The 144,179-nt window shown below is 37.5% G+C and overlaps 1 pseudogene; it reads right to left on the minus strand.

The window, feature by feature from the left end:
* Positions 1–5,576: 5,576 nt before the first annotated feature.
* On the minus strand, positions 5,577–68,191 carry LOC140856228 (zinc finger BED domain-containing protein RICESLEEPER 2-like; annotated as a pseudogene).
* Between the last annotated feature and the right edge of the window lie 75,988 nt (positions 68,192–144,179).

Below are 144,179 nucleotides of genomic sequence, written 5' to 3' on the forward strand. Positions count from 1 at the left end.
TTTAGTCTTCCGCTGCCTGATCTTGAAAAAGTTTCAAGATCTAATCCTAAAACTCTAGATCTGATTCCTTCAATTGGTATCAGAGCCTAGATTATTTATTACATGATTATTAATACATACTTAGAATATTTTTTAGATTAGATTTAATTTATAATTTGATTATTAAATCTGAAATTAAAATTTTTAGATCAATCATGAACTGTAGGTTGTCCTGCAGTAAGGTTTATCCCTTACAGTACAAAGGTTGTCCTAGTTCGTGTAGATCTATCTTTAATCATAAATTTGTTAGATGTGATCTAGATTAAATTTATAATTTATTAGATTTAAAATATATTTAAATCTAAAATAAAATCTTTTTATTAATAATTTTCATGTAAAGAATCATCATATATTTGTTTGAAAAATTTGCGCAGTTTAAAGTTGAAATTGCTTCAATTACATGAACCTGTTTAGATTAGATCTAAAGTAGTTTCATGCTTATTTCACTTGCATTTTGGTTATGAATCAAACATGCAATTTGGTTGGTAAGAATCATATTGTAAAAATATTTTACAAATATAAAAATTATTTTTGAAAAGTCAAACCCCAACCCTTAGCCCAAAACTTATTTAAGAATTAAGAAGTTATTTGATTAGGTTCTAGGATTGTGAATTGAAGAACCTAAGACACAAACCATAACACATTGGGTTAATGGGTTAGTGGGAATTAGGTCCATTAATTGGGTTAGACCTAAGGTTAGATTAAAGATGGACATAATTAGAGAATTGACTAAATCTAATCAATTGTTGTCTTAGATTAGGTCAAGGATTCTCTAGATCAATTACAATAGTTGTAGTTGGTCAAGTCCATGTCTTTAATGAGAACCAAATGGACTTGATTCTTGGCTAAGTGGTCTAGCACGAACTATTAAGTTGATCTAATCGAAACTAATTAAACCAGTTAGTGTCTAAAGTAAACCAGACCGGTGGTTTTTAATTGGCAGCCTGCTTACCTGGCCATTTCTAATGGTGTCTAAAACAAGCTTGGCAGACCCTCCCACCGATCGAACTTACGTAGCCTCTTGGTGAAATTATGTTTTGATCGGATCACTTGACTATTCGAGCTGACCCATGTCAGCTAGGTAAATCAGTGTGACTAATTTAGGTGCTCCTAAACCAGCTCTTTTAATGGTCTCCCTTAAGCTGACTTGGTGAAGCCAGTGAGAGGATCATGATAAGCTGGTTCACTGACCTCCTCCTCTAAATCAATTAAATCCTCTAAAATTATTAGGTCCTTAAAATAAAATAGTTATAGTGATAACTAGATCATAGCCTCCTATTAAGTGGATGATAATGGGTCCATCAGTTGGTAATCATTAGAGACCCAAAGGCCTGGTGCTTATCGGCTGATGAAATTGTCATTCATAGTATGATTTTTTGACTGCATCTTTCTAAATGATGGTTAGGCTAGCCAACCAAAATTGGGCCTAATCATTTATTGGCTAGATGGGCCAAGTATGGTCATGTTAATGGTTGGACCTAACCAGACTTTTTCAGTGGAGGCCAAAGCCTACTGATTAGGGACTGGGACAAAATTAAAATTACTAAAAATTATTTAGAGAAACAATTGGTTATGAACCTACCCTTAGATGTACATGGGTTGGCCAACCAAATTTGGGCTTGGGTGCAGTCTAAGTGGATTCTAGTACCCACTAAGAAATTAGGGTAATTCCTCGAATTGGAGGTAGTGGCTACCAGTTCGAATAAAATTGTGGGAGAAACCTTTTGATTAAAGTTTAAATCTTTAGGTTTAATGAATCAATTACTAATTAGGTTATGGTTTTTCTTGGTATAGATATGGCCACTTTCTTATCGCTTCGATCATTATTGGACAATGATAAGCTGGTGGGACCCAACTTCGATAGCTGGTACCGAAAGTTGAAGATAGTCTTGGAGCATGAACGGATCCTATATGTGATAATGGATCCTACACCTGAGGAGTCAGCTGCCAAATTAGATCTAATTTCTACAAATTAGATATTAGATTTGAGGGGGTTTCATATTCATATCAAAACCTATGCTCTAGTAGTACTATCAGCAAATCACTACAGTTTCGTACGTGTAGTTTAAATTTTTTTTCTAAAGATCTTTGTAGAGAAAATAAATAAATTAAAATAATTTTAATTTATTCATGTACTAGATCATATTTGAAAATTATAATAAAGATCTTGATACAAACATGTAACCATGCTCTGAAATCTAAAATAGAAAAATGAACCATTAGGTAAAATAAATGGAGATCAGATCTTCATACCTCAGATCCTGCAGATGTCTCGGGTTCTGATCGTAGTTGTGCACGAGTCCGACCTCTGTTGGTATCCACATAGAGCTACTTGATCAGAGTATTGAGATCATCGATGTACTAGCACCTTATAGATCTCGCTCTTCATCCTTGGATCTAGATCTTTTCTTTTATATCTTGAAGAAGGAGATCACTGCGTGAACTCTTTCACGCAGATCCGATGGGATCTGAATCAGATCACCATGAAGAGAAGAAGAACCCTTCTTCTTCTCTTCTTCTATATCTTTTCTCTTCTTAAATCTGATCTCTATCAGATCTGGGTGTGGACATGAAGGAATAAAGGAGAAGGAAGTTGGGCGTTGGGGTGTGTAAGAAAGAAAGAAGTAGCGCCTCACATCTTTTTCATGTCACAAAATCTTCACACCCATTTTTTAATTTTTGTTACACTCCTCATCATATCCCATGGACCACCTCTCCATACACCCAAGAGATCTCATCTAAGGTGTTGAAATTAAATCAAGAATTGGAAAGGTGTGGAGATAAGGTTGCATTGCAAGAAAGAAATCTATTCTCACCATAAGCGCACATCCCACCATTCCTCAATTTTTTTGTCACACAAAATTAATCTTCCATGTCTCAATCAAAGATATTTCTATTATATCTTGAATTAAATTTAAATAAAAAAAATTTGGATGAAAAAGACTTCCAGATAAGGTGGGGCACCAACTATTGGCACCCCCTCTCTTTTCACGCGCACTAAAAAAAAAGGATGAGAAAAATAATACCTCACTTCTCTTTTTGGTATTATTTCTATAGAGAGAGTCTTAGGTAACTTGAGCTCTTTGAGTCATGATTTATCTGGTTCAAATAAGGCCTCAATCAGATTCAAATCGAGTCCAAAATGAACCGAATTCAAAAAGGCTGTCAAGCTTGATCCAATTAGGCCTGAAATCCAAATCTGATTTGGATAATTGAATTTAATTAATATTAAATTAAATTAAGTCTAATTAAATTAAATCTAATTTAAATAAATTAAAACTTAATTTATAATTTAATCAGCTCTAAAAAATTATAATATTTATAATTAAGTCTCTGTGCTAACAATTAGTAGTTGTCAAAATTGTAATGCTTACAAATTAGTAATTTTTAAAATTTAAATTATCAATCAGATTGATAATTTGAATATGATCCAAGCCATTGATCAGATCAAACTCTTTTTGTGTGTGACCCCTTAGGTTCTATTTTGTCTGGTAGTGAGACATACCGTGATCTCCATCATAGTATCATCGAAACTCTTTTCGATGGGCTAAAATAATTCCAACTCACCTCAATAAAGATTATTGATTCGAAAATGATTTTAGTGAGTTCTCAAGATCCACCAGTGATGTATAGCAACATGTAGTGGAAACCCAGCAGAACAAAAAAGTGAACCCCTCGGTGCAGTTATCGTGTGATATAATCCCTCTATCGAGAGTCTTGACTTGACGGAGGTCATGGAGAACTCGTTAAATCCCATCGTCAGTCATATGCTAGATTGGCTTGACTCAAGTTCATTTGTGAATCCCGTGGAACTCTTTTCCAATATTTACACTTACTCTGGTCAAAGATTTTTTTGAACTCAGTCTTACGAATTGCATAGGAATTCTTTTCTACCAAGGTCGATAGATTCCATCTAGGTGCATCCTACTCCAAACAGCGAACCTGAACTTACATAGCCAACATACACAGCAAAGACCCATATGGCTAGGGACCAAGGGAACGTGCAGTCAAACTATATAGTCTCGCTGCAAATAGCCAACACACCGTAGGTTAAAGGATCAATCACACCACTACAGCATCGAGAAAGATCATTGACGAGTGAGCAGACATCCAAGTGATTTTTCATGTTGGTTATGCTTAGTGCAAGTTGTTCTCTAATAATCACTTATACTCTCACCTCAGTGTCTCTACACCGCAGACTCGAGACTTATTTACCCCAAAAGGAGGTGATATGTGCATTGATCTTGAATGGATTGATCACTATTCTCCGTGACGATCCTTCGATCGGGAGCATTCAGAAATTAACCACTAATGATGTATGTCTCAAATTCTCAATACTTTGAGAATATACAAAATTATCTTTGCTAATTTTTAGGACAAATCATGGACACATAAATATGATTGGTTATAAAGACTGTCCATCAAGTACAAAACATGCTTTAGAGAAAGATATGTGTCAGCCAAGATTGGCTTCTAGGGCACACATCCAACAGATTGTTACTGCTAGAAATAGTTGAGTCATCAAACATCTAAAAATCATCGTAGCCTCCACAATACATATACATGTCCAAAAGCATGAACAATGCAATCTAAAAAAAAATACATAACCATGAAACAACTAGTTTAACCGATCCAACCCAACCTGTTTAACCTATTTTTAAATAAGACAAACATCATAATTCACAAACAGCCAGCATGTTCAATTCAAGATAAAATATACCATTTCAAACTAAAAGTCTAGAAACACATTATCCTTAAAGGAGAACAAATGCTACCACTGTTTAACATATAATCACTTTAAATAACATAAAGCATGAGGAGAAAATCTGCTCAATAAAAAAAAAATGCTTGCCAGCCAGGCAAGTAATCACAGTATTTTTAAGTCCAATCTCATATCATACATGAAAGTATGAAACTTACAATATTATATTGTAAAACATAAAATATATGTATCAAAATATTAAGTTAACATGTTACTATAAATAACATCAGAATTTAGAACATATTCTTAAATTACAACCCAGTGATGACAAAGAAGATAGCAACACTATAACAGTAACACATATAGAAGATTCAAATAGGATACAATGTTGACTCTAAGCCAAAGCCCATCACCAACAATATATTCAAATTAAACAGATGTAGCAGACTAAAAGCCAAGATTTTATGAGTTTCAGTAATTAACTAGAGAGGCTCAGATCTGATAATTAATCCATAGCTAAATCAAAATGATTACAATTGATTGCCATATAAGAAGGCCATCCAAGATTGTTGCCGCTAGAATTAGTTGAGTCATCAAATATATATTCAAAAATCATTATGACCTCCACATACAAACTTTAAAACAATCTCAAAATTGCTTAAAATCTAAACAAGTATCTAAAATTTCAAACAAAGACAGCATAACAACATCCATTGTTCTTAGTCAAACAAAAATCAAAAAGAAGTTCCAAATAAAATACAACATAACAAAATAATATGTCCAAAAACTAAGAACAACACAATCCAAAAAGAATGCATAATCATGATTCATCTCATTATGGGTTGGGATCAATATTGGTCGAGCCTTGAGTTGATTGGGCTTTATTGATGGAATTGAAGTTCATGACATCTTCTACAATCTCATCTAACTCATGTTTCAAAATATCTATATTGAAAGATTACAATAGTTAATAATAAACTCATTCAAAAAATATAATAGCAATACAATGATTAAATTATATACTTTTCTTTCCAAATATACAATCTTGAGTGTAAATTATGGCCTCAGCATTATCTGGTTTAAGTGAACTACAATACTTATCAAGTAGCCACCCACCAATACTAAAAGTAGATTTAGAGGCAACTGTAGATATTGGAATAGTTAAAATATCATGTACTATGAGAGAAAGATAAGGATATCGAAAATGATTGGCTTTCTAAAATTCAAGGATGTCAAAATTGGACTTCCTATCAACTCTTGGCTCATCTAAGTATAATTTCAATTCAGACTTCTGTGCAGTAGTCACAAATTCAAAGCTTTCATATGTATCAAATGTTGGGATGCGTAGGCGATTTCATGCATGTATTTCAAATTTTTTTTGAGAAAATTATAGTTGAAGACCATTAGATTAATCAAATTAATCTAATATACATATGATCTAATCATCAAATCAATCTATTCTAGGATCTATGATATGATATGTTGCATATAAAATCTAAAAATATTGAAGATAAAATCAGGATGCATGTATGTGAGCAGTAGATCACATCTACTTCTAATCTGAGTTTAAAACTCAATACCTGAGTGTGGATCGATGACACCACTATTGAGAAGATGGTAAAGAAGATTCTTACTAGTTGCTAACAGCCAGACACACATCCGGCCTCTATGAGAAATCCACTCGAAGCCTCGATCTGATCTGTCTTCTTGGGAGTGCTAGCTAGCGTGAAGATCTTTTTTTTGACTGATCCAGATCTTTTTTTCAAATCTCTAAAATCTTTCTAGAGGTTGAAGATGAAATTATAGAGGAGATGAAGAGGTAAAAAAAGATAGAGAAAAAAATAATTTTTCTCTAATTTATTCTCTCTTCTCAAACCCTTAGAACCAAAATCTTGGTATTAAGATTTCTGCGCACACCCCAAGATAGAGGACCCTTTTCTCTATTTTTTATGCTATGAACTATGCCCAAACTTCTTTCATATGAAGATATCTCTTCTAGTATCTTACACACACAAAAGAAATAATAAAAGCCCCTTTTATAGGCATGTAAGGAGGTGGGATGAAGAGTCCTAGGGATCATTGACTCTTACAGGATTCCTACCTTTCTTCACAATTCTACATCCCAAAACATGCCAAAAAAATATAGGACACCCCTTTCCATATTTTTTTATAGTAAATAAGTTATTTAGATGATCTCTCATAAAAAAATATTCTCAAAATATCACACATATAAAGAGAAAAAAATTTATTGGCATGGAGAGGTTGATCTGGATGAGAACAGATTCTCCTGATAAGAAATATTTTGAAATCCAATTTTAGAACCTTTCTTTTATCGAAACTAAATTAGATTTGGATGTGAGATAGAGAATTAAAAAAACTCTTTGGTGTGAAAAATCTCACACAAAACAATTTTGTATGTGGAGATATATGTTATGCAAACTAGGTTGGCACAAGGGAGAAGAGTCCTATTCCAATAAGGACTCTTAATTTCCATATTTGAATCCAAACCAAATCACATCTGGTTTAGCCCAAATAAAATATATGAAACCCAATCTAATTAGATTTATAAATTGTTAATTAAATTTTAATCAAATTAAGAATTGATAAAACTAAAATCCTAATCAAATCAGGTACTATTCTCTCTTAACAATTAGGTCATCTCATAACCTAATCGGATCAAACTTAATTGAATCTAATTCAATTAGATTTTATTTAATTTTTTTTATTCAATCAAATTGAGCTAATCAGCAATCTAATTACTAATTAATCTTCCATTCTTTTACTAATACTTGATGAATTAATTTATTATAATTTTTACATAAGGTTAATCATCAATCGAATTAACAATTAAGCTTTTGAATGATTCTCAATCGTTGATCAGCCACATGATCAGTCAGAAATTTTTTTTGAGTGTGATCCCATAGGTTCGAACCTAAGCCGATAGTATAAAAATATCTTCTTGAACCAATCGATGTAACCATCTAGCAATGATGACCTGACATCCGGATAGGTCGAATGACGGTGAAGCAACATTCAAGAACCTATTGGCTTGTGGTTACTGTATAATTCATCCTTTTGACCTTAATGCTCGAGGATGACCTAGAATTTAACTGTTAATCCTAAATAAGTCATCCACATTATATTTCAATCTTTTTCAAATCCATCACATGGATTAATCGGATCCATATTTTGCTAAATTAAAATACACTGATGCATATCTCCTACTAATTTGGAGGAGTCAATCCCATCTTGACTCATGTACCGACTTGACAAGTATTTGACTATACCTAGAAATCTTCCATCATTAAATTAAAAACTCAGTTAATTCGATACCAAAGTATAGTGCGTTGCTTATAAGTCACCATGGTGATCTCAGGTCGGAGTGATACTTATACCTATACCTTTTGCAAGCTACCCATGACAGCAAAGTGCTCCGTAGTTAGTCATGTTCAGTGATGATGTACTTCTATATCTCACCTACATGCGATACCAGTGTCTTCACATTATTTAGTTATGAGGACAACCAACACATATAGCACACAATGACCTACACTTGATATCACTATTATTCTAGTAATAGCGCATCGTTTGGTCGCAAACCAGTTTAAGGACTACGTGATAAATCTTCCTTTATCAATCAAAGTAGTCATAAAGACTTTATCACAACATAGAAGTTCGTAAGATATAATCTTATTATAAAAAATATAAAATAATTTTTATTATTTATCAATTCATATATTTTTATAATCAGTGTAATCATCCAACGATTGACTTTAGAACATAATTCTCAATAACTCTTACTTGGACTAAAGCCAATCAGTATAGTACATATACTCATCTTCGATTTATCATCTTAGAACTCCTGGATATCAAGGCTTTAGTAAATAAGTTGATCAAGTTCTCCTTTCTGTCGATCTTCTAAAGATTGATGTCACCTTAACATATTTTTTGAATAAGGTGGTAGCGATGCAAAATGCTTGGTAAGCTAATGGGACTTTGGCTCCTTGGCATGAGTTATGGCTCTAGTGCTATACAATACAGCAAGACCATCATTGGAGAGTGCCACTCCTAACTTGCTAATGAACATGTACAATCACATAGCTTCTTTGCAAGCATCAAATGCTGTAATGCATTCTGCCTCGCAATTTGAATTTGACTATATTTTTCTGCTTGAAACCTTTCCAGCAGATTGCTCCATTATTTAAGGTAAAGATATATTCTGACACATTCTTGCTATTATTATATCCAACTAAAAATTGAAATCAAATTTTATAAGTTTTAAGTCAAATTCTCCATAACTGAGTCACCAGTCCTTAGTATTTTTCTCAAGCACCTAAGGATGTCCTACCAGTGATTCTAACCCAAATCTTACAAGTGTCCACTCACTACCCTAGTGAGTATATCATATCCGATCTCATACATGGTGTAATGATGGAATAAATTCTACTCATAAACATCCTATGTATGTTGGATTGAGAAAACCCAAGCAGCCTCTTAGATCTATCTTTATAGATCTTCATTACTAGGATGAGAGATGCTTTTCTTAAGTCCTTTATGAAAAACTATGATAATAGTGAAACCTTTATTTTCTGTAATGTAAGAAATGTCATTCTCAATTAAGAGAATTTCATTCACATACAAGATAAGAAATACACTCATAGAACTATTAACCCATTTGTATTTGCAGGGTTCTTCTTCGTTCTCAACAAAGCCATGCATTTTGATCACTTATCAAAATGCATATTTTAACTCCAAAATATTTAGCATTGTGACAAGAGAAAATGTATCATTATGATCAATACCATAATGTTGGCAATATACTTAGGCAACCAAACGAGCTTTGTAGATCTCTACCTTCTCATCTGCACTACTCTGATCCTATTGGAGATCCACTTACACTCTATGGGCATTACCCCTTTGAGTGGATCAATGAGTGTTCATATACCATTGACCTTCATGGACTCCATTTCAGACCTATGGCTTCAAGTCATTAATCAGAGTCAAACCTCTGCATGACAACCATGTAGGTGATCAAATCTTTATTGTTCTCATTGAGTTAAACAGGATCACATCTCAGAACTAGATTCTTTGGTTATCCTACAAAATAATATATATAGGATCGGGATCCAAGCTAATTAGTCTGTAATTGCTCGACATAAAACAAACACTCCCAAATCCCAAGGTAAGAAAGTATCGGCTTATGCCTAGTCCATATCTTATATGGAGTCTTTGCTACTGAATAATTCGAAATCTAGTTCAGAACATAACAAGTAGTCTCAAGACAATAACCTTAAAAGGAGACCGACAGACTTTTAAATCCCATCATGATCAAACTATGTCTAACAAAGTCGATTCTAACAAGAGAGAATCTTATTGTCTTCTTGATATGTCAAAACTTATTGGAAGGGCATTCTCCTCTTTGGTTTGACTGAAGAGTTTCAATGCTCTTTCCACTTTATTTCTCTATCTTATTATAAAATTATTTAAATATTTTAAATAATCTAAATTTTTAAAAAATATGTTCGTAGACCCAATACATCAGTATATATCATATTCAGAACATCATTGGTTCGTTCACTTTTTCTAACAAAAGGTAACTTAGTCATCTTACTATAGAGATAGGATTAACAGGTTGACAATGATTCACAATCATTGACTTTGACAATTATCTCCTGTTGATCCTATTCTTATTTATATGATCGAGCCTAAATTATCAAAAGTAGGCTTTCATGACATTATCTACTTTAGGAAGTTTGTTTGATTGTGTACAATACACTAATAGACTGTGACTATTTATAACTATCTTTTTCAGTTGTCTACATGATTTTAACATCATTTATAATGATATCATAAAAATCATTAGACAATAGTGACAATCACTAAAATGATATTATTAGAATTGAAAATAGACTCAATAATTCTTAAAACTAGGATTGAAATATAACTTCCAATTCTAATATTCAGAAACCTGTTGCTATTTTCAAACTTTCTACTAATCTAAAGTTATTGCAATAATTTGCATAGACTTCTAATATTCAATACCCAGATAGTAATGTCACAGATAGAGAAATCATAAGGTGTTATCATATAAGTACCTTGTTCAGCAATCCTTTGCTGATATCTCTTCCTTAGCTTGTTCGGATCAAGAGACTCTACCAGACTAGGTTAATCTTAGACTCTTTTGTCAGTTCAAACTCACTAGCCCAAGCATGACTCTTTGCACCTTCTTTTTCTTTCTCAAAGAATTATTGCCACACTGAAGACACATCTTCAGAGGTATGAAAGAACTTCAATATTTGAAAAATTTTTTCTCACTGAGCATCATCAAATTTATAACTAAATTCGTATTCTTTGCTGCTCTTAATAACACCACATGGTGATATGATCATTGAAAGAAAAATATCCTATAAGCCAATTGTAAGTGTGTTATGATGGGACTTTTTTTATAATTTTTCAACTCATGAAATGATATTTATTATCATTTGAGGCATTGATTCATCATATTAGCTGCATCTTATTATATCTAAGATTATGATGAACCTCAAATATTAAGATAATGATTTTAGGAGATATGAATTGGTCATGCTAGTGATACCTAAAATCTTAAAATCTTAATATTAAATATTTCTGGTCGTAGGAGAATTGAGTCAGGGATCAATGTTTCGGATAGACTGGTACATCCTATGTATGCTCAATGGAGAGAGTGACAGATCTCACTAGCCACTTGTGTGAGACACTAATACAAGGATGTGGGTGCTCATTTGAGAAATGAGTCCACTGAACTGACTCGATGAAAGAGAACATCTTATGAAAGCCTTATTTGCATGTCAAAGATGGTTCTCTAAGTGAAAGTTGTGCAAGTGATCCTTAGACCTGAGACCACCATGAAATCTTATGCACATGAATTCATATTTTAGTTCATACCCAGGCATAGCATTAAGACATGTACGGGGTGTTCTGGATATGGTGGAGTGTGTATGGAGGTTGTGAGTAGGTCAACATGGAATCAATCACTCCTAATAAGAGGAGATCACATCCTGTGTATTCTCAATCCTAGATGACCCAAGAAAAATTTTTTGGCCAAAAGCAGGAAGGAGATTAGAAAGAGTTTCTAAGCTTCTTCATTGAAGTTATCATTAGTTAATTGAGAATCAATATGAATATGTATTTGAGTTTGACATGATTCCATACTCATGAACCTATTCAGGGTGCAAGGATGATCGAAGGATTGAATTGCACGATAATTTACCACTGAAAGGTAGATTTGGTATTTTCACCAAATTCTACATCTTTTGGATAGTCATGATATGTTGTTAGAAATCAATTTTGACTTGTAAATTTTTGATCAAATTAAAGAGTTTAATTCGATTATCAATTAGAAATGATTCTAATTATTGAGCTCGGGTTAGCTCGATTGGACCTAAATCAATTAGATTGAAATCTAATCAAATTTGGTCAACTTATACCAGAACCTACTACTGGCTAGATGTGAAACTCAATGGGTCACACATATATGGAAATTGGCCAAGGACCCTTTTAAAAAAGGTTGATTGAAATTTTGAATTCAATTAGGGTTCCAATAAGCATGCTAGCACGTGTGGAAACCCTTGCTCCTTTGGAGACCAATTTGGTTCCATCCCTTGCTAATTAGCTAGCCCAATTTGATAGACATTTGGGTTAGGTCATGATACCTAGAAGCAGCCCAAATTGGGGTACCACATCCCATGTTAACATCAAATATGAAGAGTCCAAGTTGTGGTGGACTCTTGGTGTAAAATAGGTTCTGCTAACAAGTGTTGGCATGGGTAGAAGAAAAAATTTATTTTTTTATGGGATTAAATTATGTGTGGTAGCTCACATCATGCTCCATCTTTTGATGCACATCTTAAAGTATGAAATATATTTTTTTCTAAAATATATGGGGTAGAGGCAAAATTAGAAAAAGAAGGATGTCTCGCGCACGCAGAAGCATGGCATCTCTCCATGATTTGGAGAGTCCTTAGCCCAAAAAAATGCTTTTAGATTAGAATAAGTTTTGGTGATGACATTTTTCTCTTGATAAAATATTTTTGATAATTTTTTATAATTTTTCCAGACTTATCTGGATGTCAAATGGATGCCATAAGTCGGTCCTGATGCCTGCATGCGTGATGATCAATACTCATGTGAAGAGGTACGAGGATAGCATCCTTCCATGAGAATTTTATCACTATTTTTGATTTTCTAGAATCTAAATTTAATCTACAATCCACATGGATTTTTGAAGATTTTTTTGATTTGAGAAGAGATGTGAAAATTGTAGGGAATAGTGTCCCAAAGCCAATCGTCAGCCTGTTGACGGTTGTGCTCCTTTTGTATTAGTACATGAATTATAAATAAATAAAAGTTATTTTAGTATTTTTTCATCATAAATGTTTCATCTTCTAATGAACTCCTGTGTTGTGGTAAAGTCCTTAGGACTATTTAGACTCGACAAAGGAGGATTTGTCGCTTAGTCCTTAAACATGTTCGCGACCAAATGATACGTTGTTACCAAGGACGACAACATTTATCGAGCATAGGTCGTTGTGTGCCATATGGGTTGGTTGTCCTCATAACCAAAGAGTGTGGAGACACTGGTATGGCATACAGGTGAGATGTAATGGTACATCTACACTGAACGTGACCAACTCCGGAGCTATTTCTGCTGTCAAAATTTGCTCCGATGGGATATGGGTATAAATGTCCCTCCGACCTGAGACCGCCATGGTGACTTGCAAGCAACTCACTGCACTTAGGCACTGGACTACCTGAATTTCTAATTCAGTGATGGAAGGTTGCTGGGTGTAGTCAAGTACTTGACTTGTCGGTGCGTGTGTCAAGATGGGATTGACCACTCTAGTTTAGGAGCTGTGTACAGTCGTGTTTCAATTTAGCAAAACCTTGGTCAGGGTAGTCTTAGTGAGGAGTCACAGGACTAATTGAGTTGAGCACGATTCAGATGATATCATCAGGGTTGACAGTTTAACCCTGAGTCATCCTAAACACAGGGATCAAAAGGGATGAATTATACGGTAACCATATTCACGTAGGTTCTGAATGTTGCGATTGCGATTATTCGACCTATCCGATCGTCGGGTACCATTGCTAGATGGTCACTTCGATTAGTACAGAAATTGGTTCCTGTGCTACCGGCTTAGGTTCGAACCTGCGGGGTCACACACATTAGAGGTTCCTTTCTGATCTGATGGCTGATTATGAGTCTTATCTATCTGGAACTCTATGATTGAGAATTAAGATTCTCTAATCATGAGTTCCACACATTTTGGGTACCGGGGTCAAAATTTTGAATTTCGAATTTTGAATTTGAAATTTGAACTCTTTGATCAGGGTTTCATATCGATGGTCTCTGATGCCTGATTGCCCATCGGATTTGGACTCAACATTTATGAGAGGTTTAATTAGTGATTTAATTACTAATTAACTCAATTTTATTGAATAATTATTTTTGGATCAAGTCCAATTGAATTGGATTCAGTTTGGATTGACCCGATTAGGTTAAATGTTGACCTAATCGCTAAGGTGGTTTAGTCCCTGATTTGATCAGGGGTTAGGTTTAGTTAATTCCTGATTTGATTAAATTTTATTAAGCTTAATTAAGCCTAATTATGTTGGGTTTAATTTGGTCTAATTGTGCTCAACCTATTTTAAACTAGGTTGGCTCAATTTGAATCAAACCACCTTGTTTTAAATTCCCTGCGTCACCCAACTTCCTTGCATCCATTTGAATTCACGAGAAGAAACTTCTCGTGAAATTTTTCTCACATAAAACCCTTCCCCACGTCCTCATTTGTGCGTCATATGGATGGATAAATTAATTAGTTAGCCATTCAAATTCAAAGCATGTTTGAATTTGAATGGATAACTTATCACTTGCCCTTTCATCCTTATCCATTTTGTGCGCCACATTACTTACACGAGAAAAGGTTTCTCATGAAACTTTTTCACGCACAAAGAGCCACACCCCTTCTCTTCTCACGCCCAAAAGGATAGGGATAAGTTGGTTTTTGTTTGAATTCAAATTTGATTTGAATTCAAATGTGTAACCTCTTGTCTTTATCCTCTCACGCGGATAAGACACGTTCGATGTTGTTTTAAAAAGAGGAGAAAGGTGGGACGTGCGTAGAAAAATTAGGAGAGAAACTTTGGGGTGTGAGGAAGGCTTCTGCACAAGGTGAAGGTCCAAAACCTTCCGAGAGAAAAAGAAAGAAAAGAGAGAAAATTGGGCGCAGGGTTTTTGGTGTGTACCCTAGGGTTTCTACCTAGGGTTCGGGAAGTGAGATTGGTGTGCCACGAGTGTCGTGAGTCCACCAAATTTTAGAGAGAGATCCATCAGCCTCTCAAGTAACTGTGCAGACGATCCGAAGTATCTGAGAAGTCAACACACATCGATTGAAGGAGTTCGATCAACATCTGCCATCAAAAGGGTGAAATCACGAACTAGCATTCGTGAGGAGCTGATCAGACGGGAGCTTCGTGTGGACGATCCGCAGAGGCCAGACAGTTGGGTGGCTGTGACATGATGATCAGAGCCCTCCGACGGTGATCAGATTGCGGTGATCGACTACCCGCAAAAGGTGATGTGTTCTGAACACAGTACTGTAAAATGTTTACCGATTCAAATTTGAATTTCAAATTTAAATGCATGCTGTTGTATCATATTTAGATCCTAGTGTAGGGATAATTAGTATTAATTAATAAGATTAATTAATAATTCCACTGTAAAATAGTAATTTTGAAAAAGTTTTAAAATTATCATTTTGCCCCTGCACTAAATTTTTGCTTCAATTGGTATCAGAGCAGGTTCTAGAATATGATATACATATGCATGCATAGATTAAGGTGTAATCTATAAGTTTAAATTTGAAATTCAAAATTCGAAATTCAAAATTCAAAAAGATTTGAAATTTGAAATTTGAAATTTGTTAGAAGTTTCAAATTTGAAATTCAAAATTTGAAATTTGAAATTTGGTTGAAATCTCAAATTTGAAATTTGAAATTTGAAATTTGAAATTCGAAATTTGAAATTTGAAATTCAAAATTCAAAATTTGAAATTTGAAATTTGGTTGAAATCTCAAATTTGAAATTCAAATTTGAAATTTGAAATTCAAAATTCAAAATTTAAAATTCAAAGATTGAAAATTCGAAATTTGAAATTTGGTTGAAATCTCAAATTTAAAATTTAAAATTTGAAATTTAAAATTTGAAATTTGAAATTCAAAATTTAAATTTTGAAATTTGTATATTTAGATATACTTGATCCAAGTAGCAAGTAATCTAATTGGGTTGGTTGCCATGGCCGTCTGGTCATAGGAGAAAAGTAGGGTTTAAAGACCCTCTCTTCCCATTCGATGGGGTCTCCTATGGCGGTAGGGGTGCCGATGCAATTATATCCCATGCCGATGAAGCAGCGAAAGGACTTAATTAAGAAATTTATCATGAATGTGTTAGATTAGATCTAAAAAAAAATTTATGATTTATTTTGAGTTATTTTCTGTTATGAAATGAGCAATAGAATTGCTGTTTATGAAATGTGCTGACCCGTTTGTGAAATGAGTTAACACATTTGGTAAACAGAAAATAAAATCTTTCAAATTTGAAAATTGTTTTCGACATGCCAAACCCTGACCCATCAGCCCAAGTACTTAATTAAAAGAATTAAGTGTTGTCTAGTAGGTCTAGAATTGTGAATTAAGACCTAAGACAATTGCATAAACTTTTGGGTCAATGGGTTAGATGAATTAGGTCCATAATTGGGTTAGACCTAAGGTTAGTTTAAAAAATGGACGAATTGGAGTAATTGGTCAAATCTAATCAAAAGTTGAATTAGATTAGGTCAAGGATACTCTAGACTCAACTTCAATAGTTGTAGTTGAATGGGTCCATGTCTTTAACTAGACCAAGATGGACTTAATTCATGGCTACGCGGTGGAGCTCTATTTACTAAGTTGATCAAAATTAAAACTAATGAACCGGTTGGTGTTTAAGGTAAGTTCGGCAGTTTTGACTAGTGGTTCTTAAGCGGGATCTACTCGCATTGATTCGATCATTGACGAGTTAATGGCAAATCCCCACCACTGATCTCACTTACCTGGTCAATCTGGTAAGTTAGATTTTGATTAGATCACTTGGTGATTAGAGCTCACCCATGTCATTAGGTAAATCAGTATGACTGATTTAGGTGCTCCTAATGCTAGCTTTAATTAAATCCTTTTTAATCTGACTTGGTGAAGTCAGTGGGAGGATTGAAATTGACTGGATGATTTCTTCTCTACTATTCTTTAATAAAATCCTCAAAATTATTAGGTCCCTAAAATGATTAAGTTATAATGATAACTAAGTCATAGCCTCCCATTAAGTGAATGATAATGAGTCCATTAGTTCAATGATCATTGGAGGCCCAAAGGCCTGTTGCTCATTGGCTAATGGAATTATTATTCATAATATGATAATTTGATTGAGTCTTTCTGATGGTGGTTAGGTTGGCCGGCCAAAGTCGGACCTGATCATTTATTGGTCCGATTCACTAAATTAAGTCATGTTAATGGTTGGACCTAACCAGATCTTCTCAGTGGAGGCCAAAGCCTACTGATTAGGTTCTGGGGCAAAATAAATTACTAAAAGTTGTTTAGAGAAACAACTGGTTAAGAACCTACCCATAGATGCACATGGGTTGACCAACCAAAGTTGGGCTCGTGTGTAGTCTGTGTGGATTCTAGTACCCATTAAGGAATTAAAGTAATTTCTCGAATTGGAGGATGAGGCTACCAGTTCGTAAAAATATTGGGAAAAACTTTAGACTAAAGTCCAAGTCTTTAGTATTAATTTATGTACTAATAGAGGTCTCATTTTCCTTTAAGCAGCTATGGCCACTACCCTGTCGCTCCGGTCATTATTAGATAATGACAAGCTCATGGGACCCAATTTCGATAGCTGGTATCGAAAATTGAAAATCATCCTTGAGCATGAGCGGATCCTTTATGTAGTAACGGATCCAGCACCTGAGGAGCCAGCTCCGAATGCTAGTAAGGCGATCCGAGACACTTACTTGAAGTGGCTCAATGACCGCACCACCGTTCGATGTATTATGCTGGCAGCAATGAATGACGAGTTCAGCCGAAGGTTTGAGAACGCCCAGCCATAGGAGATGCTTCAAATGTTGAACGACTCCTTTGGCACGCCTGACGACGTTGAAAGGCACAAAACTAGTTGTGCTATTTTCAATGCTCGGATGAGGGATGGGGCCTCAGTCACTGATCATGTACTGTATATGATCGAGATGATTGAGCGCCTAAGCAAATTGGGCTTTCCTCTGCACGAGCAGCTCGGTAAGGATGCGATCCTTAATTCCTTGCCCAAGTCCTACCTCCCATTCCTTACTCATTTTCGAATGACAAAGCCTGCAGTAAACTACCACGGATTGTTGGGGTTGCTGCAGAACTTTGAGAAGGATCACCAACTCCATAAGGAGTCGGTGAATGTAGTGGGAGGGTCTTCTTCTCGTCGTCAACCCTTTGAGAAGGGGAAGAAGAACAAGAAGAAGAAAAATAAGAAGGTGCAATCTCATGCTGGGACAGTAGCACGGGGTCAGACCAAGAAGTGCAAGCATGACCAGAGCCAGGCGGAGTGCTTCTTTTGCAAGAAGCACGAACATTGGAAGAGGAACTGTCCTCAATACATTGCCTCCCTGGACCCGAACAGGCCAAAGAAGAAGCAAGGTAATTATATGATAACTCCTTGCAACTTTTCGATTTGTGATACTACTGCCTGGGTATTGGATACCGGAAGCCCTTATCATATTTGTAATTCGATGCAGGGTCTGCAGGTCAGTAGGAGATTTGATGAAGGCGAGAGGTTCCTGAATGTTGGAGATGGAAGCAAAGTTCCAGTTCTAGCTTTAGGAATCATGAGTCTTGTAATCAATTCTCGTAATGTAATTCTGAGTGAATGTCACTATTGTCCAAGTTTTTTATTAAATATTATTTCTGTAGGCCTTTCGGCCATGTACGGTTATGATTTTTTAATAAAAGGAAATATTTGCAATATCATTTTGAATGGTGTTACAATATTTGTTGGATAATTAAATAATGGAATTTACTTACTATCACAGCCTGTTAATGTGGTTCAAAAATTTGGTAAACGCTCTAAAATAGATAATGTGTCAGAAGTCTACCTTTGGCACTGTAGGCTAGGTCATATCAATAAGAACAGGATAAACAGGTTGGCTCAAGAAGGAATTCTTGAAGTTAGTGATTGTGAATCACTTCCAACCTGTGAGTCCTGTCTTCTTGGAAAGATGACCAAGTCACCTTTTACTGGAAAAGGTGAGCGAGCCAGTGAACTCTTAGGTCTGGTACATTCTGATGTATGTGGACCCATGAGCTCAAGTGCAAGAGGTGGATTTTTCTACTTCATAACCTTCACAGACGACCTATCTAGGTATGGGTATGTCTATTTAATGAAGCATAAGTCGGAATCATTTGAAATGTTCAAACTATTCCGAAATGAGGTAGAAAAATAAACTGGGAAGTGTATTAAAACTCTTCGATCTGATCGAGGAGGTGAATACCTTTCCAATGAGTTTCTGACGTATCTAGGGGAGAATAGGATTCTCTCTCAGTGGACTCCTCCTGGAACACCACAGCATAATGGTGTGTCTGAAAGGAGGAATCGGACCCTGTTAGACATGGTTCGATCCATGATGGGGTTTGCTGGTCTGCCGATCTCCCTCTGGGGATATGTGCTTTAATCGGCTTGTTACCTTCTAAATAGAGTTCCGAGTAAGTCTGTAGCCAAAATGCCATATGAGATATGGATAGGACGTAAGCCAGTACTCTCGCACCTTAGGGTTTGTGGGTGTCCGGCTTATGTTAAACGTTTAATTACAGACAAGCTTGGATCTAGGTCTGACAAGTGTAATTTTATAGGGTACCCAAAAGAGACCAAAGGGTATTATTTCTACCTTGCTGATGAGCAAAAGGTGTTTGTCAGCCTTAAGGCAATCTTTTTAGAAAAGGAGTTCCTTAGTGAAGGAACTGTTGCCTCTAAAGTCGAACTTGACGAAGTTCGACAGGTAAAAAAACCGACACATGTTACTGAACCTGAACCGGATTTGATTAGATCAGATCCAGAGCCCATTGATTATGCACCCTTAAGGCGGTCTGGTAGAGTACCACATCAACCGGACAGATATTATGGTTTCTTGGTCTGGGATGGTGATCCTATCGAACTTGATGAAAACGATGAGGATCCGATCACCTACATGGATGCAATGCAGAGACCTGACTCTGAGAAATGACTAGAGGCCATGAAATCCGAAATGGAGTCCATGAAGGTCAACGATGTGTGGACATTGGTTGACCCACCCGAAGGAGTAAAACCCATAGGGTGTAAGTGGGTCTTCAAAAGGAAGAGGGGCGCAGACGGAAAGGTGGAGACCTATAAAGCCCGTCTGGTTGCCAAGGGATATCGTCAACATTATGGTATAGACTATGACGAGACGTTTTCTCCTGTGGCAATGCTCAAATCCATTCGAATTATGCTTGCGATAGCTGCCCATCTGGACTATGAAATCTAGCAGATGGATGTGAAGACAGCTTTCCTAAACGGAGAGCTGGAAGAAGAGGTGTATATGATACAACCTGAAGGGTTCACATCCACAGATGAGTCTAAGGTGTGCAAGCTATAGAGGTCCATTTATGGACTTAAGCAGGCTTCTCGGAGTTGGAACATACGTTTTGATAGGACGATCAAAACGTATGGCTTCGTTAAGAACGGAGAAGAACTCTGCATTTATAAGTGGGCTAATGGTCCAGCAGTAGTATTTCTTGTATTGTATGTGGATGACATTCTCTTAATCGGGAATGATGTCCCTGCATTACAGGGAATAAAGATTTGGCTATCGTCACAGTTCTCCATGAAGGATTTGGGAGAAACTTCCTACATCCTAGGGATGAGGATCTATAGGGATAGATCCAAAAAGTTGCTTGGCTTATCCCAGTCCACGTACATTGATACTATGCTGAAAAGGTTCAGCATGAAAAATTCCAAGAAAGGCTATCTACCGATAGGCCATGGAATTTCTCTCTCGAAGAGGGATTGTCCGACAACACCTCAAGAGAGAGAGCGTATGGGTAGGATTCCATATGCTTCGGCAGTGGGATCTATCATGTACGCCATGACATGTACACGACCAGATGTGGCATACTCACTAGGGGTAGTGAGTAGATACCAATCTGATCCAGGAGAGAATCACTGGAAGGTTGTTAAAACCATCCTGAAGTATTTGAGAAATACTAAGGACCAGTGGCTTATATATGGAGAATCGGACTTGAGACTTATAGGGTTTACAGACTCTAGTTTCCAGTCTGATCGAGATGATAGCAAGAGTGTGTCAGGATTTATTTTTACCCTTAATGGTGGGGCTGTCTGCTGGAAGAGTTCCAAGCAGCACACTGTGGCTGATTCAGTATGCAAGGCGGAGTATGTTGCTGCATCAGATGCTGCCAAAGAAGCGGTGTGGCTGAGGAAATTCATCACCGAGCTCGGAGTAGCACCCTCCCTTGTTGGTCCAGTTCTGCTCTACTGCGACAGCTCTGGAGCCATTGCTCAGGCGAAGGAACCAAAGGCACACCAGCAGACGAAGCATATTCTGCGCCGCTACCATCTCATCCGGGAGATCGTGGATCGAGGTGACGTCGACCTTCAGAAGATCGACGGAAAGGAGAACCTGGCCGACCCATTCACTAAAGTCATTGCGGTGAAGGAGTTCAACGACTACAAGTCAAAGATGGGTATTAGATACTGCACCGATAGGCTTTAGGCCAAGTGGGAGATTGTTGGGAATAGTGTCCCAAAGCCAATCGTCAGCCTGTTGACGGTTGTGCTCCTTTTGTATTAGTACATGAATTATAAATAAATAAAAGTTATTTTGGTATTTTTTCATCACAAATGTTTCATCTTCTAATGAACTCCTGTGTTGTGGTGAAGTCCTTAGGACTATTTAGACTCGACAAAGGAGGATTTGTTGCTTAGTCCTTAAACATGTTCGCGACCAAATGATACGTTGTTACCAAGGACGACAACATTTATCGAGCATAGGTCGTTGTGTGCCATATGGGTTGGTTGTCCTCATAACCAAAGAGTGTGGAGACACTGGTATGGCATACAGGTGAGATGTAATGGTACATCTGCACTGAACGTGACCAACTCCGGAGCTATTTCTGCTGTCAAGATTTGCTCCGATGGGATATGGGTATAAATGTTCCTCCGACCTGAGACCACCACGGTGACTTGCAAGCAACTCACTGCACTTAGGCACTGGACTACCTGAATTTCTAATTCAGTGATGAAAGGTTGCTGGGTGTAGTCAAGTACTTGACTTGTCGGTGCGTGTGTCAAGATGGGATTGACCACTCCAGTTTAGGAGCTGTGTACAGTCGTGTTTCAATTTAGCAAAACCTTGACCAGGGTAGTCCTAGTGAGGAGTCACAGGACTAATTGAGTTGAGCACGATTCGGATGATATCATCAGGGTTGACAGTTTAACCCTGAGTCATCCTAAACACAGGGATCAAAAGGGATGAATTATACAGTAACCATATTCATGTAGGTTCTGAATGTTGCGATTGCGATTATTCGACCTATCCGATCGTCAGGTACCATTGCTAGATGGTCACTTCGATTAGTACAGAAATTGATTCCTGTGCTACCGGCTTAGGTGCGGGGTCACACAAATTAGAGGTTCCTTTCTGATCTGATGGCTGATTATGAGTCTTATCTATCTGGAACTCTATGATTGAGAATTAGGATTCTCTAATCATGAGTTCCACACATTTTGGGTACCGGGGTCAAAATTTTGAATTTCGAATTTTGAATTTGAAATTTGAACTCTTTGATCAGGGTTTCATATCGATGGTCTCTGATGCCTGATTGCCCATCGGATTTGGACTCAATATTTATGAGAGGTTTAATTAGTGATTTAATCACTAATTAACTCAATTTGATTGAGTAATTATTTTTGGATCAAGTCCAATTGAATTGGATTCAGTTTGGATTGACCCGATTAGGTTAAATGTTGACCTAATCGCTAAGGTGGTTTAGTCCCTGATTTGATCAGGGGTTAGGTTTAGTTAATTCTTGATTTGATTAGGATTTTATTAAGCTTAATTAAGCCTAATTATGTTGGGTTTAATTTGGTCTAATTGTGCTCAACCTATTTTAAACTAGGTTGGCTCAATTTGAATCAAACCACCTTGTTTTAAATTCCCTGCGTCACCCAACTTCCTTGCATCCATTTGAATTCACGAGAAGAAACTTCTCATGAAATTTTTCTCACATAAAACCCTTCCCCACGTCCTCATTTGTGCATCATATGGATGGATAAATTAATTAGTTAGCCATTCAAATTCAAAGCATGTTTGAATTTGAATGGATAACTTATCACTTGCCCTTTCATCCTTATCCATTTTGTGCGCTACATTACTTACACGAGAAAAGGTTTCTCGTGAAACTTTTTCACGCACAAAGAGCCACGCCCCTTCTCTTCTCACGCTCAAAAGGATAGGGATAAGTTAGTTTTTGTTTGAATTCAAATTTGATTTGAATTCAAATGTGTAACCTCTTATCTTTATCCTCTCACGCGGATAAGACACGTTCGATGTTGTTTTAAAAAGAGGAGAAAGGTGGGACGTGCGTAGAAAAATTAGAAGAGAAACTTTGGGGTGTGAGGAAGGCTTCTGCACAAGGTGAAGGTCCAAAACCTTCCGAGAGAAAAGGAAAGAAAAGAGAGAAAATTGGGCGTAGGGTTTTTGGTGTGTACCCTAGGGTTTCTACCTAGGGTTCGGGAAGTGAGATTGGTGTGCCACGAGTGTCGTGAGTCCACCAAATTTCAGAGAGAGATCCATCAGCCTCTCAAGTAACTGTGCAGATGATCTGGAGTATCCAAGAAGTCGGCACACATCGATCGAAGGAGTTCGATCAACATCTGCCATCAAAAGGATGAAATCATGAACTAGCATTCGTGAGGAGCTGATCAGACGGGAGCTTCGTGTGGATGATCTGCAGAGGCCAGACAGTTGGGTGGCTACGATGTGATGATCAGAGCCCTCCAACGGTGATCAGATTGCGGTGATCGACTACCCGCAAAAGGTGATGTGTTCTGAACACAGTACTGTAAAATGTTTACTGATTCAAATTTGAATTTCAAATTTAAATGCATGCTGTTGTATCATATTTAGATCCTAGTGTAGGGATAATTAGTATTAATTAATGAGATTAATTAATAATTCTGCTGTAAAATAATAATTTTGAAAAAGTTTTAAAATTATCATTTTGCCCCTGCACTAAATTTTCGCTTCAAAAATATCCCTTCTTTCATTGCACGCATGCAGACCATGGTGCTGATCGACGTATCATGGATAAGAGTCCTTCTACTTGAAGGAACTCTTATCTTTGATAATCAGATCAGATATGCCTTTTGGATAAGGCATGTCCCTCTCTTTTGGCATCCCTCTGGTGGCTATAAATAGGTCGGGGTGCTGGGTATCCGATAAATCTAAGAGGGGTTTCCAATTTCTCTCCTGTTGCTCTCCTTTCTTTCTTACAACCTATCTTAGTTTTAGGACAAGGCTTTGGGATTTAAGACAAAGCCTTATCTGGTCCTAACAAGGGTTGTAAGGGTCCTAAAGAAGGAGAATCAGTAGTCCAGAGGAGGTTCTAAGAGGATGAGATTAGATTCTTGAAGAAATTTGATCGGTACGAGGCTAGTCGAGTTCTAGGGGCTAGAACTCTTGAAGCAAGGTGAAGAAGGAGTGCTGTCTTTGGTTCAATTTTTATATGGATCACCATTGGAGGACAGACACTTGGACACCTTATAAAATTGAGATTAGCATTACAGATATTTTTTTTATCCTAATTTATATTTATTATGCTTTGATTATTATAGTCAAGTGTTTCTGGGCATTAGGGCTTCCGGTGTATTGGGTGTTTTGAATAAAAATTTTAAACACCTAACCCTTCCGCTGTGCCACCGAAACCCAACTGTGGTATCAGAGCATATCTTGATTTATGTAATCAAAGATTAAATTATTATCTTGATTGTGATCAAGCATGAGTTTTTGGTTTTGTTCAAGTCGGGTCAGGGTTGAACCCGATTGAATATCCAAACCCTATCATGTCTTAGGGATATGTTTTAAATATACAATACATGATGTATGTGTAAAAATTTCTTAATAGCTTAGTACTCTAATTGGAGTTCATCACCAGGCCATCCGGTCATAAGAGTAAGTAGGGTTCAGAGACCCTCTCTTCCTATTCAATAGGGTACTCTTATGGCGTGTAGGAGTGCCACTATGATGTTCCAAGAAGAAGAATCATGAAAAGAGTGTTTTATATTCATGCATGTTATTAGAACTTCATGCATATATGATATGCTTGAGATGTTTAGTTATAATCATATTGTATGATTCTGCTTCCATATCTTAGAGATATGATAAGATGCCATAATTAGTTGTTATGATTATTAAGATACAACTATTATAGTGCATTCTTGTGATAGATTGAATTAGGATGTGTTTGAGACCATTAAAGCCCTCATAAAAATCATATTTAAGTCATAGTGTTATGAAATAGAAGCTAACCTATTTTCTTGAATCGATTAATTAATTGGTGACTAAGGAGTGTTTCAAGTGCGGTGGTTATTTAATTGGTTCTATTGCTGGCTTGGCCAATTTTATTGATGTCTATGAAAAGTAATGGGGGAATCCCCACCTATCTTAACATTTTTCTGGCCAATTAGATTAGTTCGAATCTTAAATGAAGGTAGCTTAGTGTTTTAAACACTACTAAGGGCCTTCCTTCATGCTAGGTTAATGTTACATCATGAACTATGACTAGTTTGTTGTGTTACCATAAGGCATGTCATAAGGATTGAAATAACATAATCTTGGTGCATAAAAGATGCTTATGATAATTTTGGATATACTGCTTTGTTGTGCTAACACAAGGACAATTATATTCAATTTTGACTGTATTGAAATGAAGGATCTTACTTAACTAAAATATTATAGCTTGTTATGTTAACATAAGGCTAATAATATTTTAGAGGCCAAGATAAGATATTGAGAATTGCATGAGATGTAATTGGAAAGAGTATCCTACCTATGAACTCATAAGGGTTTGTTGTATTAACACAAGATCATTATGAGGAATTAAGATCTCAATTTCACTAATATAAATATAAAATATATCTCGTTTACCATAGGAGAGGGCTATGGTATCTGATAAAATAGTGAGAGACATAACTAGTTTTAAAAGTTCTCATCTAGTTATGCATGTCAAACATGAGTGGTCTACTTATACTACTGTTTTATGTAGATTTAAGTCTACATTATGGCTTCTTTATTTTCACTCCATGATACCATAAATAAAACTATGTTGATTGATACAACTATGTGGATTGGTTGAGGAACTTATAAATTAGATTTATATCAGAAAAGAACTTCGATGTTCTGGATATTTTTGACCCTAGATTGATTCGTAATAATGAGAAGGTAATGATGTTCGTATGGATATTATTTATGAAAAATTTAGACATTGGGAGTATAATTGCAAGAATTATCTTGCAAGATTGAAGCAGGGTGCAAGTGTAACACCAAAAGATATGTATATGATATAGACCTATTTTCTATTGAGTGATTCAGACTCTGATATTTGGATATTGGATACCATCTAGGGATCGCACATTTATAATTCATTATAGCGACTATAGAATATCAAAGGTCTGAAAAGAGGTAACCTCGAGCTTTATAGTACAAGTGGAGAGTCTATTAGCGCAAAGACTGTGGGAACCTATATGCTTGATTTACCTTCGGATAAAACATTAGAATTAAAAGACTGTTATTACATGCCAAAGGTCATTAGAAATATTATTTCTATACCTTTGTTGTTAAAACAAGATTATGAAATAACGCTAATGGAAAATTGATGCTCCATTTTTTTTTAATAAATTTTATGGTAGTGGTTATATTGATAACAATCTTTTAATTCTTACACTCAATAAAATATTTTTTATATTAAAAAAAATATGAAAAGAAAGAGAGAAAATGTGAATGTCACATATCTCTGGCATTGTCGTCTTAGTCATATTAGTGAGTCAAGGATAAATAAGTTATACAAAGAAGAATTCTTTGATCCAAATGATTATGAATCATTGGGGACTTATAAATCTTGTCTCATGGATAAGATGACCAAGACTTTATTTTCTTAATATGGAGAGAGGACAAGTGAGTTGTTAGCTCTATTACATATAGATGTATATGGATTGATAACAACTCAGACCAAAAGAAGATACTCCTATTTTATTACCTTTACAGATGATTTATTAAGGTTCAGATATGTGTATCTTATAAAACATAAATTTGAAGCTTTTGATAAGTTCAAAGAGTATCAAGGTATGATCGAGAAACAAACTGAAAAAAGTATCAAAGTTCTTCGATTTGATCGAAGAGGAGAGTACTTATCCAGTGAATTTTTTGATGATCTTAAAAGTAAAGATATTCTCTCTGAATGGATCTCTCCTTATACACCTCAGTTAAATGGTGTAGCAGAAAGGAGGAATCGCACTTTATTGGATATGGTGCGGTCTATGATATGCTTCACCGATATCCCAATATCTTTTTAGGGATAATGCCTTAGAGACTGCCATATATATTAAATAGAATACCTTCAAAGTCTGTTGCAAGCACTCTATATGAGATATGAAATGGAAGAAAACCTAATTTTAAACATCTTAAGACTTTGGACTATCCTACTTATGTCAAAAATATTTTTGAACATAAGCTTAATGTTAGATCAAACAAGTGTAGGTTTGTAGAGTATCTTAATAAAATTAATGGATATTATTTCAACTATCCTACTAAACAAAAGGTGTTTGTTAGTAGGCATGCTACTTTCTTGAAATATGAATTTATCCAAGAAAGAGGCAGTGGGAGGAATATTAAATTTATGAAAGTTCATGATCTACAAACCGATCCAGAAATACCAATGGTTGGACCACAAGAAGATCCTCAATCAAAAGTACCCAAGGATGAGGTACATCCACTATACATATCTCCTGTCCGAAGGTCAGATAGAGTGCATCAAGCATCTCTGAGATATAATTTTGTCATTGAGAATAACAATTCTATCAACATCATTCAGAATGTTGATCCACTGACCTATTCGGAAGCTGTCATGAGTAGAGACTCAGACAGATGCTAGAAGCTATGAAATCTGAGATGGACTTGATGAATACCAACCAAGTGTAGACCTTGGTTGATGCACCTGAGGATGTGACCCCAATATAGGGTGCAAGTGGGTCTTCAAAAGGAAGATCAGAGTAGATGGCCAAGTAGAAACCTATAAAGCTAGGTTAGTGGAGAAGGGTTTCAGTCAAAGGCAAAGAATTGACTATGATGAAACTTTTTCACCAGTAGCTATGCTCAAGTCTGTCCGAATTTTGTTTGTAATAGCGGCATACTACGATTATAAAATCTGGCAGATGGATGTCAAGACCATTTTTTTTAATAGTAATCTAGAGGAAGAGGTCTATATGACTCAGCCAGAGGGATTTGTCTCAAGTGGGAGAGCAAATCAAGTATGCAAGCTAATGAGATCCATCTATGGATCGAAGTAAGTTTCGAGGAGCTAGAACATCTGATTTGATATGGCAGTCAAAGAGTTTGGCTTTATCAAAAATACGGTGAACCATGTGTATACAAGAAGACAAGTGGGAGTGTTATTATCTTCTTGGTTCTGTTTGTTGGTGACATACTGCTTATTGGGAATGATATCCCAATGATGCAATTGGTCAAGACTTAGCTATCGAATAAGTTTTTCATGAAAGACTTGGGTGAAGCATCCTATATACTGAATATAAAGACTATAGAGATAAATCTAAAAAGATGTTAAGCTTATCCCAATCACGGTACATAGATCTCATATTAAAGAGATTTAATATGGAGGCAAGTAAGAGGTTACCTGCCTGCAAGTCATGGTATACGTCTCTCTAAGAGAATGTGTCCTAAGACACCAGAAGAGAGAAAAAGGATGAATGAAATCTCTTATGCTATAGTTGTGGGATCAATTATGTATGCCATGCTATGTCCCAAGCCTAATGTAGCTTATGCTTTGGGCATAGCTAGTAGATTTCAGGCTGATCCAAGGAAGGATCATTAGAAAGTAGATGATAGCAAGTCAATATCAGGGTATGTGTTTATCCTAAATGATGGGGTAGGAAGTTGGAAGAGTTCCAAGCAGTAGATAGTAGCTGACTAAACTACTGAGCCAGAGTATGTTGTTGCTAGTGAAGCCATTAAGGAAGCTGTTTGGATGAAGAAACTCATCATAGATTTAAGAGTCATTCCTAAGATTGAAGGATCGATGTCACTCTAGAGTAATAATACTGGGGCCATTATTCAAGATAAGGAACCTAGGTCTTTGTCACGCCCCCGATCCGAGATTTTGAATCGAGGGTCATGGCAACCGCCGCATACTCATAGAAAACTCTTCCCATAAGCATGCAAGGCATCTTATCATACTATCCTAAAACAACAGCGGAATAATTAGTCAACAATTTAAATCTAAAATATAATGACCTAAATTTTTTTCTTTAATATCTCAATAAATTCAACAATGATTCAAAGGCTTTGCATCAAATTCAATAAGCCTTTCAACCTAAAATAAAAGTATGAAGATTCTATTTCTGATCACTCTTCCATTCATATCTTGTATCATCTTAATTCTTCAACATCTGTAAAAACAGTAGAATAGGAGGTAATGAGTTAAACAGCCCAGTAAGCAATGATCACTTTTCAACAGATTTCATCAGGCATTTAAGTAAATCATCATTTATAAAAAATAAGCATATAGAGTTTATCAATTCGAAATCAATTTTAATTATGCAACATAATTCATGCCAAATTCATTTCTTTTTTGAAAATTCAAGATTCTTTCCAAATTTCAATTTCTTTTGTTCTTCAATTTCTTTTCGTCAACCATGAGCTATGACCATATTTTCCCTATGGCAGGGTCATAATATCGTGTATTTGCTTGCGGTAGGCTGCGAATCATCTGGCAGCCATGTCCTTTGGAACCGCTGGTCTCTCTGACGATTTATCGTTGTTCTCTCTGACGACATGTCGCTGGTCTCGCTGGCGACATAAAACCTCAGGACAATCAATTGCCAATGTATATGCCCCCATTAGCAGGGTCCTTTACATAGTCAGGTTGTCAATTCTTATTGTTTCTTATATCATAATTCTTCATAAATCATGTTTCATATTCTAATTTCGATAATAAAACATATAATCATGTAGTATCGAAATTAATCAATATAATGCATCATGAAATCAATATGTTCAATCATGCTTCATCATAACATTTCAAATAAGATATTTTCATAACAAAATATCATTCATCCAATTCATGCATCATTTCATAAATCATGTCAGAAGAATACATTATAATTTGCCGATAAATCTAGAAAAAGTTAAACATTACTTACCTCAAACGTATTCCAATAAATCTACATAATTCTATAAATTTTCTTTCAAAAATTTTATTCGTAGATTATATCGCGATATCCCATGATCAAACATCCACAATCCTATACAGAATCAATTTCAATAATTAGAAAGAATACGAATACCATATTTCAATGGTTTAGATTGGGTCCGATCATCTAATTTCATCTAATCAAAATCTAAATAGGACCAAAATGATCCAAAGTTTGACTATCAGATCAAATCGAATTCGAAGTGATAGGACCGAGGTTTCTTCATCGATTTCATAAAATCAAGTGGAGAGAGAAAATCAGAGGAGAGAGAATTCATGAGGTACAATTCGAATTGATCAGGTGACACAATCCAACATTACAATTGGTCCAATATCTCGAGTGGTGAAATCAACATGATCAAATCAAGTCATGACTAGATCGGGATCATGGATGATCAAATCTAAAGATTCATGGTCTGATCAAGGTGGGTGCCAGTACGCTGTCAGACAATCATGGATCAGAGTTCTTCATTAGAATCAGATCATGATTATTAAAAAAAAATTTTTCATTCACTAACCTTTTTAGAGAGAGAATCAATCAAGAGAGAGAATATTTTAGAGAGAGAAAATTCTAGAGAGAGAAAATCCATCTTAGATTCTTCAGGCAATATGATTCAACAAATTATGATCGATCGGATCAAATCATGCTGAAATTATCATGTGGACAATTCAATAAAATTATGAGAAATAAAATCTAAAAATATCTGACCTAATCAAAGTGGATGTCGGTGTACCGTCCGATGATCACAGATCAAAAATCCATCACGAGGATCATTTAAATTCATCATCATTCTTCTCAAAATTTTAGAAATCTTAAAAGAGAGAAATAATCTAGAGAGAAGATTCTAGAGAGAGAAAGTAGAGACAAAAAGTCTAATTCTAGAGAGAGAAAATACTAGTTCAGACTGAAGAAAGAGGGAAGAGAGAGAAACTCTCTTTCTCATATTTTATTATTTATATCATTATTTATTAATTAATTTAATGATTTTTTTCTTTTCTTTTCTTTTCTCTCTCTTTTTTTTTTCTTTTTCTTCACGGAAGAGAGAAGAGAAAATCCTATTTATTATTATTATATTATTATCATTTTATTTTTTTTCTTTCTTTTTTTTTCCTTTTCCTTTTTCTTTTCTTTTTCTTCTTTTTCTTTTCTTTTTCTTTTCTTTTCCTTCTTCTTCTTTTCTTTTTCTTTTTCTTTTCCTTCTTCTTCTTCTTTTTCTTTTTCTTTTCCTTCTTCTTCTTCTTTTTCTTTTCTTCTTCCCGTGGGCTTGTTTTGGGCTGAAACAGGGGACCGTGAGGTCCCCTCATTGGTGTTCCGACCGGCAGCATGGTCGGCGTGAGACGGCCGTCGGCAGGAGGAGAGGCGATCCGACGGCAAGAGGAGGCCAAACCCGGTGGTCGACGGTGACCACCGGCGTCGGAATCAAAGAGAAACGACAAAAATGAAGGTTACTTCTGCAACAAAATCCGATGACTCCGGTCGCTGGCGAGCGTGCACATCGGCACGGGAAGGAAGGGGGAGAAGAGAGGAAGGGGAGGAGGCTTACCTCCGTCGCCGACGAAGCTTTTCCGATGAAAAATTGGACGGCACAGGGACGATCTTCCGTGGGATTTTTCTGGCGATTGCCGCCGTTTGAGCTTAGGATTTTCGATGGAAAGGAGAGAGGAGGGATCTCCTCCTTAAATAGGGCCGGAGAGAACTTGTTTCCGACTCCGATTAGGAGCCAGTGAACGGAGGAAGAAGACTCCCTTTGGGAGTTCTTCTCCTCTGTTTTCCTTCCTTTTTTTTTTATTTTTTTTGTTTTGGGCTTTGGATTCGTTACTTGGGCCGGGCCTCACATTCTTTCCCTCTAAAACAAATTTCATCATCAAAATTTTTCTTGTCTGAGTCTTCATAGTTTCTTACTTGAATCTTATCCACAAATATTTCAATATTCTAATTCTTGATATAAATTCATTCTTAAATCATTCCATAAGGAAAAAGTAAATACATCAAATATTGATCTGAACAAAACCATCCATTTTCTTATTTATCAAGATCACCATCTCAAAGATTTTTAATGTTTCAAGATTTCAAAATTATGATCTTATTTTCTGTAAAAATTAATATTCAATATCTCATGACTCAAATTAAAATCAAATCTATCTCTTGTGAATAGAAAAAGGTCAATGTCTCTATTCTTGCATAAGAACTTCATTCATCATCATTCATTCATTTATTTATTTATTTCAAAATATTAACTACTCTTAATTTTAACCCATCATAAGATAGAAAAACATACTTCTATGAATCATATGATGACATCTCAATCAATCATAATTTAAAAATATTTTTTCTTATTCATACTTTCAAAGGTTGAAGATTTATCATTTCAATCTCATTCTCAAACTTTTGATATTTTATTTCTTGATGCAACTTCATCATTAAGTCATTTCATAAAGATCAATATCACCATTGTTGATTGAATCAATATCACTATTTCTAGTCATCAAAATTTTCTTACTCAAACTCTCAAACTCTTAAATATTCTAATTCTTGAAGCAAATTTTATCATTAAGTCATTCCATAATAAAAATCAATAACTCAAAAATTGATCTAAATCAAAACTATATTTTTCTTATAATCAAAATCAATGTCTCTGTTCTAAGTAAGTATATCAATTTTTTTTATCTAAACATTAACAACTCTTAATTAATCGATTCATTATCAAATTATGAATAACTCCAATCTATCTTTTGTAGAACAATCGTAAATATCAATAGATAACCTCAATCTTTTCCATTCAGTCTGAAAAATAATAATGATCAAAAGAGTTCTAACTTCAAATTTCATTATACCCTGGAGATAAATATTTCAGTATAATAATCTAAGATCAAAATCATCATTCGATAAACAATCTCAAATTCTTTCTAATAAATAGAGAATTATAAAATTTAATTCTAGGATAGAAAAAAAATTTATCTCTAAATATTCTAAATCTAAAATCAAAAATCAAAGGTCCACTCATCCTAGAATTAGGATGCTAATTATTTTTGTAGCATAGTAGGTGGAAGCTCTACTTTTAAAAATCACATTAGGATATCTAAAATAATTCAAAATTTTAAAATATTATTCTTTCTAATATCCATAAATTTCTTGTATCAAACCATATCATCTATCATAATTCTTTGTCTCAAAGAATCAACATTCTTGATTTACTCAAAGTAATCCAGATTACCATGCTTCCGCTGCGCACTCTGATCTAACAATCAAAATTTCTTAGGTTCACCAAAAAAAAGTTTGATCAAATTATTTCTTTACCTTATCAATAGAAAAAATTTAAAATTTTAAATTTCAATTGAAGTCAAAGATTAACTTTCGATTCTTATTCATACTTTTACTGGTGTATAAAAATCTTGATTAACCCTTGAGTCCAATATCATATTTAAAACCATCATATAGATTTACTATAATCAATATGAATCAAATCTTAATTCTCATATCAATTCAATTCGATAATTTTCAAACCAAAAATCTTTATAAGTCAAATTAATGTAGAAAAAAAAAATCCTTCGATGCTCCACCAAATTTGGACATAATCAGAATATATAAGAATTTTAAATCATTATTTTTTTTTCTAAAATTTTTATCATCAAGATCTTCAATATCTATCAAACATCCTTTCATAACAATCATACAAGCTTCAAAAATCAAATCTCTATTTAATGATAGTTTCAATTAGGGACCTTGTTAACAAAAGCAAAGAAAACTCCATATCAATTCTTAAATCCAAAATTTCTAAATTATAAATTCACATGGATCCCTTAATCTGAAATAAATATAAATCAGATCTTTTATCTTAATCTAAAGATATCAATTTTTCATTAACAACCTCAACAATAATATCAGAAAATCTCTTGATCAACTTAGATACGAAATCTTTAAATTAAAATTTCATACACATCATGTAGTCTCTAAAAGACATAATAAGATCCATTATCTAGATCTAAGGATGATGATTAAAGATTCCAGTATGATGAATATCCTTCAATCTCAAAATCGATTTCATCAATAAAAAATAGGCTTCTTTACAATACCTCCAAATATGCATTCATCCTAATATGCCACTTTATATATAATCCACATACCAAATTCAATTTCGATAAATATTCCAATCAAGCATCATAAAAGATTTTTCTTTGTCCATCCTGAAATAATATTTTATCGTCAAATCTTTATCTTGTCAATAATAGTCAACTTCTCAACTAAAAGTAATATCATATTATTATTCTCATATCGAATTTGAACTTACGATTCACTTGAATAACCAATGATCAATTAATAACCACAATGCACAATAAAATTTTAGGTCAATCCTTTTGTGATTACTTTCGATCAAAATCTAACTAATCATATAATGATCTATAGATTATCCATCATATTTCAAACTCCATATGTCATAATCTCTTGCGATCCTTTTATACATAATCTCAATATTTAATCAAAAATTTTAAATATTTCTCCCATTACAATCATCAAAGATCTACACTATAATGTCCCTGGTGTCTATCCACTTACACCCATTCTATATCTAATTCTATGTTTCATAATTCATCCACTTATGCTCTGATACCATATTAATTGTCACGCCCCCGACTCGAGATTTTGAATCGAGGGTCATGACAACCGCCGCATACTCATAGAAAACTTTTCCCATAAGCATGCAAGGTATCTTATCATACTATCCTAAAACAACAGCAGAATAATTAGTCAACAATTTAAATCTAAAATATAACGACCTAAATTTTTTCTTTAATATCTCAATAAATTCAACAACGATTCAAAGGCTTTGCATCAAATTCAATAAGCCTTTCAACCTAAAATAAAAGTATGAAGATTCTGCTTCTGATCACTCTTTCATTCATATCTTGTATCATCTTAATTCTTCAACATCTATAAAAATAGTAGAATACGAGGTAATGAGCTAGACAGCCCAGTAAGCAATGATCACTTTTCAACAGATTTCATCAGGCATTTAAGTAAATCATCATTTATAAAAAATAAGCATATAGAGTTCATCAATTCGAAATCAATTTTAATTATGCAACATAATTCATGCCAAATTCATTTCTTTTTCGAAAATTCAAGTTTCTTTTCAAATTTTAATTTCTCTTGTTCTTCAATTTCTTTTCATCAACCATGAGCTATGACCACATTTTTCCTGTGGCAGGGTCATAATACCACGTATCTGCTTGCGGTAGGCTGCGAATCATCTGGCAGCCATGTCCTTTGGAATCGCTGGTCTCTCTGGCGGTTTGTCGCTGGTCTCTCTGGCGACATGTCGCTGGTCTCGCTGGCGACATAAACCCACAGGACAATCAATTACCAACGTATATGCCCCCATTGGCAGGGTCCTTTACATAGTCAGGTTGTCAATTCTTATTGTTTCTTATATCATAATTCTTCATAAATCATGTTTCATATTCTAATTTTGATAATAAAACATATAATCATGTAGTATCGAAATCAATCAATATAATGCATCATGAAATCAATATGTTCAATCATGCTTCATCATAACATTTCAAATAAGATATTTTCATAACAAAATACCATTCATCCAATTCATGCATCGTTTCACAAATCATGTCAGAAGAATATATTATAATTTGCCGATAAATCTAGAAAAAGTGAAACATTACTTACCTCAAACGTATTCCAATAAATCCACATAATTCTATAAATTTTCTTCCAAAAATTTTGTTCATAGATCATATCGCGATATCCCATGATCAACATCCACAATCCTATACAGAATCAATTTCAATAATTAGAAAGAATACGAATACCATATTTCAACGGTTTAGATTGGATCCGATCATCTAATTTCATCTAATCAAAATCTAATTAGGACCTAAACGATCCAAAGTTTGACTATCAGATCAAATTGGATTCGAAGTGATAGGACCGAGTTTCTTCATCGATTTCATAAAATCAAGTGGAGAGAAAAAATCAGAGGAGAGAGAATTCATGAGGTACAATTCAAATTGATCAGATGACATAATCCAATATTACGATTGGTCTAATATCTCGAGTGATGAAATCAATATGATCAAATCAAGTCATGACTAGATCGGGATCATGGATGATCAAATCTAAAGATTCATGATCTGATCAAGGTGGGTGCCAGTATGCTGTCAGACAATCATGAATCAGGATTCTTCATTAGAATCAGATCATGATTATTAAAAGAAATTTCTTCATTCACTAACCTTTTTAGAGAGAGAATCAATCAAGAGAGAGAATATTTTAGAGAGAAAAAATTCTAGAGAGAGAAAATCCATCTTAGATTCTTCAGGCAATATGATTCAACAAATTCTGATCGATCGGATCAAATCATGTTGAAATTATCATGTGGACAATTCAATAAAATTATGAGAAATAAAATCTAAAAATACCTGACCTGATCAAAGTGGATGTCGGTGTACCGTCCGACGATCACAGATCAAAAATCTATCATGAGGATCATTTAAATTCATCATCATTCTTATAAAAATTTTAGAAATCTCAAAAGAGAGAAATAATCTAGAGAGAGGATTCTAGAGAGAGAAAGTAGAGAGAGAAAGTCCAATTTTAGAGAGAGAAAATACTAGTTCAGGTTGAAGAGAGAGGAAAGAGAGAGAAACTCTCTTTCTCATATTTTGTTATTTATATCATTATTTATTAATTAATTTAATGAGTTTTTTCTTTTCTTTTCTTTTCTCTCTCTTTTTTTTTCTTTTTCTTCACGGAAGAGAGAGGAGAAAATCCTATTTATTATTATTATATTATTATCATTTTATTTTTCTTCTTTCTTTTTTTTTTCCTTTTCCTTTTTCTTTTCTTTTTCTTCTTTTTCTTTTCTTTTTCTTTTCTTTTTCTTCTTCTTCTTTTCTTTTTCTTTTTCTTTTCCTTCTTCTTCTTCTTTTTCTTTTCTTCTTCCCGTGGGCTTGTTTTGGGCTGAAACAGAGGACCGTGAGGTCCCCTCATTAGTGTTCCGACCGGCAGCGTGGTCGACGTGAGACGGCCATCGACAGGAGGAGAGGCGATCCGACGGCAAGAGGAGGCCAAACCCGGTGGTCGGCGGTGACCACCGACGTCGGAATCAAAGAGAAACGGCAAAAATGACGGTTACTTCCGCAACAAAATCTGGCGACTCCGGTCGCCGGCGAGCGTGCACATCGGCACGGGAAGGAAGGGGGAGAAGAGAGGAAGGGGAGGAGGCTTACCTTCGTCGCCAGCGAAGCTTTTCCGACGAGAAATTGGACGGCACAGGGACGGTCTTCCGTGGGATTTTTCTAGCGATTGCCATCGTTTGAGCTTAGGATTTTTGGTGGAAAGGAGAGAGGAGGGATCTCCTCCTTAAATAGGGCCGGAGAGAACTTGTTTCCGACTCCGATTAGGAGCCGGTGAACGGAGGAAGAAGACTCCCTTTCGGAGTTCTTCTCCTCTGTTTTCCTTCCTTTTTTTTTTGTTTTTTTTTGTTTTGGGCTTTGGATTCGTTACTTGGGCTGGGCCTCACAGTCTTATTATAGATCCAAGCACATCCTCAGACGTTTTCATTGCATTAGAGATAAGATGTTATCCTTAAACGAGTAGACATAAAGAACAATACAGCAGACCCATTCACTAAGGCCATACCATAGCAGCTATATGATTATCATCATGATTGTATAAGATACAAAGACGATTGGCTTTAGTGCAAGTGGGAGATTGAAAGAAAAGTGCCCTATAAACCAATCACAAGTGTTCTGCGATAGGACTTTTTTTACAATTTTCTAACTCATGAAATGATATTTATTATTATTTGAGGTATTGATTCATCATATTAGCTGTATTTTATTATGTCTAAGATTATGATAAACCCCAAAGATTAGGATAATGATTTTAGGAGACATGAATTGATCATCCTAGTGAGACCTAAAATTCTAAAATCTTAATATTAAATATTTCTGATCGTAGGAGCATTGAGTCAGGGATCAATGTTCCGGATAGACTGGTACATCCTATATATGCTTAATGGAGAGGGTGGCAGATCTCACTAGCCACTTGTGTGAGACACTAATATAAGAATGTGGGTACTCATTTGAGAAATGAGTCCACTGAATTGACTCGATGAAAGAGAACATCTTATGCAAGCCTTATTTGCATGTCAAAGATGGTTCTCTAAGTGAAAGTTGTGCAAGTGATCCTTAGACCTGAGACCACCATAGAATCTTATGCACATGAATTCATATTTTATTTCATACCTAGGTATGGTATTAAGATATGTACGGGGTATTCTGGATATGGTGGAGTGTGTATGGAGGTTGTGAGTAGGTCAACATGGAATCAATCACTCCTAATAAAAGGAGATCACATCCTGTGTATTCTCAATCCTAGATGACTCAAAAAAAATCTTTTGACCAAAAGCAGGAAGAAGATTAGAAAGAGTTTCTAAACTTCTTCATTGGAGTCATCTTTGGTTAATTGAGAATTGATATGAATATGTATTTGACTTTGACATGATTCTATACTCATGAACATATTCAGAGTGCGAGGATGATCAAAGGATTGAATTGCATGGTAATTTGTCATTGAAAGATAGATTTGGTATTTTCATCAAATTTTATATCTTTTGGATAGTCATGATATGTTGCTAGACATCAATCTTGACTTGTAGATTTTTGACCGAATTAAAGAGTTTAATTCGATTGTCAATTAGAAATGATTCTAATTACTGAGCTCGGGTTAACTCGATTGGACCTAAATCAATTAGATTGAAATCTAATCAAATTTGGTCAACTTATACTCGGACCTACTGCTAGCTAGATGTGAAACCCAATGGGTCACACACATATAAAAATTAGCCAAGGACCCTTTTGAAAAAGGTTGATTGAAAGTTTGGATTCAATCAGGATTCCGGTAAGCATGCTAGCACGTGTGGAAACCCTTGCTCCTTTGGAGACCAATTTGATCCCATCCCTTGCTAATTAGCTAGCCCAATTTGGTAGACATTTGGGTCAGGTTGTGATACCAAGAAGCAGCCTAAATTGGGGTACCACATCTCATGTTAACGCCAAATATGAAGAGTCCAAGTTGTGGTGGACTCTTCGTGTAAAACAGGTTTTGCCTACAAGTGTTGGCATGGGTAGAAGAAAAAATTATTTTTTCATGGGATTAAATTATGTGTGGTAGCTCACATAACCCTCCATCCTCTGGTGCACATCTCAAAGTATGAGATATATTTTTTCTAAAATATATGAAGTAGAGAAAAAATTAGAAAAAGAAGGATGTCTCGCGCGCGCGCAGAAGCGTCGCGTCTCTCCATGATTTGGAGAGTCCTTATTCCAAACAAATGCTTTTAGATTGGAATTATTTTTGGTGATGACATTCTCACTTGATAAGATATTTTTGATAATTTTTCTATAATTTTTTCAGACTTATCTGGATGCCAAATGGATGCCATAAGTCGGTCCTAATGCCTGCACGCGCGATGATCAGCACTCGCATGAAGAGGTGTGAGGATAGCATCTTTCTATGAGAATTTTATCACTATTTTTATTTTTTTAGAATATAGATTGAATCCTCAATCCACATGGATTTTTGAGGATTTTTTTGATTTGAGAAGGGATGTGAAAACATCCCTTCTTTTGTTGCACGTGCGCAGACCATGGTGCTGATCGACATATCATGGATAAGAGTCTTTCTGCTTGAAGAAACTCTTATCTCTGATAATTAGATCAGATATACCTTTTGGATAAAGCATGCTCCTCTCTTTTGGCATGCTTCTAGTGGCTATAAATAGGCTAGGGTGCTGGGTATCCGATGAATCTAAGAGGGGTTTCCAATTTCTCTCTTGTTGCTCTCTTTTCTTTCTTACAACCTATCTTAGTTTTAGGACAAGGCTTTGAGATTTAAGAAAAAGCCTTATCTGATTCTAACAAAGATTGTAAGGATCCTAAAGAAGGAGAATCAAAAGTTTAGAGGAGGTTCTAAGAGGGTGAGGTCAGGTTCTTGAAGAAACTTGATCGATATGAGGCTAGTCGAGTTTTAGGGGCTAGAACTCTTGAAGCAAGGTGAAGAAGGAGCACTGTCTTTGGTTCAATTTTCGTGTAGATCACCATTAGAGGGCAGACACTTGGATGCATTATGGAAATTGATATTAGTGTTACAAGTATTCTTCTTATCCTATTTTATATTTATTATGCTTTGATTATTATAGTCAAGAGTTTCTGGGCATTAGGGCTTCTGGTGCATTGGGTGTTTTGAATAAAAATTTTAAATACCTAACCCTTCCGCTATGCCACTGAAACCCAACAATCATTTGGCCACTTCTGATAGGTGTCTTTGATCACATCTGTTGGGTATAAAATACCCCCCAGCCAAAGTTCGTGACAGGAGTGACCCTCCGGAGATTCTACTGACTTCCGACCTTCGACGACATCTCTCCGAACCTCTCTAGCGGCCGAGCCTCCGCAACACTCCCAAGTTTTGTCGACGGATAAGCCCCCACCAGCGTCGACCAGATTCTTCACGATGGACGAACTCCACCCAAGTTTCCATGATGATCGACCACCTTCTAGACCTCGTCCGGACTCCTACGGGAGTTGAACTTCACCCCCAACTCCGGCTGCAGGAAGACTTCGTCCGGACTCCTACGGGAGCCGGACTTCATCTCTGACTCCGGCTGTAGGAAGACTTCGTCCGGACTCCTACGGGAGCCGGACTTCACCCCCGACTCCAATTGCAGGTAGACTTCATCCGGACTCCTACGGGAGCCGGACTTCACCCCCGACTTCAATTGCAGGTAGACTTCGCCCGGACTCCTACGAGAGCTGGACTTCGCCCCCGACTTCAATTGTAGGTAGACTTCACCCGGACTCCTATGGGAGCCGAACTTCGTCCCTGACTTCGACTGCAGGAAGACTCCATCCGGACTCCTACGGGAGCCAGACTCCAAGCTCCTACTGCAAGTGACCCACTCTGAGTTTTCACTGCAAACGATCTACTTCAAATTTCTACCATGAGCGGTCCATGCCGGATTCCCACCGTAAGCCTTCACCCAAGCTTCCATTATGGATGAATTCCTTTCGAATTTCTGTTGCAGACAGGCCTTGGCCGAGACTCCTCGATAAATGATCCCCATCCGAGCTTCTATGGAGACCGAACTCCAACAGAACTTCGACCGATAGGCCTGGACCCCCTGGCAGGCCACAGTAACGGCCACGACTCTGCTCCACTTCCTGCAACAGATTCCATGCGGCTCCATCACTCCCTGGCAGGCCACAGTAACGGCCACGATTCTGCTCCACTTCCTGCAACAGATTCTGCACGGCTCCATCACTCCCTGGCAGGCCGTAGTAAAGGCCACAACTCTGCTCCACTTCCTGCGATGGATTCTGTGCGGCTCCATCACTCCCTGGCAGACCACAATAATGGCCACGATTCTGCTCCACTTCCTGCGATGGATACCGCGTGGTTCCTCCACCCTCTGGCAAGTCATGACAATGGATGCTGCTCCACTCCTCACAACAGACTCCACATGGCATGTCCCGGTGATGGCTATGATTCCACTCCACTACTTTTCGCAACAAACTCCTCCTGACCCTGAGCAGCCCACTGCCAGACGGTTATAAACATCGCTATCAGTCTGTTGTCCCCTCTGCCTATAAAAGAGGGACCCCAGATATGTTATTCTCTAAGCTCTAATTTCTATCCCAAAAACTCTACTAAAATTTTCGTTCGAGCACTCCATTCTTGTTGAGGCAGAGAACTGACTTGAGCGTTGGAGGGTCTTGCCGGAGCAACCCCAACTCCGATTTAGACTTCTTTTGCAGGTCCCGACGGCGACCGTGAGTCCTTCGACTCCAGCTTCTCCGATGCTGGTAGATTTTTGCACCAACAAGATTGACGCTAGAGGAAGGGCGTGTCTTCGCAGTACCCTTGTTCTTAAAGGAGTGCTCAACGGGATCGCCTTCGGCCATCTTTTCCGACGTCCTCTTTTCCTTCCCCTGCTAGATCTTCGCCCGATGCCTCCCCGCAAAGCATCCGCATGGTGACCCATGGCCTCTGCAGCTAGATCTCAGGCTCCGACCTCGCCTCCAGTTTTCCAGGCTCCTCCTCCGACAACGGCCGCCGGCATGGAGCGGTTAGACAATCGGCCTCCGACGGATTTCGCCAATACCATCTCGAAAGAATCCCGACGGAGAGTGACCGACGTATTGGCCAGACCTCCCAAGCGGCGAAAGAGCAAGGAATCCATAACTTTCACTGAAGAAGATGCTCGGGGAGTTCAATTTCCTCATAACGATGTAGTTGTAGTTTCCTTGAATATAGCTAATTACGATGTCTGCCGCATTCTAGTCGACAATGGAAGTTCGACCGACATTTTGTTCTACGATGCCTTCTCAAGAATGTCCATCCTTGACGGCCATTTGAGGCCGATTAGCTCCCCTCTGGTAGGATTTACCGACGATGCTGTCCCAATGGAGGGAGTAATAACTTTGACTGTAGCTGCGGGTCGATATCCAAGACAATCCAGGGCTCTAGTGAATTTTCTGGTGGTGAAGGCACCGTCAACCTACAATGCAATCCTCGGCCGACCTGGCCTCAATGCTCTCCAAGCCGTCGTGTCAACCTACCATTTGAAATTGAAATTTCCTACCAACCAGGGGGTCGGAGAAGTCACGGGAGACGAAGCCCTGGCCAGACACTGTTACAACATAGCCTTGCAAAGAAGTGACCAATCCGACCTCTGTCCAGTTGATGGGCTGGATGCCTGCGATGACCTCACTGACGAGAGGGGCGGCCCAATTGAAGATCTGGTTTCGATCCCTTTGAACGATGGGAATGAGGAGCATGTGGTGAAGATCGATTCCAACCTGAGGGAAGAGGTGCGGATGCATCTCATCGATTTTCTATGAAAGAATGCGGATGTTTTTGCTTGAATTCTAGCAGACATGCTGGGGATTGACATGGAAGTCATGTAACACCGTCTGGTCGTCGATCCAAAGCATCGACCGATGAATGAAAAAATCCAAGGTCATGCACCGAAGAGGCAGAAAGTGATAGCCAAAGAAGTGGACAAACTCCTGAAAGCCGGATTCATTATAGAAGTCAATTATCCTGACTGGATTTCCAACGTCATCCTAGTCAAAAAGGCAAACGGCAAGTGGAGGATGTGTATAGACTTCAAAAAGCTGAATAAAGCCTGCCCAAAGGATAGCTACCCTCTGCCCAGAATTGATCAACTGGTGGACGCAACCTCGGGCCATGAGCTTCTCACCTTTATGGATGCATTCTCTGACTATAATCAAATTAGGATGGCACCAGAAGATGAAAAAAAGACTGCTTTCATTACTAATCGTGGCCTTTACTGTTACAGGGTCATGCCTTTCGACCTCAAAAATGCAGGCACAACCTACCAACGGCTGGTGAATAAAATTTTCAAAGAGCAGATCGATCGCAATATGGAGGTCTACGTGGATGATATGCTCGTGAAAAGCAAATATTCCATGAACCACGTCGCTGATCTCGAGGAGACCTTCGGTGTCCTCCAAAAATATAAGATGAAGCTGAACCCGACTAAATGTGCTTTCAGAGTGACCTCGGGGAAGTTTCTAGGCTTCATGGTATCGGGGTGCGGAATTGAAGCCAATCCAAAAAAAATTCACGCCATCCAGGAGATGGCTGCCCCGAAGTCGATAAAAGAGGTTCAGCGCCTTACAAGGAGGGTAGCACCCTGAATCACTTCGTTACGAGGTCGGCCGAACGGTGCTTACCCTTCTTCCAAACCCTCAAGCGATCGAAGAATTTTTGTTGGACCGCTGAGTGCCAACAAGCGTTCGAAGAGCTAAGGAGCTACCTCGGCTCGCCTCCGTTGTTGGCGAAGCCCGAGCCGGGAGAAGAACTATTTTTGTACCTGGTGGTCACCCCCATGGCTCTCGCAGCAGTCCTTGTCACGGAAGAGGCAAAAATCCAACGGCCGATCTACTACGTCAGTCGCGTGTTGAGAGATGTCGAAACCAGGTATACTAAATTAGAAAAACTAACTTATGCCCTGTTGATTGTAGCCCGGAGGCTCCGACCCTACTTTTAAGGGCACACCGTAACGTTGCTCACCGACCAACCGATCAAGGCGATTCTGCACTAGGCGGATGCCTCTGGAAGGATGGCAAAATGGATGATCGAGCTCACAAAATTCGACATCAACTATCGACCTAGACCAGCAGTGAAAGTCCAGATATTGGCAGATTTTATAGTGGAGTGCACTATCCCGGAGGAGGCCGAATCTGAACAAGGCAAAATTGACGGACTGGAGCCCCGACCGAACTCCCCCGAAGAAGAAGCAGACCCCCCTGGTTGCTTTTGGGCCCTCTACGTGGACGGGTCTTCCAACATGTCGGGTGCAGGCGCGGGCCTGATCTTGATCAGTCCAGAGAAAATCGTCATGGAGTACGCTCTGCACTTCGAGTTCCCCGCAACAAAAAATGGAGCGGAATATGAAGCTCTGATCGTAGGATTGAAGATTGCCAAAGAGTTGGGAGTAGATCGGCTCCAAGTTCACAGTGACTCCCAACTGGTAGTGGGACAAGTCAGTGGAAACTACGAAGCATGGGAGGACAGTATGGCTAAGTATCTTGAAAAGGTAAAGGAGCTCGTCTCTGCCTTTAGTAGCTTCAACATCAGGCAGATTCCAAGGATGGAAAATATCAGGGCCGATCTTCTCTCCAAGCTGGCTACGCTGGCTCCGGCTAAATTGCCCAAGGGTGTTCTCTTTGAAGTTCTAAAGTGCCCGAGTACAGAGGAATCGCTGCCCGTGATGGAAATTGACCACGAGCCCACTTGGATCGACCCACTGATAGCATACCTCAGAGATGGGATCCTCCCTCATGATGCAAAAGAAGCTCGGAAGCTCGGAAATCAAGCCTCCCAATACATCCTTTATGAGGGCAAGTTATACAAGAGATCATACTCTTTGCCCCTTTTAAAATGTCTCCGGCCTTCAGAAGCTGACTACGCCTTGTGGGAGGTGCATGAAGGAATCTACGAAAGCCATCTGGGGGCTAGACCCTTGTCCCACAAGTTGCTCCGCCAAGGATATTACTGGCTGACTATGCATCATGACTCAATTGAATATGTCAGAAAGTACGATCGATGTCAGAGATATGCCAACATCCAGAGACAGCCTGCCACCGAGCTTACACCCTTGAGTGCCCCATGGCCGTTTGCGCAATGGGGGATGGATATCCTTGGACCCTTTCCCATGGTGTCGGGGCAGAGGAAGTTTCTCCTGGTAGTGATTGACTATTTCACCAAGTGGATTGAGGCTGAACCGTTGGCGAGAATCATAGAAGCTAAAGTGCAAGACTTCATCTGGAAGTCAATCGTTTGCAGGTTTGGCCTGTCGAGAACCCTAATTACAGATAATGGGCGACAATTTGCGGGAGCGAGATTCACCGAATTTTGTGAGGACCTAAACATCTCCCACAACTTCATGTCCGTAGCCCATCCTCAGGCGAACGGCGAAGCTGAAGTGACCAACAGAATTCTGCTGTAAGGGATCAAGACAAGGCTCGAAAAAGTGAAGAAAACTTGGGCAGACGAACTTTATCATGTATTATGGGCATTCCGAACTACCCAAAGACTGCCCACGGGAAAGACCCCCTTCGCTCTAGCCTTCGGAACGGAGGCCGTTATCCCAATTGAGCTCAAGCTCCCATCGGCACGAGTCATGGCATTCAATGAGCATCACAATTCGCAAGGTCTTAAAGCCAACCTCGACTTGCTGGAAGAAAAGCGGGAGGTAGCTCAAGTTCGGATGGCAGCCTACAGGCAGAAAGTCACCCGCTATTACAACTTCCAGGTCAAGAATAAAGTCTTTAGAGCAGATGATTTAGTACTTCGATGAGCCATCGTCTCGCAACCTCAGGATCGAGGGAAGCTCGCCCCAAATTGGGAAGGCCCATACGAAGTCAAAGAAGTAGTCCGGTCCGAAACTTATTACCTCAAGGAGCTCGGAGGAGCAGACCTCCGGCGACCATGGAGCTCTAAAAATTTATGAATGTATTATCGGTAACTTCATTTTTAATAAAAGTCTTATATCCACATGTCTTCTCTCTTGGCATGAGCCTATATCGACAGGACGATCGAAACAAACCATGTTAGGAATAGGAGGAGAACCTCATCCTAACATGAGCAAAGTCGAAGGCCCGGTTACATTTAGATCGGATGGGGGGAGAGGCCCTGCAACGCCCATATGTGCCCCCACAGCCATGTTAAGAATAGGAGGAGAACCTCGTCCTAACATGAGCAAAGTCGAAGGCCCGGTAATATTTAGATCAGATGGGGAGAGAGGCCCTGCAACGCCTATATGTGCCCCCACAACCATGTTAAGAACAGGAGGAGAACCTCGTCCTAACATGAACAAAGTCGAAGGCCCGATTACATTTAGACCGGATGGGGGGAGAGGCCCTGCAACGCCCATATGTGCCCCCACAGCCATATTAGGAACAGGAGGAGAACCTCGTCCTAACATGAGCAAAGTCGAAGGCCTAGTTACATTTAGACCGGATAGGGGGAGAGGCCTTGCAACGCCCATATGTGCCCCCACAGCCATGTTAGGAATAGGAGGAGAACCTCATCCTAACATGGGCAAAGTTGAAGGCCCGATTACACTTAGACCGGATGGGAGGAGAGGCCCTGCAATGTCTATATGTGCCCCCACAACCATGCTAAGAACAGGAGGAGAATCTCATCCTAACATGAGCAAAGTTGAAGGCCTGGTTACATTTAGATCAGATGGGGAGAGAGGCCCTGCAACGCCCATATGTGCCCCCCAGCCATGTTAGGAACAGGAGGAGAACCTTGTCATAATATGAGCAAAGTCGAAGGTCCGGTTACATTTAGACTGGATGGGGGGAGAGGCCCTGCAACGCCCATATGTGCCCCCACAGCCATGTTAGGAATAGGAGAAGAACCTCATCCTAACATGAGCAAAGTCGAAGGCCCGGTTACATTTAAACCGGATGGGCGGAGAGGCCCTGCAACGCCCATATGTGCCCCCACAGCCATGTTAGGAACCGGAGTAGAACCTCATCCTAACATGGGCAAAGTCGAAGGCCCGGTTACACTTAGATCGGATGGGGGAAAAGGTCCTGCAATGCCCATATGTGCCCCCACAGCCACGTTAGGGATAGGAGGAGAACCTCGTCCTAACCTGAGCAAAGTCGAAGGCCCGGTTACATTTAGACCGAATGGGGGGAGAGGCCCTGCAACGCCCATATATGCCCCCATAGCCCTGTTAGAGACAAGAGGAGGACCTCATCATAACCAGAGCTGAAACCTATTACGACAGAAATAGGGGAAGAACCTCATCCCGACACCAATTAAGGTCTGGTCATTCAAGACTGGATGGGAAAAAGGGGACATTCCCAGCGGCCCCTTCGTGCTCCCGCGACGCCACCAAGAGCAGAGGGAAAACCCTCACTTGAAAAAGAAAAAGGAGAAAGGGGAGGGGAGTTAAAAAGGAAAGCGACGGACTGCGTCAGTGATGAATGGAAAACAAACAGCATCAAAGATGCAGGAAATCTCATCCCAGCAAGGATTGGGGTTCTTATCAAAAACCCCAGCCTTCAAGAAAGCTCTCAACGCAAGCCTGAGATAAGATGACTTTCTCAGGGTAACGAGAAGCTCGGACCTCCGAGCTCGAACTCTGAAAGGAGGCATCAAACCCGAGCGACCCCGGGCAAACTACGGCCATGGACGAAAGGATGGGTCAATGCGATGGCAATCGGGTACCTCCGAACGGCATCAATTTCAAGCAAGGCAAAAGCCGAATGAAGCTCGGCAAGCGACAATTCAACACATGAGTAAAAGAGGTAGCAGAAAATTCCCTTTGTTGCTCCTAGATTGATTTTGATGATTACAAAGCAGATTGAAGGGATACAAATAATTTTAAAATGAAAAAGTCCTTATGCTCTTCAAGGGCAAAATCGTAATTTCACTAAAATCCTGATTTGATAGTATCATTTGATAGAATAAATGATTTGTAAACTATTGATGAAAATTTTATTGTATTTAGACTTATATTTTTGAAGTTATGAAGGTTTGAAGTGCATGAGTCGACTCATGAGTCCACTCATGGCACTGTGAGCTGATTGGCACGCAAAAAAATTCCCATGGCACGCTGGATTTTTGACTTGGCACGACCTGTGAGTCGACTCATGAGTCGACCCACAAGGCATGAGTCGACTCATGAGTCGACCTCTGCTGATTTGAGCCGAAAAATCCAGAAATCAGACCTTCTGGTCTGTGCAACAGAAGTCGACTCATGAGTCGACTCCTGATGCATGAGTCGACTCATGAGTCGACCCCTGCGACGGAAAATATCAGCAACGGCTATTTTTTTGTCCATTTTAATTGCCATTTATGCTTCCTAAAATTGCTCTAACGGCTCTTTATCTACCTAAATTATTTTCTCTTGCTTCTAATGCTACAAAATGCTTAAAATGGTGAAAAAATTGCAGATTAAATAGCGGATCAAACGTGAAATCAAAAACGAGAAGAACAGAAGAGAGGATCCGAAATCTGCACGAAAAAGCCTGAGATCAACGAAAAATCCAAAAAGAAAAAGAGAGAGGATCCACAATATACTAGAGAGAGTGTGAAAGAGAAAAGCAAGAGCTTTCAAGGAGAGAATTCTTCACGCCTATTGTTTCAACCTTGATCTAGAGATTGTTCAAAGCTTTCAAGAGATCTTCAATCAACAATCAACCTCTTCTCAAGCATTCAAACATTCATCCACTTTGAGAAAATTCGAAAAAGGGGTTCTTCATTTGAGTAAAGCTTTTATTGTTATATTCGCTCATTTAAGGAGCTGTTATTGTATTAATCTGTGCTCAAAATTTTCTAACTCTTTGTGAGTTTTTGTTCTTATTTTTGGAGGATTTCCAAAATAAGGAAAGGTTGATCCGAACCTGAAATCGGAGTGTTTTGGGTTTACTTGTACCCGAGAAATAAGTGATCTAGCTTGGGATAGCTAGTGTCGGAGTTTCCGACGTTTTGTATTCGGGTTGAATACAAAGTATAGTGGATTGAAATTTCCAAGTAGGATCTTGGGGAGTGGATGTAGGTGCAAGGTTAGCACCGAACCACTATAAATCCTTGTGTTTGTGGTGTGCTTTATCGCTTCACTTTATTTCTTTATTATATTCTTGCATTCCTGCTTTAGGTAATTAATATTGAATTAAAGTCTTTGTTTTGTTCTTCATAAGTAATCTGTTGGGCTTAAAATTTTTAGAAACCCAATTCACCCCCCCTCTTGGGTTGCATAGCTGGGCAACAAGTGGTATCAGAGCCGGTGCTCTAATCCTTCTTTGATCTAATAACCAAAGAGCCAAAGATCTATGGCAACCCATGTTGGTACTTCTCTAGCCGAGGGGCAATCAACAAACCGACCTCCACTTTTCAATGGGTCTAATTACACCTATTGAAAAGCTCGGATGAAGATTTTCATACAAGCACTTGATTATGATATGTGGAGTATCATAGCGAATGGTCCTCACACACCCACCAAGATTATAGATGGTGAGGAATCAACCAAACTCGAGAAAGAATGGGATGAGGTTGACAAGAAATTGGCACAATTAAATACCAAAGCCATGAATGTTCTTTATTGTGCACTAGATGCAAGTGAATTTAATCGCATTTCTACTTGTGCATCTACTAAAGAAATATGGAATAGGTTAGAAGTAACCCATGAGGGAACAAATCAAGTAAAAGAGTCTAAAATAAACATGCTTGTACATAAATATGAATTGTTCAAAATAGAGCATGATGAGTCCATAACTGCTATGTTTACTCATTTTACTGATATAATCAATGGTTTAAAGAGTCTTGCCAAATCTTATACTAACAGTGAACTTGTAAGGAAGATTCTCAGGTCACTGCCAAGAACTTGGAAAGCCAAGGTGACTGCCATCCAAGAAGCAAAGGACTTGAACACTCTACCTCTAGAAGAGCTTCTTGGATCCTTGATGACTCATGAACTTAGCATGAAGCAACATCAAGAGGATGAAGTCAAAAAGAAAAGAACCATTACCCTCAAATCCACAACTTCGCCTGATTATGAAACGGATGACTCTAAAGATGAAGATCAGGATTAAGAGATGGCTCTCATCACCCAGAAATTTAAGAAGTTTCTAAGAAAAAGAAAACAGGGGATGAGAAAGAAATTCACAAAAGGGGATCAAAGCAAAGAAAAGGAGAAAGATCAACCCCCTATATGCTACGAGTGCAAGAAGCCAGGATATTTCAGATCCGAATGTCCACAATTGAAGAAAGGTCCAAAGAAGTTCAAAAAGAAGGCAATGATGGCGACCTGGAGTGCGAGTGATGACTCAAGCTCCGACGAGAAAACCTCAACAGAACAAGCCAACCTGTGCCTGATGGCACACGAAAATGAGGTAACTTCTGAATCCACTAGTGAATTTACTTTTGAAGAATTGCATGAAGCTCTCTATGATTCAATTAAGGAATTAAAGAAACTAGGGAAGAAAAATAAAGAGCTGAAATTGGAAAATCAGTCCTTAGTGAAACAAGCTGAAAATCTTTCAATTGAAAAATTCACCTTGATTCAAGAAAATCAAAACTTAACGGATGAAATGAACAAGCTGAAATCTATAGTAGATAAGTTCACCTTGAGTTCAAACAAACTAAATATGATCCTTGAAAATCAGAAAGCTATATATGATAAGGCTGGACTTGGTTATAAACCCCTGAAGAAACAAAAATTTTTGAAGGATATTTATGTAAATTATTCAAGTAACAAGTCTACAAATATTACTTGTTTTAAATGTGGAAGAATAGGACATAAATCATACACATGTCTTATTAACAAATATGCAAACACAAAGAAAATATGGGTTCAAAAGGAACCATTCTGACTAACCTGAAAGGACCCAAGAAAGCTTGGGTACCTAAGACAGAAACTTGACCTTTGCTTGCAGGTGTGTCTAACATCCCAAGAAGGAAACAGAAAATGGTATCTTGACAGCGGATGCTCGAGACACATGACTGGTGATGAATCACAATTCATCACGCTTGATGCTAAGGATGGAGGGATGGTCACCTTTGGAGATAATGACAAAGGAAAGATCATCAGGATAGGTAACATTGGTATCACTCCCTCCAAATACATTGAGAATATTTTATTAGTTAAAGGTTTAAAGCATAACTTACTTAGCATTAGTCAATTCTGTGATAAAGGGTATAAAGTAAGTTTTGAATCATCTGTTTGCATTGTGACGAGTCCTATTAACGATGGCATTAAATTTATAGGACATAGGCATGGCAATGTTTATATGGTAGATTTGAATGATTTAACTAAATTAGACATGCAATGCCTAGTTTCCTTAAATGCTAAAATAAATGAGACTAGTTGGCTGTGGCATCGTAGACTTGCACACATTAGCATGCATTCTCTCTCAAAATTAATTAAAAAGGATTTAGTTCTCGGTTTGCCAAAACTGAATTTTGAAAAGGATAGAATTTGTGATGCATGCCAATTAGGTAAACAAACTAGAGTATCATTTAAATCCAAAAACACTGTTTCAACTTCTAGACCTTTAGAGCTCTTACATATGGATTTATTTGGACCAACTAGAACCACTAGTCTAGGAGGAAAACGATATGGATTTGTAATAATAGATGATTACTCTCGTTTTACTTGGGTTTTCTTTTTAGCTCACAAAAATGAAACTTTTCAAATTTTCACTAAATTTCATCGAAAAGTCACTAATGAAAAAGGGTATTCAATTCAAAATATTAGAAGTGATCATGGAACAGAATTTGAAAATCATGACTTTGAAAATTTTTGTGATGAAAATGGAATTGGTCATAACTTCTCTGCTCCTAGGACACCCCAACAGAATGGGGTAGTTGAAAGAAAAAACAGAACCATAGAAGAAATGGCCCGTACTATGCTTTGTGAAAGCAACCTTCCAAGATATTTTTGGGCAGAAGCTATTAACACAGCATGTTACATTTTAAATCATGCTTTAATTAGACAATTTTTAAAGAAAACCCCCTATGAACTTTGGAAAGGAAGAAAACCAAATATTGCATATTTTCATGTTTTTGGTTGCCGATGTTTTGTATTAAATAATGGCAAAGAAAAACTTGATAAATTTGATGCAAAATTAGATGAAGCAATCTTTCTAGGTTACTCCTCCACTAGTAAAACATTTAGAGTGTTCAACAAAAGAACTTTAGTAGTTGAGGAGTCCATACATGTTATTTTTGATGAATCTAACGATCTTCCTTCAAGGAAGAATGAGGGTGTTGATGATGCAGATCCACTAATAGAAGTTATGAAGGAGATCACTCTGAAAGACTCAGCAACTCCAGAAGACAAGGATCAAGAAGACAAACAAAATGAGAAAGGTGAAGAAATTCAAGAACAACCTCAAGGTACAAATGACTTACCCAAGGAATGGAGGTATGTTCACAACCACCCTAAGGAGTTAATAATTGGTGATCCTATGCATGGGGTAAAAACTCGTTCTTCACTTAGAGATGTACTTAATCATTGTGCATTTGTATCTCAACTTGAACCTAAAACTTTTGAAGAAGCTGAAAATGATCATAACTGGATTAATGCTATGCAAGAAGAACTTAATCAATTTGAAAGAAATAATGTTTGGACCTTAGTAACAAGACCTAAAGATTATTCAATAATTGGCACAAAATGGGTCTTTAGAAACAAATTAGATGAGCATGGAAATGTAATTAGAAATAAAGCAAGACTGGTTGCTAAGGGATATAATCAAGAAGAAGGAATTGATTTTGATGAAACCTTTGCACCTGTTGCTAGATTAGAAGCTATTAGACTTCTACTTGCATATGCTTGCTTTATGAAATTCAAATTATTTCAAATGGATGTTAAAAGTGTATTTTTAAATGGATATATTTCTGAAGAAGTATATGTAGAACAACCCCCTGGATTTGAAAATCATGCTTTTCCCAATCATGTCTTTAGATTAAATAAAGCTTTATATGGTCTAAAACAAGCACCTAGAGCATGGTATGAAAGGCTAAGCAAATTTCTACTAAATAATGGTTTCTCAAGAGGCAATGTAGATACAACCCTATTTATTAAAAGAAACAAAAATGATATGCTAATTATACAAATTTATGTTGATGACATAATTTTTGGGTCTACTAATGAATCCCTTTGTCAAGACTTTGCTAAGCTTATGCAGGGAGAGTTCGAGATGAGCATGATGGGAGAACTTACCTTCTTCCTCGGACTCCAAATCAAACTATCAAAAGAGGGAATCTCCATCACCCAAAGCAAGTACACCAAGGAACTACTCAAAAGATTTGGAATGGAGAACTGCAAACCAATTGGCACACCAATGAGTCCCTCAAGTAAGCTTGACAAGGATGATGAAGGTAAAAGCGTAGACTTAAAATACTATAGAGGTATGATTGGCTCATTATTATATCTAACTGCAAGTAGGCCTGATATCATGTTTAGTGTTTGCTTATGTGCTAGATATCAATCTAATCCTAAGGAATCTCATTTGAATGCTGTTAAAAGAATCCTTAGATACTTAAATGGTACACAAACTATAGGGTTATGGTACTCTAAGGACTCACAAATTAATTTGTTAGGATATTCAGATGCTGATTTTGCTGGATGTAAATTAGATAGAAAAAGCACAAGTGAAACTTGCCAATTTCTTGGAGTTAACCTAATCTCATGGTTTAGCAAGAAACTAAATTCGGTGGCACTGTCTACGGCTGAGGCCGAATACATTGCAGTCGGAAGTTGTTGTGCTCAAATCTTGTGGATTAAGCAACAACTCGAAGATTTTGGAATCAAACTTAATGAAACATCAATAAAATGTGATAATACAAGTGCCATAAATCTATCTAAAAATCCAATACAACACTCAAGATCCAAATATATTGAAATAAGACATCATTTTATAAGAGAACATGTTCAAAACAAAAATATAATTCTTGAATATGTTTGCACTGTAAATCAATTAGCCGATATCTTTACAAAGGCCCTTAGTGAGGATAGATTCTGTGAAATTAGGAGAAATCTAAGAATTCTAGATCCATTTGCCTAAAATTTCTCAATTTTCAAAGAATTGATTAGAGCTCAATTTTCAACATCCATCCTGGTCCCAAAAGCTCAGATTTATCACTCTAAAAACTTATCATTGAGCAAAATTCCTTCTCCCAAAATTTCGAATTTTTTTGGAATTTATTTGTATTTTTCCTGAATTTCTGAACTTCATGAGTCGACCCCCATGAGTCGACTCAATGGCAAACTTGTAAATCCCACAAACTTCCCATGGGCTCATTGTTTTTAAACGGGAACCCTGTTTGTGAGACGACTCATCTTCTCATCGTCTTCCTTCCGAAAGCCGTTCTTTTCAACTCTTTTTTGCTCCAAAACCAAGGATTTATCTCGAGGCAATTCTCCCTCCTACTCTCCACCAAAAATTGCCTCCTTGGAAAAGAGATTTCTCGTGCTTTCTCGCATTGCTTGGCGCGGTTGGAACGTGCCCTAGCACTTCACGGAACTTCTAAAATCCACTTCTTTTCTCCACTAAAATTCCTCTTTACTCTCTTGTGATCCCTCCTCCTCTCAATTCAAGTCTTCTTGTCTGCTACTTTATTGGATATGGCTCCAAAGATGAAACTTCCCCAAAGAAGGAAATCAATCTGTGAGCCTGAGGAAATTGTCCGAAAGAAAAGGCATGTTCAGTCTTCCAATGTTCCCACTCCAGTTTCAGTACCTGCTCAAGGTCCCTCTCAATCCTCCATAAACCCCAGTGTAAATCCTCTTTCTGATACAAAAGTAGAAACCGGGAAAAATATAGATTTTCGGTTCTTTGAGAAAGAAGGCTTTACTTTTGCTACCAAGATCAAAAATCAAGGATGGGAACTCTACTGCTCCCTTAAAGAAGTCACCTATGTTGATCTAGTTAGAGAGTTCTACCAGAACCTACATTATGGAAACGGGTCAGTGACTTCAACAGTCAAGGGGATTGACATATGCTTGGATTCTAGGATATTGGGAGAAATACTTCAGTTGCCTAGTGAAGGATATTCATATATGGAACTCTCAATTAAAGAAGAGGGGATCAGAATTATCTTAGGAGAAACTTTTTCAGGAAGTTTAAACAAATTGGAAGCAAAGCTATTATCCATTGAGATGAGGGTCCTGCATCAGATTGTAACAAAACTCTTCTTTCCTAGGAGTGGTAGGCATGATCTACTATCTGGCAGAGATGTATGTGTCATGTTTCATATCATCACTCAGACCCCCCTGAACCTCCCTGCACTTATGATAGAGGCCATGAGAGAAACTTTGAACAGATCCAAGGCACACTTGCCTTATGGTATGGCCCTTACTAGAGTATTTAGGAGGTTTGGAGTTAGCTGTGAGGGGGAGGCTGCTACTAAGCTCTCTTATGTGGACACATTCAACCAACACAGCCTGCACCGAATGGGATTTGCAAAGACTGTTGGTGGTTGGATCAAGGGATCTGAGGAGAGAGTTGAGGAGAGAACTGAAGAGAGAACTGAAGATAGAGCTGAAGTCAGAACTGAAGGCAGAGTAGAAGAAGAAGATCCATCATCTCCTGTCCATGACCTCAGGGCAGCATCACCAGATACCCAGTTCATTCCTGATACTGAGGCTGGCCCTTCAGAGTTTACTAGGATGCCCACACCAGTGTTTCAGCCAGAGAGCAGAGCACCTCATTCAGAGTTCAGACTGGCTGACGATCAGATCGAGCATATATCACAGCATGTGGCTTCTTTGCTGTCTAGCCAGTGGGGTAGTACTTCTTTTGCACCTGGAGCCACCTCTTCTGATCAGACCATTACTCCCCACATCTCCACTGTGTTTCAGATGATTTCAGATCAGTCCATCAGGATCCAGCAGCTTGAGGATACAGTCTGGAGACTTACTGGCAGAGTTCTTGACTTGCAGGGGCAAGTCCTTGCATTGGCCCATCCCAAGCCACAGGAGTCTACCATTGAGGTCACAGACCTCACTGCAGAGGCTGGCAGGCTCAGAGGAGCTCTAGAAGGTGGATATGAATTGCTGAGGAAAGAGATCCGAGGATCGAGTGAGCATGCTACCACCCAGTTCACTGCTCTACTTCAATCTGTTTCCAGAGCACTGAACGTACTTGATTCTATCAGACTCATGGTATCAGCCCTAGCATCTCAGCGTTCTCAGCCACCCAGTTCATCTCGTTCTCCTGCTCGTGCCAGAGGCAGACGGGGTAGAGGATGCACTTCTGATCCATCATCTCCTCACCCTATATCTGATGACTCCGATCATTGACTTATCTTGATCTTTACTAGATCCTAGGTGTTAGTGTCTTGTTCTAGGATCTATACCTTGGGGACATGTATTGACAATTAGCTGGTTGAATTTTATTTTTAAGAACTATGTATTGAAATAATTATGATATTAATGGAATCATCTTTTACCTATATTTCTACCTTTTTGTAATGATATCGATCATATTTTGGTTATATATTTTCTTCTTGTTGAAATATTATCTTCTCCTTGTTGTTGTTTGCTGTTGATAATTGCTATATTAAGGGGGAGCAAACATCTGTGAAAAACTCTAAAGGGGAAGAAATTAAAGAATGTTTCAGAAAAAGGAAGAGTTAACTATGTTTGATGATGTCAAAAAGGGGGAGAAATTAAACAAAAACAAAAATTGAAATTAAACAAAAAAAGCAAAATCCTAAATTATGAGAAAAAGGGGGAGAAATTAAACAAAAACAAAGATTGGAAGATTAAACCAAACTGGAGAAATTAAACAAAAACAAGAATTGAAAGATTAAACCAAACTTGAGAAATTAAACAAAAATTGGAAGATTAAAAAAAATATTGGGAAACAAATATTGGAGAAATTAAACAAAACTTTGAGAAATTTGGTATCGAAATTTGGTATCAGACAGAACTTAAACAAAAAGCCATCCATCAAAAGCAAAATCATAAGTACAATGCAAATAAGTTTTTTTTTATATATGCTCTGATATATTTCAAAATTCAAACTTGCTCTGATACATCTTTTGAAATTTTATTTACCTTGATACAACTTAAGAAATTTGATTTACTATGATACATCCTAAAATTTCTTTTAACTTGCTCTGATACATGATAAAATTTGATCTGATACAGTGTGAAAGTTTCTCTGATATATTATAACATCTGCTCTGATATAGTGTTAAATTTTCTCTGATATATTATAACATTTACTCTGATACATTATAAAATCTTTTCTGATATCATTGTAAAAATTATTTTTCTTGCTCTGATACATTACAAAATTTATTTATCTTCTCTTGCTCTGATATATCTTAAACTCAAAATGATCTAATACCCTTTTCAAATCTTTAAGAAAATGGACAAACTATTTTTGCATTTATATTACATGCCAAAAGAATCATACTCTTTTCAAGCATATACACCTATAATGGATTCTTTTGAAATTAATGCATTAACATAAATATTTTTGTTCAAATATTTTGTCATCATCAAAAAGGGGGAGATTGTTGCTCCTAGATTGATTTTGATGATTACAAAGCAGATTGAAGGGATACAAATAATTTTAAAATGAAAAAGTCCTTATGCTCTTCAAGGGCAAAATTATAATTTTACTAAAATCCTAATTTGATAGTATCATTTGATAGAACAAATGATTTGTAAACTATTGGTGAAAATTTCATTGTATTTGGACTTATATTTTTGAAGTTATGAAGGTTTGAAGTGCATGAGTCGACTCATGAGTCAACTCATGGCACTGTGAGCTGATTGGCACGCAAAAAAATTCCCATGGCACGCTGGATTTTTGACTTGGCACGACCTGTGAGTCGACTCATGAGTCGACCCACAAGGCATGAGTCGACTCATGAGTCGATCTCTGCTGATTTGAGCCAAAAAATCCAGAAATCAGACCTTCTGGTCTGTGCAACAGAAGTCGACTCATGAGTCGACTCCTGATGCATGAGTCGACTCATGAGTCGACCCCTGCGATGGAAAATATCAGCAACGCTATTTTTTTGCTCGTTTTAATTGCCATTTATGCTTCCTAAAATTGATCTAACGGCTCTTTATCTACCTAAATTGTTTTCTCTTGCTTCTAATGCTACAAAATACTTAAAGTGGTGAAAGAAATTGCAGATTAAATAGCGGATCAAACGTGAAATCAAAAATGAGAAGAACAGAAGAGAGGATCCGAAATCTGCACAAAAAAGCCTGAGATCAACGAAAAATCCAAAAAGAAAAAGAGAGAGGATCCACAATATACCAGAGAGAGTGTGAAAGAGAAAAGCAAGAGCTTTCAAGGAGAGAATTCTTCACGCCTATTATTTCAACCTTGATCTAGAGATCGTTCAAAGCTTTCAAGAGATCTTTAATCAACAATCAACCTCTTCTCAAGCATTCAAGCGTTCATCCACTTTGAGAAAATCCAAAAAAGGGGTTCTTTATTTGAGTAAAGCTTTTATTGTTATATTCGCTCATTTAAGGAGCTGTTATTGTATTAATCTGTGCTCAAAATTTTCTAACTCTTTGTGAGTTTTTGTTCTTATTTTTGGAGGATTTCTAAAACAAGGAAAGGTTGATCCGAACCTGAAATCGGAGTATTTTGGGTTTACTTGTACCCGGGAAATAAGTGATCTAGCTTGGGATAGCTAGTGTCGGAGTTTCCGACGTTTTGTATTCGGGTTGAATACAAAGTATAGTGGATTGAAATTTCCAAGTAGGATCTTGGGGAGTGGATGTAGGTGCAAGGTTAGCACCGAACCATTATAAATCCTTGTGTTTGTGGTGTGCTTTATCGCTTCACTTTATTTCTTTATTATATTCTTGCATTCCTGCTTTAGGTAATTAATATTGAATTAAAGTCTTTGTTTTGTTCTTCATAAGTAATCTGTTGGGCTTAAAATTTTTAGAAACCCAATTCACCCCCCCCTCTTGGGTTGCATAGCTGGGCAACACCCTTCTCATGTTATTTATTAAATATGCATTACAGAGCCATTAAGACTGAAGAAGAAGGATGACTGGAAAAGCGAGCCGACGTGGCAATGACCAGTAACCCCCGGACGACGTTAAAAAAAAAAAAAAAAAGAAGAAAAAGAAAAAGAAGGGAATACAACAATAACAATGGTAAATGAAAAAAGTTCGGCAGGTAGCAATTCGATGCAAGGTGTGGACGAAGTAACAAAATCTCCTTCTCATTCTTGATTAACAAGGTGTACGTTACAAGGCCCTGGGGGCCGAGGAAAAAGAACATTACTACAAGACTCAAAAGGAACATGTTGGAGACCACTTCAAGCTCCCAACTTCTCCTTTTGGTTCCATCCTTCTCGGCAGCATTTTTCAGTACGTGTGATAAATCCCTCAGCTCACGCCCCCTGCTTCATTCCACTCCATCGTTGAAACCCCAGCCCTAGGGGGAAAAGGGGGAAATAGAATTCAAGGGGCAGCGACGGCGACGGCAGCAGCAACGAGGACCTACATCGGGAAGAACCGAAAGTACCCCGGAGGCCACGATGGCACCGGAGGCATGCACCACCACCGTGTGCTCCACGACAACCACCATCTTAGGTACTTCGGCAAGGTCGGCATGCGCTACTTCCACCATCCCCGCAACAAGTTCTACTACCCCACCATCAGCACCGACCGCTTCTGGTCCCTCGACCCCGACGACGTCAAGAATCCCACCACAGCTTGTGACGACAACTCTGCCCCCTTGATCGGTGTCACCCCATTCAACTACTCTGAAATTCTCGGGCGGAATGCGCTCACCAGTTGTTTCCATTATTAAATCCTTATTGTTGAAGGAATTCTCCCTCGAGCCCCCTTTGAGGCGGTGGGAACCCTTAGTGACAGTTCGACAGTCGGAGAATTTACAGGCTGCTATTTTTCCCCTCATACTCCTCTTGATCCATGGCATCCTCTCGAGGTTGGCTTCCGGGGCAGAAGCCCCGGTGGGAGAACCCCTCGAAGGGACTCGGAAGACTGAAGGCGGCGGGGGGCCGGTGGAGATGGCGAAGACTGGTGTGAAGAGTGCTTAGAGTCAAAAAGGGCACCGATGGAGTGACTAAACTCTTAGACAGAAGAAAGGTGTCAACTCTCAGGCAAAGTGAAGCCCCTGGAGGGAAGGAGAGGGCTTAAATAAGCGATGGGGCCTGGCACAGTTATGGTGGCAGATATCCCTAAGTCCACCAGCGCCCGCCACATGTCCCACTCACCGTGACGTAGGGCTAGCTGCTTGCGGGACCATTATGGTGTGGCGCTTAGGACTACGCACCAGGGGAAATTTCGAAAGGACCCTTCGGATCGCCCTAATCGAAAAAAGACTCCAGCACGCACGCATTGAATGCCAAGATTTTCGAGGGCGGTCGTGTGCGAAATTCAAGAAAACAACTACGACTGTGAAAATTTTTCTGCACTTTCTTCGCTCGAAACTGAAACTCGAAAGTAGAGGGACTGGTGTTGGGTATAAAATACCCCCCAGTCAAAGTTCGTGACAGGAGTGACTCTCCGGGGATTCTACCAACTTTCAACCTTCGGCGACATCTCTTCGAACCTCTCTGGCGGCCGAGCCTCCACAACACTCCCAAGTTTTACCGATGGATAAGCCCCCACCAGCATCGACCGGATTCTTCACGACAGACGGACTCCAACCAAGTTTCCACGATGATCGACCACCTTCTAGACCTCGTCCAGACTCCTACGGGAGCCAAACTTCACCCCCGACTCTGGCTGCAGGAAGACTTCGTTCGGACTCCTATGGGAGCTAGACTTCATCCCGACTCCAGTCGTAGGAGGACTTCGTCCGAACTCCTATGGGAGCCGGACTTCATCTCCGACTCCGGCTGTAGGAGGACTTTGTCCGGACTCCTACAGGAGCCGGACTTCACCCCCCACTCCAATTGCAGGTAGACTTCGTCCGGACTCCTACGGGAGTCAGACTTCACCCCCGACTTCAATTGCAGGTAGACTTCACCCGGACTCCTACGGGAGTTGGACTTCACCTCCGACTTTAATTGCAGGTAGACTTCGCCCGGACTCCTATGGGAGCCAGACTTCGTCCTCGACTTCGACTGCAGGAAGACTCCATCCGGACTCCTACGGGAGCCGGACTCCGAGCTCCTACTGCAAGCGACCCACTCTGAGTTTTCGTTGCAAATGATCTACTTCAAATTTCTACCACGAGCGGTCCGTTCCGGATTCCTACCGTAAGCCTTCACCCAAGCTTCCATTATGGATGAATTCCTTTCGAATTTTTGTTGCAGACAGGCCTTGGCCGAGACTCCTCGACAAATGATCCCCATCCGGGCTTCTACGGAGATCGAACTCCAACCAAACATCGACCGACAGGCCTGGACCCCCTGGCAGGCCGCAGTAACGGCCACGACTCTGCTCCACATCCTGCAATAGATTTCATGTGGCTCCATCACTCCCTGGCAGGCCACAGTAACGGCCATGACTCTGCTCCACTTCCTGCGACAGATTCTGCGTGGCTCCATCACTCCCTGGCAGACCATAATAATGGCCATATTCTGCTCCACTTCTTGCGACGGATACCGAGCGGTTCCTCCACCCTCTGGCAAGTCGCGACAACGGACGCCGCTCCACTCTCCGCAACAGACTCCACATGGCATGTCCCGATGATGGCCATGATTCTGCTCCACTACTCTTCGCAACAAACTCCTCCTGACCCTGAGCAGCCCACTGCCAGACGGTTACAAACATCGCTATCAGTCTGTTGCCCCCTCCGCCTATAAAAGAGGGACCCCAGATACGTTATTCTCTAAGCTCTAATTTCTATCCCAAAAACTCTGCTAAAATTTTTGTTCGAGCACTCTATTCTTGTTGAGGCAGAGAACTGACTTGAGCGTCGGAGGGTCTTGCCGGAGCAACTCCAACTCTGGTTTAGACTTCTTTTGTAGGTCCCAGCAGCGACCGCGACTCCTTCGACTCCATCTTCTCCGACGCAGGTGGATTTTTGCACCAACAACATCATATGTGTTGGATGTGAGAATTTCAAGTGTTAGATCCATAATCATATGTAGGATCCATTCATGCTCTAAAACTATTCACAACTTTCGATATCAATTATCGAAGTTGGATCCTACAAATCATCACTGTCAAACAGTGAATGGAGCAATGTACATCTAGCCATAACTGAATGAAAAATACAAGACCTCTATGTTTATGAATTGATTAAGCCTAAAGATTTGAACTTTAGTCTAAAGGTTCTTCTATTACTTTATACGAATTGGTAGCTTCTATCTCCAATTCGAGAAATTATCTTAATTTTTTATTAGGTACTACAATCCACACAGATTGCATACAGGCTCGAGGATGGCTCGATCAACCCATATGCATCTATGGATATGTTCTCAACCAATTATTTCTCCAAATAATTTTTAGTAATTAATTTTATCTCAGATTTTATTTCAATAGGCGATGGACCTCCACTAAAAGCTTTGGTTAGGTCAAACCATTAACATGAACCTACTCAGTATTTCTAACTAATGAATGATCAGGCCCAAGGATGGCTCATCAACCCAACCATCATCAGATAGTATAATTGAGTCATCATATGATGAATGATAATTATATCATTTAGAGAGAATACTAGACGGATGGCGCCTGTAATGCCAATCAGAAATAATGGACCCGTTATCATTTACCTTAATAGGAAGCTATGATCTAGTTATCTCCATAACTAGCTCATTTTATAGACCTAATAATTTAAAAAATTTAAGAATCAATTTAGAGAAGAGATGAGAAGAGATCAACCAGTAAACCATAATCCTTCCACTTACTTCACTAAGTCATTAAATTGGATCAAGATCATACTAGTTGAAATGGCACCTAGATTAGTCACATTGATCAATCTTAATGGCATGGGTCAACTCGAATCACTTAGCTATCTAATCAAGACATAATTCACCAAATTGGTTAGATTAGTGAAATCGGTGGGAGGGTCTACTAAGCTTGCCTTAGACACCATCAAAATGGTCAGATAAGATGCTTCCAATTAAAAATCATCGATCGAAATGCCAAACTTACCTTAGACACCAATTGATTAATTAATTTTGATTTGACCAACCTAATGATTCAGATTCAACCACTGAGCCAGAATCAAGGTCCATTTGGTGTAATCAAAGATATGGACTTGATCATCTACAACTATTGTATTTGTTCTAGAGAACTCCTGATTTAATCTAATCCAACATTTGATTAAATGTAATCAATTTTTCTAATTAGTCTATTGACTCTTTGATTCTAATCTTAGGTTTAACCTAATTAAGAAGATCTAATTTGAGCTAACCCATGCCCTCATATTTTGTACGAATAACATTAGATCTGTAATTCATAATTCTAGATCTAATCGATTCTACACTTAATTCTCAATTAAGTTCAGCATCAATATGGGCTTAGGTTATGGTTTGAAATAATTTTAACTTTTTTATTTTATAAATAATTTATAATAAATTTTATGCAAAGATTTTTTATTTAAAAATTGGATTGACTTAATCAACATTGAGCCAGCTACACAAAGAGACTGAGTCAACTCAGTTCAAAACTGGGTCAGCTCAGTAATTGTGTGAGCATGATTCAAGAAATTTTAGATTTAAAAATTTTTACATAATACTAAAATAAAATCAATCATAATACTTTTAGATCAAATCTAAAATTTTTATGATTTGAGATTTTATTTTATCATGATTAAAATAATTTTAATCATATAAATTAGATATCTTATTTTTCATACAACTTTGTATCACATACAATAAACCTAAGATTTCAAGATCTAAGATTTTGCAAGAAAGTTCTTACTTTCACATTCTTCTTCATGGGATCTAATCATATGGCACCCCTACACACTATAAGAGCACCCCATCGAATGGAAAGAGAGAGCCTTTAAATCCTTCGTACTCCTATGATCGGACCGCCTGGTAATCAATCCAATCCAAATACTTACTAATCGGATCATCTAATCTAATCACATATCATATACGCATGAATTTAGATCTAATCTAAATGATATCAGATCTGATTATAATTTTAGATCACATCTAAATTAGATCATAAACATCACATGTATGACATAAAATCAAATTTTATTAAGGATTAGCACAAACTAGGACAACCTTTTCATTGTAAGAGGTAAACCTTATGGCAGGACAATTTTATATCAGTTTGTGTGATCCATCATTAATTAAATTTAGATCTAAATATCACATATCAGATCTAAATAAAACTAAATTTTAGATTTAACATGCACATAAATTATATCATAATGAACCTAGGCTCTGATACCACTGTTGGGATGCGTAGGCGATTTCATGCATGTATTTTGAAAAATTTTTAAAAAAATTATAGTGAAAGATTATTAAATTAATCAAATTAATCTAATATGCATATGATCTAATCATTAAATTAACTTATTCTAAGATCTACGATATGATATGTTGCATATAAAATCTAAAAATATTGAAGATAAAATCAGCATATATGCATGTGAGCAGTGGATCATATCTACTTCTAATTTGAGTTCAAAACTCAATATTTGAGTACAGATCGATAATCACCACTGTTGAAAAATGGTAGAGAAGGTCCTTGCTGATTTCTCACAACCACACATGTATCCGGCCTCTATGAAAAATTCACTCGAAGCTTCGATCTGATCGATCTTCTTGGGAGTGCTAGCTAGCATGAAGAACTTCTTGGCTGATTCAAATTTTTTCTTCAAATCTTTGAAATTTTTTTAGGAGTTGAAGATAAACTTCTAGAGCAAATAAAGAGGTGAAAGAAAGATAGAGAAGAAAATAATTTTTTTCTAATTTATTCTCTCTTTTCAAACCCTTAGAACTGAAAACCTAGTATTCAGGTTTCTGCACACACCCCAAAAGAGAGGACCTTCCTCTCTATTTTTCATGCTATCAATCTTGCCCAAACTTTTTTCACATGAATACCTCTCTTCTCATATCTTATACACATAAAAGAAACTAAAGAAACCCCTTTTATAGGCATGTAAGGAGGTGGGATGAAGAGTCCTAGTGATCATGGACTCTTACAGGATTCCACCACCCTTCACAATTTCACATCCCAAAACATGCCAAAAACAATATAGGACACCCTTTCCCATATTTTTTTATGGTAAATTGGTACTCCAACTGATCTCTCACAAAAAATCTTCTCAAAATGTAACTCATATAAGGAGAAACAAATTTATTGGTGTGGAGAGATTGATCTGGATGACAACAGATTCTCTTGATAAGGAATATTTTGAAATCTAATTTTAGAATCTTTCTTTTATCAAAACTAAATCATATTTAGGAATGAGATAGAGAAGAAAAATGACTCTTTGGTGTGAAAAGATCTCATATAAAATAATTTTGTGTGAAGATATATGATGTGCAAATTGGGTTGGCACAAGGGAGAAGAGCCCTATTCCAATAAGGACTCTTCATTTCCTTATTTGAATCCAAATCAAATCACATCTGGTTTAAACCAAATGAAATATATAAAATCTAATCTAGTTAGGTTCATAAATTTTTAATCAAATTCTAATTAAATTAAAAATTGATTGAACCAAAATTTTAATCAAATCAGGAATAATTCTTCTTTAGCGATTAGGTCATCTGATAACTTAATCGGATCAAACCTAATTGAATCTACTTTAATTAGATTTTATTTAATCCTCTTTGCTCAATCAAATTAAGCTAATCAGTAATCTAATTACTAATTAATCTTTTATTAATTCATTAATACTTGATGAATTAATTTATTATACTTTTTGCAAAGGTTAATCATCAATTGAATTGATGATTAAGCTCTTGAACGATTCTCAATCGTTGATCAGCCACATGATTAGTCAGAAACTTCTTTTGAGTGTGATCTCATAGATTTGAACCTAAGTCGATAGCATAAGAATACCTTTTTGAACCAATCGATGTAACCATCTAGCAATGATGACCCGACATCTGGATAGGTCAAATGAAGGCAAAGCAACATTCAAGAACCTATTGACGTATGGTTACCGTATAATTCATCCCTTTGACCCTAATATTCGAGAATGACCTAAGATTTAACTGTCAATCCTAGATAAGTCATCCATGTTATATTTTAATCTTTTTTAAATCTATCACATGGATTACTCGGATCCAGATTTTGCTAAATTGAAATACGCTGATGCATATCTCTTACTAATTTAGAGGGATCAATCCCATTTTGACTCATGCACCAACTTGATAAGTACTTGACTATATCCAAAAACTTTTCATCACTGAATTAAAAACTCAGTTAGTCTGGCACCAAAATATAGTGAGTTACTTATAAGTCACTATGGTGATCTTAGATCGGAGGGATACTTATATCCATTCCCTTTGCGAGCTACTCTTGACAGCAGAGTGCTCTACAGTTGGTCACATTCAATGATGATGTACTCCGACATCTCACCTGCATGTCATACCAGTGTCTCTATATCATTTGATTACGAGGACAACCAACGCATATGGCACACAATGACCTACACTTGATATCGCTATCATCCTAGTAATAGCATATCATTTGGTCGCAAACCAGTTTAAGGACTACACAGTAAATCCTCCTTTATCGATCAAAGTAGTCCTAAAGACTTCATCATAATATAAGAGTTTGTTAGAAGATGTAACTTTGTGATAAAAAATATCAAATAATTTTTATTATTTATCAATTCATTTATATTTATAATCAGCATAATCATCCAACGATTGATTTTAGGATACAATTTCCAACATCAAAATCCTACAACATTATAAAAATGAAATAAGTTATTTATTAGAACTAGTATCATATTCAAGATAATAAATTTATTTTGATAAATAAAAATTTATATTACCTTAAAAATATCTACTTTTCTACATGACTCAGAAGTCTCACAAAAAGTACCACTATCAATGTCTGCATCAGTTGATGTACCAATAGCTAGAGTTTTAGAAGAAGAAACTATATATTGATTGAAGAGAGAAAATATACAATCATGGATGCAGATGGTCATATCCATATAATTTTTGTAATAATTCTCTATAAACTAAAATTTATATCGAGGATCCAAAATAACTACCATGGCTAAGATTAAACAATGATTTGACCAATATTTTTCAAATTTTCTATATATTTGTCCTGCCATTCATTGCATGAAAGTATCTACACTCTCCATCTCTTGTCTTAAAGTGAGCTCAATCAAAAAAATATGAGAAAAGTATAAATTTACTATAGTATACTTAACTCTAGAAAATACAAGAGTAGCATCATAGAATATACTCAACAACTTGTTAATCTTCACAATTTTATCCCACTCTTTTTCATATGGACAATGCTTGTAATTGAAGTCACATAATTTTAAATAAAAAAAAGTATGTCGATAAGCAAGAGCACTGTCTAGCATCAAATAAGTTGAATTCTATTTTGTGGGAACATCTTGCCTTAAATCTTTTTTACTTTCCAAAGATATTTATCTAACATATTCTAAAAACTTTAGTTTTCGAACTTGTGAACCTCTCACATATTTAACACCTTCACAAACCTTGTAAATTGATTCATCTATCTCCTTTAATTCCTCTTGTACAATTAAATTAAGAATATGAGCACAACATCGAACATGAAAGAACTCACCATTTGAGTAAAGTGTATTTTTCAAATTAAGTTGGATCTTTAACATATCAATAAAAACATCATTTACTGATGCATTATCCCACATCATATAAAATAACTATTTTTCAATCCCCTAATCAATTAACAAACCATAGATCATTTCACATAAAGATATGCCATTGTGTGGAGGAGGCATGAAATGAAAGGTAAGAACTTTCTTTTGCAACACCCATTCTTCATCAATAAAATGGGTAGTTAAACATAAATACCCATCAGTGATAATAGAGGTCCACAAATCTGAAGTCAAGTTTATTAGTGGAATTGAGTGTAGCCATAATAATAAATTTTTTTTATACAATTTTAGCATATCTACCTTAATAGTATTTCTTGATACTGACTTGATATCCTCACAAATATAAGCAAATAAGGATCTAATATCTTCATACTCAACAAATTGAAATGATAGATCATGCTTGATAATTGCATATGTCAACAATTCATGAAATTTTTTTGGATTAAATTTACTAGACTACATTAATATACATCCTTGAGATTGTGATAAAATTATCTGTCCCACATCATGATTCTTCTTACAATTCTCTATATGCTATTTTGAATTTTCAGTCCCAACCTTACCACCAAAATGATATTCCATGCCACACTTGATGCATTTGCATTTTTTTATTGCTTCATTTATTTAAAAAAATTGATAAACCAATGAAGTTAACTTTCTTTTATGTTTATCAGTAGAATCACCAATTGTAGCTATATTTGAAGCTACAGATGCCAATTCATTGGCACTATCATCATCACTTCTCAGATCTAAATTGATGACAAGCTCTTTATCCATTTATATCATATAACGAAAGCTTATATTAACTATAAAAAAAATTAAAAATAGTTAGAACATTAAAGAAAGGAAGAGAAAGAGGAGGTTCAAATTTAGTATTTCATCTACAACTAAATCAAAATAATAACAATCGATTTTTTGTAGAAGAAGGTCGTCCAAGATTATTGCTGTTAGAAATAGTTGAATCAACAAAAAGATATTTCAAAATCATCATAGCCTTCCTACATAAACCTTAAAACAAACCTTTGCACATAGGCCATACTGCACACTTTGACATTCAGCATAAAAAATAGAAATAAAAAAACTCCAAAATATCAAAAAATTAGCACCTTATATCCTAAATTATAGCATCTAAAAATAAAGCAGCAAAGCTTTAAATATGCACTACGATAAATTTTGGAATATACCAGCAAATCAATATATAAATGAGACAATATATAAATGAGACATGCAACATAATATTTATTAAATAAATCATAGGAGAATAATGATCATCTGAGAGTCAGATCGAACATCAATAGGTTAATGCCATTGAACCCATAAATCAGAGTAAAATCAAGAAAAAAAAATGACTGCTAAAAAAGACTAAAACTCCTAATTTAAATAGGCCAAACAAAGAGAATTTCAAATAATAGATCTGATTGCTATGAGATCCTAGAAACCCAACATAAATACAAGAAAAAACCAGCAAATCAATATATAAATGAGACAATATATAAATGAGACATGCAAGATAATATTTATTAAATAAATCATAGGAGAACAATGATCATCTGAGAGCCAGATCAAACATCAATAGGTTAATGCCATTGAACCCATAAATCAAAGCAAAATCAAGAAGTAAAAAAAAAATGATAACTAAAAATGACTAAAACCCCTAATTTAAACTAGTCAAACAAAAAAAATTCTAAATAATAGATCAGATCGCTATGAGATCCTAAAAACCCTAACATAAATCCAAGAAAAAAAAATTCAACCTAAGAACAATCATCAGATCTAGATCGAACACCAACCCCATAGATCGGAGGAGAATACTTAAGCTTCGGACCAACAAAATCTCACGATTCCTCTGAGTTTGTCATTGTCATAATGTTGTGCATCACGATGGCTAAAGATGGAGGCCAGGTCCCGATCAGTGCTCTCATGAGGGGAGACTGGGGAGGAGCAATGTTTAAGGGAGGAGGTGGAGGAGGAGGAGGGGAATACCTAAGCTTCGAACCAGTAGAATCTCACGATCTCTTTGAGTTTCCTTCAGTATGACCGCAAACAGAGAGGAGCTGGTAGTAGACAGCCACCTATTGCCAGCGATGGGGAAGATGGTGGGGCATCCTCGATCGAGAGGAGGGATGGGATGGAAAACCTTAGAGGAGGGAAGTGGCGAATAGCTGCAGAAGCAAAATCGATCAACCGACGAACGAATGGATGATCGAATGAGTAAAAACTAAATCATTTATTTAGTTTACCCTAAGGCCTAAGGAGTAAAGGGTAAAGAGAAAAATATAATGGGTTAAATGGGTTATAACCCGACCCGATCCGACCCATTTATTAAATGAATTAAATGAGTTAAATGGATCAGTTGTTTGAAACCTAAATTCGATCCAATTATTAAATGGATTAAATAGGTTGATCTATTTATGATCTGAGCCCATTTAATCCAAACCCAAACTTATTTAAGATGGATCAAATGCGGGTCAGGTTGGTGGGTCGGATCGATTTTTGCCACCCCTAGAAAAGGCTGCGGCAGCACACCAGTTAGGAAGAACCTTGGCCAACTTCTGTATGGATCACCATTGGAGGACTTCTATTTTGAAGTCTCATGGAGATCACCTACTTACTATATTGCTCATTAAAGAAAGTATAAAATTCTATCTCTTTGCATGCTTGATTTTATTTTGCTCGACATCTATATGGTGATTCTAGGGTTTGAATTTTAGTTCGATAGTTTTAATTGTTAAAATTTTTTATATGCATATTTTTAAAAATTTTAAAATTTACTTTCTACTGCATGATTGGAACCCAACAAGCACTACACATGAGGTTCAGGTTCAATCCTGGGGATGAACAATTTTTGATTTATGATCCAAGGAGCCTATGAGAGATTGAATTTAAGTATTAATTAATTTTAAATTAGATCTGAATTAATTAGACTTAATTGGATTGAAAATTTCAAGTCAGACTTGATCCTAAAGTCCTAAACAGTTTAGGATTGGCAGTCTTTCAAAATTATTTCAAATTAGCTTCTAATTAGATTTGAATTCAACCAACTTTGGATGACATCCTTAAAGCTCATTTTCACTGAAACTCTCTCACCTTCATGGCCGACTAGCACTTAGTATGGTGCTGGTTGTGGGCCATCCCACATGGGTGTGGGTGTGGGTGCAAAGTAGATAGCATATAAGGCACCAATCCTTTCTTATGTAGGAGTCCTTCTTTGATAAGTTGTGGACTGATCCAAATCCAATTTGAATTCAACTCAAACTAGAAATTATCCTATCTTTTAGGGAATGTAGAGGGGGTGATAAAACTCATTTTGCATGGAAAAACCTCATGCTAATCTGATATTAGCGATGAGAAATATGGGGCATACTAGGGTGGTCTGTAGTAATGATGAGTCCAACTTGATTTGGACTCTTTAGGGTTTATCCAATTAAATCTCTAACCTAATCAAATTAGGTTAAATCAATTAGATCAACCTGAACCTAGTCTAACTAGGTTCCAAACATGATTAAATCTAAATCAAATCAAAATTTAATTAAGCCCAAGTCCTAATCAAATCAGGAATTATTCATCCTTGATAATTAGGTCATCTCATAACCTAATCGGGTCAAACCAAATTGAATCCAATTCAATTAGTTTTGAACCAAATCACATTGCTCAATTTAATTAAGCTAATTAACAATCTAATTGCTCATCAATCCTCCTATAATTACTCAGCAATCTAATTCTTACTTTTGCATAAAGCTAATCATCAATCGAATTGATGATTACAACCTAGAATGATCCTCAATCATCAATCAGCTATATGATCAGACAATAATTTCTTTTGAGTATGACCTCATAGGTTCAAACCTAAGCTAGTAACATAGGAACAATATTTTAAGCTAATCAATTTAACCATCTAGCAATGAGACTTGATATCTGGATAGGTTGAATGATTGCAAAGAATATTCAAGAACTTACTGGTGTATGGTTACCGTATAATTCATCCCTTTGACCATAATACTCAAGATGACCTAAGATTTAACTGTTAACCCTAGAATAGTCAATCACATTATATTTCAACCTTTTAAATCTATTACATGGATTATCGTGATCAAAATTATACTAAATTAAAATACACTGATGCATTAACTCCTACTTATTCGAAGGGGTCAATCCCATATTGACTCATGTGCTAACTTGACAAGTACTTGACTGTATCCAAAAATCTTCCATCATTAAATTAAAAATTTAGATAGTCTAGTATCAAAGTACAGTGAGTTGCTTGCAAGTCAACATGATGATCTTAGATCAGAGGGATACTTATACCCATACCTTTCGCGAGCTACTCTTGACGGCAGAATGCTCCATAGTTAGTCATGTTTGGTGAGAATGTACTTCTATATTCCTCCTGCATGCTATACTAGTATCTCTATACTCCTTGATTAAGAGGACAATCAATCCTTATGGCACATAACAACCTACACTTGATATTGTTATCATCATAATAATAACGTAGCATTTGGTCGTGAATATATTTAAGGACCAAATCTTCTATTTAAACTAGTCCTAAGGACTTCATCACAATCCAGGAATTCATATTAAAGATATAAATATTTATGATGAAAATGTTAGATAATTTTTATTATTGAATAATTTGTATATAAGTATAAATGAGCACAACTGTCAAAAGGCTGATGATTGACTTTGGGATAATTTTCGACAACTCCCATTTGGAGTAAAGCCAATCAGTACAGTATCGTATATCCATCTTCAATTTAAGGTCTTCGAACTCCTTAACACCGAGGGCTTTAGTAAGTGGGTCAGTCAGATTTTTCTTTCCATCGATCTTCGAAAGCTCGACATCATCTCGATTCATAATCTTCCGAATCAGGTGATAGCAGCACAGTATGTACTTGATGCACTGATGGGACATTGATTTTTTTGCTTGAGTAATGGCACCAGTGCTGTCGTAGTATAACAGGATCAAACTATCCAAGGAGGGTGCCACTCTAAGCTCGTTGATGAGCTTCTGCAACCATACAGCTTCTTTCACGACATTAAATATCGTGATGTATTTCATTTTGCACACTGAGTCGGCCATGGCATGCTACTTGAAATTTGTTCAGCAGATTGCTCCATCGTTCAGATTAAGCACAAAATCTGATATGCTCTTATTGTCATCATGATCTGACTAAAAGCTGGAGTCTGGCAACCCCACAAATTTCAAATCAGATTCTCCATAAACGAGCCACTAGTCCTTAGTATTTCTCAAATACTTAAAGATGGTCTTTACAATCTTTCAATAGTTCTCCTAAAAGAATAGTGCCCTACAAGCCAATCGCATGGGAATCGATGGGATTTTTCTTTATTATCTTCCTGCTTATTTGCATAACATTAGTTATTTTATTTATATGAGATATTATGTTTTATCATTTACTGCTTCATTTTTATATGATTATGATAAACCCCATAGATTAGAGTAATAATTTTAGGATCATGATGAGATCATGTTAGTGAGACCTAAAATCTTGATAGTCTCAATCTAAAATATTTTCAGTCGTTGGATCATCAAGTCAGAGATTGATGATTCTGGTAAGACTGGTACATCCTATGTATGCTCGATGGAGAGGGTGGTTGATCTCACAACCACCTGTGTAATATCCTAATACAAGGATGTAGGTGCTTATTAAAGAATGAGTTCACTGAACTGGCCTATGAAAGAACATCTGATGGAGCCTTACAGCATATCAACAGATGGTTCTTCAGTGGGAGTGGTGCATATGATCCTTTGATCTGAGATCACCATGGTACCTTGTGTGCATGGATCTTTACTTTGGTTTATTCCTTACACATCACTTTGAGATGTGTGTAGGATATTCTGGGCATGGCAAAGTGTGCAAGAAGATTGTGAGTGGTCAACAAAAAATCGGTGACTCCTTGTAGGAGGAGAGAACATCCTATGTGATCTCATAGGATGCTGATTCTGAAAGTCTCTAGCCAGAGCAGGGATGAACAGTAAAAATAGTTTCTACTGGTTCATCCATTCAGTCATCATCATTAGATCGAGATACATATAGTTAGGTATTTGAGTTTGACATATTTTCATACCCATGGCCTTTTCGGGATGTTCTATGGTCGAAAGATTGAATTACATGGTAACTCACCATGAAAAGATAATTTTTGTATTTCTACTAAATTTTAAATCTTTTGGATAGTCATGACATATTGCTAGATGTTAATCTTGACTTGTGAACTCGATAAAATTAAAAGAGTTTAATTTTAGAATCGATTAGGAAGAGTCCTAGTTGATTGGGACTCTCGACCTGACCTAATCGAATTGGATTAAGATTTCATCGAGAGTTTGGGACCACTGCTAGCTAAATTTGAAATCCAATGGATCACACACAATAAAAATTTAGTCTTGATCTAATTAATTTAAATTTATTATAAATTTAATAGGTTAATTGAATTGCTAGCACATGAATTAACCCAAGTTCCCAATTGGGTTCAGTGCAAAGGTGTCTGTGCTAACCTAGTCTTGTTGCCTTGACCTAATGTGATTAGATTTGAACTAATTAATTAATTAATTAATTTTATCTAATTTTATAAAAGTATTCCACATGAAACCAACCTCCTCCACACCAAAAAGCCATGCTCATATTAAGTGTCATGCCCAAAATAAATTATGATGAGAAGGAAGAGTCCTTCTCATCTACTCCTCTTAATTTTATTACTATATTCCACACATTTCAATTGTTTGTGTGCTATCTGATGGAGCTACAGGCTATATGGGCATGGAAGAAGAGAAGGAGTCCTTCTCTTGGAAGGAACTCCATGCCAATTTATTTTGGATAACTCCTTTATTTTGGACGTTGAAGTGGAAGAGTCCACTTCACTTGGGACTCTTAATTTCCTTAATATTCCATGCATTTTCTTCACCCCACACACCATCTGTTGGCTTCTGGGATAATGTTGGCATAGAAGTGGAGGAGTCCTTCTACTTGAAGGCTCTTCGACACCCAAAAACTTCTATATAAAAATTAAACCTTTATGGGAAGTAATGGGACGTCGCTTGGGATGTTGGTGTGCCAAACATTGATTCCTCTCTTAAAACCTCTTAATTCTTACATGCCTATTTTTTTGGGACCTGAATAAGAGGCCTTTTGCTCCTAGTCTTTCTCACACACCATTTTAATATAGTGATTTAATTTCAACGTGTGGAGGAGCTGGGATGACAAAAGTTGGCATCCCTTGGAGATTACATGGCACCCCTTTATTTCCTATTTAAAGGGGGTGCTAAACCTTGTTTAATCATCCCATTTTTGATGATATGAGGTGTGAGAATGAGGAGGAAAATGGTGGAAAAAAGTCTGAAAAAGATAAAAAAAAAGAGGAAGAAAAATGGAAAAGAAGAGAGGAAGAAAAAAAAGAAAGTATGAGATACTTGTCCTAAAATCAAATAGTTCATGTGTTGAACATAAAATCTGATTAGAGTGTGGTTTGATACTTTGGGAAAGGGTTATTAAAGTGATCCTAGTGAAGGTCATTAAGGCATATAAGCAATGGTGCATCGAGTTCTTACGAAGGACTATCGGTAGCACACTTACGAAGAAGGCTACAGCACCATGACGAGTTGGGAAGGGTCCTGATCAATCCTGTGTGGGTCATCATTGGAGGACTTCTACTTTGGAGTCTCGTAGAGATCTCAAAAATACCAGTTCATAGTTTTCATGGTGGTATATGACTTCTGGTCTTCTCCTCATATGCATGTTTTTTGTTATTTGATTGTAATCGTCAAGTGGTTCCTAGGGTTTTTGAGTTTTGGTGGATGAGTTTAATTGTTAAACTTAGTTTTCATTATTGTATGCATGTTAAAAATTTTTGAAATCTATATTCCACTGCATCACCAAAATCCAATAGTGGTATCAGCACCACCCTTGATAGGTTCAGTCAAATATCATGTTATTTTTGTGATATGGATTAGATCGAGTTCAAACTTTATCAAAATCAGTTTTTTTGATTGATGTTTTGTTAATAATTTTGATATATTTTTATTTTTGATAAAGTATTATTGATTTATGATCAAACTTTGGATATAAAATTTCATGGTTTATAGACTTGTGTGACAAGTTTAATTTAGATCCTATGATCTATTTTTCGATGGAATTGAAATTTAGTTCATGTGATGCGCGGGGGCCTTGGAATGCTGCATATAGATGTACATTGCCAAGGATTAAGGTTTTTTATATTTGATGCATTTACTTAAGATTCAAGGGCCGACCACCATATTATCGGGGACTCACCATTTTGGGTCGACCATCTTGGTTGTTACCCGAGGCATGCGTGGGGATAAAAAATTTTGGTCATGAAAAGGATGCTTCAGATATCAATTAAGATTTTTGCTGATGGATTGATTTAACAATAATTCATTATTCTAATATGATTAGATTTTAATGATTATAGATTAAATCAAAATCATTGTTCTAATTTGATTAGAAGCTAAGTTTAATTTTGGTTAATCAAAATTTTTATTTACCAAATTTGATTAGGGTTTGAGTTATGGATTATCGAATCTGAGTTAACCTAATTGAATTAGGTTTAACCTAAGAATTGATCAAATCAACTTAAATAAATGAAAAATGGTTAACATAAAAGTTAAAAATTGGGTCAAGTGTTGAACCTGAATCAAAAATCCTAGATGGGTCCTATGCCCATATTTTTTGAACATCATAATTGACATGTATTTGAATGATATCGCAATTGAAATAACATGAGTTGTTTGTTATAATATTTTATAATTATCATGAAATGTTATGTTGATTTGTTATGGACTATAGAACATCTATGTGATGGATATATGACTTCTGGTCTTCTCCTTATATGCATGTTTTTTGTTATTTGATTGTAATCGTCAAGTGGTTCCTAGGGTTTTTGAGTTCTGGTGGTTGAGTTTAATTGTTAAATTTAGTTTTCATTATTGTATGCATATTTTAAAAAATTTTGAAATCTATATTCTGTTGCGTCATCGGAACCCAACATCTCTCCTAGATCAGACTAGTATCTGCTCACTACCTCTAGTGAGTATGTCAGGTCTGATCTTGTACATGTTATGGCATACATTATGTTAGAAAATATGTTCCAAATACCAATCGTCAGTCTGTTGACGGTTGAGCAACCAAGTATTGTAATTAATTTATTAATAAATAAAATATATTTTTGGTATTTTCATCATAAGATTTTATCTTCTAATGAACTTCATTGTTATGATGAAGTCCTTAGGACTATTTAGGTTCGATAAAGAAAAGATTTATCGATTAGTCCTTAAAACTGTTCACGACCAAACGATAGGCTGTTAATAAGGATGACAGCCTCTATCGAGCATAGGTCGCTGTAGGCCATATGGGTTGGTTGTCCTCTTAACCAAAGAGTGTGGAGATACTGGTATGACATACAGGTGAGATATAAGGGTACATCATCATTGAATGTGACCAACTCCAGAGTATTCTACTGTCGAGAATGTCTCTAATGGGATATTGATATAAGTGTCCCTTAGACCTGAGATTGCCTTAGTGACTTGCAAGCAACTCACTATGCTTTGGTACTGGACTAACTGAATTTCTAATTCAGTGATGGAAGGCTTCTGGGTATAGTCAAGTACTTGCAAAGTTAGAGTGTGATCAAGATGGGATTGACTGCTCCAAGGGTTGGAGAAGAATGAGTCACTGTATTTCAATTTAGCAAAACCTTGGCCAGGGTAATCCATCAGATGGATTTGATACTTTGAAATACAATGTAGACAACCTGATTAGAGTTGACAGTTGAACTCTGAGATGTCCTATGAGTATTTTGGTCAAGGGATGAATTATATGAAAACTATATCCACATGGGTTCTAAAGATGTTATTCTACACATTCGACCTATCCAATCGTTGGGTACCATTGCTAGATGGTCACTTCGATTGGTACAAAAATTTATTTCTATGCTACCAGCGTAAGTTTGGACCTATGAGGTCACACACATTAGAGTTCATAATCTGATCGGATGGTTGATCAACGATTAAGAATTATTCTAGGGTTAAACAAAATCAATACGATTGACATTTAACCTAGTGCTAGTGTTGTAGGAGATCGATTAGCAATTCGATCGCTAATTGGCTTAATTTAATTAAGCCAATGGATTGAGATTAAGTTTAATTAAATATAATTTAATTAAATTTAATTTAGACTTGATTGGATTAAGTTCAATCGATTTATTGGATAAGCCAAGTACAAGGAAAAACTAGTCCTAGTTCAAATAGGACTTGGGCCAACCTAATTTCTAATTTGATTAGAAAATTAAATCTAATTAAATCTGATTAAATTAGGATCTTAATTAGGTTAAGATCTATTTTAATTTGGTTGATTTATTTTTGGTTTGATTTGGTTTGAGAAACTAAATTTGAACAAGTTATAGATTGAATCCTAGTAAGACTAGGATTCCACCTTGCGCCACCTTAGCCCCCCACGCCCACTCTCTCTTATCCCACGCCCACTCTCTCTTATTTTATGTGACAAAATCCTCTCTCTCAGGTCTTTACGCATGCCCAAAACTTTTTTCTTTTTCTCTCTTACATGGAATGTGATTGTGGACCAAGTCAAAGTAGGAATTAGTTTGGATTTCAAATTCTATGAGATAGAGTTTTAGGAAACCAAAACTCTTTCCTTATGGCACTGATTTTATTCAATTTTTTTTTGGAATTTTTGTAACATTTATAGTACATAATATGTACCTTTTGCTAGTGGTCCACGGTAGAAAATGAAGGAGGGGACACCCAAGAGTTGGGCGCCCCTTGTCTTGCCTTGTTTGGATAATCCTTGACTAAGTATTTGACCTAGACAAAGACTCTTCATATCTCTCTATTTAAAATAAATTTCTTTATGAAATTTCTATGAAATATAGAGCATTGATATAAATTTAAAGCATCCAAAAATCAAAGAGAAAGAGTCTTGGGGTGTGGAGATCTAATAGACACAAAACTAGGTGTCTGGGTTAGAGCAAAGGGAAGAAGAAGAGGGTCTTCTTCTAGAGTTGCTGGGTTCTTCTCTTCCCTTCCTCCATCTGTAAGTTTTCTGAGAGTATCTCATCTAAAACTCATTCTCCTACTTCTCATCTTTGGAAGAGTCCAAATCAAGAAGAAGGAGACATCTGACCATCGAAGAAGGATCAGCGCAGTACAGCATACTGTGCTGATTTTCTGGACCAGGACTTCTGATCATGATTTACGGGCTCGTGTGGATGACTCTTAGAGGCTAGATGTAAGTGTGGCTCACAACATCATTCTTAAGTCCGGATCAGCAAAGTTAGAACGTCTAACTTGCAAGGTAATAGATCTGATCTATTATATTTTACATACATTAGATGTAGTATAGAAAAATATTGATATGATCAACATGTAGTTCTTACTTTTTATATTTTAATTTTTAATTTAATACTATATAATAATTATATAATAAGATCTTAGATCTAGAGATTTTTTAATTTTATGAGATAAATTTTTGATTTATTTTAGTCTTCCGCTGCCTGATCTTGAAAAAGTTTCAAGATCTAACCCTGAAACCCTAGATCTGGTTCTTTCAATTGGTATCAGAGCCTAAGTTATTTATTACATGATTATTTATACATGCTTAGATTATTTTTTAGATTAGATTAAATCTATAATCTAATTATTTAATCTAAAATTAAAATTTTTAGATCAATCACGAACTGTAGGTTGTCTTGCTGTAAGGTTTACCCCTTATAGTGCAAAGGTTGTCCAAGTTCGTGTAGATCTATCTTTAATCATAAATTTGTTAGATATGTTCTAGATTAAATTTATAATTTATTTGATTTAAAAAATATTTAAATCTAAAATAAAATCTCTTGTTAATAATTTTCGTACAAAAAACCATCATATATTTGTCTGAAAAATTTACGTAGTTTAAAGTTGAAATTGTTTCAATTACATAAACCTATTTAGATTAGATCTAAAGTAGTTTCATACTTATTTCACATGCTTAATTAAGAATTAAGAAGTTATTTGATTAGGTTCTAGGATTGTGAATTGAAAAACCTAAGACATAAATCATAACACATTGGGTTAATGGGTTAATGGGAATTTGATCCATTAATTTGGTTAGACTAAGGTTAGGTTAAAGATGGATTTAATTAGAGAATTGACTAAATCTAATCAATTGTTGTCTTAGATTAGGTCAAGGATTCTCTAGATCAATTACAATAATTGTAGTTGGTCAAGTCCATGTCTTTAACGAGAACCAAATGGACTTGATTCTTGGCTAAGCAGTCTAGCACAAACTATTAGGTTGATCTAATCGAAACTAATTAAACCAGTTGGTGTCTAAAATAAACCAGACTGATTATTTCTAATTAGCATCCCGCTTACCTGGCCATTTCTGATGGTGTCTAAGGCAAGCTTTGGCAGACCCTCCCACCGATTGAACTTAACTAGCCTCTTGATGAAATTATATTTTGATCGGATCACTTGACTATTCGAGCTGACCCATGTCAGCTAGGTAAATCAATGTGACTGATTTAGGTGCTCTTAGACCAGCCCTTATAATAGTCTCCCTTAAGTTGACTTGGTGAAGCTAGTGGAAGGATCATGATAAGCTGGTTCATCTGACCTCCTCCTCTAAATCAATTAAATCTTCTAAAATTATTAGGTCCTTAAAATAAAATAGTTATGGTGATAACTAGATCATAGCCTCCCATTAAGTGGATGATAATGGATCCATCAGTTTGATAATCATTGGAGGCCCAAAGGCCTGGTGCTCATCGACTGATGGAATTATCATTCATAATATGATTTCTTGATTGCATCTTTTTAAATGGTGGTTAGGTTAGCCAACCAAAGTTGGATCTAATCATTTATTGGCTAAATGGTCCAAGTATGGTCATGTTAATGGATGGACCTAACCAGATCTTTTCAATGGAGGCCAAAGCCTACTAATTAGGGACTAGGATAAAATTTAAATTATTAAAAATTATTTAGAGAAATAATTGGTTATGAACTTACCCTTAGATGCACATGGGTTGGCCAACCAAAGTTAGGCTTTTGTGCAGTCTAAGTGGATTCTAGTACCCACTAAGGAATTAGGGTAATTCCTCGAATTGGAGGTAGAGGCTACCATTTCGAATAAAATAGTGGGAGAAACCTTTTAATTAAAGTTTAAATCTTTAGGTTTAATGAATCAGATACTAATTAGGTTGTGGTTTTTCTTTGTGCAGATATGGCCATTTTTCTATCGCTCTGATCATTGTTGGATAATGATAAGTTGGTGGGATCCAACTTTGGTAGTTGGTACCGAAAGTTGAAGATAGTCCTGGAGCATGAACGGATCCTATATGTGATAACGGATCCTCAACCTGAGGAGCCAGCTGCCAATGCACGTAGAATAGTCAAAGACACTTACCAGAAGTGGCTCAGTGATCGGACCACGGTGCGCTGCATCATGCTGGCTACCATGAGCGACTAGTAGAGTCATAGATTTGAGTCGACTCAGCCAAAGGACATGCTTCAAGTGTTAGAGGATGCCTTTGGCACACCCGATGACATGGAGAGGCACAAGACTAGTTGTGCCATCTTCAACTCTAAAATACGGGATGGTGCCTCTGTCACTGATCATGTATTGCACATGATCGAGCTGATAGAGCATTTGAGCAAGCTCGACTTTCCCTTGCATGAGCAGCTTGGGAAAGATGCAATACTGAACTCACTGCCCGAGTCTTATCTTTCATTCCTCACTCATTATAGAATGACAAAGTCAGAAGTAAACTATCACGGGTTACTGGGGTTGCTTCAGAACTTTGAGAAGGATCACCAACTCCACAAGGAGTCGGTGAACTTAGTGGGAGGTTCGTCTTTTGGTTCTCGACCCTTTATGAAAGGAAAGAAGAACAAGAAGAAAAAAGTGAAGAAGGTGCAAGTTCAGGTTGGGACATCAGTGCAGGGTCAGACCAGAAAGATCAAGTCTGATAAGAGTCAAGCTGAATACTTCTTTTGCAAGAAGCGGGGGCACTGGAAGAGAAACTATCCTCAATACATTGCCTCACTGGACCCGAACAGGTAGAGAAAGAAGCAAGCTGTTGCTTGGCAAGGTATTTATATGATAACCCCTTGCAATTTCTCTATTTGTGATAACTGACAGGGTATTGGATACCGGGAGCCCTTACCATATTTGCAATTCATTGCAGGGGTTGCAAGTCAGTAGAAGATTCGAGCAAAGCGAGAGATTCCTGAACGTTGGAGATGGAAGACCAGTTCCAGTTCTAGCATTAGAAATCTTGAAACTTGTATTTGAGTCCCATACCATTGTTCTTAATGATTGTCATTTTTGTCCCAGTTTCTTTTTAAATGTCATTTCTGTAGGCCTTCTGGCCAAAAATGATTATAAAATTTTAATTAAGAAATAAGTTTGTAATATCATTATGAATGGTGTTACTATTTTTTGTGGACATTTGAACAATGGTGCGTATATGTTATCACAATCTGTTAACATAGTCTATTCCACTGGCAAGCACCCTAGATTAGATAGTGTATCAGATTTCTACTTATGGCACTGTAGGCTAGGTCATATAAACAAGAACACGATAAATAGGTTGACTCAAGAGGGAATCCTCGAAGTCAGTGATTGTGAATCACTTCCAACCTGTGAGTCCTGTCTTCTTGGTAAAATGACTAAGTCACCTTTTATTGAAAAAGGTGAGAGAGCTACTGAGCTCTTGGGCCTAGTACATACTAATGTATGAGGGCCCATGAGCACAAGTGCTAGAGGTGGATATTTCTACTTCATCACTTTCATGGATGATCTATCCAGATATGGATATGTCTATCTGATGAAACATAAGTTGGATTCATTTGAAATGTTCAAACAATTCCGAAGTGAAGTAGAAAAATAAACTGGAAAGAGTATTAAAACTCTTCGGTCTGATCGAGGAAGGAAATACCTTTCTGGTGAGTTTCTCACATAGCTAGGAGAGAATAGGATTCTCTCCCAATGGACTCCTCGAAGAATACCACAACATAATGGTGTGTCTGAAAGAAAAAATTGAACTCTGTTAGGCATGGTTTGATCCATGATGGGTTTTGCCAGCTTGTCGATATCCTTCTGGGGATATGCACTCGAATCGGCCTGTTATCTAGTCAATAGGGTTCCAAGTAAGTCTGTAATTAAGACTTCATATGAGATATGGACAGGATGTAAGCCAGTACTTTCATACCTTAGGGTCTGGGGGTGCTCAGCCTATGTCAAATGGTTAGTTACAGATAAACTTGGACCTAGATCTAACAAATGCACATTCGTAGGGTACCCCAAGAGACCAAAGGATATTTTTTCTACCATGCTGATGAACAAAAGGTATTCGTCAGCCTTAAGACAATCTTTTAAGAAAAAGAGTTCCTTGGTGAAGGAACCGTTGCCTCTAAGGCTGAACTTGATGAAGTTCAACAGGTAGAAGGACCGACACCAATAGCTGAACCTGAGTCAGATTTGATTAGATCAGATCTGGAGTCCAATGTACCTGCACCATTAAGGCGATCCGATAGAGTATCGCATCTGTCGGATAGATACTATGGTTTCTTGGTCAGAGACAGTGATCCCATCGAACTCGATGAGAATGATGAGGATCCGATCACCTATATGGATGCAATGCAGAGATCTGATTTCGAGTAATAGCTTGAAGCCATGCAATCCGAAATGGAGTCTATGAAGGTCAACGATGTATGGACATTGGTTGACCCACCTGAAGGGGTTAAACCCGTTGGGTGTAAATGGGTCTTCAATAGAAAGAGGGGTGCAGATGGAAAGGTGGAGACCTATGAAGCCCAGCTGGTTGCCAAGAGGTACCATCAACATTATGGTATTGACTATGACGAGATGTTCTCTCCTGTGGCAATGCTCAAATCCATTTGGATAATGCTTTCAATAGCTGTCAATCTGGATTATGAGATCTGGCAGATGGATGTAAAGACAGCTTTCTTGAATGGAGAGCTGACCGAAGAGGTGTATATGATACAACCTGAGGGGTTTATATCCACAAATGAGTCCAAGGTGTGCAAGCTTTAGAGATCCATTTATAAATTGAAGCAAGCTTCTCGGAGTTGGAACATGCGTTTAGATAAGGTGATCAAAATGTATGGCTTTGTTAAGAACGGAGAAGAGTCCTACATCTATAAATAGGCAAATGATCCAATTGTAGTATTCCTTATCTTGTACGTGGATGACATTCTCTTAATCGGAAATGACATCCCTGCACTACAGAAAATAAAAGTTTGATTGTCATCGCAGTTCTTCTTGAAGGACTTGGGTGAAGCATCCTATATCCTAGGGATGAAGATCTATTGGGATAGATCTGAAAGGATGCTTAGGTTATCCCAGTCTACGTACATAGACACTGTGCTGAAGAGGTTCAACATGGAGAATTCCAAGAAGGATAATCTACCGATGGGCCATGAAATTTTTCTCTCTAAGAAGGATTGTCTGACAACTCCTAAAGAAAGAGAGCATATGAGTAGTCCTATATGCTTCGATCATGGGATCTATCATGTACGCCATGACATATACAAGGCCAGATGTGGCATACTCACTAGGAGTAGTGAGTAGATATCAATCTGATCGTGGAGAAAATCATTGAAAAGTGGTTAAAGCAATCCTTAAGTATTTGAGAAATACCAAGGACCAATGGTTGGTTTATGGCGAGTCAGATCTGAAACTTGTGGGGTTCACAGACTCCAACTTTCAATCTGACCATGATGACAGCAGAAGCGTATCAGGTTATATCTTTACTCTGAATGGTGGAGCTATCTGTTGGAAGAGTTTCAAGCAGCATACTGTGGCAGACTCTGTTTGTGAGGCAGAGTACATCGCAGCATCAGATGCCGCAAAGAAAGCTGTGTGGCTGAAAAAATTCATCACCGTGCTCGGAGTAGCACCCTCCTTCGATGGTCCGATCCTGCTCTACTGCGACAACACTGGTGCCATAGCTCAGGCAAAGGAACCCAAAGCACACCAGCGGATGAAGCACATTTTACGCCACTTCCACCTGATCCGGGAGATCATGGATCGAGGTGACGTCGACCTTCAGAAGATCGACGGAAAGGAGAACCTGGCCGACCCCTTCACTAAAGCCCTGGCGATAAAGGAGTTCGATAACCATAAATCGAAGATGAGTATTAGATACCGTGCCGAGTGGCTTTAAGACAAGTGGTAGTTGTTAGAAAATATATTCCAAATGCCATCGTCAGCCTGTTGACGGTTGAGCAACCAAGTATTGTAATTAATTTATTAATAAATAAAATATATTTTTGATATTTTTATCATAAGTTTTCATCTTCTAATGAACTTCGTTTGTTATGATGAAGTCCTTAGGACTATTTAGGTTCGATAAAGAGAGAATTTATCCATTAATCCTCAAAACTGTTCATGACCAAATGATAGGCTATTAATAAGGACGATAGCTTCTATCGAGCATCGGTAGTTGTAGACCATATGGGTTAATTATCCTCTTAATCAAAGAGTGTGGAGACACTAGTATAGCATACAGATGAGATATAAAGGTACATCATCATTGAACGTGACCAACTCCATAGCATTCTGTTGTCGAGAATGTCTCGATGGGATATAGGTATAAGTGTCCCTTAGACCTGAGATCACCTCAGTGACTTGCAAGCAACTCACTGTGCTTTGGTACTGGACTAACTGAATTTTTAATTCAGTGATGGAAGGCTTCTGGGCATAGTCAAGTACTTATGAAGTCAGAGTGTGATCATGATGAGATTGACCACTCCAAGAGTTGGAGAATGAGTCATTGTATTTCAATTTAGCAAAACCTTGGCCTGTGTAATCCATCAAATGGATTTGATATTTTGAAATATAATGTGGACAACCTGATCAGAGTTGATAGTTAAATTCTGAGGTATCCTATAAGCATTTTGGTCAAGGAGATGAATTATATGGAAACTATATCCGCATGGGTTCCAAGGTAGTTGTTCTACACATTCGACCTATCCAACCATCGGGTACCATTGCTAGATGGTCAATTTGATTGGTATAAAAATTTATTTTTATACTACCAGCTTAGGTTCGGACCTATGAGGTCACACACATTAAAGTTCATGATCCGATTGGAGGGTTGATCAATGATTAAGAATCATTCTAGGGTTAAACGATCAATACGATTGACATTTAACCTAGTGCAAGTATTGCAGGAGGATCGATTAGTAATTAGATTGCTAATTGGCCTAATTTGATTAAGACATTGGGTTGAGATTAAGTCTAATTAAATATAATTTAATTAAATTTAGTTTGAGCTTGATTAGATCAAGTTCAATCAATTTATTGGATAAGCTAATGCAAGAAAAAACTAGTCCTAGTTCAAATAGGACTTAGGCCAACCTAATTTCTAATTTGATTAAGAAATTAAATCAAATTTAATTAAATTAAATTAAGCTCTTAATTGGGTTAAGATCTATTTTAATTAGGTTAATTTATTTTTGATTTAATTTGGTTTGAGAAATCAAATTTGAACAAGTCATAGATTGAATCCTAGTAAGATGAGGATTCCACCTTGCGCCACCTTAGATCCCACGCCCACTCTCTCTTATCCCATGCCCACTCTCTCTTATTTTGTATGATAAAACCCTCTATCCCACATCTTCATGCATGCCCAAAACTTTTCTCTCTTTCTCTCTTACATGGAATGTGGTTGTGGACCAAGTCAAAGTAAGAATTAGTTTGGATTTCAAATTCTATGAGATAGAGTTGTAGGAAACCAAAACTCTTTCCTTATGGTACTGATTTTACTCAAATTTTTTTAAAATTTTTATGGATTTTATGGTACATAATATGTGCCCTTTGCTAGTAGTCCATGGCAAAAAAAGAAAAAGGGGACGCCCAAGAGTTGGGCGCCCCTTGTCTTGCCTTGTTTGGATAATCCTTGAATAGGTATTTGACCTAGACAAGGACTCCTCATATATCTCTATTTAAAATAAATTTCTTCATGAAATTTTTGTGAAACATAGTGCATTGAGAGACACTTGGGGCATCCAAAAATCAAGGAGAAAGAGTTTTTGGGCGTGGAGATCTAATAGACACAAAACTAGGTGTCTGGGTTAGAGCAAAGAGAAGAAGAAGAGGATCTTCTTCTAGAGTTGCTGGGTTCATCTCTTCCCTTCCTCCATCTTTAAGTTTTCTGAGAGTATCTCATCTAAAACTCCTTCTCCTACTTCTCATCTTTGGAAGAGTCTAAATCAAGAAGAAGAAAGCATCTGATCGACCATCGAAGAAGAATCAGCGCAGTACTAGCATACTGTGCTGATTTTCTAGATCAGGACTTTTGATCATTATTCGTGGGCTCGTGTGTATGACTCCTAGAGGTCGGATGCATGTGTAGCTTGTAACATCATCCTCAAACTCGGATCAGTAAAGTTAGAATATTTAACTTGCAAGGTAATAGATCAGATCTATTATATTTTACATACATTAGATGTAGTATAGAAACATGTTGATATGATCAACATGTAGTTCTTGCTTTGTATATTTTAATTTCTAATTTATTACCATGTAATAATCATGTAATAAGATCTTAGATCTAGGAATTCACTAATTTTATGAGATAAATTTTTGCTTTATTTTAGTCTTCCACTGCCTAATCTTGAAAAAGTTTCAAGATCTAATCCTGAAACCCTGATTTGATTCCTTCACATTATAGAACCCACTATCGAAGTATATGGAATCCTACTTATATGCTCCCTCTCTTGAGGAGTTGTCAGATAATCTCTCTTTGAGAGAGAAATTTTATGGCCTATCAAAAGATAGCCTTTCTTGAAATTTTTCATGCTGAACTACTTCAACACAGTATCGATGTCCGTGGACTGGGATAATTTGAGCATCATCTTCGATTTATCTCTATAGATCTTCATTCTTAGGATGTAGGATGCTTCTCTCAAGTTCTTCATGCAAAATTAAGATGATAGCCAAACTTTTATTCTCTGTAATGTAGAAATATTATTTTTGATTAAGAGAATATCATCCACATACAGAATAAGAAATACTACCACAGAATTGTTAACCCATTTGTAAATACAGGATTCTTCTCTATTCCTAATGAAGCCATATATTCTGATCACTTTATTAAAATATATTTTTCAACTCCTACTTGTCTGCTTCAATCCATAAATGGATCTTTGAAGCTTGCTCACCTTAGACTCATCTATGGATGTGAAACCTTCAGGTTGTATCATATACACCTCTTCTTTTGGCTCATCATTCAGAAAAACTATTTTCACATCTATCTATCAGATTTCATAGTCTAAATATGCTGCTATTCCAAGCATAATCCGAATGGATTTGAATATTATCACAGGAGAGTGTTGCCCAGCTATGCAACCCAAGAGGGGGGGTGAATTGGGTTTCTAAAAATTTTAAGCCCAACAGATAACTTATGAAGAACAAAATAATGGCTTTAAATCAATATTAATTAACTAAAGCAGTATTGCAAGGATATAAATATGATAAAGCGATAAAGCACACCACAAACACAAGGATTTATAGTGGTTCGGTGCTAACCTTGCACCTACGTCCACTCCCCAAGATCCCACTTGGGAATTTTAATCCACTATCCTTTGTATTCAACCCGAATACAAAACGTCGGAAACTCCGACACTAGCTATCCCAAGCTAGAATACAGGACGTCGGAAACTCCGACCCTAGCTATCCCAAGCTAGAACACTTGTTTCCCGGGTACAAGCCAACCCACAACACTCCGATTTCAGGTTCGGATCAACCTTTCCTTGTTTTGGAAATCCTCCAAAAACAAGAGCAAAAACTCACAAAGAGTAAGAATATTTAGAGCACAGATGAATACAAAAACAGCTCCTTAAATGAGCAAATATAACAATAAAAACTTTACTCAAATGAAGAACCCCTTTTTCAGATTTTCTCAAGATGAATGAACGGTTGAACGCTTGAGAAGAGGTTGATTGTTGATTGAAGATCTCTTGAAAGCTTTGAACGATCTCTAGATCAAGGTTGAAACGATAGGCGTGAAGAATTCTCTCCTTGAAAGATCTTCCTTTTCTCTTTCACAATCTCTCTGGTATATTGTGGATCCTCTCTCTTTTTCTCTATGGATATTTCGTTGATCTCAGGCTTTTTCTTGCAAATTTCGGATCCTCTCTTCTGTTCTTCTCTTTTTCCTCTCTTTTCTTCTCTTTTCTTCTCTTTTCTTCTCTTTTCTTCTCTTTTCTTCTCTTCGTTTGATTTCACGTTTGATCCGCTATTTAATCTGCAATTTCTTTCATCATTTAAAGCATTTTGTAGCATTAGAAGCAAGAGAAAACAATTTAGGCAGATAAAGAGCCGTTAGAGGATTTTTAGGAAGCATCAATGGCAATTAAAATGGGCAAAAAAATAGCCGTTGCTGACATTTCCCGTCGCAGGGGTCGACTCATGAGTCGACTCATGCTTCAGGAGTCGACTCATGAGTCGACTTCTGTTGCAACAGACCAGAAGATCTGATTTCTGAATTTTTCGGTTCAAATCAGCAGGGGTCGACTCATGAGTCGACTCATGCCTTGTGGGTCGACTCATGAGTCGACTCACAGGTCGTGCCAAGCCAAAAAATCCAGCGTGCCATGGGAATTTTTTTTTCGTGCCATTCAGCTCATAGTGCCATGAGTTGACTCATGAGTCGACTCATGCACTTTAAACCTTCATAACTTCAAAAATATTAGTCCAAACACAATGAAATTTTCACCAATAGATTTCAAATCATTTGTTCTACCAAATGGTACTATCAAATCAGGATTTTAGCAAAATTATGATTTTGCCCTTGAAGAGCATAAGGACTTTTTCAATTGTTTGTATCCCTTCAATCTGCTTTGTAATCATCAAAATCAATCTAGGAGCAACAATCTCCCCCTTTTTGATGATGACAAAACATATGAACAAAAATATTTATGTTAAAGCATTAATTTCAAAAGAATCCATTATGGGTGTATATGCTTGAAAAGAGTATGATTCTTTTGGCATGTAATATAAATGCAAAAATAGTTTGTCCATTTTCTTAAAGATTTGAAAAGGGTATTAGATCATTTTGAGTTCAAGATATTTCAGAGCAAGAGAAGATAAATAACTTTTTCTATGTATCAGAGCAAAAATAATTTTTACAATGATATCAGAAAAGATTTTATAATGTATCAGAGCAAGAAAATTTTTAATGTATCAGAGAAAATTTCATACAGTATCAGAGCAAATGTTATAATATTTTAGAGAAACCTTCACACTGTATCGGATCAAATGTTATCATGTATCAGATCAAGTTGAAAGAAATTGTAGGATGTATCAGAGTAAAACAAATTTCTTATTGATGTCTCAAGGTGAGTAAAATTTCAAAAGCAAGTTTGAATATCAGAGCATATATATAAAAAAATACTTATTTGCATTGTACTCATGATTTTGCTTTTGATGGATTAAAGTTCTGTCTGATACCAAATTTCTCTGTCTGATACCAAATTTCGATACCAAAATTTCTCAAAGTTTTGTTTAATCTTTCAATCCTTGTTTTTGTCTAATTTCTCCAATATTTATTTTTTCAATATTTGTTTTAATTTAATTTCTCCCCCTTTTTCTCATAATTTAGGGTTTTGCTTTTTGTCTAATTTCAATTTTTGTTTAATTTTAATTTCTCCCCCTTTTTGACATCATCATACATAGTTAACTCTTCCTTTTCTTTTTCTGAAATATTCTTTAATTTCTTCCTCTTTAGAGTTTTTCACAAATATTTGCTCCCCCTTAATATAGCAATTATCAATAGCAAACAACAATAAGGAGAAGATAAAATTTCAACAGATGTATCGGAGATTGAAATATAACCAAAATATAATCATTACAAAGAGGTAGAAATATAGGTAAAAGATGATTCCATTAAAATCATAATTGTTTCAATACATAGAATTCAACCAGCTAAATGTCAATACATGGCCCCAAGGTATAGATCCTAGAACAAGATACTAACTCCTAGAACCTAGTAAAGATCAAGATAAGTCAATGATCAAGACAAATCATGGATCGGAGTCATCAGATATAGGGTGAGGAGATGATGGATCAGAAGTGCGTCCTCTACCCCGTCTGCCTCTGCCACTAGCAGGAGAACGAGATGAACTGGGTGGCTGAGAACGCTGAGATGCTAGGGACTGAACAGAAAGGGTGAGTCTAATAGAATCAAGTACGTTCAGTGCTCTGGAAACAGATTGAAGTAGAGCAGTGAACTGGGTGGTAGCATGCTCACTCGATCCTCTGATCTCTTTCCTCAGTAGCTCATATCCACCTTCTAGTGCTCCTCTGAGCCTTCCAGCCTCTGCAGTGAGGTCTGTGACCTCAATAGTAGACTCCTGTGGCTGGGGATGGGCCAATGCAAGGACTTGCCCCTGCAAGTCAAGAACTCTGCCAGTAAGTCTCTAGACAGTATCCTCAAGCTGCTGTATCCTGACGGACTGATCTGAAATCATCTGAAATATAGTGGAGATGTGGGGAGTAATGGTCTGATCAGAAGAAGTAGCTCCAGGTGCAAAAGAAGTACTACTCCACTGGCTAGACAACAAAGAAGCCACACGCTGAGATATATGCTCGATCTGATCGTCAGCCAGTCTGAACTCTGAATGAGGTGCTCTGCTCTCTGGCTGATACACTGGTGTGGGCATCCTAGTAAACTCAGAAGGGCCAGCCTCAGTATCATGAATGAACTGGGTATCTGGTGAAGCTGCCCTGAAATCATGTACAGGAGAAGTTGGACCTTCTTCTTCTACTCTGCCTTCAGTTCTGTCTTCAGCTCTTTCCTCAGCTCTCTCCTCAGCTCTTTCTTCAGAGCCCTTGATCCAACCACCAACAGTCTTTGTAATTCCCATTCGATGCAGGCTGTGTTGGTTGAAAGTGTCCACATGTGAGAGCTTGGTAGGTGTCTCCCCTTCACAGCTAACTCCAAACCTCCTAAAAACTCTAGTAAGGGCCATACCATAAGGCAAGTGTGCCTTGGATCTGTTCAAAGTTTCTCTCATGGCCTCTATCATAAGTGTAGGGAGGTTTAAGGGGGTCTGAGTGATGATATGAAACATGACACATACATCTCTGCCAGATAGTAAGTCATGTCTACCACTCCTAGGAAAGAATAGTTTTGTCACAATCTGATGCAGGACCCTCATCTCAATGGACAGTAGCTTTGCTTCCAATCTGTTTAAACTTCCTGAAAAATCTTCTCCTAAGATAATTCTGATCCCTTCTTCTTTAATTGGGAGTTCCATATATGAGTATCCTTCACTAGGCAACTGAAGTATCTCTCCCAATATCCTAGAATCCAAACAGATGTCAATCCCCTTTACAGTTGAAGTCACAGATCCGTTTCCATAATTTAGGTTCTGGTAGAACTCTCTGACTAGATCAACATAGGTGACTTCCTTAAGAGAGCAATAAAGTTCCCATCCTTGATTTTTGATCTTGGTAGCAAAAGTAAAGCCTTCTTTCTCAAAGAACCGAAAATCTATATTTTTCCCGGTTTCTACTTTTCTATCAGAAAGAAGATTTACATTGGGGCTTATGGAGGGTTGAGAGGGACCTTGAGCAGGTACTGAAACTGGATTGGGAACAGTGGAAGACTGAGCATGCCTTTTCTTTCGGACAATTTCCTCAGGCTCTCGGATTGATTTCCTTCTTTGGGGAAGTTTCATCTTTGGAGCCATATCCAATAAGGTAGCAGACAAGAAGACTTGAATTCAGTGGAGGAGGGATCACTAAAGAGTAAAGAAGAATTTTGGTGGAAAAAAGAAGTGGATTTTGAATGAACGGTGAAGTTCTAGGGCACGTTCCACCCGCGCCAAACACTGCGAGAATGCACAGAAAAATCCTTTTCAAGGAGGCGATTTTTGGTGGAGAGAAGGAGGGAGAATTGCCTCGAAATTAATCTTTGAATTTGGAGCAAAACAGAAGTTTGGAGAGGACGGCTTTCGGAAGGAAGACGACGAGAAGATGAGTCGTCTCATAAACAGGTTTCCCGTTTTAAAAACAATGAACCCGATGGAAGTTGGTGGGATTTACAAGTTTGCCATTGAGTCGACTCATGGGGGTCGACTCATGAAGTTCAGAAAATCAGGAAAAATGCAAATAAATTCCAGAAAAATTCAAAATTTTGGGAGAAAGAATTTTGCTCAATGATAAGTTTTTAGAGTGATAAAACTGAGCTTTTGGAACCAGGATAGATGTTGAAAATTGAGCTCTAAGAGATTTTGACATCTATTCTTTGGAAATTGAGAAATTTCAGACAAATGGATCTAGAATTCCTAGATTTCTCCTAATTTCACAGAATCTTTCCTCACTAAGGGCCTTTGTAAAGATATCAGCTAATTGATTTTCAGTGCAAACATATTCAAGAATTATATTTTTGTTTTGAACATGTTCTCTTATAAAATGATGTCTTATCTCAATATGTTTAGATCTTGAGTGTTGTATTGGATTTTTAGATAGATTTATAGCACTTGTATTATCACATTTTATTGGTGTTTCATTAAGTTTGATTCCAAAATCTTCGAGTTGTTGCTTAATCCACAAGATTTGAGCACAACAACTTCCGGCTGCAATGTATTCGGTCTCAGCCGTAGACAGTGCTACCGAATTTTGTTTCTTGCTAAACCATGAGATTAGGTTAACTCCAAGAAATTGGCAAGTTCCACTTGTGCTTTTTCTATCTAATTTACATCCAGCAAAATCAGCATCAGAATATCCTAACAAATTAATTTGTGAGTCCTTAGAGTACCATAACCCTATAGTTTGTGTACCATTTAAGTATCTAAGGATTCTTTTAACAGCATTCAAATGAGATTCCTTAGGATTAGATTGATATCTTGCACATAAGCAAACACTAAACATGATATCAGGCCTACTTGCAGTTAAATATAATAATGAGCCAATCATACCTCTATAGTATTTTAAGTCTACGCTTTTACCTTCATCATCCTTGTCAAGCTTACATGAGGGACTCATTGGTGTGCCAATTGGTTTGCAGTTCTCCATTCCAAATCTTTTGAGTAGTTCCTTGGTGTACTTGCTTTGGGTGATGGAGATTCCCTCTTTTGATTGTTTGATTTGGAGTCCGAGGAAGAAGGTGAGTTCTCCCATCATGCTCATCTCGAACTCTCCCTGCATAAGCTTAGCAAAGTCTTGACAAAGGGATTCATTAGTAGACCCAAAAATTATGTCATCAACATAAATTTGTATAATTAGCATATCATTTTGGTTTCTTTTAATAAATAGAGTTGTATCCACATTGCCTCTTGAGAAACCATTATTTAGTAGAAATTTGCTTAGCCTTTCATACCATGCTCTAGGTGCTTGTTTTAGACCATATAAAGCTTTATTTAATCTAAAGACATGATTGGGAAAAGCATGATTTTCAAATCCAGGGGGTTGTTCTACATATACTTCTTCAGAAATATATCCATTTAAAAATGCACTTTTAACATCCATTTGAAATAGTTTGAATTTCATAAAGCAAGCATAAGCAAGTAGAAGTCTAATGGCTTCTAATCTAGCAACAGGTGCAAAGGTTTCATCAAAATCAATTCCTTCTTCTTGATTATATCCCTTAGCAACCAGTCTTGCTTTATTTCTAATTACATTTCCATGCTCATCTAATTTGTTTCTAAAGACCCATTTTGTGCCAATTATTGAATAATCTTTAGGTCTTTTCACTAAGGTCCAAACATTATTTCTTTCAAATTGACTGAGTTCTTCTTGCATAGCATTAATCCAGTTATGATCATTTTCAGCTTCTTCAAAAGTTTTAGGTTCAAGTTGAGATACAAAAGCACAATGATTAAGTACATCTCTAAGTGAAGAACGTGTTTTTACCCCATTGCATAGGATCTCCGATAATTAATTCCTTAGGGTGGTTGTGAACATACCTCCATTCCTTGGGTAAGTCATTTGTACCTTGAGGTTGTTCTTGAATTTCTTCACCTTTCTCATTTTGTTCATCTTCTTGATCCTTGTCTTCTGGAGTTGCTGAATCTTTTAGAGTGATCTCCTTCATACCTTCTATTAGTGGATCTGCATCATCAACACCCTTATTCTTCCTTGAAGGAAGATCGTTAGATTCATCAAAGACAACATGTATGGACTCCTCAACTACTAAGGTTCTTTTGTTGAACACTCTAAATGCTTTACTAGTGGAGGAGTAGCCTAGAAGGATTGCTTCATCTGATTTTGCATCAAATTTACCAAGTTTTTCTTTGCCATTATTTAATACAAAACATCGGCAACCAAAAACATGAAAATAGGCAATATTTGGTTTTCTTCCTTTCCAAAGTTCATAGGGGGTTTTCTTTAAAAATTGTCTTATTAAAGCACGATTTAAAATGTAACATGCTGTGTTAATAGCTTCCGCCCAAAAATATTTTGGAAGGTTGCTTTCACAGAGCATGGTACGGGCCATTTCTTCTAAGGTTCTATTTTTCCTTTCAACTACCCCATTTTGTTGGGGTGTCCTAGGAGCAGAGAAGTTGTGGCCAATTCCATTTTCATCACAAAAATTTTCAAAGTCATGATTTTCAAATTCTGTTCCATGATCACTTCTAATATTTTGAATTGAAAACCCTTTTTCATTAGTGACTTTTCGATGAAATTTTGTGAAAATTTGAAAAGTTTCATTTTTGAGAGCTAAAAAGAAAACCCAAGTAAAACGAGAGTAATCATCAATTATTACAAATCCATATCGTTTTCCTCCTAGACTAGTGGTTTTAGTTGGTCCAAATAAATCCATATGTAAGAGCTCTAAAGGTCTAGAAGTTGAAATAGTGTTTTTGGATTTAAATGATATTCTAGTTTGTTTACCTAATTGGCATGCATCACAAATTCTATCCTTTTCAAAATTTAATTTTGGCAAACCGAGAACTAAATCCTTTTTGATTAATTTTGAAAGAGAATGCATGCTAATATGTGCAAGTCTACGATGCCACAGCCAACTAGTCTCATTTATTTTAGCATTTAAGGAAACTAGGCATTGCATGTCTAATTTAGTTAAATCATTCAAGTCTACCATATAAACATTGCCATGCCTATGTCCTATAAATTTAATGCCATCGTTAATAGGACTCGTCACAATGCATACAGATGATTCAAAACTTACTTTATACCCTTTATCACAGAATTGACTAATGCTAAGTAAGTTATGCTTTAAACCTTTAACAAGTAAAACATTCTCAATGTATTTGGAGGGAGTGATACCAATGTTACCTATCCCGATGATCTTTCCTTTGCCATTATCTCCAAAGGTGACCATCCCTCCATCCTTAGCATCAAGCGTGATGAATTGTGATTCATCACCAGTCATGTGTCTCGAGCATCCGCTGTCAAGATACCATTTCCTGTTTCCTTCTTGGGATGCTAGACACACCTGCAAGCACAGATCAAGTTTCTGTCTTAGGTACCCAAGCTTTCTTGGGTCCTTTCAGGTTAGTCAGAATGGTTCCTTTTGGAACCCATATTTTCTTTGTGTTTGCATATTTGTTAATAAGACATGTGTATGATTTATGTCCTATTCTTCCACATTTAAAACAAGTAATATTTGTAGGCTTTTTGCTTGAATAATTTGCATAAATATCCTTCAAAAATTTTTGTTTCTTCAGGGGTTTATAACCAAGTCCAGCCTTATCATATATAGCTTTCTGATTATCAAGGATCATATTTAGCTTGTTTGAACTTAAGGTGAACTTATCTACTATAGATTTCAGTTTGTTAATTTCATCCTTAAAGTTTTGATTTTCTTGAATCAATGTGAATTTTTCAATTGAAAGAATTTCAGCTTGTTTCACTAAGGACTGATTTTCCAATTTCAGCTCTTTGTTTTTCTTCCCTAGTTTCTTTAATTCATCAATTGAATCATAGAAAGCTTCATGCAATTCTTCAAAAGTAAATTCACTAGTGGATTCAGAAGTTACCTCATTTTCATGTGCCATCAGGCACAGATTGGCTTGTTCGGTTGAGGTTTCCTCGTCGGAGCTTGAGTCATCACTCGCACTCCAGGTCGCCATCATTGCCTTCTTTTTGAATTTCTTTGGACCTTTCTTCAATTGAGGACATTCGGATCTGAAATGTCCTGGCTTCTTGCACTCGTAGCATATAGGGGTTTGATCTTTCTCCTTTTCTATGCTTTGATCCCCTTTTGTAAATTTCTTTCTCATCCCCTGTTTCCTTTTTCTTAGAAACTTCTTGAATTTCCGGGTGATGAGAGCCATCTCCTCATCCTGATCTTCATCTTCAGAGTCATCTGTTTCATAATCAGGTGAAGTTGTGGATTTGAGGGCAATGGTTCTTTTCTTTTTGATTTCATCCTCTTGATGTTGCATCATGCTAAGTTCATGAGTCATCAAGGATCCAAGAAGCTCTTCTAGAGGTAGAGTGTTCAAGTCCTTTGCTTCTTGGATGGCAGTCACCTTGGCTTCCCAAGTTCTTGGCAGTGACCTGAGAATCTTCCTTACAAGTTCACTGTTAGTATAAGATTTGCCAAGACTCTTTAAACCATTGATTATATCAGTAAAACGAGTAAACATAGCAGTTATGGACTCATCATGCTCTATTTTGAACAATTCATATTTATGTACAAGCATGTTTATTTTAGACTCTTTTACTTGATTTGTTCCCTCATGGGTGACTTCTAACCTATTCCATATTTCTTTAGCAGATGCACAAGTAGAAATGCGATTAAATTCACTAGCATCTAGTGCACAATAAAGAACATTCATAGCTTTGGCATTTAATTGTGCTAATTTCTTGTCAACCTCATTCCATTCTTTCTCGGGTTTGGTTGACTCCTCACCATCTATAATCTTGGTGGGTGTGTGAGGACCATTCACTATGATACTCCACATATCATAGTCGAGTGCTTGTATGAAAATCTTTATCCGAGCTTTCCAATAGGTGTAATTAGACCCATTGAAAAGTGGAGGTCGGTTTGTTGATTGCCCCTCGGCTAGAGAAGTTCCAACATGGGTTGCCATAGATCTTTGGCTCTTTGATTGTTAGATCAAAGAAGGGCTAGAGCACTGGCTCTGATACCACTTGTTGCCCAGCTATGCAACCCAAGAGGGGGGGTGAATTGGGTTTCTAAAAATTTTAAGCCCAACAGATAACTTATGAAGAACAAAATAATGGCTTTAAATCAATATTAATTAACTAAAGCAGTATTGCAAGGATATAAATATGATAAAGCGATAAAGCACACCACAAACACAAGGATTTATAGTGGTTCGGTGCTAACCTTGCACCTACGTCCACTCCCCAAGATCCCACTTGGGAATTTTAATCCACTATCCTTTGTATTCAACCCGAATACAAAACGTCGGAAACTCCGACACTAGCTATCCCAAGCTAGAATACAGGACGTCGGAAACTCCGACCCTAGCTATCCCAAGCTAGAACACTTGTTTCCCGGGTACAAGCCAACCCACAACACTCCGATTTCAGGTTCGGATCAACCTTTCCTTGTTTTGGAAATCCTCCAAAAACAAGAGCAAAAACTCACAAAGAGTAAGAATATTTAGAGCACAGATGAATACAAAAACAGCTCCTTAAATGAGCAAATATAACAATAAAAACTTTACTCAAATGAAGAACCCCTTTTTCAGATTTTCTCAAGATGAATGAACGGTTGAACGCTTGAGAAGAGGTTGATTGTTGATTGAAGATCTCTTGAAAGCTTTGAACGATCTCTAGATCAAGGTTGAAACGATAGGCGTGAAGAATTCTCTCCTTGAAAGATCTTCCTTTTCTCTTTCACAATCTCTCTGGTATATTGTGGATCCTCTCTCTTTTTCTCTATGGATATTTCGTTGATCTCAGGCTTTTTCTTGCAAATTTCGGATCCTCTCTTCTGTTCTTCTCTTTTTCCTCTCTTTTCTTCTCTTTTCTTCTCTTTTCTTCTCTTTTCTTCTCTTCGTTTGATTTCACGTTTGATCCGCTATTTAATCTGCAATTTCTTTCATCATTTAAAGCATTTTGTAGCATTAGAAGCAAGAGAAAACAATTTAGGCAGATAAAGAGCCGTTAGAGGATTTTTAGGAAGCATAAATGGCAATTAAAACGGGCAAAAAAATAGCCGTTGCTGACATTTCCCGTCGCAGGGGTCGACTCATGAGTCGACTCATGCTTCAGGAGTCGACTCATGAGTCGACTTCTGTTGCAACAGACCAGAAGATCTGATTTCTGAATTTTTCGGTTCAAATCAGCAGGGGTCGACTCATGAGTCGACTCATGCCTTGTGGGTCGACTCATGAGTCGACTCACAGGTCGTGCCAAGCCAAAAAATCCAGCGTGCCATGGGAATTTTTTTTTCGTGCCATTCAGCTCATAGTGCCATGAGTTGACTCATGAGTCGACTCATGCACTTTAAACCTTCATAACTTCAAAAATATTAGTCCAAACACAATGAAATTTTCATCAATAGATTTCAAATCATTTGTTCTACCAAATGGTACTATCAAATCAGGATTTTAGCAAAATTACGATTTTGCCCTTGAAGAGCATAAGGACTTTTTCAATTGTTTGTATCCCTTCAATCTGCTTTGTAATCATCAAAATCAATCTAGGAGCAACAGAGAGAATATCTCATCATAGTCAATACCATAACGTTGACGATATCCCTTGACAGCCAGACGAACTTTATAGATCTCCACCTTCCTACCTATGCCTCTCTTCTTTTTTAAGATCCACTTACACCCTATGGATTTTATCCCTTTAGGTGGGTTAACTAATGTCCACATATCATTGACCTTCATGGACTCCATTTTGAACTTCATGGCTTCAAGCCATTTATCAGAGTCAAACCTCTGCATTGCATCCATATAGATGATCGAATCCTCATTATTTTTATTGAGTTCAACAGGATCTCCATCTCGGATCAAAAAATCTTAGTATCTGTCTAGTTGGTGCGATGCTCTATCGAATCTCCTTAATGGTGCATCTATAACAAGCTCTGGTTTGATCCAATCAAATTTGATTCTATGTATTCACTAGATTGTATCGGTTCTTCTACTCATCAAACTTCATCAAGTTAGACTTTAAAGGCACTAATTCCTTTACTAAGAATTTTTTTTTCTAAAAAGTGTGCCTTTTTGCTGACGAACACTTTCTATTTATAAGTAAGATAGAAGTAATACCCTTTAGTTTCTTTTGGATACCCTATGAAAATATACTTGTTAGACCTAGATCCGAGTTTGTCTATTTTTAAACATCTGACATAAGCCAGACACCCCCAAATCCTAAGGTGTGAGAGTATTGGTTTATGTCCAGTCCATATCTCATATAGTGTTTTATTCGTAGACTTACTTAGAACCTAATTAAATACATAGCAAGCTAACTTAAGTGCAAATCCTCAAAAAGAGATTGACAAACTAGAAAAGCCTATTATGTACCGAACCATATCCAACAAGATTCGATTCCTCCTTTTTGAGATGCTATTGTGCTGTGGCATTCCAGAAGGGGTCATTTGCGAGAGAATCTCATTCTTTTCTAAATATGTCAGAAATTCATCGAAAAGATATTCATCCCTTCTCGATCAGATCAAAGAGTTTTAATGCTCTTCTTAGTTTGTTTCTCTACATCACTATGAAATAGTTTAAACATTTCAAATAATTCAGACTTGTATTTCATCAAGTAGACATACTCATACCTAGAGAGGCCGTCTGTGAATATAATGAAGTAGTGATACCTACCTCTGGTACTTGTGCTCATGGGTCCACATACATCAGTATGTACAAGACCTAGAATATTACTGGCTCATTCATCTTTTTCAGTAAAAGATGACTTGGTCATCTTTCCACATAGACAAGACTTACAGGTTAGCAATGATTCATAATCATTTTTCAAGTAGATAAGACTTACAGCTAGGCTTCCTCTTTTATCCAATTTTTTTTGATAAAATAAGTGATTAAGAGATAGAATGACTCTTTCGTGCCTCTTAATAATCAGGTAACTATCAGAGATTAAACTGGATAAAGAAGGAATGTGGCATCCCATCTCATGGGGCACCAATCAATTCTATGCACACAAAAATTATCCTTATGCACTAGAGAGAGAATATCTGGTGCAAGGGTTCCTAGGAAGGAGGTGCCAACTTGTTGTCTTAATCAGCCATGAGTCAACCCAACTTAGGACCAAATCTGATTTGATCTTAATTGGATTTAATTAGCCCAATCCGAAACCAAATTCGAATTCGATTCAAAACCAGGAGTTAGGGTTTGCAACAAGTGCTAGCATGTTCATCTTGCAAACATGATCTAATCCAATTAGACCCTTGATCAATTTTCTTTGCGTGTGACCCATTGGGTTCCACATCTAGCCAGCAGTGGGTTCGAGTATAAGTTGATCTGATTTAATTAGAATTCAATCTAACTGATTTAGGTCCAATCGAGCTCATCTGATTTCAGCAATTAGAATCTTTTCTAATCGATAATTGAATTAAATTTTTTAATTCGATCAAACCAACAAGATAAGATTGACATCTAGCAATGTATCATGTCTATCTGAAAGATATAAAATTTTGATAAAAATATCAAAAATATCTTTCAGTGAAAAGTTACCATGTAATTCGATCCTGCATCAACCTGCATCCTAAATATGACTCTGGATATGGAATCATGTCAAATCTAATATTATATTTATATTTTTCTTAATCTTATAATGATGATTCGATCAATAAAATATTAGAAACTCTTTCTAATTTTTATCTTATTTTGATTAAAGACTTCCTAAATCATTAGTTGATTAGAGCAAGTAGGATGCGATCTTCTCTTACTAGGAGTGATCGATTCCATATTGATCTACTCAAACCTCCATACACATTCCACCATATCCAAGGTTCTATAGTAGTCTTAGGTCAAAAGATTACATGCACAACTCCCACTATAAGAAAATATCTTTTGACGGATAGTTGATTCCATAAGATGTTTCTTAAATCAGATCAATTCAGTGAACACATTCTCTAATGAGCATCCGTATCCTTATATTAGAGTCTCACACAAGTAGCTTATGAGATCAGTCACTCTCTCCATCGAGCATACATAAGAAGTGCCAATCTATCCAGAACATTGATCTCCTACTCAATGCTCCTATGACTATGAATATTCTAAATCAAGGTTTTCAAGATTTTAGGTCTCATAGGTATGATCTCATCATAACCCTAAAACTATTGTCCTGACTTATGGGATTCATCATAATTATTACAAAATATAAGATGCAGCACATGATGAAAAATAATTTTTTTATTTTTATAAAGTATCAATTACATGAGTCTGGAAGATTACAAAAAAAAATCATCAAAATATAAATTTTGATTGGGTTGTAGAGCATATTTTTTTTAATCTCCCACTTGCACTAAAGTCAATCACCCTTATATTTTATCCCCATACAATCGAGATGGTGATCGAACTGCTACTGCAGTAGAGCCTTAGTGAATGGGTCTACTATATTATTCTTTGTATCTACTCATTCAATGACTACATCTTGTCTTTTGACTATTTCACTAATGAGGTGGAAGTATCTTAGAATGTGCTTGGATTTATGATGAGACCTTGATTCCTTTGCTTGAGCAATTGCTCCAGTATTATCATAGTAAAATGGTACTGGATTCTCAATCTTAAGAATGACATCCAATTCAGTGATGAACTTCTTCATCCAAACATCTTTCTTAGCAGCTTCACTTGTAGCTATGTACTCTGCCTCAGTTGTTGAGTCAACTACAGTCTACTACTTAGAACTTTTTCAATTTACTGCTGTTGGTGAATGTAGGTGATTTCATGCATGTATTTCAAAATTTTTTGAATAAATTATAGTGAAAGATAATTAGATTAATCAAAATAATCTAACATGCATATGATCTAATCATCAAATCAACCTACTCTAGGATCTATGACATGATATGTTGCACATAAAATCTGAAATAATCACATGATAGAATCTGCATGCATAGATATAAGCAGTAGATCACATCTACTTCTAATATGAGTTTAGAACTCGATATTTGAGTATGGATTGATGATCGCTGCTGTTGAGAGATATAGTAAGGATGATCTTTATTGGTTGTTCATAGCCACACACACATCTAACCTCTACAAAAATTCACTCAAAGCCTCGAACTGATGGTCTTCTCGAAAGTGCTAGCTCACGCGAAGACCTTCTTTTTGGCTGATTTGGATCTCTTCTTCAAATCTCTGAAATCTTTTCAAATATTGAAGATGTGCTTCTAGAGGAGATCAAGAGGTAGTAGAAAGATAGAGAAGAAACTAATTTCTTTTTTATTTTTCTCTTTTCATAAATCTTGAGGTAAAAATCCTAGGTTTTGCGCACACCCCAAGAGAGAGGACTCTCCTCTTTTTCACACCAAGAACTGTGCCCCAAAGCCCCTCAACATGGAGAACTCCTTCTCTAGTCTCATATCCATACAAAAGTGAGAAATAGACCCCTTTTTATTGGCACATAATAGGGTTGGGTGAAGAGTTCTAAGAATCTTAGACTCTTCAAGATATGTCGCACCTTCTCTCAATGCCAAGCCAAAACATATCCAAAAAAATATGGGATGCCCCTTCCTATATATTTTCATGGTAAATAAGTTCTCCAACTAATTTTTCACAAAAAATCTTCTCAAAATATTGCACACATAAGGAGAAAAAAATAAGTTGGCATTGAAGGGAAGGAAATAATTTTCCTCCAAAATGTCCAAGTTGCATCTAAAAAATTTCTCTAATATTCTACTTATTTATGGATCAAATCCTTACCTGAATCATAGTAAAACCAGAGATCAAATCTTAAATTATCTGATATAAATCTTTATGGAGGCCTGAATATGCAGACCCTCTACTTTGCATGCACGTCAAACACCGCAGGAAAGCAGGATAAACTCCAATCCAATTGGCTTCGCAACTCAATCAATCGATGGATGAGATATGATGATGTGATATCTCACACTAGCAGATAGGATACCCAAGAAGGATCCATGCCCAAGGAGAGGAGGCAGCAACAAAGGGAGAGATGTAGAAGATGAAGGACCTCTCTCTTCACACACCTGTCTCTCTCTCTTTTTCTCCTCTCTCAATTTGATTTGTTTGCTATTCTATTCTCTTCTCTCATCTATGGGTAGAGACCCTCTCTATTTATAGATGATTCTCATGACCCAATGAGAGGAGAACTCTTTATTCAAATCTGATTTGAATTGGTCTAATACTCATGAAAGAAGGAGTCCTACATGAGATATAATTGCCATTACTTAAGACATCCACTTTGCATCTACTCCCACACTCACTTGGGACACCCCAAATAAGCATCAAACTAATTTTTGGTCATACCTCATGAGTGGATATTCCAAATGCAAGTAGGAATACTCATATCTCATCTAAAATAGGTCTGATTCAAGTCCAATTTGAAGCCAGTTCAAAATAATTTTGAAAGATTGTCAATCCTAAACTTTTTAAGATTTTTTGTACCAAGTCTAATTTGGATTTTAAAACTATTTAGTCTAATTAATTTAGATGTAATCTAAAATTAATTAGTACTTAAATTCAATCTTTCATATGTTCTATGGATCATAGATAGAAATTATTCGTCCCTGGGATTGAACCTGAACCTCATGTATAGTGCTAGCTAGACATAGTCAACTCTTCAATCCCGTTTGATCCATAACTCAATTCTCAATCAAGTTAGCTTATATGTTCAATCAAGTCAAGCACTACCAGATTGGACATATAAACATAGGTCAATTCTTTCGTACTTTGTTTGACTTATGTGCGTGACTCCATATGTTCAAACACTAAGCCGGTAGCATAGGAACCAATTCTTGCAATAATCGAGATACTATCTAGTAATGGTTTCGGACGTCCAGATAGATCGAATTATCATAAAAAAATATTTCAAAACCCATACTCATGGTTACAGCATAATTCATCTTTTTGATCCTGGATGCTCTAGGATGGTCTCAGGTTAACTGTCAACCGAGATTACTTTACCCACATTGTATTTCAATCTTTCAAATTTATTGTTTGAAAATATATCCTAAAAGTCAATCGTCAATCTGTTGACGGTTGAGCAACCTTGTATTGTAATTGATTTGTTAATAAATAAAATATATTTTTGACAGTTTCATCATTAGTTTTCATCTTCAAATGAACTCCATTGTTGTGATGAAGTCCTTATGACTATTTAGGTTCGATAAAGAGAGAATTTATTGATTAGTCCTTAAAATTGTTCATGACCAAATGATAGGCTGTTAATAAGGACGACAGCTTCTATCGATTATAGGTCGCTGTAGGCCATATGGGTTAGTTGTCTTCTTAACCAAGGAGTGTGCAGACACTGGTATGGCATACAGGTGAGATGTAAGGGTACATCATCATTGAACGTGACCAACTCCAGAGCATTCTACTATTGAGAATATCTCTGATGGGATATAGGTATAAGTGTCCCTTAGACCTGAGATCGCCTCAGTGACTTACAAGCAACTCACTGTGCTTTGGTACTGGACTAACTAAATTTTTAATTTAGTGATGGAAGGCTTCTGGGCACAGTCAAGTACTTGCAAAGTCAGAGTGTAATCAAGATGGGATTGACCACTCTAAGAGTTGGAGAAGAATGATCACTATATTTCAGTTTAGCAAAACCTTAGCTAGGATAATCCATCAGATGGATTTGATATTTTGAAATATAATATGGACAACCTGATCAGAGTTGACAGTGGAACTCTGAGGTGTCTTATGAGCAATTTGATCAAGAAGATGAATTATATGAAAACTATATCCGCATGGGTTCTAAGGATGTTGTTCTACACATTCAACCTATCCGACTGTCGGATATCATTGCTAGATGATCACTTTGATTGGTACAGAAATTTATTCCTATGCTACCGACTTAGGTTCAGACCTATGAGATCACACACATTAGAGTTCACAATCTGATCGGATGGTTAATGAACGATTAAAAATCATTCTAGGGTTAAATGATCGTATCGCAGGAGGATCGATTAGCAATTGATTGCTAATTGACTTAATTTGATTAAGCTAATGGGCTAAGATTAAGTTTAATTAAATATAATTTAATTAGATTTACTTTGAGCTTGATTGGATCAAGTCCAATTAGTTTATTGGATAAACCAAGTGCAAGAAAAAACTAGTCCTAGTTCAAATAGGACTTGGGTCAACCTAATTTCTAATTTGATTAAAAAATTAAATCTAATTTAAATCTAATTTAACCTAATTAAATTAAGCTCTTAATTGGGTTAAGACATATTTTAATTAGGTTAATTTGGTTTTGATTTGATTTGGCTTGAGAAACCAAATTTGAATAAGTCATAGATTGAATCCTAGTAAGACTAGGATTCTACCTTGCGCCACCTTAGCCCCCCATGCCCACTCTCTCTTATTTTGTGTGACAAAACACTCTCTCCCAGGTCTTCATGTACACCTAAAACTTTTCACTCTTTCTCTCTTACAAGGAATGTGGTTGTGGACCAAGTCAAAATAGGAATTAGATTAGATTTCAAATTCTATGAGATAGAGTTTTAGGAAACCAAAACTCTTTCCTTATAGCACTGATTTTATTCAATTTTTTTTTTGAGATATTTGTAACTTTTATGGCACATAATATGTGCCCTTTTCTGGTGGTCCATGATAGAAAAAGGAGGGGATGCCCAAGAGTTGGGCACCCCTTGTCTTGCCTTGTTTGGATAATCCTTGACTAGGTATTTGACCTAGACAAGGACTCTTCATATATCTCTATTTAAAATGAATTTCTTTATGAAACTTTTATGGAACATATACAATTGAGTAACCTTTGGGGCATCCAAAAATCAAGGAGAAAGAGTTCTAGGGCATGGAGATCTAATAGATACAAAACTTGGTGTCTGGGTTAGAGCAAAGAGAAGAAGAAGAGGGTCTTCTTCTAGAGTTGCTGGGTTCATCCCTTCCCTTCCTCCAATTGTAAGTTTTCTGAGAGTATCTTATATAAATATCCTTCTCCTACCTCTCATCTTTGAAAGCGTCTAAATCAAGAAGAAGGAGGCATCTGATCGACCATCGAAGAAGAATCAGCGTAGTACTAGCATACTGTGCTGATTTCCTAGATCAGGACTTCTGATCTTGATTCGTGGGCTCATGTCAATGACTCCTAAATATCGGACATGTGTGTGGCTCATAACATCATCCTCAAGCTTGGATCAGCATAGTTAGAATGTCTAACTTGCAAGATAATAGATCTGATCTATTATATTTTACATACATTAGATGTAGTATAGAAACATGTTGATATGATCAACATGTAGTTCTTTCTTTTTATATTTAATTTTTGATTTAATACCATATAATAATCATGTAATAGAATCTTAGATCTAGGGATTTTTTAATTTTATAAGATAAATTTTTGATTTATTTTAGTCTTCTGCTACTTGATCTTGAAAAAGTTTCAAGATCTAACCTTGAAACCCTAAATCTGGTTCCTTCAATTGGTATCAGAGCCTAGGTTGTTTATTACATGATTATTAATACATACTTTGATTATTTCTTAGATTAGATCTAATTTATAATCTGATTGTTAAATCTAAAATTAAAAATTTTAGATCAATCACGAACTGTAGGTTGTCCTGCTGTAAGGTTTACCCCTTACAGTGCAAAGGTTGTCCTAGTTCGTGTTGATCTATCTTTAATGATTTATTAGATTTAAAAGATATTTAAATCTAAAATAAAATGTTTTTATTAATAATTTTCATGCAAAGAACCATCATATATTTATCTGAAAAATTTATGCAGTTTAAAGTTGAAATTATTTCAATTACATGAACCTGTTTAGATTAGATCTAAAGTAGTTTCATGCTTATTTCACTTGTATTTTGATTATGAATCAAATATGCAACTTGGTTGGTAGAATAATATTATAAAAATATTTTATAAATATAAAAATTATTTTCAAAAAGTCAAACCCCAACCCTCAACCCAAAACTTAATTGAGAATTAAGAAGTTGTTTGATTAGGTTCTAGGATTGTGAATTGAAGAACCTAAGACACAAACCATAACACATTGGATTAATGGGTTAGTGGGAATTAGGTCCATTAATTGGGTTAGACCTAAGGTTAAATTAAAGATGGACTTAATTAGAGAATTGACTAAATCTAATTAATTATTGTCTTAGATTAGGTCAAAGATTCTCTAGATCAATTACAATAGTTGTAGTTGGTCAAGTCCATGTCTTTAAGGAGAACCAAATGGACTTGATTCTTGGCTAAGCGATCTAGCACGAACTTTCTGATGGTGTCAAGGTAAGCTTTGGCAGACCCTCCCACCGATTGAACTTACTTGGCCTCTTGGTGAAATTATATTTTGATCAGATCATTTGACTATTCGAGCTGACCCATGTTAGCTAGGTAAATCAGTGTGACTGATTTAGGTGCTCCTAGACCAGCCCTTTTAATGGTCTCCCTTAAGCTGACTTGGTGAAGCCAGTGAGAGGATCATGATAAGCTAGTTTATCTGACCTCCTCCTCTAAATCAATTAAATCTTCTAAAATTATTAGATCCTTAAAATAAAATAGTTATGGTGATAACTAGATCATAGCCTCCCATTAAGTGGATGATAATGGGTCCATCAGTTGGATAAACATTGGAGGCCTAAAGGCCTGGTGCTTATCGGCTAATGGAATTGTCATTCATAATATGATTTTTTGACTGCATCTTTCTAAATAGTGGTTAGGTTAGCCAACCAATGTTGGGCCTAATCATTCATTGGCTAGATGGGCCAAGTATGGTCATGTTAATGGTTGGACCTAACCAGACCTTTTCAGTGGAGGCCAAAGCCTACTGATTAGAGACTGGGGCAAAAATAAAATTACTAAAAATTATTTAGAAAAATAATTAGTTATGAACCTACCCTTAGATGTACATGGATTGGCCAACCAAAGTTGGGCTTGTGTGCAGTCTAAGTGGATTCTAGTACCCACTAAGAAATTAGGGTAATTCCTCGAATTGGAGGTAGAGGCTACCAATTCGAATAAAATAGTAAGAGAAACCTCTTGATTAAAGTCCAAATCTTTAGGTTTAATGAATCAATTACTAATTAGGTTATGGTTTTTTTTTGTGCAGATATGGCCACTTTCCTATCACTCCAATTATTGTTGGACAATGATAATTGGTGGGATCCAACTTCGGTAGCTGGTATTGAAAGTTGAAGATAGTCCTGGAGCATGAATGGATCCTATATGTGATAACGAATCCTGCACCTGAGGAGCTAGCTACCAATGCACGTGGAACAGTCAGAGATACTAATCAGAAGTGGCTCAATGATCGGACCACGGTGCGCTGCATCATGCTGGCTACCATGAGCAATGAATTCAATCACAAATTTGAGATGGCTCAGCCAAAGGACATGCTTCAAGTGTTGGAGGATGCCTTTAGCACACCCGATGACATGGAGAGGCACAAGACTAGTTGTGCCATCTTCAACGTCAAAATACGGGATGGTGCCTCTGTCACTAATCATGTATTGTACATGGTCGAGCTGATGGAGCATTTGAGCAAGCTCGACTTTCCCTTGCATGAGCAGCTTGGGAAAGATACAATACTGAACTCACTGCCTAAGTCTTATCTCCCATTCCTCACTCATTATATAATGACAAAGCCTGAAATAAACTAACACAGGTTACTGGGGTTGCTTCAGAACTTTGAGAAGGATCACCAACTCCACAAGGAGTCGGTGAACTTAGTGGGAGGTTCATCTTCTGGTTCTCGATCCTTTAAGAAAGAAAAGAAGAACAAGAAGAAGAAATTGAAGAAAGTGCAAGTTCAGGTCCCAGTGCAGGGCCAGACCAGAAAGATCAAGCTCGATAAGAGTCAAGCTGAATGCTTTTTTTGCAAGAAGCGAAGGAACTGAAAGAGGAAATATCCTCAGTATATTGCCTCTCTAGATCCGAGCAAGCAGAGAAAGAAGCAAGATGTTGCTGGGCAAGCTATTTATATGATAACTCCTTACAATTTCTCTATTTGTGATATAACTGACTGGGTATTAGATACCAGTAGCCCTTACCATATTTGTAATTCATTGCAGGAGTTGTAAGTCAGTAGAAGATTCGAGCAAGGCGAGAGGTTTCTAAACATTGGAGATGGAAGATCAGTTCCAGTTCTAGCATTAAGAATCTTGAAACTTGTATTTGAGTCTCATACTGTTGTTCTTAATGATTGTCATTTCTATCCTAGTTTCTTTTTAAATATTATTTCTATTGACCTTCTAGCCAAAAATGATTATGAAATTTTAATAAAGAAATAAGTTTGTAATATTATTATGAATGGTGTTACTATTTTTTATGAACATTTGAACAATGGTGTGTATATGTTATTACAATCTGTTAATGGAGTCTATTCCACTAGCAAGCATCCTAGATTAGATAGTGTATCAGATATCTACTTATGGCACTGTAGGCTAGGTCATATAAACAAGAATAGGATAAACAAGTTGACTCAAGAGAGAATCTTCGAAGTCAGTGATTGTGAATCATTTCCAACCTATGAGTCCTGTCTTCTTGGTAAAATGATCAAGTCACATTTTATTGGAAGAGGTGAGAGAGCTACTGAGCTCTTGGGCCTAGTAAATACTGATGTATGCGGGCCCATGAGCACAAATGCTAGAGATAGATATTTCTAGTTCATCACTTTCACGGATGATCTATCCAGATATGGATATGTCTATCTGATGAAACATAAGTTGAATTCATTTGAAATATTCAAACGATTCTGAAATAAAGTAAAAAAACAAACTGAAAAGAGTATTAAAACTCATCGATCTGATCGAAGAAGGGAATACCTTTCTGATGAGTTTCTCACATATCTAGGAGAAAATGAGATTCTCTCCCAATGGATTCCTCCAAGAACACCACAGCATAATGGTGTGTCTGAAAAGAGAAATTGGACTCTGTTAGATATGGTCTGATCCATGATGAGTTTTGCCAACTTGTCGATATCCTTCTGGGGATATGCACTCGAATCGGCCTGTTATTTGTTAAATAAGATTCCAAATAAGTCTGTAATTAAGACTCCATATGAGATATGGATAGGGCGTAAGCCAGCACTTTCTCACCTTAGGGTTTGGGGGTGCCCGACCTATATCAAACGGTTAGTTACAGATAAACTTGGACCTAGGTCTGACAAATACACATTCATTGTTAGATGTGTGCCCTAGATGCTAGATTGGTTGACACATTCCTATACAAATATAAGGATAAATTTATAATTTTGATTATAAATGAATAAAAGGGTTATTCTACTATCACGTTGTGTACATTATGTCTGTGATACATCCTTTGAGTTAGTACGAATGTTAATTCATATTTTCAAGAGTTAAAAATTTAAGGCATGAATTTATAAAACTAACTCATAAACAGCTCCTGACCATAGGATCATCACGAGGATGGTGATCGATCCGAAAGGTTGGTGTACGATCGCTTCTTTAGGGTAGATGTGTCTTGACTCTACGGTGTGGAGATATCGAGTGAGAGTACAGGTATTCATTGAGAATAAGAGTACTGAGTGTGACCACCTCGAGTAGTCATAAGAAAGTCTACCTTCTCATCGATGACTAGCTCGATGCTGCAGCTGTGTGTCTAGTTCTTTGACTTGAGATGCATCGACAGTTCACCTTGAGTGTGTTATAGTTTGACTACACCATAACTCGATCTCCTAGCTATTCAGAATCTTGAGGTGTATGTTGGCTGTAGCATATTCATTGTAGGAACCAGATCACACCAAGAAGGGATCTATCAACCTCGGTAGATAAGAGGAGTAGTCCTATGATGATCGAAAGATCGAGTCCTTAAGCCCATGGCCATGGCAGAGTGAAATAATGGAAAAGAGTTTTCTATTGGAGTTTCACATCGGATTCGGATCGATCGATTGATTCATATGACTGATGTTGGGTTTGACGAGTTTACCTTAACCTTAATTCAGTCGGAACTCATGATAGAGGAACTCAATCACACATGTAGCTGTACCAAGAGGTTCATCTTCATTTCTGATGGGTTGCCACCATATACTGCTAGGTGTCACTGATGGATTTTGGGAGCAATTAGAATGATATTGATGATCGATCATTCTAAATTGTCTGAATCAGAAGAGTTCTGGTCCATCGAAAGGAGTTTCGATGATGTCGATGATGAGATCATGACATGTCTCATTACCATACGAAAATAAACCTAACTGGGTCACATAAATAAGAGTTAGGGTCTGGATGTCATCATTTGAGCTAGCTCAATTTGATTGATTTGGATTAGATCCAATTAGGTTCAAGAAAATCGTGCTAGCACACGATTGAGCCTAACTTTCTCCTCGTATTATCTTTTCTATCTCGACTGAGCCAAATATAATTTGACTCATCCAGAGAATCTTGAGAAGGTTTCTCTCAGTCTGACTAGAGCCAATCCAGCTGAAAAAAATCTTATCTTAATTCATGAGATGAATTTAAGATAATACCTGCTAATTTCTGTCACCTGCCATTTTCGTTTTCGGACATCAGTCAAATATTGACCCATGGACCTTGGACTGAAGGCCACTTGGCAAGAGGTCATTGGAAAGTTTTTGTGGAGTGTCCACCTGCTAATTTTACCCTCAAAGTGGGCACCATAATCAGATATGGCATGCACCCCAAGTGGATAAGGATAGAGTCCCATGAGATGAGGACTCTATACCTTGATCGACTCAAACTGTTGGGCGCCAATCTCACTGTGTTTATCCAGTGTTGGTGCCAACAGTAGGAGGGTTTGATGGAGTTTTTATCTGATATGATCAGATGACATCACTACACCAATTATTTTTTTTTCAAAATTAATTAAAATTTTTTGATTGGTCGAATGATGTGGCACTGCATGACGCAGCAGGGTCTATTTAAATCCTGTCTGCGCCTAGGGTTGAGAGAATCTGCTCAATACCCAGAAAAAATATGAAACCCCTCCACTTCTCCATGCCCCCTCTGCTCCTCTCCCTCCCCTCTTCACATCCAAGAGGTTGGGCATCCATCTGGTGCTTGTCCAAGGTGTGATGGCTCCCTGATCAGAAGGTTGCAGGAATTTATCGAGAAGCTGCTGCTCCAGCTTCAGAAGATCTTTTGAAGATCTTGCAGATTAGATCTAGATCTAATTTTGGGAGCAAATATTTATGAGGAGAAGATGATTCAAATCTTACTTGATTGGATACTGGTAGAGGCCAAGTGACTGCATGGCTATTTTAGAACCTCGGGCATTACTGCGATCATCTACAGGGTAATCTAGTTACCCTAGAGGTATTCCTCTAATCCTCAAGTTTTAGATTTAATTTTAGATTAAATATTAGATAATAAGAATTAAATTTAATAGATCTTAGATCTAAAATAAAGTAAGATAATTTTTTTTAAAAAATATTCCATCTCAGATCTCATTAGATCTACAAGATCCTACAAAAAAAAGGTGATTTTTTCTTCAACTGGTATCAGAGCCAGGTTGATGGCTCTATTTCAGATCTAATTTAGATCTGATTTTTATTTTTATTTATCTGATATTAATAAATTTCAAATGTCATATCAAATGTGATAGGATCTGAAATCAGAAAAATTTAAAATTAAGTCTAAGTAGATCTAACATGTATGAGATGCATAACTAGATTAGGAGTAGTTTGATCTATGAATAGTCTTATAGTTTTATATTTTAATATGATTAAAATATAAATTAGTTCTAATTTATTCTTTATTTTTTTGATATTATAAATATTATATTTAGATCAAAAAATAGAAAATAAAATTTAATTAATTCATAAGATTGATCTGCTGCATGCCTAGACTAGTTGTAGAATTGTTCTAGTAACTGTTTAGAATAGATTTTATATTGAATAGTTCAATTTAAATCTTATTTTTTAGATATTACATGTGATGTATCAGATCTGAAAGTATGCTAATTAGATCAGATTTTAATACATGAGATGTATGCAAAGCATGTATAAGTTAGATCTGAAATTATATATGTGATATGTAACTTAGATCCAACTAGTTTTGTAGTTAAATTAATATTTCTGATTAAGGTGTTCCTCATGGCCGTCCAATCATAAGAATAAAGTAGGATTTAAGACCCTCTCCTCCCATTCAATGGGATGTTCTTATGGCGTGTAGGGGTGCTGCGTGTTCATCCTTAATCAGAAATCAAACTTACTTTTCTGCAAAATCCTAGATCCTGAAACTTTAAAATTTATTTTACATATTTTATTTATGAACCCAAGACTTAATTAATGAATTAAGCTTATAAAATTAAATTAGGTCTAAAATTGAGAATTTCAGATCTAAGTCATTTTCATAAAATTGGGTTCGAATTTGGGTAGCTCAATTAGGTCTAGCAGTTGATCAAACCGAATCAAAAGTTGGTTAGGTGAGATCATGAAAGCAAATAATTGACCAGCCTAATAGGATTAAGTCTAGGTCAAGGTCGAATCACATTTAGATGTGACTCGATCAAGTTAAGACCTAATTTGGCTCAGTGGTTAGAGCCTTGATTGTAGACTAACCAAATTGGTTTTGGTTCGACAATTTGGTATCTAAAGTAAGTTGGATAGATGTGACCGACTAGTTTTTAATTGGGAGCTACTTGACTCGAATGCATTCTTGTCAAGTTAATGGCATATCCCTCCCATCGGTCTCACTTACCTAGTCATATGTGTCGATCCAGTTCTAATTTGAGGTGGCTAACAATTCGAGCTAGCCCATATCACTAGATTAGTCATAATTGTTATGACTATGTCAAGTCAAGTTTAATGAGACCTAAATCAAATCTCTCTAAAAAAATATTAAGTCTAAGGTCTTCCACCATTGTGTATGTGCGGGCCCTTCCCGGGGTTGATTATTCTCGGCTGGTTACAGTGGCTCAGTTGCACCAAAAAGATGCAACCATATCTATTAGGCATTGGATGCTATGAATTAGAGGATGGGTTGTGCTCAATATTCCAGATACAGTGAGGGACTCAATCAGAAATCTAGTTTGTGCAAATGATGGGTCTGACTTAACTAAGGATTGGAGCAATATTTCGGACACGGTGAGCTTCATGAATTAGAGATCAAATTTTGGATGCACCATGATTAGAGAATTATTGGACAAGAGTTGTCCACTCATCGGTTGACCCATCACCAATAACTGTTAGGTAAGGTGATGAGCCAATTGGTGTGACCGCACCACCTACTAAAAATCACTAATCACAGAGATTTTCACATCTCTACCTAGAGAGTGTAGGGATCTGAGAAAATAGTGAGAGCTTAATTTGTTTAAAAATAAAACTCCTAAATAAATTGGTTAAGTCTGATTACAAAATCTAACTAGAAACTCTTGACTCTCTATAGAAAATATGTCTGCGTCTAACCCCCTGACCAAAATACTAGACACCCATAGATTGACTGGACCAATTTCAAAGACTGGTTGAGGAACTACAGAATTATTCTGAGTTTTGAGAAACTGACTCATATCTTGGATCAGGATCCACCTACCATACCAGCACGTCCGACTGCTGAACAGAGAGCGTCACTGAAAAAGTGGACGGATGATGATAACAAAACCAGGTACTACATATTGGGTGCCATGTCTGATGACTTGCAATGCCAACATGAGAACATTATGACTACCCGCCAAATATTGGCTTACCTACAAGGGTTATTTGGTGAACAAAATCGCGTAGCCAAGTATCAAGTCTGCCAAAGACTTTTTAAGCCTAAAATACGTGATGGGCAGTCAGTCTAAGATCATTGTTTGACAATGATCAAGGACCTTGAGGAGCTTGAGAAGCTCGGTATCATCTTAGACAAGGATTTTCAGATTGATGTGATCCTTCATTCTTTGTCCGATGCATATGGTCAGTTCATCATGAACTTCCATATGCATAAGATGCAGTGTACCTTGGCTGAGTTAATGAACATGTTGATTATAGCTGAGCTTTCTTTGAAGAGTTCAAAAGGCTCAGTTCTTACTGTGGAGCGGACTTCTTCCAAGAGAAAGTCTTTTGGAAAGAGAAAAAAATTTGAGAAGAAACAGAAGGTATATGGGAAAAGGAAGAAGACAGAATCGAAGAAGAAGGCTACTGAAAAAAAAAATATTTCTACTACAATTCAGACGGCCATTGGAAGCAAAACTGTGCTTAGTACCTGGCCACCCTGAAGAACAAGAAGGATGGTCTTTCTAGAGGAATGCTCGTTATAGAATCTAATCTTACGATTTTCTCTGCATCCAGTTGGATACTTGACTGTGGTTCTAGTGCTCATTTGTGCACTTCTATGCAGAGTCTTGAGGAGAGCAGGAAGCTGAGGGATGGGGATATGATCCTATGCATCAGGAACGGAGCAAGAGTTGCTGCTGTGGTCGTAGGAACCTACCCTCTACGATTATCATTAGGATTAGATTTAGTTCTTAGAGACTGTTATTATGTGCCTACAGCAAGCAGAAATTTGATTTCTGTTTCATGTTTAGCACAAGAAGACTATGTGATTAGCTTTCATAAGGACCATTGTAATATATTTTATGAAAATAATAAAGTTGCAAATAGTTTTCTTATTAATGGTCTCTATCAGCTACATATTGATGTATCTGTATTTCATATCGAGAAAAATATGAATGCCATGGAATTAAAAGGCCTAGAGATAGTCTAAATGATAGGTATCTGTGGCACCTAAGGCTAGGTCATATAGCGGAAGACAGGGTTAACAAATTAGAGAAATCTGGACTATTGAGTTTGTTGACTTCCAAATCATATCCAGTTTGTGAATCATGCCTTCAAGGCAAAATGACCAAGCTCCCTTTTACAGGACATGGGGAAAGGGCCACAGACCTATTTGCCCTAGTACATACAGATGTGTGCGGCCCATTTGATGTGTCGGCTAGAGGCAACTGTCTACTTCATTACCTTCATCGATGATATGTCTAGGTACGGATATATGTTTCTAATGAAACACAAGTCTGAAGCCTTTGAAAAGTTCAAAGAATTCAGACATGAGGTAGAAAAATAAACAAAAAAGCCCATTAAGGTTCTTTGATCAGATTGAGAAGGTGAATATCTTAGTTAGGAGTTCCTAGACTATCTTAAGGACAATGGCATAGTCTCTCAATGGACTCCACCTGAAATGCCACAACTCAATGGGATTTCAGAACAAAGAAATCAGATCCTATTAGATATGGTCCATTCCATGATGAGCTTCATGGACCTCCCTGAGTTTCTTTGGGGACATTGTCTCATGACAGCAATATATGATTGAATAGGGTTTCCTCTAAAATCATTCCTACCACATCGTATGAGATATGGCATGGTAAGAAACCAAGTCTGAGTCATCTCAGAATTTAGAGTTGTCCGACTCATGTCAAGAGACAGTAGGCGGACAAGTTAGAGTTCAGATCTTTTAGAGCTCAGTTCGTAGGATATCCTAAAGAGTCATTAGGATACTATTTTTATATTCCAAAAGATCACAATGTGATTATGATTCAACATGCTATTTTTTTTGAAAAATAGTTTATTCAAGATGGTGGCATCGAAAGAATAATTAATCTCAAGGAGAATGTCTCCCAAGAGCAACGAGCTAAAGAACCTGAGGAATCAAATCAATTAGAACCAGTCCTAACACAACCTCTTCCACCTCATAGATCGACTAGGGTTTTTTGTCCTCCTGAAAGGTACTTAGGTACTATACAAGAGGATATAGAGAAAATATTCCTCATGAAAAATGGAGCTCATGGTGATGACCCCAAGACATATGACAAGGCGATATCAGATATCGACTCCGAGAAATGGTTAGAGGCAATGAGATCAGAAATTGACTCGTTGTACTCAAACTAAGTCTGGACCTTGGTAGATCCACCTGAAGGTATTGTACCTATTAGGTATAAATAGATCTTCAAGAGAAAGATAGGTGTAGATGGAAATGTGGAGACATTTAAGGCTAGGCTCATAGCAAAAGGTTATAGTCAGTGCAAAGGCATTGACTATCATGGGAAATGGGGCTCATGGTGATGACCCCAAGACCTATGACAAGGCGATATCAGATATCAACTTCGAGAAATGGTTAGAGGCAATGAGATCAAAAATTGACTCGATGCACTCAAACTAAGTCTGGACCTTGGTAGATCCACCTGAAGGTATTGTACCTATTAGGTATAAATGGATCTTTAAGAGAAAGATAGGTGTAGATGGGAATGTGGAGACATTTAAGGCTAGGCTCATAGCGAAAGGTTATAGTCAGTGCAAAGGCATTGACTATTAGGATACCCTCTCGCCCGTAGCCATGCTAAAATCCATCCACACATTGCTTGTTGTTGCAGTCTATTTCGATTATGAAATATGGCAGATGGACGTGAAAATGGCATTCTTAAATGAATATCTTGAGGAAGATATCTATATGGAATAGCCGCTTGGTTTCACATCCAGTGATGATGATCACAAGGTCTGCAAGCTGCAAAGGTCCACTTATGGACTTAAGCAGGCATCTCAGAGCTGGAATACTCGTTTCAATGATGTGATCAAAATGTTTGGTTTCATCAAGAACGAGGAGGAACCATGTGTGTTCAAGAAGGTCAGTGGGAGCGCAGTTGTCTTTCTCATACTGTACGTAAATGACATCCTCCTGATTGGGAATGATATTTTCCTATTGACCTCAGTCAAAATATAGTTGTCTAAGGAGTTCTTTATGAAAGATCTAGGAGAGGCATCCTTTATACTGGGTATTAAGGTCTATAGAGATAGACCAAATAGGATGCTAAGACTCTCACAGAAGATGTACATAGAGGAGGTTCTAAAAAGATTTAGCATGAAAAACTCCAAAAGAGGTTTAGTACCTTTTAGACATGGCATTCATCTCTCCAAAAAGATGTGCCCTAGCACACCTGAGGAGATTGAATGCATGAGCAAGATCCCTTATGCTTCGGCAATAGGAAGCCTCATGTATGCCATGCTATGTACACGACCTAATATAGCCCATGCTGAGAGTGTCACAAGCAGATATCAATCGAATCCAGGCGAAGAGCACTGGACTTCTGTGAAATGTATCCTTAAGTACTTGAGAAGGACTAAGGATATGTTTCTAGTTTTTGAGAATGGAGAACTCCAGATTCAGGGATTTACAAACTCAGACTTTATGTCTGATATAGATGATCGAAAGTTGACATCTGGGAGTCTGTTCATTTGCAATGATGGTGTAGTTAGTTGAAAGAGTTCCAAACAGACGGTGATTGCTGATTCCACCATGAAGGCAGAGTATATTGCTGCATCTGAAGCTACGAAGGAGGCATTCTAGTACAAGAAGTTTGCCGCAGAGCTTGGAGTGATGTCATCAAATGCCATCCCTCTTTACTGTGATAATAATGATGCCATAGCCCTAGCTAAGGAGCTAAGGTCTCACCAGAAGTCCAAGCATATCGAGTGGTGATTCCATCTGATCCGTGATTACCTCGAAAAGGGTTATGTCGAGGTTAAGAGAGTCGACTCCACAGACAATATGGTAGACCCACTGACAAAGTCATTAGGCCAGCAAAAGATCGAAGCTCACCTTGAGAAGATGGGACTTAGATATGTAGCCAATTGGCATTAGGTCAAATGAGAGTTTGTTAGATGTGTGCCCTAGATGCCAAATTGGCTGACACATTCCTGTACAAATGTAAGGGCAAATTTATAATTTTGACTATAAATGAATAAAAGGGTTATTCTACTATCATATTTTGTACATTATGTCAGTGATACATCCTTTGAGTTAGTAGGAATGTTAATTCATATTTTCAAGAGTTAAAAATTTAAGGCATGAATTTACATAACTAACTCATAAACAGCTCCTGACCATAGGATCATCACGAGGATGGTGATCGATCCAAAAAGTTGGTGTACGATCGCTTTCTTAGAATAGATGTATCTTGAGTCTACGGTGTGGAGACACCGAGCGAGAGTATAGATATTCATTGAGAACGAGAGTAGTGAGCGTGACCACCTCGAGCAGTCATAAGGAAGTCTACCTTCTCATCGATGACTGCTCGATGCTGCAGCTGTGTGTCTAGTTCTTTGACCTGAGGTGCATCGACAGCTCACCTTGAGTGTGTTATAGTTTGACTACACCATAACTCAGTCTTCTAGCCATTCAAAATCCTGAGGTGTATGTTGGCTGTAGCATATTCATTGTAGGAACCAGATCGCACCAAGATGGGATCTATCAACCTCGGTAGATAAGAGGAGTAGTCCTATGATGATCAAAAGATCGAGTCCTTAAGCCCATGGCCATGGTAGAGTGAAATAATAAAAAAGAATTTTTCATTGAGATTTCACATCAGACTCAGATCGATCGATTGATTCATATGACTGATGTTGGATTTGACGAGTTCACCTTAACCCTAATTCAGTCGGGACTCATGATAGAGGAACTCAATCACACAGGTAGCTGCATCGAGAGGTTCATCTTTATTTCTGATGGGTTGCCACCATATACTGCTAGGTATCACTGGTAGATTTTGAGAGCAATTAAAATAATATTGATGATCGATCATTCTAAATTGTCTGAATCAGAAGAGTTCTGGTCCATCGAAAGGAGTTTCGATGATGTCGATGATGAGATCATGATATGTCTCATTACCATACGAAAATGAACCTAATTGGATTACACAAATAAGAGTTAGGGTCTGGATGTCATCAATTGAGCTAGCCCAGTTCGATTGATTTGGATTAGATCCAATTAAGTTCAAGAAAATCATACTAGCACACGATTGAGCCTAACTTTCTTCTCGTGTAATCTTTTCTATCTCGACTGAGCCAAATATGATTTGACTCACCCAGAGAACCTTGAGAAGATTTTTCTCAATCTGACTGGAGCCAGTCCAGCTCAGAAAAGTCTTATCTTAATTCATGAGATGAATTTAAGACAACACCTGCTAATTTCTGTCACCTGCCATTTTCGTTTTAGGACATCAGTCAAACATTGACCCATGGACCTTGGATTGAAGGCCACTTGGCAAGAGGTCATTGGAGAGTTTTTGTAGAGTATCCACCTGCTAATTTTATCCTCAAAGTGGGCACCATAATCAGATATGGCGTGCGCCCCAAGTGGATAAGGATAGAGTCCCATGAGATGAGGACTCTATGCCTTGATTGACTCAAACTATTGGGCGCCAATCTCACTGTGTTTATCCAGTGTTGGTGCCAATAGTAGGAGGGTTTGGTGGGGTTCTTATCTAATATGATCAGATGATATCACTCCATCAATTAAAATTTTTTCATAATTAATTAAAATTTTTTGATTGGTCGAATGATGTGGCACTGCATGATGCAGCAGGGTCTATTTAAACCCTATCCGTGCCTAGGGTTGAGAGAATCTGCTCAATACCCAGCAAAAATGTGAAACCCCTCCACTTCTCCATGTCCCCTCTGCTCCTCTCCCTCCCCTCTTCACATCCAAGTGGTTGGGCATCTATCTGGTGCTTGTCCAAGGTGTGGTGGCTCCCTGATCAGAAGGCTGTAGAGATTTGTCGAGAAGCTGCTGCTCCAGATTCAGAAGATCTTCTGAAGATCTTGCAGATCAGATCTACATCTAATTTTTGGAGCAAAGATTCACGAGGAGAAGATGATCTAGATCCTACTCGAGTGGATATCGTTAGAGGCCAGACGACTGCGTGGCTATTTTAGAACCTCGAGCGTTGCTGCGATCATCTACAGGGTAATCTAGTTACCCTAGAGATATTCCTCTAATCCTCAAGTTTTAGATTTAATTTTAGATTAAATATCAGATAATAAGAATCAGATCTAATAGATCTTAGATCTGAAATAAAGTAAGATAATTTTTTTTAAAAAATATTTTGCCTCATATCTTATTAGATCTGGAAGATCCTACAAGGAAAAAAGCAATTTTTCCTTCATTTAATAGGGTACCCCAAAGATACCAAAGGATATTTTTTCTACCATGCTGATGAACAATAAGTATTCGTCAGCCTTAAGGCAACCTTTTTAGAAAAGGAGTTCCTTGGTGAAGGAATCATTGCCTCTAAGGTTGAACTTGATGAAGTTCAATAGGTAGAAGGATCGACACCAATAGTTGAATCTGAGTCAGATTTGATTAGATCAGATCCAGAGCCCAATATACCTGCACCATTAAGGTGATCTGATAGAGTACCACATCAACCAGACAGATACTATGGTTTCTTGGTCCGAGATGGTGATCCCATCAAACTTGATGAGAATAATGAGGATCCGATCACCTATATGGATGCAATGCAGAGATCTGATTCTGAGAAATGGTTTAAAGTTATGAAATTTGAAATGGAGTCCATAAAGGTCAATGATGTATGGACATTGGTTGACCCACCTGAAGGGGTTAAATCCATTGGGTGTAAATGGATCTTCAAAAGGAAGAGGGGCACAAACAGAAAGGTGGAGATCTATAAAGCCCATCTGGTTGCCAAGGGATATCGTCAACATTATGGTATTGAATATAACGAGACATTCTCTCCTGTGGCAATACTCCAATCCATTCAGATAATGCTTGCAATAGCTGCCCATCTAGATTATGAGATCTGACAGATGGATGTAAAGACAGCTTTCTTGAATGGAGAGCTGACCGAAGAGGTATATATGATACAACCTGAGGGATTTACATCCACAGATGGATCCAAGGTGTGCAAGCTTCAGAGATCCATTTATGGATTGAAGCAAGCTGCTCGGAGTTGGAACATGCATTTTAATAAGGTGATCAAAACGTATGGCTTCATTAAGAATGGAGAAGAGCCCTGCATCTATAAATGGATAAATGATCCAGTTGTGGTATTTTTTATCTTGTACGAGGATGATATTCTCTTAATCGAAAATGACATCTCCATACTACAGGGAATAAATGTTTGGTTGTCATCGTAGTTCTCCATGACAGACTTGGGTGAAGCATCCTACATCCTAGGGATGAAGATCTATAGGGATAAATCTAAAAGGATACTTGGGTTATCCCAGTCCACGTACATAGACACTGTGCTGAAGAGGTTCAGCATAGAGAATTTCAAGAAGGGCTATCTACCAATAGGCCATGAAATTTTTCTCTTTAAGAAGGATTGTTCGATAACTCCTGAAGAGAGAGAGCATATGAGTAGAGTCTCATATGCTTCAGTTGTGAGATCTATCATGTACGCCATGATATGTACAAAGTCAGATGTAGCATACTCACTAGGAGTAGAGAGTAGATACCAATTTGATCCTGAAGAAAATCACTAGAAAGTGGTTAAAGCCATCCTTAAGTTTTTGAGAAATACTAAGGACCACTGGTTGGTTTATGGTGAGTCAGATCTGAAACTTGTGGGGTTCACAGACTCCAGCTTTCAATCTGATCATGATGACTGCAGAAGCATGTCGGATTATATCTTTACTCTGAATGGTGGAGCCATTTACTAGAAGAGTTTCAAGCAGCATAGTGTGGTAGACTCTGTTTGTGAGATGAAGTACATCGTAGCATCGGATGCCGTGAAGGAAGCTGTGTGGCTGAGAAAATATATCATCGAGCTCAGAGTAGCACCCTCCCTCGATGGTCCGATCCTGCTCTATTGTGACAGCACTGGTGCCATAGCTCAGATGAAGGAACCCAAAGCACACCAGCGGATGAAGCACATTTTGCATCACTTCCACCTGGTCCGGGAGATTGTAGATCGAGGTGACATCGACCTTCAGAAGATTGGCGGAAAAAAAAACCTGACCGACCTCTTCACTAAAGCCCTGGCAATAAAAGAGTTTGACAACCACAAGTCGAAGATGGGTATTAGACATTGTGCCGAGTGGCTTTAGGATAAGTGGGAGTTGTTTGGAAATATGTCCCAAAAGCCAATCGTCAACCTGTTGACGGTTGAGCAACCATGTATTGTAATTGATTTATTGATAAATAAAATATATTTTTGATATTTTTATCATAAGTTTTCATCTTGTAATGAACTCTGTTGTTGTGATGAAGTCCTTAGGACTATTTAGGTTCGATAAAGAGAGGATTTATCGATTAGTCCTTAAAACTGTTCATGACCAAATGATAGGTTGTTAATAAGGATGATAGCTTCTATCGAGCATAGGTTACTATAGGCCATATGGGTTCATTATCCTCTTAACCAAGGAGTGTGGAGACACTGGTATGACATACAGGTGAGATGTAAGGGTACATCATCATTGAACGTGACCAACTCCAGAGCATTCTGCTGTCGAGAATATCTCTGATGGGATATAGGTATAAGTGTCCCTTAGATCTGAGATTGCCTCAGTGACTTGCAAGCAACTCACTGTGCTTTGGTATTGGACTAACTGAATTTTTAATTCAATGACGAAAGGCTTCTAGGTATAGTCAAGTACTTGCAAAGTCAGAGTGTGATCAAGATGGGATTGACCACTCCAAGAGTTGGAGAAGAATGAGTCACTGTATTTCAATTTAGCAAAACTTTGGCCAGCGTAATCCATCAGATGGATTTGATATTTTAAAATACAATGTGGACAACCTGATCAAAGTTGACAGTTGAACTCTGTGGTGTCCTATGAGCATTTTGGTCAAGGGGATGAATTATATGAAAACTATATCCGCATGGGTTCTAAGGATGTTGTTCTACACATTCGACATATCCGATCGTCGGGTACCATTGCTAGATGGTCACTTTGATTGGTATAAAAATTTATTTCTATGCTACCAGCTTAAGTTTAGACCTATGAGGTCACACACATTAGAGTTCACAATCCGATCGGATGGTTGATGAACGATTAAGAATCGTTCTAGGGTTAAACGATCAATACGATTGACATTTAACCTAGTACAAGTGTTGCAGGAGGATGGATTAGCAGTTTGATTGCTAATTGGCTTAATTTAACTAGGCAAATGAGTTAAGATTAAGTTTAATTAAATATAATTTAATTAGATTTAGTTTAGGCTTGATTGGATCAAGTCCAATTGGTTTATTGGATAAGCCAAGTGCAAGAAAAAACTAGTCCTAGTTCAAATAGGACTTGGGTCAACCTAATTTCTAATTTGATTAAAAAATTAAATCTAATTTAAATCTAATTTAATCTAATTAAACTAGGCTCTTAATTGGATTAAGATCTATTTTAATTAGTTTGATTTGGTTTTGATTTGATTTGGTTTGAGAAACCAAATTTGAACAAGTCAAAGATTGAATCCTAGTAAGACTAGGATTCTACCTTGCACCACCTTAGCCCCCCATGCCCACTCTCTCTTATTTTATGTGACAAAACCCTCCCTCCCAAGTCTTCATGCATGCCCAAAACTTTTCACCTTTTCTCTCTTACATGGAATGTGGTTGTGGACCAGGTCAAAGTAGGAATTAGTTTGGATTTCAAATTCTATGAGATAGAGTTTTAGAAAACCAAAACTCTTTCCTTATGGCACTGATTTTACCTAATTTTTTTTTGAGATTTTTATGACTTTTATGGTACATAATATGCATCCTTTTTTGGTAGTCCATGGTAGAAAAAGAAGAAGGAGATGCCCAAGAGTTGGGCACCCGTTGTCTTGCCTTGTTTGGATAATCCTTGACTAGGTATTTGACCTAGACAATGACTCTTCATATCTCTCTATTTAAAAAGAATTTTTTTATAAAATTTTTGTGGAACATAGAACATTGAGAGTTATTTTGGTTGTCCAAAAATCAAGGAGAAATATTCTTAAGGCATGGAGATCTAATAGACACAAAATTAGATGTCTAGGTTAGAGCAAAGAGAAGAAAAAGAGGGTCTTCTTCTAGAGTTGCTGGGTTCATCCCTTCCCTTCCTCCATCTATAAGTTTTCTGAGAGTGTCTCATCTATAACTCTTTCTCTTACCTCTCATCTTTGGAAGAGTCTAAATCAAGAAGAAAGAGGCATCTGATCGACCATCGAAGAAGGATCAGCGCAGTACTAGCATACTGTGCTGATTTTCTGGACCAGGACTTCTGATCGTGATTCGTGGGCTCGTGTGGATGACTCCAAGAGGCTGGACACGTGTGTGGCTCGCAACATTATCCTCAAACCCAGATTAGCAAAGTTAGAATATCTAACTTGTAAGGTAATAGATCTGATTTATTATATTTTACATACATTAGATGTAGTATAGAAACATGTTGATATGATCAACATGTAGTTCTTACTTTTTATATTTTAATTTTTAATTTAATACCATGTAATAATCATGTAATAAGATCTTAGATCTAGAGATTCTCTAATTTTATAAGATAAATTTTTGATTTATTTTAGTCTTTCACTGTCTGATCTTGAAAAAGTTTCAAGATCTAACCCTGAAGCCCTAGATCTGTTTCCTTCATCTATCTCATAGATTATCCTGGTCAAGGCTTTACTAAATTTAAATACAGTGATACATCAACTCTAATAATTTGAAGGGGTCATCCCATCTTGATCCACATACAGACTTCACAAGTACTTGACTGTACCCAGTAGCCTTCCGTCACTGCATTAAAAATCCAGGTAGTTCGGCATCAAAGCACAGTGAGTTGCTTGCAAGTCACTATGATGATCTTAAGTCTGAAAGATATTTATACCCATATATTTTGCGAGCAGTTCTTGACAGCAGAACGCTCAGCCGGTGAGTCACTTGTTCAATGATGATGTACCCTTATATCTCACCTATATGTCATACATGTGTCACCACACTCCTTGGTTAAGAGGATAACCAACCCATATGGCATACAACGACCTTCACTCAATAAACATCATCATCCCGTAATGATGTATCATTTGATTGTGAACTTGTTTAAGAACTATATGATAAATCCTCTCTTTATTGTACACTAGTATAGTTCTAAGGACTTCATCACAGTACAAGAGTTCAAAAAAGATGTCACTTTGTAATGAAAAATATCAGAATAACTATTATTCAATAATCAATAATTCGTACACAAGGATAAACTCAATCGTCATACGATTGGTTTTATGATATAATTTTTAATAACTTTCACTTGGACTAAAGCCAATCGGGACAGTATCCGATGCAGTAATGTATTTTGCTTCGCATACAGAATCGGCCACAGTATATTGCTTGAAATTTTTTCAGCAAACAGCTCTTCCATTCAAGATAAATATGTAGCCTGATATGCTTCTGCTGTCATCACAATCTGACTGAAAACTAAAATTAGTATATCCCAAAAATTTCAGATCAGAATCTCCATAGATAAGCCATTGATCTTTAGTATTTCTCAAATACTTAAGAATTGCTTTTGCAATCTTTCAATGCTTCTCATCCAGATCTGACTGGTACCTACTCACTATTCCTAGTGAATAGGCCACATCTGATCTCGTACATGTTATAGCATACATGATAGATCCCACTGTCAAAACATATGGTATTCTACTCATGCACTTTTTTTTCTCAGGAGTTGTCAGACAATCCTTCTTGGAAAGAGTAATTCCATGGCCTATCAGAAGATAGCCTTTCTTGAAATTATCTATGTTGAACCACTTCAATAAAGTATCAATATACATGGATTGGGACAATCCAAGCAACCTTCTAGATCTATCCCTATAGATTTTCATCTCTAGGATGTAGGATGCTTTTCCTAAGTCCTTCATAGAGAACTATGATGATAACTATAGCTTCACACTCTATAAAGTTGGGATGTCATTTTCTAGTAACAGTATGTCATCCACATATAGCACAAGAAAAATGACCACAGAATTGCAAGCCTATTTGTAGATGCAAGGCTCTTCTCTGTTCTTAACGAAGCCATACATTTTGATTACTTTATCAAAATGTATGTTCCAACTCCTCGATGCCTGCTTAAGTCCATAAATTGACCTTTTCAGCTTGCACACTTTCGACTCGTCTGTGGATGTGAACCCTTCAGATTGAATCATATACACCTCTTCTTCTAGCTTCCCATTAAGAAAAATGATTTTGACATCCATCTATCAGATCTCATAATCTAAGTGTGTAGTGACAGCAAGCATAATCTGGATAGACTTGAGCATTGCCACAGGAGAGAATATCTCATCATAGTTAATACCATAACGCTGATGGTAACCATTAGCAACTAGACGGGCTTTATAGGTCTCTACCTTTCCATCCACTCCTTTTTTTCTCTTGAAAATTTATTTACATCCTATGGATTTTATCCCTTCAGACGGATCAACTAGTGTCCAGACACTTGATTTTCATGGACTCCATCTCGAACTTCATAGCTTCAAGCTATTTTTAGGAGTCGGGCCTTTGCATGGCCTCCATATAGGTGATCGGATCTCATCATTCTCATCAAGTTCAATAGGATCACCGTTCCAGATCAAAAAATCATAGTATCTGTCCGACTGATGCGGTACTCTACTGGATCTCCTTAATGGTGCCTCTACTAGCTCTGGATTTGATTCACCAACCAAACTCAATTCTGTATGTGTCGGTCCTTCCACTTCATGAACTTCATCAAGTTTAATTTTACAGACATTAGCTCCTTCACTAAAGAACTTCTTTTTCAAAAAGACTGCCCGACTACTGACAAACACCTTTTGTTCTACAGTGAGGTAGAAGTAGTACCCTTTAGCTTCCTTTGGGTACCCTACAAATAAGCATCTATCAGTCTTCAATCCAAGCTTATCTATCTTTAAACACTTGACAAAGCTAGACACCCCTAGACCCTAAGATGTGAGAGCACTGGCTTACATCCAATCCATATCTCATATGGAGTTTTATCGACAAACTTGCTAAGCACCTTATTCAAAATATGGCAGGCAGTCTCTAGAGCATATCCCCAAAAGGATATTAACAGACTGAAAAAAGTCCATCATGGATCAGACCATATCTAACAAGGTTCGATTCCTCTTCTCGGACATACCATTATATTGTGGTATTCCAAGAGGGGTCCATTATGAGAGAATTTTATTCTCTTCTAGATATGTCAGAAACTCACCGGTGAGGTATTCACCTCCTTGATCTAACTGAAGGATCTTAATACTCTTTCCAATTTATTTCACTACTTCAGCATGGAATCATTTGAACATTTTAAATGATTTTGACTTATGCTTCATAAGATAGACATATCCATACCTCGATAGGTCGTCTGTAAACGTAATGAAGTAGTAGTATCCTCCTCGGATACTTATGTTCATAGGCCCACATACATCAGTATGTATTAGACCTAGGATATCATTGGCTTTTTCATCTTTTCCTTTAAAAGGTGACTTAGTCATCTTATCAAGTAGATAAGATTTATAGATAGGTAATAATTCACAATCATCTATCTCAAGGACACATTCCTTGATCAACCTGTCAATCCTATTCTTATTCAAATGATCAAGCCTACAATGTCAAAGGTAGGATTCACTGACATTATCTATTTTGGGGTGTTTACTAGGATTGTACATTACACTAACAGGCTATGGTATTATGTATATGCCATATTTTAATTATCCATGCATAATTGTAGTATCATTCACAATGATATTACAAAAATCATCCTTTATTATAAATTTGTAACCAAGTTTGGCCAAAAGGCCTACAGAGATGACATTCATCATAAAAGAGGGACAATAATGACAATCATCTAATATGACACTACTGGACTTGAAGACAAACTGTAAAGTTTCCAAGGCCAAAACTGAAACAAAGCTTCCATCTCCAACGTTAAGGAACCGCTTGCCCTCTCAAAATTTTCTACTTACCTACAGTTCCTGCAATGAAGTGTATATATTAATAGGACTATTGGAGCATGATCTTGGCTTCTCCCACGGACCTTGGGCGTAGCGGAACCAGCAACGAATAGATCTGGAGTCATCTGGACACGATCCAAGGCCCTTGATGAAATCAGCCTGGTTGCTGTCTTCTTCGTCAGCCTTTCGTTCCAGATGAAGAATGCCTTTGAAACTATCTCTAAAAAATCCAAGATCTGGTATCCAACTAGATCAGACCTGATCCGAGGTTCTCCAATTTGTAGATCTTGAATCGAGATATTCTAGATGAGGAAGAAGATAGATGGAGACAGACCTCACAGATCTGTCCTGCTGCAGCCTTTCTTGTAGATCTGTTGATGGAGATCTCACCCACGCCTCAAACGACCTCAGATCAACTCCAGATCTGAGAGAGACTTGTACCAACTTCTTCTCAAGAGATTTCAGATCCTGGACCTGGTGTTTGGGTGCCTGCTAGAGGGGGAGAGCAGATCTGGTAGGCGGCTGCAAGGGGGAATGGGCTAGTGCCTCCCTTTCTTTCTTTCCTTTTATGGACTGGCGGCAAGAAACCCTAGGGTTTCTTGCTCCTGGTGCATGGAAGATTGCTATGGACTGGAGAGAGAGGGAGAAGAGAGAGAGAGAGACTTGGGAGAAAGAGTCGTCTATTTTCTTGGCTTAATCCAATCTATACATAGTACATGTATATATAAACATCGGGTCAAGTGACCCAAACCCAAAACTCCCTTGACCAACTCTATGGGAGATTAGGTTAACCCAAGCCCATATACACCCATGACTCGACCTAATCTCACCTACTCTGGGTCCAGATCTGGCCCATAAAGAGTTGGTCCCTTGAGGCCCACATAACCTAGACCTCAAGAACCCGAAAGGCCCACAGCCTTTCAACCTAGGGCCCAACTAGCCCTAGAGCTTCCATGAAGCCCTCATGAATGATGGATCTTGGCTTTAGCCTTGGTCCCCTGGGCCTTGGGCACACCACCTGGATCATAACAACTCCATCTTGGTATCCCAAGGCCTCAACCAGCTCCACTCTGTCCTTGCGACTGTAGACCCATTTGCAGCCAATGGGCCTCTTCCCCTGTGGCAACTGCACCAATCACCACATCTGGTTCTGATGGAGAGACTGCATCTCCTCGGACATCGTCTGGACCCACCGCTCTTTGTTCTGGCTCTTAATAGCCTCCTGATACGTATATGGGTCTCCATTCGCCGTCACCAGGGCATATGACAGCATCTCCTCGAAGCCATATCGGTCTGGTTGCCTGATGGTCCTCTTGGGCTTGTGTAGGGCAACACTGATATCAGTCCTCGATCTAGCTCGCTCCTACTGGACCTCTCCACCTCGATCATATGTCCGAGTCCTCTCCACCTATGGAGACACCTTAGGTAGGTGCTCCACCTGAATGTCATGTCCTTCAGTAGTACCTACAAGAGGCAAAATCAAAGAGGTTAGCTGTCCAGCAGCGCCCTGCTGAACCTCCTCCTGCTCGCCTCCGTAAGACTGACTCCTCATCAAAAGTCACATCCTGACTAATGATGACCTTCTTTTCCAAGGGATCCCACAGCCTGTATCCCTTGACTCCTCATGGATAGCCTAGAAACACCGTCTTGAGTGATCTGACGTCTAGGTTGCTCCGCTCACCAGCTCCAATGTGCACATAGGCCGTGCATGCAAATACCTGTAGATGGCCCAGCCCAACTGTCCTCCCAGACCACACCTCCTCTGGAAGCCTGCCATCCAACCTGATGTGAGGTGACCGATTGACCAAGTAACCCGCTGCGTCTACTGTGTCAACCCAGAACTCCTTTGGAAGCCCTGCCTGCAGCCTCATGCATCGTACCTTTTCCAAAAGTATTTTATTCATCCTCTCAGCCACCCCATTCTGCTGTGGAGTCTCCTTAACTAAGAAGTGTCTCCTGATCCCACACTCCTCACAGTAATCTTGGAACTCTCTGCTGGTGTACTGCCCGCCATTGTCTGACCTCAGACACTTCACGCTCCTCCCCTACTCCTTCTCCACCTCAGTTCTCTAGATCTTGAACTTGGTGAAGACCTCTGACATCTCTCTCATGAAGTAAATCCAGAGCTTCCTTGAGAAATTATCAATCAGGGTCATGAAGTATCTGGCCCCATTTCGAGCTAAAACTGGGGCTGGTCCCCACACATTCGTGTGTACTAACTCCAGAAGGGCTGCACTCCAGGCTGTACTGATGGTGAACTGAACTCTTCTCTGCTTTTCCATCTAGCAAGGCTCACAGATCTACCCTGTAGCACCATCCTCTAGATCAGAGATGAGTCCTCTCCTGCTCAACTCCCTCAGCCCTCTGTCACCCATGTGGCCTAGATGGTAGTGCCACATCCTGTAAGCCCCCTGCTGATCCTGTGCTATAGCTGCTGCATCAGACTCTCCAGTCACCACAGATCCCTCCATGTGATAGAGGTTATTGTCCAACCTCCTGCCTCTCATCACCACCATAGCTCCATTGGAGATGTTCAGTACTCCGCTTCTAGCCCAACTGCTGAAGCTGTATCCACTGTGCTCCAAGTAGCCTAGTGACACCAGATTCTTTTCCAGCTCTGGGATGTGCTTTATATTTGTCAATATCCTCACAATCCCATCAAACATCCTCACCCTGACTGTCCCTATCTCAGCCACCTCACAAGGATGATTGTCGTCTAGAGTCACTGATCCCTCATCTGTCTTGGTGTATGTCACAAACCAAGACCTGTGTGGTGTGTAGTGATGTGAGCACGCAGAGTCTAGTGTCCACTTCTCTGTGTAATGCTTGTGACCATCTGATACCACAAGTAGATCATCCTCCACCTACTGCCCAGCAACTGCACTCACTGATTCTGAGCCACTTCTTTCTCCCTTCTTGCTCTTCCATAGTAGACATTCTCGCTTGAAGTGCCCGAACTCGTTGCACTTGAAGCATTTCACCTCTTTCTTTCCCTTCCTGGACTTGGACCGCCCCCTGGACTTGCTTCTACCTCTGCCTCTACCTGTCCTCTCCCATACTGCCAAACCCTCCTGGGGAGCCCGATCTCTGATCAACTTTTTCCTCTGCTCATTCGACCTCAGCACTGAGACCATGTCCTCATACTCTAGAGTCTCCTTGCCGTAGAGCAGTGTAGTCACCAAAGAATCATATGATCTGGGCAGCGAACATAGAAGCAATAGAGACTTGTCCTCCTCATCCAGCTTCACCCCGATATTCACCAACTCCGTGCACAACTGGTCGAACCTCTGAATGTGGCCAATCATATTAGATCCCTCCAGCATCCGAAGACTGTACAACCTCTTCTTCAGCATCAGCTTGTTGCACATATTCTTCTCCATATACATGGTGTGGAACTTCGACCAAAGGCCCTTCGGGGTCTTTTCTTCTAGCACTGAATACAATGCCGCATCTGCCAAACATCCTCTAATCACCGAGCATGCTTTCTTCTCCAACGATGCCCACTGTCTATCTGTCATTCCCTTAGGCTTTTCATCCAAAGCCTGATCCAGATCTGCTTGCACCAGAAGATCCTCCACCTGGATTTTTCACATGAAAAAATTTTTCTTGCTATCAAACTTCTTGAAATTGACTTTCATATTGCTGCCCATAACTGGATCCAAGCCAAACAAGCAATATAAAATCAAGAAGTATAGAATATACCTTGATGGTACCTTACTGAAAATTTTCAGCACTTGGGATCTTCAACTTCTCGTGCTTGGAACCGCTTCCTCACCACCGTGGCTCTGATACCAACTATTGGAGCATGATCCCAGCTCCTCCCATAGACCTTGGGTGTAGCAAAACCAGCAACGAATAGATCTGGAGTCGTCTGGATATGATCCAAGGCCCTTGATGAAATCAGCCTGGTTGCTATCTTCTTCATCAGCCTTTCATTCTAGATGAAGAACACCTTTGAAACCACCTCTAAAAAATCCAAGATCTGGTATCCAACCAGATCAGACCTGGACCAAGGTATTTCAATTCATAGATCTCAAATTGGGATATTCTAGATGGGAAAGAAGATAGATGGAGACAGACCTCGCAGATCTGTCCTGTTGCAGCCTTTCTTGTAGATCTGTTGATGGAGATCTCACCCATGCCTCAAACGACCTCAGATCAACTCCAGATCTGAGAGGGACTTGTACCAACCTCTTCTCAAGAGATTCTAGATCCTGGACCTAGTGTTTGGGTGCCTGCAAGAGGGAGAGAGCAGATCTGGTAGGCGGCTGCAAGGGGGAAGGGGCTAGCACCTCCCTTCCTTTCTTTCCTTTTATGGACTGGCGGCAAGAAACCCTAGGGTTTCTTGCTCTTGGTGCATGGAAGATTGCTGGAGAGAGAGGGAGAAGAGAGAGAGAGACTTGGGAGAAAGAGTCGTCTATTTTCTTGGCTTAATCCAACCTATACACAGTACATGTATATATAAACACCGGGTCAAGTGACCCAAACCCAAAACTCCCTTGACCAACTCTATAGGAGATTAGGTTAACCCAAGCCCATGTATACCCGTGACTCAACCTAATCTCACCTACCCTGGGCTCAAACCTGGCCCATAAAGAGTTAGTCCCTTGAGGCCTACATAACCTAGATCTCAAGAACCCGAAAGGCCCACAGCCTTTCAACCTAGGGCCCAACTAGCCCTAGAGCCTCCATGAAGCCCTCATGAATGATGGACCTTGGCCTTAGCCTTGGTCCCCTGGGCCTTGGGCACACCACTTGGATCATAACAACTTTCGGTATCCAATACCCAGGTAGTAGTATCACAAACAGAGAAATTAGAAGGTATTATCATATAAATATCTTGTGAAGCAACCACTTGCCTCTTTCTCTTGTTCTTAAGCTTGTTTGGGTCAAGGGTGGCTATATAAGCAGGATAATTTATTTTTCAATGACCCAGCTTTTTACAGAAGAAGCACTCTGTCTGGCTCTTGTCAACTTTTGATGGTTTGCTCTATTTGGAATCGGTGGCATGAGATTTTTGCATCTTTTTCTTCTTTTCTCTCCTAGATGATTGACGCCCTACAGATGATCCTCCTACTAAATTCATTGACTCTTTTTGAAGCTGGTGATCCTTCTCAAAAGTTTGCAGTAATCCTAGCAAACCATGATAGTTTACTGCAGGCTTCGTCATTTTATAATGACTGAGAAAGGGTAGGTAGAATTTTGATAGCGAATTGAGGATGGAATCTTTGCCTAACTGTTCATGCAACAGAAAGCCAAGTTTGTTAAGATATTCAATCTGCTCAATTATGTATAATACATGATCGATGACTGAAGCTCCCTCTCGCATATGGGCATTGAACACTGCGTAGGAGGTTTTATGTCTCTCCGCATCCTCAGGGGTGCCGAAAGACTCATTCAACATTTGAATCATCTCCTCAGGCTGTGCATCCTCGAACTTACGACTAAGTTCATCATTCATAGCTGCCCTCATCACACAACGTACAGTCATGCAATCATTGAGCCACTTCATGTAAGTATCTCTCGCAGTACGAGAAGCATTGGCTGTAGGTTCTTCAAGTGCCTGATCTGTAAGGACATACAAAATTCTCTCGGGCTCCAACATGATCTTCAACTTTCAATACCAGCTATTGAAGTTGGGTCCGGTGAGCTTATCACTATCCAACAGTGAACGGAGGGATTGTGTGTTAGCCATAACTGAAAAGAGAAAATATTAGCCTATTGGTATATGAATTATTTATTTATTTATTTTTTAATCTTGAAGATATGGACTTTAGTCTAAAGGTCCTCCCACTATTTTTTTGAATTGGTAGCCTCTACCTTCAACTCGAAGAATTACATTAATTTCTTAGCAGGTACTAGAATCCACACGAACTACATTCAGGCTCGATGTGGCTCAGCTAATCCTAGTGCATCCATGGGTAAGTTTATAACCAATTATTTCTCCAAATAATTTTTAGCATTGGGTTTTGCCCCAGACATCCCTTCAGTAGGCGTGTGGCACCTCCATTGAAAATCTTAGTTAGGTCCAATCATTAACATGACACATCAAGTGCATCCAACAAATGGATGTCCAGGCTTGAGTGTGGCTCGACCAACCTGAGCATTGATCTGAAGGTATATCATGATGATCATATGATGAATGATAATTCTAATACGTAATAGACACCAGGTGTGTGGCTTCTCCAATACCTCTTTAGAATATTAGACTCATTATCACACACCTTAATAGGAGGCAATGACCAAGTTATCTCATAACTTTATCACTTTATGGATCTAATAATTTAGAGGATTTGATTTTATTGACTTGAGAATAAGAGAAGAAGTTGACCTACAAGCTATAAATCCTTCCATTGACTTCACTAAGTCATGTGAAGGATTAAACATAAGCTAGTCTAAAGATACCTAAATCAGTCACACTGATTCACCTTAATGGCATGGGTCTGCACGAAGCGACTAGTGACCTAATCAAAACATAATTTACCATATTGGCTAGGTAAGTGAGATCAACGGGAGGGATCTGCCCTTAACTCATCATAGACACATCTAGGTGAATAGCTCCCAATTAAAAACCACTTGATCGAATCTGCGAAACATACCTTAGACACCAACTAGTAATTAGTTTCAATTTGGCACACCAGTAGATTCGGGCTCAACCACAGAGCCATGATCATGGTCCATTTGTTAGGGTCAAACATATGGACTCGATCAAACTTCAACTATTGAGATTGATTTAGAGAAATACTGACCTAATCTAATTCAACACTTGATTAGATTTATTTAATTTCTTTACTTGGTCCATATGTATTCCTAACCCTTGGTCTAACCCATTAAAAGGACCTGATTCATGCTAACTCTTTGCTTATCATATTATATGGTGTTTTAATGATCTTCAATTCTCAATTTTAGATCATTCAAACTTAATTCAAAATTAAGTATATGAAATATATGTTTCAGTTTGTAGAACTATTCTACAAAGATTTCAAATGAACCATACCATATATTTTAATACATAAAAATAATTTTTTATAATATATTTAACAATTAAACATATATCGGTATGATCTAAACTTTATTCATACATCTTATGTATCATGACAACTTTTAGATCAATACCAATTACATCATACGTAACATATAATTTAGATCTAAAATAATTTTATATATAAATTTTATCCTATTATAATGAATTATAAATTATTTTAGATCTAATCTAAATATATTTATGATTAAAATAATATATAAAATTTATTTATTTTTTTTCTTCATGAAATTGGATCACAACGACACCCCTACACATCATAAGAGAACCCATCGAATAGACAAAAGAGAGATTAATCTCTTTAATCTCTTATGGCTGGATGGTCTGGTGATCTCATCAATCTGAGTACTAGGCTACTAAGATCTAAAATCTAATTTCATATATAATTACATCAACATGCAATTATTGATAAAAATATTTTATATCATGAACATATCCTTGATCTCATTAATTATGTTCTTCATCTAATCCAGTTAGATTTGATGTATCATATACATTATATCAAATCTAAAACTTACCTTATACTAATTATAAAATATTAATTTTAGATTTGATATCAAATAGAAAAATAATTAGATGCAAATATGAATCCATAAGGAATTAATTTTTGATAAAATCTATTTTCGCACAGTGCTGAATTATGATAGAATTCAGATCTAAATATCTATCGAAATAGATCCAATTTAAATATAAAATAATCTTTATTTTATAAAAAAATAAAATTAAAATTATATGAAATAAATTTAAAATAAATTTTTAATTCATATTATTTTTCATCAAAAATTCAGCAATAGCAGAATTCTGTTATAACAGATTTATAACAATCTCAATCAACCATTGATTAGGCACCTCTAATCCAATCAAAATCAGATCAAAAATTTTATATAAATAGATTTAAATGAGTTTTAATGTTATACAAAAAATATTAATTATATCTCATGTAAATGATCATAAACAATTCTATATTATATGTATATATTTCAGACCTGGCTCTGATACTAGTCGAAGGGAAGGAAATAGTTTCCCTCCAGAATGCCCAGGTTGCATCTAAATTTTTTTTTTAAAATTCTACTTGTTTAAGGATCAAATCTTTATCTAAATTGCAGTCAAACTAGAGATCAAATCTCAAATTATTTGATATAAACTTTCACAGAGGTCTGGATATGCAGATCCTCTACTTCGCATGTATATCAAATACCGCAGAAAAGCAGGATAAACTCTAATCCAATTGGCTTCGCAACTCAATCAATCGAGAGATGAGATGTGATGATGTGACACCTCACACCAGTAGGTAGGATGTCCAAGAAAGATCCATGCCTAAGGAGAGGAGGCGGCAACAAAGGGAGAGATGTAGAAGATGAAGGACCTCTCTCTTCACATGCCTGTCTCTCTCTCTTTTTCTCCTCTCTTAATTTGATTTGTTTGCTATTCTATTCTCTTCTCTCATTCATAGGTAGAGACTCTCTCTATTTATAGATAATTCTCATGACCCAATGAGAGGAGGACTCTTTATTCAAATCTGATTTGAATTGGTCCAATACTCATGAAAGAAGGACTCCTACATGAGATATAATTGCCATCACTTATGATGTCCACTTTGCACCCACTCCCACACCCACTTAAGATGTCCCAAATAAGCAACAAACCAATTTTTGGTCATACTTCATGAGTGGGTATTCCCAATGCAAGTAGGAATACTTATATCTCATCAAAAATAGGTCTGATTCGAATCTGATTTGAAGTCGATTCGAAACAATTTCGAAAGACTATCAATCCTAAACTCTTTAAAATTTTTTGTACCAAGTTTAACTTAGATTTTGAACCTATTTAAGTTTAATTAATTCAAATCTAATCTAAAATTAATTAGTACTTAAATTTAATCTTTCATATGTTCCATTGATCATAGATAGAAATTATTCATCCCCGGGATTGAACCTGAACCTCATGTGTAGTGCTAGCTAGACATAGTCAACTCTTCAATCCCATTTGATCCATAACTCAATTCTCAATCAAGTTAGCTTATATATTCAATCAAATCATGTACTTCTAGATTGGACATATAAACATAGGTCAATTCCTTCCTACTTTGTCTGACTTATGTGCGTGACTCCATAAGTTCAAACACCAAGTCAGTAGCACAAGAACTAATTTTTGCACTAATCGACATACCATCTAGTAATAGTTTTTGATATTCAGATAGGTTGAATTATCATAAAAAAATATTCCATAACCCGTACTCATGGTTACCGCAAAATTCATTCTTTTGACCCTGGATGCTCTAGGATGGTCTCAGGTTTACTATCAATCGAGATTGCTTCATCCACATTGTATTTCAACCTTTCAAATCTATCTCATGGATTATCCTGATCAAGACTTTACTAAATTAAAATACAGTGATACATCAACTTCAATAATCCGGTGAAGGAACCAAATCTAGGGTTTCAGGGTTAGATCTTGAAAAAGAGGGTTAGATCTTGAAACTTTTTCAAGATCATACAGCGGAAGACTAAAATAAATCAAAATTTATTTTCTAAGATCAAAAAGTCCCTAGATCTAAGATCCTATTACATGATTATTACATGACATTAAATCAAAAATTAAAATATATAAATATAGCATGAACTACATGTAGATCTTATCAACATGTTTCTATACTACATCTAATGTATGTATTAAACAATAGATCAGATCTATTACCTTGCAAGTTAGACGTTCTAACCTTGTTGATATGGGCTTGAGGATGATGTTGCAAGCTGCACACGCGTCCGGCCTCTAGGAGTCATCCACACGAGCCCACGAATTTCGATCAGAAGTCCTGCTTCAGGAAATTAGCACAGTATGCTAGTACTGCGCTGATCCTTCTTTGATGGTTGATCAGGTGCCTCCTTCTTCTTGATTTGGACTCTTCCAAAGATGAAAAGTAGAAGGAGGAGTTTCAGATCTGAGACACTCTCAGAAAACTCAAGATGGAGGGAGGAAAGATATGAAAACAAAAACCCAAGAAGAAGACCCTCTTCTTCTTCTTCACGTTTTTCTCTCTAGACACTCAAACTTGCATCTTTTATATCTCCATAACCCAAAAGTATTTCTCTCTAATTTTTGGATGGCACAAAGGTCTCTTAAATCTATAATTTTATCTAAAATTTCATGAAGAAACTCATCTTATAGAGAGAGATATGATAGAGTCCTTGTCTAGGTCAAACACCTAGTCAAGGCTTATCCAAACATGGCAAGTTAAGGGACGCCCAACTCTTGAGAACCTCCTTCATATTTTTATGTATGGACCACCAGAAAAAGGTGCACAATATATACCCTAAAATCCATGAAAATTTTAAAAAAAATTTGGATAAATTCGGTGCAAAATTGAAAGAGTTTTGGATTTCTAAAACTCTATCTCATAGAATTCGAAATCCAAACTTATTCCTTTTAGATTTGATCCAAACCACCTTCCATGTAAGAAAGAAGAGAGGAGACCTTTTGTGAATGTGGGAGAGATCTGAGAGAGGGCTTTTGTCACACAAAATAAGTGGAGATTGGCATTGAATAAGAGAGAGGGCATGGAGAAGGCTTATGTGGCGCAAGGTGGAATCCTAGTCTTACTAGGATTCTGTCTTATGACTTATTTTAATTTGGTTTCTCAAACCAAATCAAATCAAAATTAGATCAACCCAATTAAAATAGGTCTTAACCCAATTAAAAACCTAATTTAATCAGATTAAATTAGATTTAAATCTGATTTAATTTTCTAATCAAATTAGAAATTAGATTGACCCAAGTCCTAATTGAACTAGGACTAGTTTTTTCTTGCACTTGGCTTATCCAATAAACCAATTGGACTTGATCCAATCAAGCCCAAACTAAATCTAATTAAATTATATTTAATTAGACTTAATCTCAGTCCATTGGCTTAATCAAATTAAGCCAATCAGCAATCGAATTGCTAATAGATCCTCCTGCAACACTTGCACTGGGTTAAATGTCAATCGTATTGATCATTTAACCCTAGAACGATTCTTAATTGTTGATCAACCATCTGATCGGATCATGAACTCTAATGTGTGTGACCTCATAGGTCTGAACCTAAGCCGGTAGCATAGGAACAAATTTCTATACCAATCGAAGTGACCATCTAGCAATGGTACCCGACGATCGGATAGGTCGAATGTGTAGAACAACATCCTTAGAACCCATGCGGATATAGTTTTCATATAATTCATCCCCTTGACCAAAATGATCATAGGACACCCCAGAGTTTAACTGTCAACTCTGATCAGGTTGTCCACATTGTATTTCAAAATATCAAATCCATCTGATGGATTACCCTGGCCAAGGTTTTGCTAAATTGAAATACAGCGACTCATTCTTCTCCAACTCTTGGAGTGGTCAATCCCATCTCGATCACACTCTGACTTCGCAAGTACTTGACTGTGCCCAGAAGCCTTCCGTCCTTGAATTAGAAATTCAGTTAGTCCAGTACCAAAGCACAGTGAGTTGCTTGCAAGTCACTGAGGCAATCTCAAGTCTAAGGGACACTTATACCTATATCCCATCAGAGACATTCTCGACAGCAGAATACTCTGGAGTTGGTCACGTTCAATGATGATGTACCCTTACATCTCACCTGTATGCCATACCAGTGTCTCCACACTCTTTGGTTAAGAGGACAACCAACCCATATGGCCTACAGCAACCTATGCTCGATAGAAGCTGTTGTCCTTATTAACAGCTTATCATTTGGTCATGAACAGTTTTAAGGACTAATCGATAAATCCTCTCTTTATCGAATCTAAATAGTCCTAAGGACTTCATCATAACAACGAAGTTCATTAGAAGATGAAAGCTTATGATGAAGATGCCAAATATATTTTATTTATTAATAAATCAATTACATTACTTGGTTGCTCAACCGTCAACAGCTTGACGATTGGCTTTTTGGGACACATTTCCCAACAACTCCCACTTGTCCTAAAGCCACTCGGCACAGTATTTAATACCCATCTTCGACTTGTGGTTGTCAAACTCTTTTATTGCCAGGGCTTTAGTGAAGGGGTCGGCTAGGTTCTCCTTTCCGTCGATCTTCTGAAGGTCGACGTCACCCTGATCCATGATCTCTCGGATCAGGTGGAAGCGGCGTAAGATGTGCTTCGTCCACTGATGTGCTTTGGGTTCCTTCACCTAAGCTATGGTACCAGTGCTGTCGCAGTAGAGCAGGACCGGACCATCGAAGGAGGGTGCTACTCCGAGCTCGTTGATGAATTTCCTCAGCCACACAGCTTCCTTCGCAGCATCCGATGCTGTGATGTACTCCGCTTCACAAACAGAGTCTACCACAATATGCTGCTTGGAACTCTTCCAGCAGATGGCTCACCATTCAGAGTAAAGATATAACCCGACACTCTCCTACTGTCATCATGGTCAGATTGGAAGCTGGAGTCTGTGAACCCCACAAGTTTCAGATCTGACTCGCCATAAACCAACCATTGGTCCTTAGTATTTCTCAAATACTTAAGGATGGCTTTAACCACTTTTCAGTGGTTTTCTCCAGGATCAGATTAGTATCTACTCACTACTCCTAGTGAGTATGCCACATCTGATCTTGTACATGTCATGGCGTACATGATAGATCCCACGACTGAAGCATATGAGACTCTACTCATACGCTCTCTCTCTTCAGGAGTTGTCGAACAATCCTTCTTAGAGAGAGAAATTCTTTGGCCTATCGGTAGATAGCCCTTCTTGAAATTCTCCATGCTGAACCTCTTCAGCACAGTGTCTATGTACATGGACTGGGATAACCCAAGCATCCTTTTAGATCTGTCCCTATAGATCTTCATCCCTAGGATGTAGGATGCTTCACCCAAGTCCTTCATGGAGAACTGTGATGACAACCAGACTTTTATTCCCTGTAGTGCGGGGATGTCATTTTCGATTAAGAGAATGTCATCCACGTACAAGACAAGGAATACCACAACGGGACCATTTGCCCATTTATAAATGCAAGGCTCTTCTCCATTCTTAATGAAGCCATACGTTTTGATCACCTTATCAAAACGCATGTTCCAACTCTGAGAAGCTTGCTTCAGTCCATAAATGGATCTCTGAAGCTTGCACACCTTGGAGTCATCTGTGGATGTAAACCCTTCAGGTTGTATCATATACACCTCTTCAGTCAGCTCTCCATTCAGGAAAGCTGTCTTTACATCCATCTGCCAGATCTCATAATCTAGATGGGCAGCTATTGCAAGCATTATCCGAATAGATTTGAGCATTGCCACAGGGAAAAACATCTCGTCATAGTCAATACCATAACGTTGACGATACCCCTTGGCAACCAGACGGGCTTTATAAGTCTCCACCTTTCCGTCTGCGCCCCTCTTCCTTTTGAAGACCCATTTACACCCAATGGGTTTAACCCCTTCAGGTGGGTCAACCAATGTCCATACATCATTGACCTTCATGGACTCCATTTTGGATTTTATGGCTTCAAGCCATTTCTCGGAATCAGATCTCTGCATAGCATCCATATAGGTGATCGGATCCTCATTATTCTCATCAAGTTCGATGGGATCACCATCCCGGACCAAGAAACCGTAGTATCTGTCCGGCTGATGCGGTACTCTACCGGATCGCCTTAATGGTGCAGGTATATTGGGCTCCGGATGTGATCTAATCATATCCGACTCAGGTTCAGCTATTGGTGTCGGTCCTTCTACCTGTTGAACTTCATCAAGTTCAACCTTAGAGGCAACGGTTCCTTCACCAAAGAACTCCTTTTCTAAAAAGATTGCCTTAAGGCTGACGAACACCTTTTGTTCATCAGCATGGTAGAAAAAATATCCTTTTGTCTCTTTGGGGTACCCTATGAATGAGCATTTGTCAGACCTAGGTCCAAGTTTGTCTGTGACTAATTGTTTGACATAGGCCAGGCACCCCCAGACCCTAAGGTGTGAAAGTGCTGGCTTACATCCCGTCCATATCTCATATGGAGTCTTAATTATAGACTTACTTGGAACCCTATTTAACAGATAACAGGTCGATTCGAGTGCATATCCCCAGAAGGATATCGGCAAGCTAGCAAAATCCATCATGGATCGGACCATGTCTAACAGAGTCCGATTCCTCCTTTCAGACACACCATTATGCTGTGGTGTTCCTGGAGGAGTCCATTGGGAGAGAATCCCATTCTCTCTTAGATATGTGAGAAATTTACTAGAAAGGTATTCTCCTCCTCGATCAGATCGAAGAGTTTTAATACTCTTTCCAGTTTGTTTTTCTACTTCACTTCAGAATCGTTTGAATATTTCA

Source organism: Elaeis guineensis, chromosome 3, assembly GCF_000442705.2.
Source record: "Elaeis guineensis isolate ETL-2024a chromosome 3, EG11, whole genome shotgun sequence".
NCBI classification, from domain to species: domain Eukaryota; kingdom Viridiplantae; phylum Streptophyta; class Magnoliopsida; order Arecales; family Arecaceae; genus Elaeis; species Elaeis guineensis.